Raw genomic sequence first — 143,794 nt, 5'->3', positions numbered from 1 at the left:
ATTTAAATATAGATATTTTTATTATTCGTACATATGCATGTTAGAACTTTGAGTTAACATCAATTCCAAGTTTGAATATATGCTTAATATAGATTCTATAATTCTATTATTGTTTGTATGAGTTTTTATTTTACATGCTTATAAATTTAAATTATATAAACTCTAGACTTTTCTTAAATATATTTTATGTTCTGAATGTTCTTATTATGATAAACTAAATATTCTAACTCACTAGTCTAACTGCAAATGCTATCATTAAAATTAATATTATCACCATCATTATCTCTATTATAAACATCATAATTTATTATAGCATAGTATCATCAATAAATAATAACATCAATTAATACCCTAATTTTTATTAATTACACATTAATTTAATTTTCTCAAAATTTTTAGCAAAACTTATAATTGACTAAAATTAAATGGGACCAAGCTAATAATCCATCATTTCTTCAATTAAAAATTATTCAACCTAAATTAATACTTTTTAATTCTTATCAATTCCACACAAAATCAATTCCCCCCAAATTTCCAACTTAACCATAAAATTGACAAAAAATAATTGGTACTTATTAAATTACACATCATTTCTTTAATTATAACAAACTTAAGTTATAAAATTACACTTAATTTCATCAATTAACAAATTAAATTTATTTCTTATAAATCCTAAATAAACCCTAAAATATAAATCATATATTAATACCATAAAATTATCATTATAAAACAAGTAAAACACTTAAATGGATCTGTTTGCTTACTTGATAGGGTAAAGCTTGAAAAGAAATGGAATCAAACAAGTAAAATTTCCGCTACTGGATAGAGGTTTGTCGAAGTTGGCGAGTTGTGTGACTGATGTGCAAGGAGGGGGTTGAAAGAATTGATGAAATGGGAGAAAGAGGGCTATTGTGATTTTAATTGAATGAAGATGAAGAAATGGGGAGAGGAGAGGGACTGTCGGGTTAACAATTAACATGTTAACTAGATGGAAAAGCTAATTAAAATTAACATGTTAAGACACCAAAGAAATAATTAGATGGAAAGGCTAATTAAGATTGGATTTATTTATGAACATTTTAGCATTAACAAAAACTTTATAAGGTGTGGAAAAAACATTGTATACTATGAAAAAAAAAACTATCATTAACCTGTTGAAATGACTTTTTTTCCCTTTAAAAGAAAAAAGAGGTGTTTTGCTGTTAAGGATAATTCGGTCTTTTTTCATGCCCAATGGTCATTAAAAAATTGTTCAGGGGTATATTTGTTTTTCAATTTTTTAAATAGTAAAATGACTAAATTAACCTTCATGTAAAAAAATAAAGTTTTTTACCTAGGGTATTTTTTTTCTTTTTAGAATACAATAAAAAGATATGTTTACTCTTGGAATCAAGAAAAAATAAGTCATGCACCTAGAGGTTTTTTTATCCTTTCACATTGATTTTTTTTGTTAATTCCAAAACCAAGGAGGGAAATTTGAAGTTTTTCATTTGATAAATTAATAGTAAATTCTAAAAAGTTGCTAACGCGTGCACTCTTTAAGCGATGTATACAATGTCTCTCATTGACCAAGCTTACGCTTTTGCATTTCATTAGAAGTGTCGATGTGTTCTCTTCCTCCTTACGTGATGCGTGACAGCGAAGATGGGGTGTTTTGATGTCGGGGGGCCTTTATTTTTTTAATTTTCTCTCTCCTCCCTAAAAACTTACTAGTTGGCCCTCTTTGTTTTTTAGTATTTCAATTTCAATCTTTATTCTTATGATTTCTATTTTTTGTCTCTTGTCATTTTGTAAAACTTTTATTGGTATTTAATTTCATCATTCATTCTAGATTTTTGGTGTATTATTTTTTTTATTTGGTCCTCGTTTTGTTGATTTTTTTATTTTGTTATTTTTTTCTTTTCAATTTAACCCTCCAATTGAAAATTTTTGGTTTCCTTTTAATTTATTTTTTTATTTTAATTTTCACCCTTATTTTTTTAATTTCCATTTTTTTTATTAATGATCCTTTTGTGTAATTTTTTTTCCCGATTTTATCCTTTAACATTGATTTGCTAAGGATTGAGCTTCGCAATTTTCCATGTATGATACTTCTAGTCTAATGACTCAGATCACGGGTTTGAAAAATTAATGTGGGTCAATATTTATTTTTTGTTTATTTTCTTATTTGATTTCATGATTCCACATTAGTTTTTTTTTTAAAAAAGATTGCCCATGTGGTTTTCTTCAATTTTCTTTTATATCAGATTATTTCATTTTCATGATATAGACCATGAGTTTTATGAGTTAAACCGATTTGGCTCACTCATATTACCCAAGTTAGATTTCTATCACGCTACCTCAGATTTACTCGGGCCAAATTGTTTTGTTTCTTTCTTTTTATTTGATTTTGTATTTTCAAAGGTTTTTTTCAAGTTATCTTGATCTTTTTTAAAAAAATATATCCATTTACTATTGTTGCCTAGTTTTTATCATTTAATTAAAATAAAAATAACTTATTAAACCTAATCGGGGCTATAACCCAAATTGTTTGTTTTTCTTGTTTCTTCGAAACGTTCTTGCAACACCTTGACTATCATTGCCTTTTCTTTCTTTCTTTTTATTCTAGTTTTTGTTTTTGTTTTAATTGATACCTTCTTTTAATATGTCATTTTAAAAAATATATTTTATATTTCAATAAATACCTCTCATCTATGATTTTTTTTTGTATTTTTTAGACTTTTTTTTATTGGAGGTTTTTTAAAAAAATTATTTTTTTGTAGTGAATTTTTAAAGATATTATTATGTTTCATCTATGATTTTTTTTAATGGTTTATATGAGTGAAATTTATTTTTAAAAATGAAAAATAACTATTTCTAGATAATATATATGACATGTGTGGCCTTGCATAATATTTGTTTTTCTTTTTATTTTTTTCAAACAATTTTATGTGTGTTTATTTTTATTTTCATTTAATTGAATAAAAATTTGATTTTAATAAATAAATTCAATAAATATAACCAGATTAATTTTCTATATTACAAGATCAAAGTTTTTTATCAAAATGTATCTTTTGATTTTTTTTTCAGATTTATTTTTAGTTACCATCGATGATTTTTTATTTATTTATTTAGGCAAATAGTTTTTAATTTATTTAATTATATATTTGCATAAATTTTTTTATTTACATATATTTCGGAATTTGGACTTTTTTTATTTGATGTTTATATAAGACAACGGACATTGTGGGTCCACGGCATAAAAGAGGGTAGGAGATGGAAAAGAAGAGAGAAATATTAGCGGACATTGAAGCCATCTTTGTCCTTTATTCTTTTGACTAATTGGAGATGGCTTTTCAAGCCATGGTTATTTGTTTATTTAAAAAAACTATAAATTTATGTTTTTTAATTTAATTTCTTACTATAACCTAATACGGACTTTCTAATTTCATTTTATAACCAAATAATTTTTTTAAGTTAAGAGTAAGAATAAAAACATTTCCCATCACAAAAACAATATTATGATGTGTATAAACTTTTTTTCCACAAATTTCTTTATTTAGTTAGGGTTTGGACTTGGAGATAAATTCTTTGAAAAAGATTAATTGCCTTCGGACACCGTGAAATGCATGGATTTATTTTATCAAACATCACGATTAAGCTCTTGTTTGAGGCTTTGGTGTGACATGTTTTTCATGAAAAAAAATTAAACTAATTTTTTTATTGTTTTTGTATTATTTTGATATAGTGATATTGAAAATACATTTTTAAAAAATATATTATTTTAATATATTTTTAAATAAAAAATATTTTTAAAAATAATTATTATCACACACTTAAACATCCCATGAAAAAGACAATTAAAGTGAGTCAATATTATGCAATGATAGTGTGATTGCAAACTTTTAACTATTCTCATTGTATGCCAAAATATACCATCATTAGCTTCCACTTGTGAAGTGCAATCCTATATTTAATCTTAAATCCTAGTAGAGGCACAATTTCACATCATCCTGTAAAGTGTTTCTAGCTTCTTCAAAGCGATAGAATAATATATATATATATATATATATATATATATATATATATATATATATATATATATATAAAAGCACCACGGTCCAGTGTGGTTAGGAAACCTCACATCAGAGGACCCAGGCCAGCTAGATGATGAGTAAAACAGCTAGCTTAGTACTTTTGTAAGTATAGATTGATAGAAGCTTAGACCGATTTGTTAGAAAGAGACGGATATAATCCTGAACTATATTATTAGCAATCATTAGCTTTTTATTATTATTATTATTATTATTATTATTATTATAAGTATACGATTAGTTGAAGTAATTTTATTAACTCTAAAATTAATAATTATATAAACATTCAGTAACTCTAATATTTATTTATAAAAATTAAACTAATAACCTCCGTAAATCATCATTAACTTTTTGTTGGTATATCACAGTGTGATGTAACTGTAGTTAGAGGATGGAACGCTCCGTCAGCACCATTGATCTCGATCGACGATCACTTTCTTGAAATGCTTCTTCCTGCTGTTTTCTCTCGTAATTAACTAATTAATTGCTATTTTTAAGGGATAAACCTTAGGGATATGGAGGTTCAATTTCCGATTCATATATATAGTACAATATATTTCTTACGGACAATACATGTTATTAGAGATGTGTACGGTGGATTATGAGTAAGTATAATAATGGATGGTTTTTAATATGTTTTTTACTTAAAAACTATTTTAAAATAATATTTTTTATTTTTAATATATTAAAATATTAAAACAATTAATTTAAAACAAAAAAAATATTTTTATATGGCAAAAATAAACAGTATATATAGCCTATAGATGGTTAGCTGTATAGGAGAGTTGTATTATCATAAAAGACTGAATTAACTCTTTCTTATAATAATAATAATAATAATAATAAGACATTAAATTTTATCATAGAAAGTGAGGATTTAGTCTGTGACCTCTTATAAATGTAAGGAATTCACTATTGCTATCACTAGACTAGAGAGTTGTGGATAAATTAATACAACAATTTAATTTTAGTTAATTTTACACAAATAAACAGGTGAAATAAATAAATAACTCAAAATTAATTAGATAATATTACAATTCTATTCATTTTGTCTTATGCTTGTAAAATTCGTTAACAGTTATCGTTTTACACAGCATGCATCTACTTTTAGGTTGAACCAAAAACATCTCGTTCAAGAGTGCCACTAGTTAATAAAATAAGGTGTGAACACACACATGTATAAAATAATATAATATAATATATAAATAAAAAATAAAAAAGCAATCGCAGCTGGTGCCTTTATTCTAGGGTTTTTTTTTTTATATATATATAAGTTGATTGACCAGTATATATATATATATACTACTTCTTGGGTTACTCGATAGACAAAGGCATCTAACATCGGATCCATTACCCTATCGTCACCACGAATAGCACTTTGGATTAAAATCTGTTTAGTTATAATTTTACTCTATAATATTTGACAGTTTCATGAATGGAATTTTTTCATCAACATAAAATTACCATTTTATTAATAAAAATTTCGCTGACCGGTAAAATATGTTTGTCAGAATAACATGCGTTCGTAATTCCATCATTTATTGTTAATTCCATCAATAAAAAAAAAACCAATAGTTTTACAAATAGAAAATACACACACAAAAAATTATCATATGCAATTTTGTCGATATCTCCCTTGAAAAATTACCATATGACTAAAAAACATATCATATGTAATTTCGATGATAATTATTTAAAAGTATTTTTTAAAAAAAATTATTTAACAAAACTAGAAAATAATTAAATTAATATAAATATACACTCTATAATACTCAGAATTTAACTGCTTGGAAAACAAATTCTGGAATGCTCGATCAAATTATTATTTGCTAGAATACAACATGCAATGATTCTTTAACTACTAGATTCGAGCTTTTGCATGTTCACAATACTATAGTGCGAGTAGAGTGTAGAAGGTCTATATATTAAACATGAGAGGCAACCAGATTATCATCTAGTTTTGAGTAATGATAAGATTAAAGATGCAGCAGTCCCATCTCATTATTCTGTGATCAATGAAATCAATTAATTATAATCCTGTTAATGTTCAGATTAAAGAAAAAACTACAGATGGTGAGTAGAGTCCAAATTAGGTTGAAGATATTAGCTCTTCAATTTTTGACTTCCCTTAGCTTTTGAGGGAGTTGATTAGAGTCAAAGACAAAAAAGGAAAAGTGGAGAAGAGGACGCCCTATACAAGAACAAGGTTGACATAAGTAGTGCTGAATCCTAGATAGGGACAACCATAATCGATATGGTGTTTTTCGCTCCATACTCTTTTCAGACCAAACCTGACCAACCTCCATGTTTAGATGGTGTTGTTCAAGGTGAAGAAGAGGGAAGATCAGTGCTTATGTATACCGATGAGGTGGTTGTGACTCCAGAAACATGAGAAGGTGGAGTTATTGTAACTTTTGCCGAGCCGGCTTCAACCATGCATCATCATATATAACCTTTATATGTGAAAGTTAATTTCAATGGGATCCCGGCCAGTTCTAACATTTATAGTCTGCAATGAAGTAGATATGAATATTTTACCCTACTCCATGATTAATACGGTAGGGAAGAAGGAATCAAACATATTGTCTTCTTCTGTCACTATATCATATTTTACTGGGGTGGTTTCTGAGACTATTGAAGTCCTCCTTGTTAACTTTTCAACGGGATTTAAAACTTCTTAATTAATTGTCAAAGCAAACTATATTGCTTTATTGGAAAAGGATTTGATCCACTTCAACATATGCATACCTTCTTCACTTGATCAGATTCTTGTGGTGTTTTGGTTGTTAGATGAAACTATTAAAGTTGTTACTTATTTGAAATGTGATAAAAATTGTTTTTTTAAATAAAATATATTAAACTAATATATTTTTTATTTTTTTAAATTTATTTTTGATATCAGTACATAAAAATAATTTAAAAAATTAAAAATTAAAAATTAAACTAAAGATTTTAAAATTTTTCAAGAACATAATCCAATTACAATTCTAAACACCCTGTAAAATCTATAGAGTTGGAAATTTTTGGATTTATTTATTTATTGTTCAGGGGCTTGTTTTTGATATAAAATTCAGGAGAGAAAAGAATTCGCTTCGGTTAACCCAGCTCAGAAAATCCTAGACATGGGCCCAGATGGCAATGTTGAAAATCATTCTAGGACCACGTGAAGCCTGCTTAGAGAACGTGGGCTGGGTGGTCCATTAAAGAAACTGTGGACCGGACCATCAAATTGTGTCATTTGTTAAAGCTGTGCAACATGGGAAGGAATTTGTATATCTTGGGCCCTTTCTTTAGTTAATCATGGAAATCAAAAATTAATTAACACAAAAACAAAACGTTGGCATCATTGACGTGTTTTTTAGTATAATAAAAAAATTTAATTGGGAGTTGAAAAGCTGACATGTGTTGAATAAAAAAATGTTTATTTTTTTTCTAAAAAAATTATTTTTTTATCAGAAGCATTTTTTTCAAAAAAAAAACTTAATATGATATGAAAAGAAAGCTTTAATAAAAAGAAAACATATTGAAAATCATATATTGCTATTTCATATGCAATAAAGGGAAAAAAAGTGATCATCCTAAAAAATTTATTTAAAATATTTATAATGAAAATATAACAAAATATAAAATTTCTTTTCATTTAGTATTAATGTCCACAAACCTTTTTTTAAAAAAAAAAACTCTGCATAACAGTTAGTATACAATAATCAATAAAATAACTATTAATATTACAAAAAAAAAAAGTACCAGATTGATAGGTATCTAATGGAATAAAATTCTAAATATGATATTAATAATTTGATCATAATGAATCTTGACTAAACTTTTAAAAAAATCATGATGGGTGTAAAAAAAAATTGCTTGTTAATATTAAAAAAAATATTATTATAGCTTTATTTGAAGAAAAAAAGCCAAACCTGAGTAGCATTTATTGGAATAAAATCCTAAATATAATTTAAATTATTTTATTATAATTAATTTTAATCTAAATTTAAAAAAAAATAGTTTAAAAAAGTTATATCGCTAAGCTTTGGTGGGCTAACACAATTGAGCAGGAAAAAAAAAAAGATAGACCATATGGGCTTGCAATTCAGACCACACGCCCAACCTTCTTTTCTTCCCTTGTTTGATAAGGTTACCCTATCTTTTTAAAAAAAATAAATAAAATAAGTAACATATCGTCTATTTATGCAGATTTTTCTACTATGTAAGGTGGCTAGAAAATCAAACTTAAACTAAATTGATTCAAAAATCTCAGTTTCAACCTCTTTTTCACTTGAAAGTATATAAAATAAATACCCCACAAACCTTAATAAAATCATTTATAGTCTTAAATTAACCTATAATTAGTCAAAGAACTAAAAACATACTAGAATATAAAAAAATTATTGATGCCTAATTTACTTTTTTAGTAAGATGAGGGGTCATAACTCATAAATAGAACTCTTTTCACCAAATGAAATTCATGGACACTAAACTCAACTATTTTTTGTTTTCGAAATAATAACAATCAACGACTTTTTCTTTACTCTGTTGTTTTCTAACAACTCTTCTTTTTCTCATATAAGAGAACAATAATGTAAATAAAATGAAATTTTGAATAAAAATATAAAAATATTAAACTAAAAAAACTAAAAATACAAAAAAAAAAAAAGTCCTCAAGACTAAAACTTGTAAAAAAGCATCTTTGTGTTAAACAAATCTTGTCTTCCTTTTTTAAAGTCAAAATTTGGTCACTTTAGTTTTAGATTTTTCTAAACAATAAAACTTTTATTTTTTTTTTATAAAATCAAGTATCAATAATATTTTTTTTCACCATATTAATTTTATTAAAGATAAATCAAATCAAAATATCAAGCTTAAACCCTAATAAACAAATGTGTAAGGATGGAAAAAAAACAAACACTATTGAAATTTACAATGATATCGCTCACCATGCATCGTAAATATGAAATCACCACAGGAAATAGGGTTTGTTTTTGTTCTTTCTTAATCGGTACTTGTGCATACGGCGGACATCACCCATAGCCGGTGATGGAATTAACATTTTGAGACCATGCCTACGAGTCTGCTTGGTAGTACTGTGGTAACTTTTGTGGTTGTGGGTTAAAAAAAGTTGTTTTATAAAAAGTATTTTTGATTGAGGTTGATTTGGTATTTATGTATGTTTGGTTAAAATTGTGGTTGAAATTGAGGTTGAACAAAAAGTAGTTTAATGTATTTGGTTAAGAATGCTTTTAAAATTGAGGCTATAAAATAATTTTAAAAATATATATATTAATATTGATAGTTTATAATTTAAATATTGTAGATTTAATTATTGCTATTACATCATGAAATAAACAATACTTTATATAAAATATTTTTATTGTTCCATTAAATTATCTACAATTCCATCACGTATGTAATACATCCGACAAGGACTACAGTTTTTTTTTGTTTTTTAAGAGCGCAACAACATCAGGTAAAATATAATCAGGAACAAAATTGGGACTGCGATCAAATTCTGCAAATGTTACGTCATCAAGTGATCTTCGTCTAATTCATGTAGTGCTATTGAATAATGTTTAACACTAGTTTTTCAAATAAAACACAATTAAAAATAAAAAATAATTTTTTTATTTTATTGGGTTGGACCCGGTTCAATATATTTTTAGCTTTGGACCAAACTCGGTCCGGCCAGAACAGTGAAGCATGGCTACACTGTTCGCATGAATAGTGAAGCCGTGCTCCACTATTCATTGATTCCTCCGCGCAAGAAGCATCAAAATTTTACTTCTAAAAAACCTGCGGCACAACCATAATTTATGGTGGGTCCTACCAAAATGAACTTTTGTTTTTTGCTTAACAAAACAATAATATTTGTGATTGCGGGTGAACCTCACCTGCAGCCACACTACCAAATGGCCACTACATCCTTTAATCGTGAACTAGCAATATTTTTTATCAATAAAAAAATAAACATGTAAACTTTTTTCGATGTTTTTTTTTCACATAACTAAAAACTTCTAAATATAAATCAAAAGGTATATACATGTCTTTAATTAAAACAATTAAGAATTATTTGTGTAAATAAATAAATAAAAAGTTATTAATAATAACTAAAAACAAAACTGAAAAAATTAAAAAAACAAATATAAATCAAGATGTTTTGGCTTTGCAAGAAATAGAATAATGAATGCATGTGGTGTAGAAGATAGAGAGGCTCTTAGAGTTCATTTGGTATTGTAGTAGATGTTGTTTTTCAAAATGTTTTTTTGCTTGAAAATATATCGAAATAATTTTTAAAAAAAAACATTATTTTTGACATCGACGTATTAAATCGATTTAAAAACGTCAAAAACATTTGAAGTAAAGAAAAAAATAAAATAAAAATTAGTTTTTTTCAAAACACAAAAATGCTTTTGAAACAACATTAATATTTTTTTTTGTATTTTGGTTTTAAAAAGGGTTTGAAAAAATACTTAAAAATTGATACTTTCATCTCATTAACATACCATATGCCCTATATTAATTTATTAACATCAGGATCTCTTTAATAAAGGATATAAGCCACACAAAATTAGTAGTTGTATCTGTTAATACACAAGTGATATTTGGATAACGAATGTTCAAGACATATGATGGGTGACAAATTCAAATTCACCTCCTTCAAAAAGAGGAATGTCAAACATGTGACATTTGGAGATGATACCAGGGGAAATGTAAAACATATTGGAAATTCGCTTATTATCGAGCATGTTTTACTTATTTATAATTTAAAATACAACTTGCTTAATAGTAGCCAATTTTGTGATAGGAGCAACAGGGTTATTTTTAAATTTTTACTTTGCTTGATAATTCACATTATTGACAACAAAATAATCCTCATAGGAAAAAGACTTGGAAACACTTATGTGATTAATTGATTATAATGTTAAATGTTTTAATGCTTGATGGGACTCGCCTTGTATTTGGCATAGAAGACTTTGACATGCTAACATGAAATTGATTCAAAAGCTATCCATGAAAGACCTTACGAGGGGACTTCCACATCTTGAGCACAAAAAAAAAGTGATTTTTGATGCTTGCCAATATCAAAAGCAAGTCAAAAGCTCATTCAAAGCCGATAATCAAGTCTCTATAAATTAAGCATTGCAACTTCTTCCTATGAACATATTTTGTCCTATATATGTTTCAAGTCTTGGTTGTAAGATATATGCATTTGTCATAGTAGATTATTACACTAGGTTTACATTGATTTTATTTATTGCATACAAAGATGAAGCACTTGAAGCTTTTTCAAAATTTTATAAAAGAATTCAAAATGAAAAAAAAAGTTGTTTGATTTCTAAAATTAAAAGTAATCATGGTGAAGAATCTGAAAATTTTGCATTTGAAATCTTTATGAAAAAAATGGTTTTAAGTATGAATTTTAAACTCTAGAGTTTCAAAACAAAATAGAGTTATTGAAAGGAAAAATCAGTTACTTTAAAAAATAGAAAGAATTATGCTAAATGAGTATAATTTGCTCTAATATTTTTTAGCAAAAGCCATAAGCACTTCATGTTATGTTTCAAACCGAGCTTTTCTTAGATCAATTTTATATAAAACTTGATATGAGCTTTGGTTTGAGCATAAACTTGATATTCATATTTTTATGTATCTAGATCAAAATATTTTATTTTAAATATAAAAGATAATTTAAGAAAATCTAATTCCAAATTTGATGAAGATATTTTTTTTGGTTATTCTTCTACTAGAAAAGCATATGGAGTATATAATCATAAGAATCTGGTAGTTAAAGAATCATTGCATGTTGTATTTTATAAGCCTAACCCTTTTGATCCTGAAAAGGTTTTTCATGGTCTTAAGCAAGCTCCTAGAGCTTGGAATGAGAGACTAAGCAATTTTATTTATTTATTTTAAAAGGCTTTAATATGGAAAAAATTAATTCAATATTATTAGTGAAATACAAAGAACATGATATAATCAATGTACAAATTAATGTTGATGGTATTTTAGTTGGTGCTACTAATAAATCTTTGTGCAAGGAATTTGAAAATTATGTGCATAAAGCATTTAAGATAAACATGATTTGTTTAGACGGTAAAGATAAAAATAATTCAAGAAAATTATATGCATAAAGAATTTTAAGAAGTTTTTGAAATACAAAAACAAAAAAATTTTAATTCATGGTGGTTTTATTGTTGTTTTAGTGCGTTTGAAAATAAAAAAAAGTTTGATTGGTGGTAAAGGTAAGCTAGAATCACTGTTATGTACAAGAGAGAAAAATAGATTGTTGTACATTTATTATATTGATCTATTTTATTGTCGAAGATGAAGGGAATGATGGATGCCTTGAAACTAGGGTTTTAATTTCTTTAAATAGTTAAGGAACAACTTTTTTATTTTTTATTTTTCATCTTATTTGTTATCTAGGTTTTTTTTTCTAATGTCTTCCTAGTGTTTTTTCCTTGTCTTTTTTTTTTTTAACCTGAGCCCTTATTTATAGTGTTGAATCCATAGAAAACAAAACTCAACAATTAATTTGAAGATTTTTTTTCTTGTTTTATGAAAATCTTGATTTTTGGAAAATTTATGATTATAAATTATTTTTTCCAATCTTTTTCTTTTTATTTTGACCATAATTGATGTTTTTTTTTAATATTCTTATTAAAACTTTCCAAGTCAATTATCATCTTTCATGGTTTAGTTGAATTTTTATTTTATAAAAGATGATCCCTCTTTGTTTTTTTTTATCTGATCTTTCATTATTTAATCCTTCTTTATCTTAGTCTTATCTTTTTCTTTACTTATCATTTTACTCTTTAATTTTTTTTTGTTTTTCCTTTTCATTAGTTTTTAAAATTTTTATCTTTATTATCTTAACTTCGTCGCACACAGAATAAATTAAATGAAAGTGCCAAAAATAATAAAAGAGCTATAAATTGACTAAAGCATATTCAAAAAATATTTTTTAAAAATAAAATTCTATTTTAAAATACATTTAAAAATAAAAGGTTAAAAATGAGTTATGATAGTTTTTATAAAATATTCATTTATAGAGTTTGAATTTCATTATTTTTAATTTGCAATTGATAGTATATGTACATCTTCATATATGTATGATTGTAGCTATTATAAAAAAAGCCTTTACATTATAACTATGATATAAGAGTGTTGGGAGCAAAAGAGTATGAGATAATTTATCTGCTTTTTTCTCATTTACATAAAAAAAGAACAATTTCTCTTTACAATAAAGGACCAACTTCTTAAAGTTGAAAGTACTAAACTAAAAGTATGAAATATGTAAGAATAACCCCCCCCCCCTTATTTTCTAGTAAATTTTATTGGTATCACTTTTTACTTTTTTTTATTATTATTATTAGATTGATATGTATTTTAAAATTTGATATAAACTAGATGATTCAATATACTTATACTAACTTACATTTGCCATAACCTAATTTTTTACTTCTAAAAAAATAAAAAGATAAAAAATGAATGAACAAAAAAATATTTGAGAATTGGGTTAAAACAACACAATTTGAAAGTTTGGGGACTAATAAGAATTGAATTATAAATTTAAGAGTTAATTTGGTCAAAAATTGAAAGAATTGATAAATTTGGGGACTTAATTGAATTTGAAATTAATTTAATGAAATCAAGGACACAATTGTTAAATGTAAGAAGTTCAAGGGATAATAGCCATTTCCAGGGATACAAACGGCACCGTTTTGAACCACTGTTCATTGCCTTCTTCATTTCCAGACTAGGGACCGATTCAACAGGAAACCAAAACTGTTTTGGACCACGACTCCAATGAACATCTCCTCAGCTGCCCATTATCTTCCAAAGGCCACGTTGAACAGCCCAACAATAGCAGGACTGTTATTTCCCTGTTTCTTCTTAAAGAAACAGAGGCGTTCATGCCACACAATCTTGAGGCACGAACACATCAACAGAGGCCATCCTTTGGCTTTATAAAAGCCAAAGAAAGCCACATAAAAGAGAGAGAGGATGAATGAGAAACCGAATTGGGAAAGGCAAACAAGCCTAACATAGAGACGAAAACGAGAAAACACAGAAGAGGGAGCTTTCATTCAACCAGCAACACCTCATGCATTTATCACCATCATCTTCGTCCTGAGTTGGGGGGAGACAAATAAGATTGATAGAAAGAAAAACACAGAGAACAAGGGAGAGACAGGGGAGAAGAACTGGAAAAAAAAACAGAAGAGGGAAACAAAGGGTGAGACCGTTATACTTCGTCTTCAGTAATAGCTTCAGAGCTCCATCTTTAGCAACCACTGGACCAGGAACAGGGCAATGCAAAAGAGAAATACAAGGACGAACTGGGGAAGAGAACGAACAAACACAAGAAGAACTGGATAGGGAGAACACGGACATAAATAAAAACACAGAAAACGCAAAAGAAACACAGAAAGCAAAAAAAAAAACAGAGAGAAGGAAGAATAGAGAAAGAACTGAAAATGAGAGTAGCATCGACCCGTCAGCTTCTGTAAGGACTATGGACACCACCTATCTCCACATTGGTGTGATATTGTCCACTTTGGGCCTAAGCCCTCATGGATTTGCTCTTGGGTTATACCTAAAAGGCCTCACACCAATGGAGATATTTATCCATCCTTATATACCCATGATCCTCCCCACTTCTAGCCAATGTGAGACTTTGATCGTATACCTAACAATCCTCCCCTCGAACAAAGGACCACCGAGCTTCCCCTCAAACCGATCATTCATCCGTCCACTCTCTACCAACCAGGATTCTTCATTCTCTACTTCACCGTGTTGGGGTCAGGACACGTCCATGAAGCATTCGGAGAGCATTACCTGACTTGAGAGTTTGCTCTTTCTAGGTCAACTCCTCTTCACCGTGTTGGGATCAGGACACGTTCATGAAGGGAGCACACTGCCTATCCAATAGAGCTGATCCATGGATTACATCGTGATTGGGGGCCCACCACCTTTTGTTCGGAATTCCGAGGATTCATCCATCATGGCTAACTCTGGAGCCTGGCTCTAATACCACTTGTAAGGACTATGGACACCACCTATCTCCACATTGGTGTGATACTGTCCACTTTGGGCCTAAGCCCTCATGGATTTGCTCTTGGGTTATACCTAAAAGACCTCACACCAATGGAGATATTTATCCATCCTTATATACCCATGATCCTCCCCACTTCTAGCCAATGTGAGACTTTGATCGTATACCTAACAGCTTCACCATCGTTTTCATCCCCAAGTGCCAGCTTCGCCTCCAGCTGCACCAGGTAAGCTTTTTTTGTTCTTCCCCGCTCGTAAAATAATTACCCTGTCACTATGCAAAGCATGCGTGAGTAATTCATGCATGCACGCATAGTGACCGGGTTGGTCACTGGCTGAGGCCAGTGACTAGGCCAGGCTTGCTGGGCCTAGCTCATGGGCTGAGCTAGACCCAACCTAAAATATATTAAAAAAAACTGAAAAATAAAAAGATATGTATGCATAGATTTAAATTCATCTTATTGGTTTATTCACTGACACCAGAGTCAGGAATATCATTCTCTTTTATTTTATTTGTAGTTATATAATATTTACCAATGCCAGAGTTGGAAGTATCCGTAGTTGAATATTCACTAACACCAGAGTCATAAATATTACACGCAAACCATCACATCATAAATCAACAAACTTTTAGCAATTTAAAACAAAATCAGCAATGCAGCTTACTTCAGGTAGGGTGCGCTAGAGGTGTTAATACATTCCCTAGCCACAACCAGTCTCGTACTATAGAATTTTTATTGATCAGTTAGGGTTTCTAGTGACTATAATATTAGATGGTAACTCTTTAAATAAGACATTTCCCCAAAAAACAAGATGTCATAAATCTATTCTTTTCATTTTGAATTTTTAAGACCACCGTGATATTAGGTGTAACAATATTTATACAGAAAAGTAATAACTTACATTATATGGACAAGTAAGACCACTCAAAAAGGTTTTTAGTTCCATTAATTACCTCTTTACAAGGGTGATGATTTAATTACATTCATCAAAAATCCAAATTATTTAATCTATGGAGGTTGAATTTTACTTAATTTATCTAGGGTTAAATATATTGTAGGTAAAACTAGATCTTGTCTTATTATGTTTAGATGTGGGGCGTTAACTATAACCAAACAAATATTTTAATTTTAATTTTAATTTTTTTTAATTTATATATAATTTATTAGGTAGATTTACATGTTGAAATGTATTTTATCATCAATTTTTATCTTTTAATTTTTTAAGATATGATTTTATATAATTTATAATTATGAATTATTTTTATAAAAAAATCTCAAATTGAATCTAATTGTCTCGATAGTTATTCAATGAGTGGACAAAATCCTTCACCAAATCATTCAAGAATTATGGACTCATTATAAAAATAACTGAAGAATTTTATATTTTTATATAAAAAAAAACAATTACAATCCCGTTTTTAATTTTTTTATATATAAAAAATCAGCTCAAAAAGCGTTCTACAATCCCCGTCGTACAGTTCCCGCCCACTCATCAGAAACCTTGCCGTAATCAACTAAAACAACTAGGGCCATTAAGTTCAACCAGACCCCACACATCACCGTCAAGCCAGACCTTAAATCCATCGCCACGTACACCCACACCCCCCCTTAAAAACCCGCCATTTGCCCTGCTCTTTTTCAAAATCTTTCAAAAAAACTCAAAACCCCATCTCTCTCTCTCTCTCTCTCTGCAACCAAAACCCTAGAAAATTCCGCGACACTCGCCCCCACCATGCACCCGCAGTCGTACACCGTCGATTCCCTTTCCAAATCCCAAGACCTTGCCTCATCCATCTGCCACTCCTCCACTCCTCCTCAGATCTCCTCCGTCTGCGCCTCCATCGACTCTTTCTTGCACTCTCACTCCCCCGATCAATCCCGCTGCTTCTTCTCCCTCGCCTTCCCTACTCTAATCCGCAAGCTTTACGGCTTCGATGACTCAACGTCGCCGCCCAGCAAACAATCTAGCGCAGGTGGATGGCTCGACATTATCCACCTAGCAAACGACCCCGCTTTAACTTCTAGGGTTTTCAACTTCCTCTCTCCGAACAGCCTACTTTTCCAATCAATCTTCGCCGTTGATCGTCAATATTTAGTCAATTACGCGTTCCCAATCGAACGGTTGCCGGAGTGGGCTCGGTTTATTCTATCAGGCGAAAAAGGTTGTCAGGTTTTAAACAATCTTTGCCCTCTTTTTAAAGATAAAGTAAAAGAAGATTCGATTAAAGGAGGAGGATCTTTATATTATCAAGTACAATTAAATTTATTTGAATATTTCATGTTCTGGTTCGCTTATTACCCTGTTTGTAAAGGAAATAGCGATAATTTGAAAAGTTTAGCAACTGAAAGACCAAAAAAGTTCAAATTAGAGAATTGGACATCTTCCATTCCGTGTTTTTCACATCCAAAACATGGAAGCGAGCGAAATGTGGAGGGCAATGATGATCTTTATATGCGGCTATTGTATGCATATTTGCGTGCGTTTGTGCCTGTTTGTGATTTGAATTCACACCAGCCTTATCGTGGTTCGCTTTTACATTATGGGTATGGAAATGATGGGTCAGTTTTGTATAGAGCGGAGTTTTTTGTTGACGTGTTGGTGAATTATTGGTTGGTTGATAGTGATTTCTCGCCGTTGAATGTTAATGTTTGCAAGTCATGGGGTTTGTCCTTTAAGTTGAGGTTGGTTCCAGGGGAGACCCCGCCGACACCAAATTTAGGTGAGGTGGTGAAGTTGTTGGTTAAGTATTTGAATTTGAGTGCGAGTGCAGTGAAAGAAGGGATTGAACATTTTGAGAATCCATCTCGGAGTAGGGTTTCTTCTGAGAAATCAAAGGATTTGGCTGCATCCATCAATAGTCCAATGCATGTGGTTGGCTCATGGAATGCTTGGATTCAGAGGCCGGCATATAGGTTTATTTTGAGGTCATTTCTATTTTGTCCTATGGGGACTACAATTAAGAATGCTTCACAGGTGTTTTCTGTGTGGGTTACTTATTTGGAACCGTGGAAGATTGGTTTGGATAATTTTGCAGAGCTTGATGCCATTATAGATGGGTCAGGGAACGATGTGAAGAAGGAAGGTGAGAAGAATGTAGAATGTGGCTATTCTTCTTCATGGCAGGGCTATGTACTGTCCAATTATCTATACTACAGTTCGTTGGTTATGCATTTTATTGGGTTTGCACACAAGTTTCTTCACACTGATCCTGAAATGATAGTCCAGATGGTATTGAAGGTTTGTCACTAAAAAATAAGCCTTCCCTGGGGTTAATGCTTTTCAGAATTTGTCTTTCCTTTCCATCTTTATTCTGGTTAATTTTCTTTCAGCATGTTTCCTGCTTTCTATGGTAAATCAATTCAGAGATGATTAGGACTGCTTGCTTTTGGACTTGACCATGATTTTCATTTGTGTTCGTGTTCATCTCGCTCAGGGTTCTCACATGGTTTATATGATCTTTTATTTTTCTTTCTCTGAGCTACTTCATATTCCTGCCTGTTAATTGTCAGCCTTTCCTTTTCTGGGATTTTTTTTTGGTTGGGGGGCTATGACCAGAGCTAGGATAGCTTCCGTAACTTTATGTGCTCTTTCTCTGTTTTATATTATATATAATTTTGGGTTGTTATTCAGGATTTGAAATATCTCAGATTAATTTGCATCATTTCAAATCAGCATTCAAGTCTAGCTTGCAAAATATTCGTATTAGATTTCATGTACACTTTGTTGGACATGCACAGACGATGTTACATGTCACTTCTTTCATGTTTAGCCATCATTTCTTGACTTTACAAACCCCAATGCATTAATTGAGCAGTATTTCATCTTGGGTTTTAGTATCCATGGAGTGACGGACCAGTTTTATCCCATAATTCTCTTCTGCTCTGCACTTTAGACAAGAGATTTCATGTTTATAGGTTTTAGTCAGATGCTGATGGAGTCTTGTGACTCTGTCAGTGAAAAGAAACAAATAAGCTTCAGGATAAGGCACATGTACTGAGTTCTCTGGAGTTCTGCTGTGGATTAAAATTAGAAGGTTCAGGGCTTTACCTGGTGCTGGAAGTTACCTCCAGTGATCAGAAATGTAGTATTTGAGCATAAGCAGTGACTTGATGGCATGATGAATTTGTCTTCACATGTGATCCAGTCTAGTGAAGGTTGGTTAGTCTTCATTGCAGCACTGGCCTATACTTGTAGAATTTTCCTCGATAAGCTGAACTTAGAACTTATTGTAAGATGATCTGTTTATCATGAATAGAAAGTCATTTTGAGCGTAATTAATCATCATCTTTTTGTTTAGAATGGGAAACAAAAGTTGCTGTTCTATTTTTAGTAGATATATTTTGTGGTCGAATAAGTGTGTAAATTATATACAAAAAAATAATAATTTGTTCAAGCATACAAGAATTCAAGCTTTTGCATGTTTACAATACTATCATGCGAGCATTAGCTGCATAATCACTTATCTCCATTGGAGATTTAGTGCAGATTGTTTTGCTTTAACTTTTACCATTTTATTTAATTCATACCTTGTGATTTCAGGTGATAAAAATACTGACATCATCTAAAGAGTTGACTGATCTTATAAAGAATGTTGATACTGCTTTTCATTCGCGACAAGCTGGGTCTGGCAAATCAATGCTTAGTAGTTTATATGGATATATTCCTTTAATTCGTGAACAGTTGCTGGTAGATTCATCCCTCTCCCTTTCTCTCTGCTCTGGTTTCATTTTTCTAATGTTGTGTTGAGACTAAACAATCGAGGCACTGACCTTGCAATAAGTTTTTAATATTGAACCATACGATCCTGTCTTTTTTAGTTCTTTATTGTTAATATCTTGAAAGTGTTTCTTGTAATATCAGTTATTTTACTTTATGAAATTCATGGTCTTGAGTTTTTTCCAACTACCTTTATCTGGTGCTAGGATTGGGAAGATGGTTTATGTGAGAGTGATGCTGATGGTTCTTTCCTGCATGAGAATTGGAACAAAGATTTAAGGCTTTTTGGTGATGGAGAAGATGGTGGACAACAGCTACTCCAGGTTTCTATAGTTGTTATTTATGAATTTGTATTTGTGTTGGGTACATTGATCTACCTTCTGACTATGGATCAGGATCTCAGTTGTTGTTTATGATGTTATTATTGCAGTTGTTCATATTGCGTGCTGAAGCTGAGTTGCAAGCCAACTCCGGTGATAATCTTGCATGCAACCTTCAGTGTATAGATTCATTAAAGTTGCAGGTAAGCTGTTTTTTTGGTGGCCATACTGTGAAACAGATCTCATTTACGCCAGAAGTAAAACATGTGCAATCACGGGATGAAATATTTAAGCCCAGAAGAGTTTTCAACCATTCATCGCACAATGTCAAATACAAGGGTGACTGGATGAAGCGCCCCATTTCTGATGATGAGGTAGCATGGCTGGCAAAATTTCTTGTATGGCTATCAAGTTGGTTAAACGAGAATCTTGGGCTATATCAAGCAGAGAGAAGCAATGTTGATCCTAAATTGTCATATGTGGAGCCTCCAAGTGATGCAGGAAATGTGTGCGGATCCACAGAAATCATGAAAATGACATTATGTGCTGTTTGTTCTTGGTTTTTGATGTCGGGAGCTATGGTAGTGAGGCTAATGAGAAAGCACGGTGCAAGGGTGAACCTCAGGATGTTAGCATCAAAGAAGATTGTGATGGTTTTGCTCGCATGTTCTGTATTCCGTATATTGAAGAGAGTTTTTGGAACAAGTCCAGTGTAGATAAAGAGTGAAGGAACAAGGATACATGGATTGACAGAAGTATAAACTATAATGACAACATACTAATATAGAGAAAAGAAAAAAAGATGCAAAGGTGTTTTTCCTGTTCTTGCAATGCTTGTTGCTTTGAGCTTTTCGTTCGTCCTTGGCCCTCTTGTAATTAAGCATGATTTTTGGGCAGTGTGAAAAATGTTTCAGGCCTTGCTTCCCTCCTGAATTTTCTTTCTGGCTTATCTGCTCATGTATGCAGCACCGCAGAATCAACGATCTTTGTTCCACGCTCTGTTCATCTTATAGTTCTTTCTAATGACTGAATCCCATGGTGCTTGGCTTTTAGCTTTTAGGCATGGTTCTTATAACATCAGGTAAAATTCACCGAGTCTTCAAATATAGTAACTGGATACATCTCCTGTTAAAGTTTTTTTGATGGTTGCAAGGTTGTTTCTGCTCAACTCATGAGATTAAGGGTAGTGTGGCGAGTTCTTGAAATCTTGGTTTTTTAAAAAAAGTTTATAATTTGTTGTTTTTTTTATTTTATTTTAAGTTCCTAAAATGTTAAAAAGAATTTGCCAGTGATTAGGAGCCTTTTTGTTGCGGGTGATGAAGGCATAACGACAGGAGGACCCTTAGCATGTGATTTGCCTCAGTTCAAATAAAAAATAAAAAATGTTTGGAAACGTGGTATAAATTATATTTTTAAAAAATTTAATTTTTTTAATTAAAATTTAATATATTTAATATATTTTAAATCGTATTGATATGCTGATATTAAAAATAATTTTTAAAAAATAAATAAAATTATTGACATGTATTTCAGCGCAAAAAATTATTTAAAAAACAACTGTAACCACACTGTCAAACACACTTAAAATCATTAACAGCTACATTTTAAACCAAAACTCAACTTTTATCATAATTATTTTCCCCTGAAGTACCAGGCCAATTTACTTTTAAGACAAGTTGCTAGTTTTAAAGTATGTGTTATGCTGAAAATAGAATTTCAATTTAATTTTTAACATAGTAGAATAGCTTATTAATATTATAGATTTGTTTTATTATATCATGTTTTTTAATTGAAAAATACAAAGATTTTATTTATATTTAATAAAATTAATTTAAAATAATTGAATCTTTTAACTATGAAAGAGTTGTTAGTGCTATTTAGATGAATATATAAATATTTAACATCCATTTTTCTTTCGAATTGATGCATTTTTATTTTTTATTTATATTAAAGGTTATTTTTTCCAAATATATCATACACATACAATTTATTCATATCAAATAGTTAATCTATCTTTGAAACTTTATAAAAAATAAAAATAAAAACTAATTAAAAAACAAAACAAAATTAGAGACAAAGGGTATTAATTTAAATTGAAATAAAAAAACTAAACTAAACTAAAAAAATACTTTTAAAAGAGAGAGTGTATTAATTTAAAATCTTATAAAAATAAATAATGTTTTCACATATGGTCGGACAAATTGCATAGTATTACTCGTTTGTTAGGAGAGTTGATAAACAAATACAAAAATTTGATTTTACTTTTCATATTGAGATATACCATAAGACCTATAAATTGATTCAAGATCAGACTATCAATATCTTGATATAAAAAAACAATAATTCTCAATAAAAATAGTTAATTAAGGTCAAATCCTATTCATTAGAAATCATACATGTACTTTTTGATGCATATAATTCATCAAAAATCATGAAAAAAAATCAATATGTAAATCTCATTTAATGAATAATAAATGGTTTTTTTTCTATTTTTCAAGAAAGATAATTTTTTTTATCTGCTTACCTATAAATATAAAAAATCATTAAATCTATCAAACTTCTCATTGATTTATTCTTTCATCATCTGGGTCTATTTGATGGATTGGAAAAAAAACTTGCTAATACTTATGATATAAAACAAAAGTAAAAAATTAATGGTATTCAATAAAATAACATCTAAAATATATTTTTATTTATTAAAAAAATTAATTATGTGTTTTAAAATGTAAATTTAAATTAATAAAAAAAACAAAATTAGGTTAGATGCATGGGCCTAGCTTTAATTAAAAGCCTAGACTTGCATGAGCTTTTTATATTTTATATTTTTTATCACAGGAGTAGCTGACACATTGTTTGCTTTTTTTATTATTATTATTAACATACAACTCTTAGAAGCAGATGATGCATTGTCTACTTCTTTTTTATTTTTTATTAAGTAAGCGATTCTCACAAGTAGATGACACTTTGTTTGCTCTTTTTTTATTTTATTATGCAGTCAACAACTCACCTATTTTTTCCTAGAATCCGGCTACCACTATGAAGGCTGAAAAATATAGCATATTAGTTTCTTATATATATATCATTTTCATCTATTTTCACCCAAAAACACCTAAAAACCAATATAAACCACCCAACAATTCCAAAACAACACAAATGACTAAACAAAAAATGAAAATAAACTAAATCCTAAAAATCAAAATCAAACTTGATTTGTCTATCCTACCATGTTTAGAGGAAGAAAACCACGACAATCAAACTCTTCTTGTTAAATGAAATCTTTTGACACCAAACTTGAAAATTTTGGTTATAAGAATTGTGATAATATGTCATTTTTTCCCTCTTTTATGCTATTTTCTAGTGAGTTTTTATCTACTTTCTCAAAATCAAAGACTGAAAAATAAACAAAATAAAATTTTGGATTGAAATGAATTGTATCATGAATTTAGGGTTAGCCATATATTTTCTCTGTGTCTTATATTCCAGTTTTTTTTCTTTTGATTTGATGTTTTAACCATAATTTCTAACTTAATTTTATATAATTAAGCTATAGATATTACCCCATAGGTTTTTAATCACCTATGGCTTAGTTGTTTTGATGATAACAACAATTGATGAATTTAATATGTTTGTCAAATATTTTAATGTTGTAGGAATTTTTACACATCATTTGAAGTCATTTGGACTCCTTGGATGCAAACAAGACTTGTAGATGCTTAAACTCAATTTAATGTAATTAATTCTTTATGAAATATAATCTGACATCATAAAATAAATTTAATCCAAAAATATTTTTATTGCTAAATTCATCATCCAAAGTATTTTAATTGCCAAAGCATATATGGTGATAAATATATTATGAAAAATCATGTTTATCATATATTTTGGTTTAATCACTCAATTCGTTTTAAAATTAAGAGTAAAGCTTTTTATCCATTTTGAGCTCAAAAGAACTCATCACAAGTGATCTTATACTTTTATTTATTCTTAGATAAGGCGTCAAATTTGTGATTTTAGAAGCAATGTGTTCAATACTCAAGTTGTTTTCACAACAACTCTTCTTCTCTCAATATTTGGGACATAATTATTTCTAATATTTAGAAGAACACTTGGCAGAAAAAGATCTCTCTTTTTTTAGTAACGATAAAAATGAGTTTTTTCCCTCTAAATACCCTTTTAATCTCATGAGAACAAAAAACTCTCTCAATTTTTTTTTTATATAATTTTGAGCCTTGAAAAAGATTGTTATAGGTTAATATTGAACATTAAGAAAAAAAATATAACATCTTTAATCTTGATTCTTGAATACGATCATACATGATTTTTTAATTTTGATCTTGAAAAAAAAATTAGTGTAATCAGTAATGTCTTTTCTGCTAAAAAAACCTTTGATTGATAATGATTACTTGAATAGAGGTTCAAATAATGGAGTAGGCGTTGTCCAGATTATTATAAGAATTGGCGTGTCTCTCTCTTTCTCACTACCCATCTCATTGTATTTGTGCATTGATTAATTGTGTGTTATTGTTGTTGAAAACTATGGTTATTTTATTAAAGTTATAAAGTTTAATTTAACCCTAATTCACCCTTTTTTTTTAGGTATTTTGGTGTTTCAATAGAATGATTCAATTGAAAAAAAAATATTGAAAAAAAAAGAGTCTAATTGTTTTACAGTTCATATGAACAACAAAGAAATTACGTGTACACCCTAGTTCTTTTAGTATATGTTATAATATTTTTGCTTATTATCTTTACAATTTTATTTTATCCATTTTAATATTATTTTTGGGATTTAGATTTTAAGAATTATTTTAAAAAATAAAAAAATATTATTTTGATGCATTTTCAAGTGAAAAACAACCGCAATTACATTTCCAAACACACTCCAACACAAGATTTGACTACAAAAATTTGATTCCTTCTCCTCTTTTTGGTTTTTTTTACTTATATCAGTCTTAAAATCCTGCAATATAAAGATTTTTTTTGTCAATTTTCTAAAATCCAAAACGACAAGAAACATAAGTTTCCTTTATTTTATTTTCTCTCTTTCTTAGTTTCACTCATTGTCTAGGCAACCAAACAATAGATCTTGACATGCTACTGCTCTTTTTTCTACACAAAAACATCAAAATCGAAACAATCAACAATAACCCCATTGTAGATCTAATCACAATACCTGCAATAATTTCTAGTGTCTAGTAGAAAAAAAATTATAGTCCAGAATAATATATGTAAAGTCAAGGAACACACTTACAATTCCTCTATACAAGAACAATTCCATAAAAATTCATAACCTTAAAACAGATAAAGAAAGCAAAGTTGCAACTGTTGTATTAGGGTTATTGTAAGATAAGAATAACATAATTGTCCTTGCTAATTCAAGTATGTTGGGATAACTCTACATGATTGAATTTTATCATTTAATATTGGGTTGATTGTAAATTGATTTTTGTATTTTTTTAATCATATAATAAAATAATAAAATTCAACTTAATAAAACCTATAACACAGGTCGCGAGTTTGACCAGAATTAATCTAATTTATTTTTTTCCTTTGATTTTTTTTTTATTTCAACCTACTAAGTCGATAATGTCATGTTAAGACAACTTTCATATGATTTAATTTAAAATATGAACTAAACAAAAAGCTCCAGAGGAGGTTTTAAATTTAACCTGTTAGATAATAATACTAAAAAAATTTCTACTGTTTAAAAATGATTTTTTTACATTAAAAAGAATGTTTCAATCCAAACTTAAGCATAGTGCCTGAAATAACCTGTAAATGCTACTTGATATGCAAACAATGCCATTGCATAAAAAATCTAAGAATGGAGAGAGTTCAATATATATATATATATATATATATGTGTGTGTGTGTGTGTTTTGAAGGGTAGTGATCCAGCTGCTTAATGATTGGACCGGGATCAATGCCTTTTGGGTTTTATAGGCCTTTTATGATGGGGAACTGAACGGGTCTGTAACTGGGTTAAATGCCTTGTTAAACGGGCAAGGCCCATTTTGCCATTAGGAACACGATGCCGTTGCGTCCTTCTTTTTATCTTGTTTTTTTTTCCTTTGAAAGGAGACGGCAGTGTCGCAGACGCCCGCCCTCTCTACGAGCAAGCGAAAGGCTCTTCCCAACACGTCGAAATTTAATACTACAGCCAATACAACAATGACACGTCATCTTTATTCCGCGTGTAATCCATCCGGCATCAAACACCCATCACTTGAACCCGTTTGGTATTGCGTAATTGCTGTTTTTTTATCTAGAAAAATATAAAATTAATGTTTTTTAAAATTTATATATAAAAATAATTTTAAAATTTTAAAATATTATTTTTTAAAATATATTTTTAAAACACAAAAACAGATGGAATTTCCCAGCAGGCCACCGAATTGCCTAACTCTCGAATGCAAATCAACAGAAATCGAAGTACTTTCTCGTAATTCAATATTTCCCTATTTAGCTCACCAACACCCAAAACTTAAACTTAAACCCCCTTTTTATTAATATTATTATTTTTTTCTAAGATTTTTTAGGAAAGAAAAAGAATCGTTCAATTTCGCCGTGACTCTGTTTCTGTTAATTTCTTAGATTAGATTAGATTAGTTTTTGTGTATGTGAAAGTGAATGGAATCATTTTGTGTGATCTCCATAAGATAATTAAACGACTTAGTTTTCTTTCATTCTCGATCTCTCTCAGTCTGCTTCTGTAATCCTAGCGTCTCCATGGCTGCACCTTTCTTCTCTACTCCGTTTCAACCTTACGTTTATCAGGTACACAATTTCTCTCTGTTTTCACAATTACGTGTATATAATTGGTTGCTTAGGTCAACGAATAAAAACTAAATTGATGGATGTTGAATTTAGGGTTTTAGTGTGGTTTGGTGTTTGATCCGTTTCCTCATTGAGTAGTGTAAGTGATTTTGTTACTCAATTTGATATAAATGTGATCTATGTTTCCTAATGGAACAAGATTTTGTGTATATTGGGATTTTTTTATAGCTATAGAATTAAGGAATGTTGTGGAATTGGCATCGCTTAATTTTAAATGGGTTTGTCTTACATTTTAAGGTTCTGACCTCATCAGCAAACATTGATCAGAAATCTAGTTATGTAAACTCTTCTTCCTGTGGTTCTTGCTAGCTCAGTCTTCGATGTTCTTAGGAATTAAGTTTGGTTCTTCATTGGCTAGTGCCTACATCAATATGAATATGAATATGAATATGAATATGAAGATTGTGTAATCAGAATGGATGAGGAGGGAGCTATTGGATGAAGATATAAGAAGAATGTGCTGAAGAATACAATAAAATAGGAATGATTAATATGGCTAATAAAAGGAAAATAAAATGTGATTTGAACAGAGTTTGTTCGAGTTTGTTCCACGTGGAAAATGTTATGAACCTTTTATTTTAGGAAGTCCTACCGTGGTGTAATGTTTTAAACTGATTTTAATGGATAATTTATGAATGAAATTTCACCATACAATTTATATCATTGATTATTAGTATAGATTGAAACCAATGTGCGTTGGTGTTGGTCCACCATATGCTATGTTTGGGATATTTGCTTTAGTTGTTTCCACTTGTTTTCTTTAGGAGAGCAACAAAATTGATTTGTGTTGATACGTGGTTTATTTGCTAGTCCTGTGGATATCAGTTGCTCTGGTTTGGTATCATCAGTTCTGTCCTCTTTTGAAGTCTAGTTTGATCTGAAGATCACCAATTTATATTGCCTCCTTTGTTGTTGAGTGTCTATATTTGATTTGCTAATATTACATACACTGCATAATCTCACGATGGGGGATAATGTGATGTAGAATCATCAAGATGCTGTGATACCGTTCCAGATTTTTGGGGGTGAAGCTCAAGTAGTTCAGGTGTGTGTGATAATTATCTCTTGCTATATGCCCACTCTTTTTTGCTTCCCTGCTTTAAATTTTTTCTTTGGTATTGATTTGTGAATCCATCAGATTATGTTGAAGCCACAAGAAAAAGTTATTGCAAAACCAGGTAAGGTGATCAAAACGCTGTTTTCTTTATGGCTTGTACAATCGTGTGTTAGCTTTGCAGCTGACTGATATTTTATTTGTGTTTATCTTCTGCATTTAAATGATTAAACACCCCTTTCATTCACTATTACTACGCTGCGTGGAACTAACATCCAGGTAAACTGCAGGCTCCATGTGCTTTATGTCTGGGTCAATTGAAATGGAGAATGTTTTTATCCATGAAAATGAAGTAGGTGTCTGGCAGTGGTTTTTTGGCAAGGCTGTTACCAGTGTAGTCTTCCACAATCCTGGTCCAAGTGATGGATTTGTTGGAATTGCTGCACCTTCTCTTGGAAGAATCCTCCCGGTTTGTCCTTCCAACTGTCAAGTTCTGAGATGCCTTTTTTTTTTATCTTGTGTTGTAAAGCTCGTGATCCCAAATTTTGATTTAATACGAGTAGCCATTGGTTTGTAATTTGTCTGGTCTGGTGTTTGTTTGTTCTGCAGATTGACTTGGCAAAGTTTGGAGGAGAGATTTTATGCCAGGTAAAGCTAATTCACACTTTTGTTTGTGTCCCTGGTTTTGCTGATAATAATCTTGTCTTTGTATTGGACATTTTGCAAATGAAAAAACTTGTATACTCAAGTCTTCTCCTATTATATGATTTTCAAAGTGAAAGTATGTCCTTTTCTCCTTACTTTTTTACCTGCTGCAAATTTATTAGTTGTGAAATTGTTGCGTAGCCAGATGCATTCCTTTGTTCCGTCAGTGATGTGAAGGTCAGCAATACAGTAGATCAGAGGGCACGTAATGTCATGCCTAGTATAGAGGTGAGATTTTGTTGGTTGTCAGAGCACTCTCCACACTGAAGGTTCAGTTTTGTCCGTTTGCCTTTGTTGACTGACTGTCATGGTCCTTCAAGCGGATTTTTTTCTTTTTTTCAACCTGTCTATATGTGTACTTTCCTCAAGTCTTCCGATTTATTTATTTGACGGGGATATTGATGCTTCTCTAGGGATTTTTAAGGCAGAAACTAACTGGACAGGGACTTGCATTTATTCTTGCTGGAGGATCTGGTATGTATTTTCTGACATCTTAGGAACTATTAAGGACATATAAAAGTATGGGTCTTCCCTCAATACTACTGTATGCATTTGGATCAGGAACAGCTAGCCTCTTAGGCATATCTCTGTGGGTTGGAATATCTTGGCAGGCTTCAGTGTCAGGCCATGCTTGTTTCCAACACCCACTCACTTGTTTCCTTTCTGGTCTTCTCTTTATAATGTCATTTTCCTCTTTCACTGCTTTAACCCTTTTTGTGCTTGATCTTTGATTATATATACTTTTTTCATGAATGTGTTTACTGTTTTTTCCTTTTTGTCACACGAGTTTCTGGATCCATCCCGTTTTGCATTGACCCTGGCAGCTTTATGGCTTTCATTTTTGCTAGTTGCACAGAAAGTTCTTGAGGTGGGTGAGGTATTAGCTGTTGATGTGTCTTGCATTGCCGCCCTTAATACCACTGTCAATGTTCAAATCAAGTACAATGGGCCCGTGAGACGGGCAGTCTTTGGGGTTAGTCACTCTTTTTATGGATTTCACTCTCTATCTCTATCGTCATTTTTTTGTTTACTTTAGTCTTTGCTTCTCGAAGCCCCTTATTTTTAATGACGCAGCAGACTTCCTTCTTTATACTGTGCTTGTCATTCAATCATAGTAATCAGTTAGTACTCAAGGCTTCTTGCCTAATGTGATATTGTTAGTTGGCTGAGTCAGCCCCTTTGCAGTGTCGGCATAAGTGAGGTTAATCCTGAACAGAAAACAGATAAAATTTGACTTTGACCATGCCATAAGGTCCTTTTCATGTCTTGGTAGCAGCAAAATATAACAATGCAGGACCTTTGTCATTTTTCATATAGGAAATAGACTCGCTAATTTGCTTTAATTTTTATCCGACGTCAAGCGCACCAGGTTACCCTTCTCTGTTTCTGCACAATGAAACCCAAGTGCTCATTTTCAGGGACCCAAAAACCACAATATAAAATAATGAATTAATGTAGAGATTGCTTCTTTGTTTGTGAAAAACACCCTGCATTGCTTGAATTAGATAATTAACATTTTGCAAGAATTGGCTGTTCTTAACCGTGTCTTTGAAATTGCAGGGTGACAATTTAGTAACAGCCACTCTAACAGGACCAGGCATCGTCTTTATCCAAAGTTTGCCCTTCCGACGGTTTTCCCAGCGCATTGCTAGGTAACAATCATTTTGCAGCATGGCTACAGAATTCTGATTTGCTTTCTTATTCAGTTTTCATCTTTTGTTTTTTGTCCGTTCTCTCCATTTGAGGTTTATAAAAGTTAATTGTTCTCCATTGCAATTGACAGGGCAGTGACATCCCCAAACATGAGAGATACTCCAAAGTTCTTTGTGCAGATTGCGATTTTCTTCTTTCTGGCGTATGTTGTGATTGTATCTTCGTTAATCTTGACCGATGTATGAACTCTTCCTTTACTTTCTTTTCATTTTTTTTTATTAAACCCCACATTATAGCCCTTGATCAAGCGTGTTGCTGCAGTTTATTTAATTTGAATATAATCAGATCAATACAAACAAGGGGTTTGAATGGGTCTTCTTGGATTTGTGTATTCTGTTCGTTATGTTTCTTGATCCGAGGGAAAAACATACACTTGGGCTTCATGTTACTGTTGAAGTAAGAAACTCTGGGAGTTGTTACAAAGTGGAGCGGATACAGGGACTGGCATGGTGATCGCCCTTGTATCTCAAGAGATTGTTATGGCAGTCATTGACTTTGACTTTGAAAGATATTAACGAGTTGCATGTCATTTCATAGTTCTAATAAAATAAAATAAATTAGGTTATTTATGTATTTTGTTGCTTTGAAAATAAAATTTAAGTAGACGATTTTGTCGATCCAAATTGAAATCATCACGTGATTAGTACCGGGTAAAATTACTTTTACCCTCTTAACATTTGAACGTGGTTTCACTTTTTCTCAGTAGTTTTAAATTTTAAATTTTATATATTGGGTTAATACAAGATTTAAATTTTAATGAAAAAATATAAATATCCTCTTATATAATCTAACCCCAAAGAAGGGAACGACATATCAATCCAATGTACATGAATTTCAATTTTTGATTTTCGATTCTCCCTCTCCACAATCCTCTCTTCCTCTTCATAAACTACAAACCAAACACAAATTAGAACAACCTCTTCTCTTTGTAATTGATTTGTTTTTCTATTCTCTAATGGAATTCTTTTCTCATCTAAAAGTTACCAAAACTCAGGTCTGAGATTCAACCTGAAAAATAGTTTTACAAATTGAGATGTCAAGATTCACACCAATTTTTTTTTGGTTAAATATTGGTAATGTTGAATTATGTACAAAACCTATCTTTTCATTTCATAAAAAATACCTAATTTTTGTACAGAAATCTCGTCAATCCTGAACTAGCAAAACCCTACCATATGAATTTTTTTGTTCAATCACAATATTTAGGATCTTCAACATTTTTTGCAATTTATAAATGAATTATTGTTTTTTTTTCAGAGACCCTGAAAAAACCTTCAAATCTGCTTTATGCAAGATGTTGTTCATATGAAACCTATTTTTTTTTAATCTATGATTAACTTTGTTTAATCTTTATCTAATATTTAATTAATTGTTTGCATGAGACAAATGTCATATTTCATTGTGCACCATGGCAGTGAGACCTTTATAAAAAAACAGTGGCCCTAACTATTTATTTTACATAGACATGTGGCTCATCTACAAACACTTTTTTTTTTGTTGAATGGGTTTCAAATTCAAGATGATAAAGGAAACATTTTTTTTTTTTATGATACTTCAACATTAAAGATGTTGTCTTTGCATGAAGATAAAGAAGAAATCCACATACCCATTGATTGATGCAGATCTAAAAGGTAATCCTTTAACTTTTTAAATGCCTAAATGCTACTGAAGTAAACCTAATAATGTTATGCCACGTGGTATAAGTATTTTCCTACTTGTAATAATGATAATAATAATAATGATGATGATAAAGTAATTAATTAATGAAAATGATATAGGTGAAGGTGATCAGGATGTTGACAGTGTTGATGTAAGGTGTTATTATTAATGAAAATGAGTATGATAGTGATAATATGGATGATTATATTTCATCAGATGATGAGAGGTTTGGATTCTCCAATGAAGATGAGGATAAATGAATTGACAACATTAATAATGATTTTAGTATGGAAAATATATACGATGATGTTTCTAATTTTAAGAAGGAATGGAAATTAAGTAGTGAAGATAATGATGATGTTCCTTTAAATGACAAATCTAGGAGAAGTAGTGAGGATGAGATTAGTATGAGTAAGAAAGACAATTTAGATCTAACCTTTAAATTTAAATACAAAAGAATTAGAGTTTTGGTTAATGGGTCAATAAATTTTAAAGAGTGTTTAATATTTAATATTATTCATAATTTCAAGTATGTCGAGAGAATATGAAGTGAACTATGGCTATCATCTTAAAATAACTATCCATTAAAAGGAGAAATTGAGTGCAAATTGTTTAAGTAATGGGTGCACATGAAAGATTTATGCCTCATTTGTATCTAGTAGCAACTAATTCAACATGAATAACAAAACATTACTGCATGTTATTATTATTGACCCAAACATATTAGGATCTTTACACCATTTAAAAAGCTAAGTTTGGGATAAAAATCCACCCCATCCAATTGTGGAATTTATAGGAAGGAGATTTAAGGAGTCTTAATTAAATACATGTATTTATACTATAATATTTATAGTTAATAAATAGACCATATAGTTAGGTATAATTTGAGATCCTGGTTGTTCTATATATGTTAGGAGTATATAACTTTTTGAACAATGAGATTTAGAGTATAGATTGTATGCAACACCCTATATTATTTATCATGTTTGTATCTTTTTTAATATTATTTATTACACTATTGTATTCATAATTATATCTTATGAATAAAAGTTAATGTCATAATATAAAAAATATGATCTTTCTTTTTTCTCGATTCCCTCAATTTCTATTTAACTCACTTTTCTAGTGGTGTCCTAATAGATCAAATCATCAATAATCTTTGGCAACATCTTAAGATAGTCAATATTAAATCTAAGTATTGAGAAATAGACAAGAATTATTACGATACAAGTAAAGTTTACTAATAATCTTTAGGGTCAAACAATATCAAATTAAAATCTTAATTTATATTGCCCTTGTCAGTTATATTTCACACATGTGGTATAAATCACATGCTACAATGTCATCTCCTTTTCCATGAAGCATATATCTTCATTATTAATAATACCATATAAATGATAGGTTGGGCATACCCAATATCTAACTTTGAGTTCATTTATCTACTCATTCACTTTTGACTTGTCATTACTTATATTTTATGATAAGACATATAAAATGATACTTCAAATAGTTATTAATAATGAAAAAAATATAACATGTATATTGTGATGACTTTTTAATTTATTTACAATCAAAGTCATATCTTATATTTTAAACTTAGCTCTTTATTATAATATGCTTAAAGTTTTCTCATCTCCATTATCACGAGATAAGAGATGATTATTTGTATGAGAAGGCTAATAATCTCTTATCTTTTAGACATACTTTTTATAGCTTTCAATAAATATGTTAAACACAAATATTTATTTATATATGTTTTATAACTTATGTAATCAAGCATAAATAGTATTTATAAAATATTCATAAACATCATTAAAAAAAATAAAATCAAGTATATGTACATCAGTTAAGGGTGACAAAAAACCCAAAAATTAATTAAACCGAGAAAATAAAAAAAACCGAACCGAAAAAACCGAACCGAGAAAAAAAAACTTAACCGATTAGAAAACCCAAAAGAATTTCTGGTTCGGTTCGGTTTTGGTTTTAAATACCTAAAACCAATTGAACCAAATCGGTTCAACCACATAAATGACTATAAAAAAATAGTATAAATAGTTACCAACCTAAACCCTAAAGCAACACACACTCGTAGCCGCCCCCCTTCTCTTTGCCTTCGTGCATCTTATTTCTCCATCACATTCTCTTCTCTCTCCAGCAACAAATTCATGAACTTCAGTCGCCCCTCACCCCTCATTTTTTCTATTTGCCTCCCTACATCTTATTTCTCCATCACATTCTCTTCTCTCCCTGGCAACAAATTCATGAACTTCAGCAGCCCCTCACCCCTCATTTTTTCTTTTTGCCTCCTTGCATCTTATTTCTCCATCACATTCTCTTCTCTCCCTCATAACAAATTCATGAACTTTAGCCGCCCCTCGCCCCTCATTTTTTCTCTTTACCTCCCTGCATCTTATTTCTCCATCACATTCTCTTCTCTCCCTAGCAGATTTTTCTTCTTCTTAAAACATGAATTTGAGCCCTCATTTGGATCCAACTCGCTCACTATAGACATATTTGTTTTCCTTGCCATCTTGATTAATCTCTAGTTTCTATTTTCCTTAATATTTTGTGGGTTTTTGCTTTTTTTATTATTTTGTAATTTGTGACTTTGGTTGTAAACTGGAACAAGTTCTTGAAGAACAAAAATGAGATTTGATTCTCGATTTTATCGGTTTTTGAACAACAAAAACCGAATCGAACCGAAACCAGTCAGTTTGAACCGGTTTTGGTTTTAAATTTTAAAAAATAATAATTTTGGTTTAGTTAATTTTTTCAAGTGAAAACCGAACCGAACCGAAAATGATCACCCCTAACATCAACATCTACACAAACTCAATAAATTAATATGTTTATTGAAAACATCCTCTTCTAGAATCTTTGTAAATAGATTTGCAACCATTTTTTATGTAGATATGTAATTTATGTTTACTTCTTTATATGAAACCATGTCTTTGACAAACTTATACTTGATATCTACGTGTTTAGCTTTTTTTTTTTGTGATACTTGGAGTCTTTTGTATATGCTATTGCATTTTAACTATAATAACTCACTAGCACTAGGTTAATAGAACTATCATACACTTATAAATAAACTAGAAAATATTTCAACCAAATAGCCTTTTGCATTACAGCTGAAAATGCTACAAATTCAGCTTCTGTTATGGAAAAAGGCACAAGCTAGAAAATGTTCTTACTATTCCATGACATAACACTATTATTTAATGAGAAAACATATGTAGATGTAGACTTTATTTTATATAAATCTCCTCCCCATTTAACATCAATATAACATTTCAAATGCAAAACTTTTTGTGCCTTTTAAATACCACAATATTCTCTTTATTTCTTTCCAATATGCTTGCACTGGGATATTTGCTTACCAAAATAACAACATAATATACATCAGGTTTTATACATATCAGAACGTATATCAAACTTTTAATTGCATTAACATTAATAACTTTGCTTATTTACTCATTTTCTTATGGAGACTCAGGACATATATATTTACTCAAGGCTTCACTCTATGAAATATGAGTATTTGTGTGTTTGTAACTTTTGATTTCATGAGTGTTTTAAGAAATTCAGTCTTTTAAGATTCTTGAAATAAACAACCACATTTCTCATTTATATAGGTGATTTCTTATTAAGAGTTTTGTTATGCTCTATTTTGTAAGTAAACATATAAGAATAATTAAGATCATAACTCATCCTTATCACATTATAACCAACACCATTTTTCATCATATAAATAGATGGGAAATTATTATTTTTAAGTACTATTAAGAGTGTTATATAACTTAGTTTTCTCTTTAAACTTAGATATTAGGATCTCAGTAAACTAGGTAGGTTTCTATCATGATACTCTTTCATCTCTAAAGGATTTAAGATCATTTTCCTTGAAGAACGATATATAAACTCTATCGTTAAATATTTAGTTAGTAAACACATAATATATTGTTTTTTTTACATATTAAATGATATAATTTTATTTGAGAGTGAGTGTTTAAAAATATTATATCTACAATGTATATGCTAGACTTACCATTATACATGATATTTTATATCCTGTCAATTGTTGATTGATTGTCATAATGGACACAAATTATTATCATTGGTTTTAGCCAACATGGAAAATCCTCTAAAAAATCTTAGTGTTACTTAGTTTCCTTTCCACCTTTATTAAAATCAATAAACTCTAATTTCATCATAGATCTAACACACAACTACTTCTGTAAGCATGAAGATATTTAATGGATTTTATATCCATAGTGTTGGATATCCCATTCACATCACTACAACCTTTTAATACCGTCAGATATCCAATATACTGTAACCTATAATTCAAGGTATATATTATAAATTGTGTTTTAATTATTCATACCCAGATTATTAGTAAATCTATTAAGTTTGCTAACAAATATGCAACATCTGGTCATATATATTTTATAACATAAATCAAATTTTTATTCAAAAATATTCTAATTGGTGTATTCTCTCATATTTATTTTGGACAAATATACACTTATGTATATTGTGTTTTAACAGTGTTATTATTACCTTTAGACAATTTATCAAGAATTTTTTTAAAATAATTAGATTAAGACAATACTAATTCATTAGATATTATTAAAATTTTTATTTGTAGTATAACATTTGTAATACCCAAGTCTTTCAGTCAAACTTATTAGTTAACATATTCTTGGTAAACTTGATCATGTATTTAATATTGTCGCCTAAAATGAATATATCATCCATATAGTGATATTTAATGAAATAATCATTATCTGTGTTTATATATATATATATATATATATATTAACCTCATTAATTTTAAACTCATTTGATGACATAACATTGTCAAACTTCTTATTTTATGTTTAGGATCTTGTTTCAAGTCATATAAAGACTTGACAAGCTTATAAACTTTTTTTTCTTTCAATTTAACAATAAACCTCTCGGGCTATTCCATTTAGACCTCTTCATCAAGGTTACCATTTAATAAAGTTATTCTTACATTTATTTGATATGTTTCAAACTTGTTAATAGTTGTGATGAATATTAATATTCATATGAAAGTTATCCTTGACATAGGTAAGTAAGTATCAAAATAGTCCTTACCTGCTCATATTTTACTTTTAGATGGAAAATCTACTACTTTTCATGCATGACTTTACATTATTTACTCAATTTTACTATCAATTATCTCCTTTTAATAAAAATAAGTTTCAGGGTAGAACAATGCCTTAGAGTAATTTTATGTTTTACTTTTTAAAAAATAAGTTAGAAAGTCATAATCAAACATTTTTTTTTAATGTTTTTATCCTCTTAATCCTTTTCATCTCAATTTCATCATCTTTTATTTGATGATGACCTCTTGAGATTGCTTTATTTATCCTTTTAAGTGAACGAATTTATTGTGTTTTGTAAAAATGAAACACCTATTTAAAGAATATAAATTGCTTGATTCATTATTATATTGGGATGGGTACTCAATATTAACTTGTATATAAGCAATTGATATATACTACTATTATAAGCATATCCTATGAATACATAATCTATAGTATTAGATCATATCTTTACCTTTTTATGATTAGGTATCACCACTTTAACAAGCTACCCCTATATTTTGAGGTATTTATAGGAAGATCTTTTTCCTTTTCATAACTTATATGGCGTCTTTTTCAATTTGTTATGAGATACATTGTTAAGAATATAATTGACAGCTAAATTGCCTCCCTTCGTAAATTTTAAGGTGTTTTTAAATTTATCACCATAATATTCATCATTTTTTTTTTAGATTTTAATTTTTATGTTCAATAATGTCATTTTGTTGAGGTGAATAATGTATCATTGTTTGGTGGATATTATCATTTTGAGAACAAAATCCATAAAAATACCTCATATTCTCCATTTATATCACTTCTTGTCATCTTTATCTTTTTGTTAAGTTAATTTTCAACTTTATTCTTGTAGTGTTTAAGTATTTTAAAAGCCTTATCTTTGCTTCTTCGCAAATAAATTTAACAATATCTTGTGCAGTAATCTATAAAAGTAATATGATATATTTTCTCATCTCTAGTATAAATTTTAAATCACTAATAAATTAAACCTAAAGGTTATATTTATAATTTTTTTTTTAAACCTAAAGGTTCACTATTTTTTTTAATTGTTTGAAAAGAAATCTTTATAAATTTTGATTTTACGCAAATTGCCTACTTATAATTTTTCTAGAAAAATCATAATTAGTAATAAATAAAGATTAATAATCTTTGTATAAAATTATAATTCACATGTCCCAACTTATCATGTTATATATCACAAAACTTCACTAAGTAAGAAGAAGAGATATTTTTTTTTTATTATTCTCATTATTTGTTATAATGGTTATTATATTCATTTTAAAGAGGTCATCATATAGATACTCTTTTTTCAATCAACATATCAATTTTTAAGAGTACAAATAAATTTATCACTCTCAAATACTATTTTGAACTTATTTTTATATAACAATGAGAGACACTAAGTTCTTTCTAATGTTGGCAACATGCAACACATTGTTGAAGATGAGAAACTTCTCAGAAGTCACGTTTAATATGAACTTTCCAATACCTTATACTTTTGAGATTTAAGAGTTTCTCATATATTTTTTCATCACCCACCTTTTAGAAAGTCGAGAGCATCCTCCTCATGTAAAAATAAAAAACATGTCTTATAGCTCTAGTGTCTATCCATCACTGTTCAGGATTACTCATAAGATATATCTCTAAGACATGTTTATTATGACACGCCTCTAAAAAGGTCTTCCATTTCAACAATATTAGCATGTGCAACTTTTTTTTCTTAGGACTTTCTTACTTGGTTATAGATAAAGCATTTGCCATTAATTATTTTTAGCAATACCTTTGCTTTTTATAACAAGCATTTTGATTGTTTTTCTTATAGGGCTTTGTCACTTGTTTAACCGATGTTTTTCATGGCGGCCATCGAGAAGGAGTTTACTTTTTTTTTTTCAACAACTTGTTATCATCTTCTATCATCAACCTTAAAATGAGATCTTCAACTCCCATCTTATTTCTTTTATCTTTAGGGTAGTTCTTAAAGTTTTTCTAAGATGGTGATACCTTCTCAATAATATTAGCTGCTTAGAAAGATTCATTCAGAATTATCCACACATTATGAATATCTTGTAGGATGAATTAAAAATATTGAACTTGACTCGTCACTATTATTGAATCAACCATTTCAAAATTAAGAAATTTGTTAACTATGATTTTTTTTAAATCATCATCCTCATCCTTATATATCCAATCCAATGATTTCCATATCGTCCTAGAACTACCAATAGATTTATACAAATCATATGATATGTTTTCAAAACTATTCAAGATATAGTTCTTACACATGAAATCACTATACTTTCATGTGTTAATAGCTATTACTATAGTGACATCGGATGTTTTTATGATAAATTTGTTATATCTTTTATTAAGAATTTTTTCAAGTTTAAGGTGGTGAGATGAAAGAGCATTTTTTATTTTCACATTTTAAAATTCACACCATTTAACTTCTTATGTTTCTCGCCATGCATCATATAAGGTGATTGTAAAATTCTTACTATCAAAATAATGTTCGAAGATGTCTGATACACTATAAATATGATAGTGGAATCCTTCGTATCAAACAATGCTTGTCAAAGCAATTTTTAATATTACGAAGTAATATTTATAAACAAGAAACCAAGTAGGTTGATTGATTGGTCTTGCATTAACTAATCAAAATATTTTTTTTCCTTTCATTCCTTTTTATGTATGTGAGAAAATAACATGCCACAAACTTTTAGTTATTTAGTTAAAACAAAATAATAAAACTCATCTTGTTTAGTTTTATGATTACATGTAACCAATAAATGATTTAACTAAATTAAAATCATATAGGGACATATGCAACAAGTGCTTTTTTGTCCAATCAAATAATTTTAAATTTTATAATTAATAAATAATAAAAGTAGTGTATGGGTGTGTGTGTAATTAACAAAATCCACTTGAATTAAATTTTTCATAAATTACTAATTAAATTATATTTTCAAAATAATTAAACTTTAAAACTTATCTTAAGATCATTTAATTTAAATTAAATTCAAAAAAAGTTAAATTTATTTTCTTAAAGATAAATAGAACTAAGTTTATTTAAATAATAGTTGATCGATATATTAGATCAAATAAAAAATCATGAACTACAAAGAATAAAATAGACATGCATACAAAGAAACATAAAAAAAAACTAGCATACCAATAAAATGATATTAAAGAATTAATATATGAACACATTAAAATCACACTTATTTTTTGAAGCATGAATTAAATGATACCATAAAAGGAGATGGTTGTAGCCAGAAACTCTGTGTCCTTAAGATAAATTTTGCTTGTCAATTGATGTAAATGGTAGATATAAATTGTCTTTTAAGACTTAGAGTGCGTTTGGTATTGTGGTAGCTGATGTGGTTGTGGTTTGAAAAAGTAGTTTCATAAAAAGTGCTTTTAGTTGAGGTTGGTCTGAAAAAATATATGTTTGGTTAAAACTGTGATTAAAATTGAGGTTGAAAAAAAAATTGTTTAATGTGTTTGGTTACAAATTGTGGTTCAATTTTATTTTATTGTATAATTACCTAAAAGGACTTAATTCATAATATTAATGAAGTAACATTACAACCAATAAATTTTTGCAAATAGACCTAAACATATTAGAGCAATAATTTATAATTGTGTCATTAAACTTGCAGCAATCCCATCACGTACGTACTCCATTCGCGAAGGCCTTTGGTGTCCTTCACTTTGTGAATGTGAAGCCACATCAGGTAGAAAATCATCGGGCATAAAATCAGGATGGCGATCGAACTCCATAAATGCCACATCTTGCATTGAAGTTCTTCTAATGTAATTATGAATTGCCATGGATGCGACAACAATTCTAATTTGTGCTTTGTAATTATAGGCGGGCATATTCTATAGGATTCGCCATCTTTTTTTCCAAACTCCAAATGTTCGTTCTATCACACAACGTAATGAAGAGTGCATACGGTTGAAAATTTCTTCACGAGTTTGTGGTTGTCCTCGCCTCCTAAATTCTTGCAAATGATATCTCTGACTTCTATATGGACCTAAAAATCCATATTCATTAGGATATCCCGAATCAACCAAGTAGTATTTCCCTGAAAAAACATATAATTGTTTTAAACTGAAAATTACAAAAAAAAAACAAAATAACATTAATTATCATATATACACATACACATATTATTACCTTCCAGTGGCTTAGGAAATTGTATATATAGATTGTCAATTGCCTCGAGAAAAATTCGTGTATCATGTGCACTACCTTCCCAACCCGCTCAAACAAATGTGAATTGCATGTTAAAGCTACATGCAGCCATAACATTCTGGGTCGGCACACCTTTTCGGCCGATAAATGGGATTTGCTTTTCAAAAGAAACACATGCACGGACATGTGTACCGTCAATAGCTCCTACACAATTCTAATATACGATAAACCAGCAAAATAACATCAATTTGAGCTGACAAAAAAATTAAATTTCACAAATTCATGAAATATGAATCACCATTAACAAATACAATGTACGACAATACCTTGAAATGTGGCATATACCTCGGATTGTTCATAATTTCCCTCGGTGTGTTTACGAACCCGGAATCTGCAGGTTGAATTAAATCTGTAGCGAGTGAACAAACTGATCTAAGAACCTCATTAAAGTACCTACTAATTGTTTCTCCTGAATGTTGGAATCTCTCCCGAACTTCCCTGTTGGAAGCACACAAAGCTATTGTATAAAGAAATATTCCAACTTTTTCAAAAACACACATTCTTCTAGATGCCTTTAACCCATATTGGTTTTCAAGTATAAAGCACAGACTCTGAAATGTTGTCGCATCCATCCTAAACATGTTTACACAGCGTGTCCAATGTCCATGTAATATTTCTATCAACCATTGCATTCAAGTGTTGTACGAATCCATACAAGGCTCTTTATATATATAAGTATTATAATATAAAGCTACGGCACCTGCCGTGCATAAAATCAATTTCTGATCATCGAACTCCCTTTCCCAAAACAACTCATCTTCTTCATCTGAATCATCATTGTCATCGTCGCCGTCGCCGTCGTCATTATCAGAACTGTAATTACCACTACAATCTCCATCGTTTACAGAAGAATTACCATAATTAACATAATCAGCAACGTTATTCAGTACGTCATCATAATCCCCTTCAAAAAGTGTTGAAAACCAATGTGAATCCATATCTATCATGCCATACAAATTTTTTTGTGAATAATTGAAGATTGTACGACTTGTTAAAAAAAAAACAAATGGATAATGCATTCTTGCAAATAAGTGTTATTGTTCACTTTCTCCACGTTTAATGAAATTTTGCTCGGCTTGTAAATTTTATAAGGCTATATTTATTTACAATTCAGTCCTTTACGTCCTTTGAAAGTGAAATTGAATTTCTTTTTCCAAAATGCTTATTATCTCTAATTAAAATTTATAATTTCCCTTGTTATACACAACATAAAATATCGAATTTCAACATATCAAAATTGAAATTCCAGAAACAATGAACAATTCACACACAAATTGTTTTTCCTTTCATTTCCTGCTTCCACTATTTCATTTCTTGTGCTAACTATAATAATATGTCAACTGTACCATACATCACTAAAAATTGCATTTCCAAAACTGAGCCATACGATTAACTATAATATTTTCATTTCCCTATTGCCTGATTCAATAAATAATAACCATGTTTGCCACCTTCCCCCAAGATTCAAACTGGTTCTACTTATGGAATGCTGCTTCGGCATATTGAACAAGACAGTTATGACATTATGTAGAATAATATACAATGACAGAGGTCTCTAACAAAGCTAACGATTTTCTACCCTTCACTATCCAAATGCACACCATAAACAAACATTTAAAAACCTAAGAAACTACACTGACTTTACATGAATGCCATAACATTAACCAATCGGCTGCAATCTAATGAATTAAATGGAACTTACCTATTACAGAGGTCTCTAACAAAGCTAACGATTTTCTACCCTTCACTATCCAAATGCACACCATAAACAAACATTTAAAAACCTAAGAAACTACACTGACTTTACATGAATGCCATAACATTAACCAATCAGCTGCAATCTAATGAATTAAATGGAACTTACCTATTACAGATGTATAAATAGCAGCAATCAGCAACACCAACAATTAGAAACAACCACTCTTCATTGCAGGTACTAACACATTCGATTTCTACCCAAAGAAATTGACAGTATGCAAGTGAATAACTTCCCATACTTACTGGTATTTATATACAAATATATAGGAATGGAAGTAATATTCCAAAAACTGTTACCTAACTTTCAAAAGCTACCATTCAAGAGCAAGATACCAAACATTCAAATGTTGCATACACCAACTGAAAATTTCAAAATTAGCAACCTAGGCCTACCATTAAAGAGCAACTAGCCAAACATTCAAAGTATAATACAAACAAGCAGTAGTCTCGGTTGCATAACTTATTATCACCAACCATTCAACTTCAAAGTAACAGAACTGCAAAGGAGTACTTTAACAAGCTAAACATAACATTCAAAGCTAAGCATCCACATATTTAAGGTAACATTGAAAGATAAGCATCCACATAATTAAGGTCTACAATTCAGAAATTAACATCCATGAAATTCCAACCCAACATCACTATTCAGTCATACATATATAACAAAACATACATGGTAGTGGGTTCCAAAAACTTAGCTACGGAAATACACCAAAACATGGGCAACTCCTTCTAATTCCAGTAACATTTACAGCACAGGAAGTCTGCAAAACCAGTGGAAAATATTTCAGACAACTAAATAAATTACTTGTCTACAGGATTCAACATAAATACAAAGACATGAATAGGGTAAAAAGCTAAAAACTAACCTTGTCCATCTAAGCTTGTCTGTGTTGGTCAAACATTATTTTCAGCTATGACATTTTTCTGTCAATACAACCCATTGCAGCCCACATCTCCCTCTTGCTCTTCGCACGGAAGAATTTAGTTGCAAAGGTATGCAGTGCACTACCAAAGACAACTCCATCAATAGAGTGCAGTTCTTCAATTACCTCTTCAATGCTACAACCTTTTTTTATCTCTACAAGGAGCTGTGATCCCTCTAGGCATGGAGACAGTCTCAACAATTTTATCCAGACGTGCAACTAGCACTGCTCCCATTCCAGTTCCCCTTTTCTTTTTTTTGCAATTGAGGAGTAGTCTGATGTGCACTCTTTCTCTTTGAACTGCTAGGGTTGCTGCTACTGTTTGCAACATTGCTTCCACCAACCATGTTGCTAACATCCCGACTGAAATCAGGGATTGCATCATCTTCAGAGTCGCCACTTCCTTCTTCCATGTTAGTATCCTCATTGGTTGTACTTCTCATTCCAGCCACCACATTATCTTCATCTGATTAAAGTCCTTGTGAGGGAGTCCAAGCATATTCTCCCGTGGCCACTATGTTAGTAAACATGATATCGTACTTGGCACACAACAAGGGCTCTATGCCGACATGCCTAAACTTCTTTGCTCCTCTCATTTCATGTGCAATGACAGCTGGATGTAATTAGGAATGCTAATAGATGAATAAATAATACAACATGATAAAAAAAATTATGAGGCTATTGCAAATTAGCAACTTAACCTGAATTTTTGATTGCCACCATTCATCAGTTGCTGAGATGGTCCCAAGTTCAGAAGACCAACCAACTCCAGTTTCAGTTATTAATTTTTTCCATACCCTCCAGTCCTTTTTAATCCCATCCCATTTGTTTTTAAGCTAAGATTTTGATAATGAAAGGCCTGTCTGATCTTTGAACGACTGTACGACAAATTTCCAACCAGCTTTATCAAAATATGTGTTTGGTCTCATGCCTCTCTCAATAGCTGTAATGCAAATGTCACAAAACGTGTGCAACATTGCCTTGCTCCAAGAAGCTTTATCATGTGTGTCAGACCCATCCATTGCTGGTTGACAATGCAATGAAAAATTAAACAAACAATTAACCAATGAACAAGAGATTGAATGCTGATAAGGCCATAATACAATAGTAACAGAACAGTAAATTACATGTGCATAAAAAGGTAAACCAAAGAATAACAAAAGGTTGAATGTTGACAAGGAATGAAAACATAAATAAAGAAATTATCTATAGTAGCTTGGTTGACAATGCAAGAAAGAATTCAAAGCACAATTCACTATAGCTGACAACAGCTTTAATGCTGATAAGGGATGAAAAAAAGAAACTAAAGAACTAATTCAAAAAAAGATTGAATGATGTGAAGTGTGAACTAAGAAACTTGACAGGGGAAAGAACATAAAAACCTACCCACGGTGGAAAAAACCTATAACTGTTTTCATCAATTAGCAGGGGATGTTTTAATTAGCAACTGAAATTATTTGTTTAATTTACTAGTATTTAGAAATCAACAGCACACAATAACAGTTTAACATAGCAAGCAGGGGATGTTCTGTATATATATATATATATATATATATATATATATATATATATATTAGCATAAAAAACAGGGGATGTTCTACTTTAGCAATTGAAATTAATTGTGTCATTAATTTACGTTTATTTGGTAACAATCAGCAACACACAACAACAACAAATAACCAACACAGAAATAACTGCAGATACATGGAGGGAATAAAGATAATGAAAAATTAGCAGTAATCGTTGACGAGAGTAAAATACAAGTTAATTAAAAAAGGCATAAACAGGTCAATTTCATTGCAATGAACAAAAATCAAATTAAAATTGCTAAGGGGATCAGTGAAGTAAGCACAGTACCCGTTGGAAATTGCAGCTGAGGTGTTTGAATGAAGCTTGATATCTGTGGTGGGGTTGTTGCTTGCAGGAACACAGGTTGCTCGTCGTCTTCCTTTTCTTTTAATAAGGAGAAACGAAGGAAAAATTAGCATATAAACAAGTGATTAAACAAAAGAGGATAAACAGATCTTCGCTGTAATAAACAACAAGTAACTTAAAATTTCTATAAGAACAGACCAGTGAACTAACCCTTTGGAAATTTGAGCTCTGGTGCTTGAATCACGCTCGATCTATATACATGTTTCGGGGTTGTTGCAAAGGGTTGTTGTTGTTCTTCATTTCCTTTAGTTAAAGAGAAATGAATGACAATTGAACGTGCAGAAATAAAAAGAGCCATCAGTTAATGTTTTGGGTTCTGCAGCAGTAATGGTTAATGGAGTTGTTGTGCGCAATTAGGGCTGATGGGAAGGGAAATCAATGCAATTAGGGCTGATAGGAAGGGAAATCAATGCAAATGGAAGAACAAGATTGAGGATGAAAAGAGCAATGAGAACCGAACAAGAATGTTTTGGGTTCTGCAGGTGGATTTGTTGTGCGCAATTAGGGCTGATGGGAAGGGAAATCAATGCAAATGGAAGAACAAGATGAGAAGAGAAATGAGAACCGAACAAGCACAGTGTGTGTTTTTGATAATTCCACATTTCTCATCTCTAGAATGTTCAACCACAGGTTGAAACTTGAAAAAAAAACAGTATTTTATTGCTTCCAAAAAATTGTGGTCCTGCCGCATTTAAATGGTGGGACCCATGTTTTTTATTTATCACACAATCTGTAACCAAACGCCTCTTCAATGTGTTTTTGAAAAAACACAACCTCTAATGCGTTGCCAAACGGGTTCTTAAGATTTAACAATCGTATTATTTAGTGTTGATAAACTGAACCTAAACCTAATTAAATTTAAAAAAAACTAAATCTTTTTTTTTCTATAAGAAAACTAGAGTAACCATATCTTTTTATTGATTTAATATTAAATAAACAAATAAAAACCTCTATACAGGCTTTTAAAGAGAATAAGAATTTATATTTTTTTGAATCGGGATAAATGTTATATATAGGCATGGAATGAGGAAGAAACAGTTTTTTTATTAATGTGGGACAGTTTTAAGATTGAATTTTAGTTTTTTAAAACTTTATCAAGAATTTTTTTATATTAATTTTTTATTTAACTATAATTAATTTTAAACATTTTAATCTTTTATTTTAAAATATTTTTCAACAAAATTTTAACAAATAAATAATTAAATATTATTTTTAAACCATGTTTGTTTATGTGGTGCAAAAGAAAAAGGCTCTTAATTAACTAAACTTAAATGCTTTCAATAATCACGTATAAAAGTTAAATTTTCAATTTTATTTTTATCCATATTAATATTATTATTATTATTAGTACTCTCTTTTTTTTCAAAAAAAAAAGAGAGAGAAAAACAATAAAACAAGAGAATAGAATGGTGCTAGATGGTCCCACCGGGGACGTTATCCAGAAGGCTGAGACCAGCAGACAACGCGTCAATCGACAGTACGAATAAGCAGCGAACCCTAAACAAACTAATAAAGGAATAATAAACCAACCCGTGCAGCGCAAGCAAAGCCACAACACGTTATCTCTATCACCTCCCTCTTTATATACTCGCCCGCAGCCTAATATTTCTCTCTCAACTGAAAATCCCTAAACAATCCTCATAATCGAGTTTGTCTATCTCTGTTCGACAAACCCTAACCCTAACGCTTTATCCTTTCTCGCTCCATCACAACATGAGCTTTCTCGAAGAATTCCTCTAAATCTCTCGATTTCAGGGTTTTCGCATTGAAGCTTTAATCAATCACCTTCTATGATAATCATCGCTGGACCCGAGATTGTTTTCAAGTTCGTACTTGTTCTCGGTGATTGAGGATTTGACGACTTTTGGCTAATCGGATCGGTTTATGAAGATTTGAATCGGTTGATTTATCAGATTCAATCATTTCCCAATCAAGATCGAAGAATTTTGGGGGTTATTTTGCTTTTTCTGCGATCTTTCAATTACCATTAACAAGTTCCGAACTTGTTCGATTGAGTTAGACTACCACATGAGGTTTCTTGTTTCAAGGCTTTGATTGGTGTGATTGCACTCAAAGATAGGAACTTTCTGCAATTGGTTCGATTTTGAAGGGTTTCTTCGAAAAGAGGCGCGCCAAGCAATAGACAACGAACAGAAGCTCTTCATTAGTTGGTTTGGTTGATTCTACTTGAGGAAGATAGAAAAAAAGAGAGAGTTCAATTTTTATTTTTATTTTTATTTTTGTATTGTTATCTTTTTTGAGTTGAATAGCAGGCCCTTGTTTTTTGAGAGGCCTTTGATTCCCCCCCCCCCCTCTTCCTAGTGCTGTTGTTCTGATATCTGATAATATTTTTTTTATTAAATTACTGGAAAGAAAAAGAAAAAGGCAATGGCTGTGTATTACAAATTTAAGAGTGCTAGAGATTATGATTCAATCTCAATGGACGGTCCATTTATTTCCGTTGGTACCTTGAAAGAAAAAGTTTTTGAATCAAAGCATTTGGGAAGGGGTACTGACTTCGACCTTGTTGTCACTAATGCCCAAACCAATGAAGGTTGGTTTTATTTCTTTTTTAGTTGAACTTTATAATTTGGGGCTGATAACTTAGGTTGTCTTTCAATTAAATCCAACTTAATAGTAATACAACTCTTAATTCTGGGCTTTTTGCTTCTGGATTCCTCAATTCACTGATGCACATTATGGAAGGAGGGTAGTTTGTTTTGACACCTGGTTTGCATACTGATGCACATCATGGAGAAGGCTAGTTTGTGCCCAATGTTTTCAATTTCTTGTGAATGAGGGTAGTGGAAAAAATCAAACAAATTTCAGACTGAATTGTTCATATTAGGGGTTTTGTTGTTAGACTAACCTATTATCACTAGGAAGGATTGGTTCCACCAACTGGGATTGCATTTCAATGAACTATAAGTTTGGTTTCATAATTAATCATTCTTGCAGGGTTTTATAGCCTTGTTGATCTCTTGTTTGCAATTTCAGAGTATCTTGATGAAGCAATGTTAATTCCCAAAAATACCTCTGTATTAATACGCCGGGTTCCAGGAAGGCCTCGCATGCCCATTGTTACAGAGCAAGAGTACTATCTCAAACCTTCAAATTCTTAATCGCTTGATTGAGTTGATTTAATTTATGCGAAGTGTTTTGAAAGATGGAGCGTGAAATGTTGTTTTCTGGAGCTGTCATAATTTATATCAGCCCAAACATTTGCAGAGTTCTCATGCTTCAATAATCATTGGGTCATGTTTGAAGTTTGCAGTATCCTCCAGTAGCTTACTGTCATTGACTTAGTGATGTGGATAGATCCTACATTGAAATGTCCACAAATAGGTTTTCATTTTTTAGCTTCTTGTTAAACAAGTTTTCAGGGCTGGGTTGAGTTTGTCCGTGTTATATTTGCAGGCCAAAGTTGGAAACTAAAGTGGAGGACACCCTTCCAGAGAAGGGTAGTTTTACAGGTGCTGATTCATCTGCCATGAATTTCGTAAGCATGGATACTGCCATCATTTCCTTTGATTGATCTGGTAATTTAGCAATATAATTTGTGTGAATTTGTAGTGTTTGTTAATATGTTTACTATTTGATATTGTAGACTGAAGACAGCGAATGGGATGAGTTTGGAAATGATTTATATTCCATTCCTGATGTACTGCCTGTTCAGTCTAATAATCCACCTCCTGATGTGGTCCCTACAAACAAGGCTGACGAGGATGACAGAATTAAGGCCCTAATTGATACTCCAGCTTTGGACTGGCAGCGGTGAGATGATCTTCAATTGTGTTACATTGAAATGTGTCAGTTGTGATTGCGTTCTATTTGTTTAATTTCCATTTGGATTTGCAGTCAAGGTGCTGATGGCTTTGGTGCTGGTAGAGGTTTTGGAAGGGGATTTGCTGGAAGAATGGGTGGGCGTGGTTTTGGTGATTTTCTTATTCCTTCTCTTGCGATTATTGTGTTGCTTTTTTTTTTTCTGGTGTGTTTGCTTATCTATAAATTTCTCCTTCCCTTTGTGATTGTGCGAGCTCATTCTTGTTGGTTTCGTGCTAATTTTAGCATTCCTAATGATATCTTTTTTGCTAGTTTATGCCCTTGCATGTTAACTTTTAACATTTTCCCATCACCCTGAAGTAAATGATTTTCTTGTTGAGATTGATTAGGCTTGCAGCGGAAAACACCTCCACAAGGCTATGTATGCCACAGATGCAAGCTTCCTGGTATGTAAATGTTCATTTTTGAATGAAAACAAAGAAAATGCCTTTTGCTTACACTTGTCTGGCTGGAGAGCATTATGCAAACCTGTGCTTAATGTGTGTGCTTCCTTTGTTCAGGGCATTTTATTCAGCACTGCTCTACAAATGGTGACCCTAATTACGATATTAAAAGAGTAAGGCCTCCAACTGGTATTCCAAAGTCAATGCTGATGGCGACCCCAGACGGCTCATATGCTTTACCTAGTGGCGCAGTTGCTGTTTTGAAGCCAAATGAGTAAGCTGATATCCGTTTTATGTCCCAGCACTTCTTCTCCATATGGTCAAAGATTAGAGTTGTCATCTTTCAAATTCGTTATGAATGTTTAAATTTAAACAGGGCTGCTTTTGAGAAAGCAATTGAAGGCTTACCTTCCACACGGCCTGTTGGTGATCTTCCACCTGAACTTCACTGCCCACTTTGTAAGGAAGTTATGAAGGATGCTGTCTTAACAAGCAAATGCTGTTTCACAAGCTTCTGCGACAAGTGTAAGCATTGATTTTTTTCTTGTACCACCTTGTATTGGAATTTCATTTGGCACTTTCCACGTGAATTGTTCTACTGCAAAATTAAATTTTCTGACTCAGTGATTTGGCATACTTTTCCACCATCTTCTACCTTCTTAGTTTTAGGCATGTCAACTTTGCCTGTTAGTTCATTTCAACATCATGGGATATCCTTATCCTCAGTATTTAGGGTATTCTTACATGAACTTGCCTCTTCTGTTTAATACAGGTATAAGAGATTACATCATTGAACAGTCAAAGTGTGTATGTGGGGTATTAAATGTCCTTGCGGATGATCTTCTTCCTAACAAGACTCTTAGGGATACGATCAATCATATCTTGGAGTCCGGTAACAGTAGTGCTGAAAATGCAGGAAGTACCTTTCCAGTTCTAGGTTTGTGTGTTTTTTTGTTTTGTTTTAGTTACATTAATTTTCTGCTCTCGATTATATGTATGATTAATGTTATTCTTGCCTTCTAAGTTTAGATATGGAGTCTGCACGCTGTCCACCGCCAAAGGTTCCATCACCCACACGGTCTGTTGCATCCAAGGGAGAACAACATAAGCTGTCTCCTGGTAATGCAGAATCTCCAAATTTAAACAAGGAAATAACAGAAGAGGAGAAGCCTGTTATTGCTTCTCAGCAAGTCCCTGAGAAAGTGAGGACTGCCAAAGCTGCAGATGTATCTGAGGCTACCCATGAGTCGATGAGTGTGAAGGAGCCAGCATCACAAGGAAGTGCTCCACTGCCTGAGGAAGAAGTGCAGCAGAAGCTGGTTCCTATTGAGGCTGGTAATGATCAATCTTTATATATATATTGTTGGGGCGTGATGGAATCTTCTGCGTTCTCTTAATTTCACCCAGAAAAGGTACACAAGTAGTTTAACTGACTGTGACTTTTTCCTTGTCAGGGAAGAAAAAGAAAAGGAAGAAAGTTTGCATGCCTCCAAATGGTATATTTGTTGCTTTTCTTTAGTTTTTGGGAGGTTCTGTAAATCTGGTTTCATACATGACATGACTGATTATTTTTATTTTTTTTAAATGGAATAGGGACATTTTCATTGTTTTAGAGTTCGTCATAAATTTTTCATTGTTTTAGAGTTCGTCATAAATTTTTCATTGTTTTAGAGTTCGTAAATTTGTGTTTGTTTCAATTCGTAATTAGTTATTGGTGTTAATACTTATGATTCCCTATTTGAATGCTTCATAGATTCGTGGAGAGCTTCTCAGGATCTTGCAGCTGAGAGCTATGTGATGCCCATGGGTCCCTCTGCTTTTAATCCGTATTGGAGTGGCATGCAACCTGGAATGGAAGGATACATGCCTCCTTATCCAGGTCCAATGCCATATATGGGTTACGGATTAGGTCCCATGGACATTCCATTTGGGGGTGTTATGCCTCCAGATCCTTTTGGAGCCCAGGGTTATATGATGCCTATTGTTCCACCTCAGAGGTACGCAGTCCTGTGTTTTGGTATTTTCTCCTTATCTCTGTGAGCTGATGTAATTTATTTGGAACGTTTTTCTCCGACTGCTGTAGGGATCTTGCTGGATTTGGAATGAATATGAATCTCGGACCTCCTCTAATGAGCAGGGAGGAATTTGAGGCCCGCAAAGCTGATGTCAGGAGACGTCATGAAAATGAGAGACGAGCTGAGAGGTACCCCCACAACCAAGACCTTGTATAGCTGCAATTCTAATTAAAATTGACATGTTTTGAGTTTGATGATTATGTGACTCAACCTGTTCCTTTTTCCTCTGGTTCATTAAATCTGCTGGCTTCTTGATGCCTTGTAGTTTCTGATTGAATAATATCTCTTCCGTAGGGCGTTTTCCAGAGATCGGGCATTGGGTAGGGAAGTGAGCAGCAGTGGTGATGTTTCTTCAATGAAATCTGTATGTCTTTTTTATTGCTTGGATTTCTCTTCTGTTATCAATTTCTGCACTGCAGCAGGTACCCTCCATGGTGTTGATGAGCTCGAGTTGGCAAGAAAACTCTTGTCTTTTCAATGAGAGAAGGGATAATTGGTGGTTATTATTTTTTTTATTTTACCGGGCTTCCTGAATCCTTAACTTATTTTTCGTACTTAAAAAAAAATCCCCATTTTATTCTCCATTTTCCAATGAACAACGTATAGGATGAGAATAAAATTCCCAACATCAAATCCAACCTAGTTTCTGGATTTTCAGTAGTTTTTTTTTTCTTCTTCTCTGAGCAGCATGCTCATGGTTCCTCGTGGACTTTTATCAGATCAGTTTCCATTCCCTCTTCTACCTCATTCCTACTTGTTAATTTTCTCTGTTATTCATTCTGGATTTGCTGGCACCACGTCCTAGAGAAGAACAATTCACTCGTTCCAATAAGGGTGATTCTGCTTCTAGTTTTTCGTTTTTGGTGTTTTTGATCTAATGCTTGTGGGTTTTTTTTGGTGGAACGATTTAATTCTTTTCCCCCGAATATGGTGCTTGGAGTAGTTGAGTAAATATTTTCCATGGCATCAAGCAGACACTCGTTCGTGGTTCTTTTAGTAGTTAAAAAGATGAGCACTAGAAACCTCGAATGTGGCGTTGGAAGAAATAAGAGTAACATTGAATTCATGGCCTTTTTCAGGAGTTTCTATGCCATACACTTGATTTTTATTTGCTGGGGATGGAATAATGATTAATAAAACCAAGGATCTTGAGAATCTGAAAAAAAAAAGGGTTTTAAATTTAAAAAAAAGCAATGGCCCCAAATATGTTATAAATAATGAAAATGAAGAATAATGTACTTCTTTTGATCATTACAAGAACAATATACCACGTAGTAAAGTTTAGCGGGTTTTGATTTTCTGATATCTTTAGAAAAGTAGAGGAAAGAAAAAAAAATTCAAGATTATAATAGCTGTTCCATGTTTGTTGGTGCAGAAGTCAATACCACAATCCAGCGGCGATCCCCACCATCATCACCGTCGCCGGTCTGAGAGATCATCACCAGAACGGTCAGCACGAGAGCTTGACCTTTTACCACCGCGCCCGTCTAAAAGAAAGTCCGACCACCACCATGAACACAGCGACAGAGATGCTGATGATATTGAATACCACAAGCGTGACCGCAGTGACCGTGATCACCGCCACCACCCCCGCAATCGCTCAGAATCCTCTTCCAAAGCTGTCTCTGAGACAACCACTAAGCCAGCTTCAACAACAGCAACAGACCGCAATCATAAAGTAAGTGTGTTCTCTCGCATTAGCTTTCCAGCAGAAGAAGAACCCGCCAGTAAGAAGCGCAAGGTTTCTTCCTCTAGTGAAGCAGCACCAGCGGGTGGTGGCGGCGGCCCTGCATCTTCTGTACATCACAAGTCATCATCTCCAGTTAATAATGGCTACTATGATGACTATAAGTCATCTTCTGTGAAGGCTAGAACGAGCAGTAGCAGTGCTGCTGCAGCTGCCATGGACTACGAGTCCAGTGATGATGACAGGCACTTTAAGAGGAAGCCCTCTAGGTGTGAGCCATCACCACCACCTCCGGTAGAGTGGGAGGAGGGTATTAAGCATTCAAGAAGGGAAAAGGACCGGAGGCATAGATAGAGAAAGGAAGATTGTCTTCTTGGTTTATACGAAAGCTGGTCTTTTTGTTGAAGGAAAATGAAAGCCAGTGGAGCAGCTGTCGTCCTGTTATTGGAGCAAGGTGGAGTTGTATTACTTGCTTGTGGCCAAGTGGATTCTCTCTTGAGAAAGGTGGAAATTATGTGGAAGATTGTACATGGAATAAAATGCTTCAAAAAACAAAATGGGAGGGACAACTGTGCAATTGGAGAGAAGGCGATGATTCTATCTATGGCATGCGAGATTGTAACAAATGACCCGATATTTTGAGTTTTGTACTCCCATTTTAAGCTTATATAATAAATTCAAAACTAATTTCCTCCCTAATTCATCCTTTTTATTTTATTTTTGCCGTCCTTTTTTTTTTATGGCTTTAGTTCTTATCGATCTTTTCAGCTCTTTTCACTATTTTTCGGTTTTTATCTTTTGTTCTTAGAAAGTACACTACTCTCTTGAAATAAAAGAAAAAAATTAAGAAAATATAATTGAAATAGAAAAAAAAAACGCTACCTTTTAGTTGGTTTCTATTTTCTCGTCTTGTACTTCACAAACAAAGCAGTCACGTGAGATTTATTGATTGGTATAAAATTATTAAACAACTTGTATCTAAAAAAACCCTTTTAAATAAAAGAGCATTTTATGGTAGGAACAAAACTAGAATAGCACGATGCATCAGGAGTCAAGCTGCTTAAATTTCAAAGTTGCACTTGTCATGAAGAAGGATATGGAAAATAAGGCGCAAACCACAGAGACTTTGAGAGACATATATGATACTTACTCATTGCTTATAATAAGTAGGGAATGACGGTGGATGACACTCACATATGACAATTGGTATAATTGATTAGCAGGTGTTTAAAATTAGGCACAACTAAGGATCTTCAAGCTTCTTCAAAACTGAACATAGTGGTTCAATTTTGGTCAATCTTGTTTCCAAAATAAACAGCTCCAAGTCACCTTACCATATATAAGTCCTGGTTTAGACATAGGGTTGATCCCATTACCCTTCAGCATAAACCACGAGACATAATCTATGAACCCCCTTGCCCAGATCTTTATGAGCCACACTTTCTATAAGAGTATACAATGTCTAGACAAGATTTGAGCACAACTGTGGCCTAATATCTAATGGTATTTAAGGCTGACTCAACCTTTTCACAATTGGAGCATCACTTTAATATTTTGGATGCACATGCTCGAGCCTAATATCATCACCACCTCAAATAGTTTGGATCAGGGAGCTCCTGCCTTAACCCAACTACCTGAGTTTATTTTTACCTGCCACTCTTTTGTATTGATGACATTTAGCATTTAATGCTAACATGATTTTTATAATATAACTAGGCTCACCAAATAGTGTTAAGGCATGTCCATCACTAAAACTTGACCCATCTAACCATCTAATTTTATAATTAACAGTATAATCACCCATAATCAGACATTATTGTCTTATATAATTGCTCCTAAAAAAAGCTACATAGTCTATTTTCATATTTTTCCTTTACTCCATACAAGTTGGCATAATTCATGGATATATAAAACACACATGAATCACCTATGTAAAAGACTAGATTCATTCATTCATTCATATATATATATATAAACATTTTTTTCTCACATCTCTTATATTTATCATCTTTATTTGCTATCGCTATAATATACAACAAACTTGAAGGCTATCCTTCTATATTTTTACTAACTTGAGCATATGAGGATCCCTAAACTACACTTGAGACTTGTTTTGCATGACTTCTTAGACTACTAACCAAGCTTTTTTTTCCATAATCTTCAAAGCCCAACAATCACTCGTGGAAAAGTCTAAAGTTTATTGTTTGATTTAGACTTTATTAGCAACACTGTTTGTGAAGAATTGAACAAAAGCTAGTTCATTCCCTTCTCTTTCTACATATTTCCAAGTTCTTTCAATGGTTGACAACCTAAAAACATTAAAACATATAAGAGTCACGGACCTTCATGCTACAGGTGCTCTATCAATTTTTTAAAATCTACAACAACTTTCCTAACAAATAAGAGTACTCACTAAGGATCTTCTAGCCACACTAAATTGACTCGAGGCTCTGTCTCTTTCATAATTGATGGTGTAATCATTGGCTTCACCACCAAGTGTATATAAGCAACGTCAATTCTTAAAAAAAAATGTTAAAATGATACGTAAAAGAGTAAATATGAGCACAATTGCTCCTAAAATCCACCCAAAAGTCATTCTTGCCATTATAAAAAGGTGTTTTGAAAATGAATACTCCAATCATGATCTCTAAAAGTTCAAAGTCAAACCAATAATTAGTCGTATCCACTAAAAGAACCATCATCATCACTCATCTCAGAGCTTTCTTCGGGTAGTCTTAAACTAGGAATATCTTAAAAGAGATGTGAGGTATGTGGTTATATGAATCTCGAAGGTATAGAGGTACGTCCCTTATTACATGAAGGGTTCTTCATTGTCTAAAAAGATGTTGGACACTCATCTTTCTATAGACTTCATCCTTGCAAAGTTGAATTTGGACAACAATAATAGGCTCACAAAACCCGAAAAAGCATATGTAAAATATATCCAACAACCTAGAGCTTTTAATATAAGATAATAATTTTATGTTCAAGATCTTTTTGGCCATGTTTTTACCCGAACTTAAGTTATCACTTGATCTATATACATCATAACAATAAAAGAAAAGGACTTCTTTCATAACAATAAAAAAATATTTTATTACAAAGTCAAGCCTTTTGGGATTAAAAATGCTAGGACCATACATTACAGGATTGTGAACAACATCTTTAAAGGCTAATTGAACAAGAATATAGAAGCCTATATAGATGAAACACTACGTACCCAATCATAATGACATATAAGGATGTGAAATGACATGACACTTAATCATATAGCCTATATAGGAGGAGCCTATACATGATACTAAGTCTTTTACTCACTCCAACCATAGATTTAGGTAGATTAACAAGCTTGAGCCCAACTACCAGATATGGGTATATGTTAATGCCTAGGGGATATCATGTCCTCGTGAACAAACCACGAGGTAGAACCTATGAACCCACTTCTCCAAGGTTTAATGGGCCATAAATCTTATCTGGATCTGTCATGCCCGAACATGATTTTCTTATTGGGTCCGAGCACAACTTTGACCCAATGCTTAATGAGACTCAATGCTAATTTATCTTTGGAGTGGTCTATTTATGCTAATTTTCCTTGTATTGTAAGTTATAGCAAATTATGTTATATAAGGTTGCTAGCATGAATTAATCATTCCTATTTTAGTTCAAAAAGAGAGAGAATAATATGGCACACAAAATCTACGTGGTTTGGCCTTTAGATAGACCTATTCCACTAGTGTTATAGGGATTGAGCTCCACTACTTGGAAAAAAAAATACAAAACACCTCTACTATGAATTATGGGTGATCATTTTCGGTTCGGTTCGGTTTTTATAAAAAAAAAAGTAACCAAACTGAATTTAAAAAAAATCAAAACCGGTTCAAACTGACCGGTTTCGGTTCGGTTTTTTAGGACAAAAACCAGTTCAAACCGATTGGCTTGGTTTTTTCTGATTTTGGCTCGGTTTGGGCTTGGTTCGGTTTTTTTGGTTTTTTGCTTATAAAACCAAAACCAAACCGAACCGGCTGGTTTTTTCAAAATTTTAATCGGTTTTTTTTTACGGTTTGATTTTTTCAGTTATTTTTTTTCTTGTTTTCTCGGTTTAATCGATTTTTCGGTTTTTTTGCTCACCCCTACCATGAATCCCTTATGACATCTAAGTATCTAATATCCATCTGAATCCTTAGATGCTTGTGACAGATTCCACAATGCTTTTGATCAAAGGCTTTAGAAAGTCATTCTCAATCCATCTAAGAACATCAATTATTACTACCTGTCCAAATATCTAGTGTACTGTGATTAATATGATATGTTAAAACTCCAACCATTGCCACTACTTTTTATGAACTAAAAAACCAAAAAGACATTTGTGACTTACCAAAATTGAGGAGCAATAAAATTTTAATAATTCCCTCTTTTCTTTCTAATAATAAGATAGGAAAAAAAACCTTTCTATTTCCCGAGTCAATTTATCTTCGTTCTCATAACAAGTACATTAGAAAGACTAGTGGAAGTTGTAAAACTCCTGAACTTGTTTGTAAAACCACTGCCACACTTCTTAGATCTACATTTCTTATATTGAGATAAGGACCTAAGCTTAGTTCCACTGCCACATTTCTTTTGTTATTATGTTCTTATTCTTTATTTCTTTTTGCTTATAGACACGCTCTAAAACTTTCATGTCTATGCCTTTACTTTGTTATTTCTGCTTGATTTGAACTGCATTGAGGTTTCTTGGAGATCCTTAAACTCTTTGTACGCCTTGTTAGTTGAAATGAAAATCATCATCAAATGTCAAATCAAGCGCACAAGGAAGTTATATACACAATCAATGAATTCTTCATATTTATGTTATCCCATAATGCACTGCAAAGAACAATTTAATCATGTCAAGATCATATACGGGGTTTTTTTTAATTACTTTGGGAATAAGTCAAAGGTTCCATATATATAATATATCTACCCCCAGAAATAAGGCAACATATGATTTTTAAAAAAGACATTTAATGATAAGGGAGAAAAATGAAAAACATTTTTTTTGTTTTTTTTTAATCCATGTTTTTTTTTTAATTTTATCTCATGACCCATGCTAATAGTTTGACAGGCTAATTTAATTGACTTAAATTTATTTTGTTTATTTTTTAGTTGATTTTTTTTTAGTTTTGTCATTTAACATTTAATTGATTATGAATTAGGCTTTGTCAATTGTTTTGATTTATTTTCCATGAAGTTATTCTAATCTCATGACCTGAGTTACAAGTTTCGCAAGTTAACCCGGATAAACTTAAGTCATTTTATTGTGTTTGTTTTTATATTGAGTTTTTTTTTCTAATTTTATATTCAATAATGAGTTTATTGAAAGTTGAATTTCATAATTTTTATCTTGATTTGCTTTATGTGAGGTTATCATGGTTTCATGACCAGGGTTGTAGATTCAAAAGATTAATCCAAGTCAACCTAATATGTTGTCGTCTCGATATTTTAAAAAAGATGTTGTTTTAATTTTTTTTTATCAAACTATGTTTTTACCAGTCGTTCAGGTTGTCTTTGAATCTGTTGAGTCTATCAGGTCACATCGAGTTAACTTTTACTTAGTTTTTTTTTCTACGGGAAAATGTTAGTTATGCATAAATGTTTCTTTTATGCTAAACAAGTTGATCCTACCTGCAACATAGTGCGAACCAATGATTTAGTAGTTATTACATGGAAAGGTTTGAATTTTAAAATTATATTTAAATATTTGAAATTTGAATTGTATAATTTTAAATTAATTTATCTTTGAATTTAAATTGAAATTATATATATATATATATATATATATATATATATAATACTTAAACGGTATGTCAAAATATTCCAAAACCAAAATATATCTTTCTAATTTAAAAAATAAAACATTAACCGGAACAGAATTATACCTTGGTTAGGGAATGGTAGTGAAAAAAAAAAATATTGCAACTTTTGGAGGTCCGCCATCATCCTTCTTGGGCTTGGCCCATATTCTCATTGCCCAAGCACCTAACGAAAATTAAAACGAACGACACCGGTCCATAAAAGCAACACTCCTATAAGATGCCACAACTATCAAGGAAATGAACGGCCAAGATTACGGTTCTCCAGTTTTTTATACTAGGGTTTTATTTTCTCCACTTACCCAAGCCCTCTCTATATTTATCGTCTTTGTAATCTAAAAACCCTAGTCACCAGCCAGGCACCGCTGCTGCTCTGATCCAATGGGTATTTTTATCTCTCTCTAAACTAACATCCCTTCTCTTTACTCATTCATATTTCAAACCTCTCTTTTGTTTCTTATACTTTGTTATGTTAACTTTACTTTTATAGGTATTACCATAAAACAGATTTTAGAAATTTCTTTCTTGTTTGTCACTTTATAATGTTTTTCTCTATGTAGTTGTGTTACCATTATTGCATTTTTCTACTTGGTTTCAACAAGGATTTTACATACATTTCTTGCAAATTCATTTTCACAGAAAATAAAGAGCTTAAGTTTTTGTTCTATTGAAAAAGTTTCAATCTAGTGATTTTTAAAGCTTGCTGTCAATAGTTTTGAGGATTTTTATTTTGTGGGTTTGATAAAAATAGGGGCATACAAGTACGTGTCTGAGCTATGGAGGAAGAAGCAATCAGATGTGATGAGGTTCTTGCAAAGGGTTAGGTGCTGGGAGTACCGCCAGCATCCTTCTATTGTTCGTGTCACGCACCCCACTCGCCCTGACAAGGCTCGCCGCTTGGGCTATAAGGCCAAGCAGGTAACACTTTGATTACCATGCTTAGTATGGGTCATGTGTTTCTAAGATCTCAGTTAGATCTTTGATTGCTATTTCAATTTTTTGGCTTTTTTTATGGGTTTTGAGCTTCAGTTACATTTGAACTCTACGTGTGTTCTTTTTGGTTAGATTTTGTTAACTGATTGAGTTTAAAGCCCTTTAATTTTTTTGTTTGTGGAGTACTTTTTGAATCCTTTAATCTGAATTGTGTAGTGTAATAAAGTATTTTTATGTTTGGTAGTTTTGTTTTGTGTTTGAAGTTTCTGGCTTTTGTGTTTTATGATGGATATGGAACTAAGTTTAGAGGTATGTTTCTTTTGGATGATGACGTGTGTAGTTGTGTGCCACTATGTTTAGATACGTAATCAGCTGGTGCTCATGTTATTGTTGTCATTGCTTAACAATGCGGTTTCTCATTTGCATTGTGCGATTATTGCTGGTTAGGTTGCGTCTTGATGTGCATTCATTTTTTCAAATGAGGGTGCTTACTTACAATGAAGGAATGCTTCCTGATGCAGTTCTTTTCTTTTCTGGATTTGTTGTTTTTCATGTCTTGAATTTGATTTCCTAGGTAGATGGGAAGAAATTCTTTAGAACTTAAATTAGCAAGCTGTATTTTTTCAGAACGTGTTTTGTTCAAATTTTCAGCTTTTCTTAAAGAACACTAAATATTTGTGATTTGATAGTTAGGTGATGTTTATAACATTGATGTTTATAAAAATGGAGACCAGTAATGGTGTTGTTAAATCAACTGGTTAATGTTGCCATTCTTACTCTTGTTTCCTTCACCTCATCTTAACTTCTTGTTTTTGAAGTGTGCTTGGCTGCACAAACAATTGTCAATTGTTTTGTATGTCTGCCTGGTTACTGAAAATAGTTTTTTTCAGGGCTACGTGGTTTATCGTATCCGTGTCAGGCGGGGTGGTAGGAAGAGGCCCGTTCCCAAGGGTATTGTATATGGTAAGCCAACAAACCAGGGTGTTACTCAACTGAAGTTTCAACGAAGCAAGAGGTCTGTGGCAGAGGAGCGTGCTGGCCGGAAATTGGGGGGCCTCAGGGTTCTTAATTCATACTGGATTAACGAGGTTAGGAAGCCAAGTTTGAATGTGCATCTGTCTCATTTCACTTATCACTATTGCTGCATGTCGTAGCCTGGTTACCCAAGAATCCTACTTTAGCACTCTTATTACTTGCATTAGTAATGCATTTTCTTCAACACAGGATTCTACTTACAAGTACTTTGAGGTAATCTTGGTTGATGTTGCCCACAATGCCATCCGCAATGACCCAAGAATCAACTGGCTCTGCAATCCTGTACACAAGCACAGGGAGCTTCGTGGCCTTACCTCCGCTGGGAAGAAATACAGGGGTCTACGTGGCAGGGGACACCTGCACCACAAAGCTCGACCTTCACGCAGGGCAAACTGGAAGAGAAACAACACACTCTCCCTTCGTCGTTACCGTTGAGTTCAGTGATGTGCGTGGTTTTATCTTGTCTTGTTGGATATTTTTGGAGGACATTTTTGTCATTGAGTTCAAAATTTTGGAAAACTTTGGAACGTGTTTTTCTATTTGGAGCGTTGCATCACAAGTTGCAAATGTCTAACTGGCTTGGAAACTTTTGTTTTGTACTTCGTATGCTTCTGCTCGACCCTTTTTTTTTTTTTTTTTTAACCTTAAGCGTAGCTATATCATCTTATTTTGCGTTATCTTCTACCCAAGATGCTCCACATTTTCTAGACGGTCAATAGTGTTGAAGATTTCCTTTTGTTTCGGTTTTGTTCCATCACAAGAATTTTTAAAGGTTTGTTAACCTTTTTGAACGTATCTTAAAATCCTTACATCTATAAATCTTGGATATGTTGCTTAACAATCAATTTTAATTATGTATACAGCCAAATTTCCCTTCTTCCCTGCCTGTTGGCAAAATTACGATGAAAATTATTGGTACATGGAAACTTGGGATCTATATGTTAACATGATGGGATATTGCACTCAAGAAGGTGATTTCGGAACTTTAATTTTTAGTCTCGAAACTTTTGCTATAACAAGAACTCAGTTAGGACATCCTGGAACTGGAGGGTTGTTGCATGTTGCGACAAGCTTTAAAGTGTTCCATTTATGTACTGCTCTTTGAGATTCTGTAATGCTTGCCGGATAGAATCCTCATCTTGGTTGGAGTGCTTTAAGCATATCAATCGCTGAGCTACACGATACACCATCTGCAGTTGATGGTACTGCCTGCAGTTTACTTCCATTTGCTTAGTTTGCTGGACATGAAAAATTTGAACTACCGTCAGAATGAATAAGATTACTGCACATATTGGTGGATATTCTTTATTCAGGAAGGGGCATGTAGGCAGGGCAGCACGTTTAGATGGCTAACAAATAGAACAGCGATGTCAGAATGACAAGTCTGTCATGATGAATGTGATTGACAACAGTCAATTTATGCAACTTTTTCTTAGGAATAGTTATGTTGAACTGATGCAAAATTCTGAATGAACAATGTTTCTTGCCGCCTTCAATCACAAGTTTTATATACTAATAAACCGGTTATTTTCTAGTTCTAATACTAGAAATTTCCCATGCTTGTCCGCCTGATTTATTAGTCTTTCAATTCCTTTTAAGGTACTTAAAACCGGAGAGTTGTGAACTAGTTCAACACTGTAGATAAACATATTACTTGAAATGAAAGTTGAAGCCTTGATTAGTTGATTTATCGAAATCACCTTTTCTGTAATCTTTGATGTGATGCTTCTAGCCATTTCAATGACTGAGCTTGGCAGTCCAGCCACTTCTGCTAATAGAAGGCCATAGTGCGGTACATGTCTTGGTCCGTCCTCGAGTTGAAACTACTTGTAAAATCGAAGTTTCAGTTAATGAATGCACATGGCTGAAGTAAAATTCAGGGCAAAATGAAAAATAGAGATACCACCTTAAAATCCAAACGGTTGCTTTTTATGTCAACATGAAAGTGAACAATCCTGACATTTGGATAGATGGTTGCTAGTTCTGATAGGTTCTCCATGTGAGTAGCGAATATGGAATACCTGAAGAATAAGCAAGCAGTAAGAAAATTCCTTCTGTTGTTATAATTGTTATAATTATGCACAGCCTTTTGAAAGAGAAATCTATGCGAAGACAAACAGGACACAAACAGCAAGAGGCATACAGTAGGAATCAAGCACAGAGCAATAGCTGAAAATATAGTAGAAGAAAATTGTTCTATCTGTAAGCTTCCATCTAACTAAACTCCACGCAATGGTAGTAGTTAATGTATTTGCCTTCTACAAAGTCTTTAATCTAAACAAATCTACACTGAAATAAAATAATGTCATGCCATATCCATGCAAACACAGGAGCTCTTGTATCATTTACTAAACCATCATGCAGCAGGACACAAATTTACTACTTACCAGGGATCAAGTAAAATTCTACTCTGATTTTTTGGGCAGTCTCCATGTACCACCATGGGAATATTGGTTATAAAATGCGTGGAACACATTATAAACATCTTGAATGAATTCCAATAACTAAATTGAGCTAATATCATATAACAACTTTGACTTTTAGTGAAATGAAAACCACCAAAGCAGCTATACAGTAGGCCTAAGTAACAAATTTAAATTAATCAATTATGATTATTTTGGCAAGAGCACAAGTTAGAATTATATATGATTATATGAAATGCATGTGTTTTTCGGTGTTTGAGCAGTTGATAGTATCAATTACATTACTAAGTTGAAGCGGCCATTCATCAAACCTTTTCGTTTGTTTATTTAAAAGACTGTTCAGTAAAGCATCAACTTAACAGTGTTAAAATAATATGCCAACTTCCTCTGAAAGGAAAAAATTTTAGGCAATTAAAAGCTTCGCAAACTCTCCAAAGGCTTGGTATCAGGTGAGAGGTGAGGTGAGTGTGAGCAGTGATTACGCTTTGAGTGATAACAGATGTTCGCAGCAGCTCCAGGCAATCGCAAATCCATCAGATGAAGAAGTAGCTCTCCCAAGTTCATCCATAAAGATCAAACTCCTGCAATGAAGAAAGTAACATTTCAAGAAACAAATAATTTATGTGACATCCCTTTGGCATAAAGCACACATAGTGTGTAACCTTTGGGAGACATTCTGCATGATAAAAGCAGTCTCCTTCATCTCTGTCATGAACTGTAGCATCCAAAACAAAATATCTGCGTCACCATGTAGTAAACAATATATGATTCCTTGCTATCAAAATCATTTTTCAAGTATAGTGTGCCCTTTAATCATTTTTCAAGTATAGCGTGCCCTTCTTCCAAATAGCTTTAAGTGTTCTTCAAGACTTTTCATTAGAATTTCGATTTCAAGTATAGTGCGCTCCTCGGTATCTTAATTTCACCTTTAACTTGAGGATATGTCAGTAGAAGGCATAGTATAAGAATGATTTTTCCTTTCCTATGAGTTCAAGTGAAACAGTAAATCATCAATTCAATAGTTTGATAAGATGTAGATGCATACATGATGACTCAATGGTGTTCTAGATCAAACAGATTGCATAGTTAACAATTTTTTGAAATATCCACTTTAAAAGTTAATATACTAGGAGCTGATGTTTAACAAAATGACATGCTCAGGTACTACATCTCCTTTCTTGTTTATAACAGCAGAAAACAACACTTGTTATAGAAAAAGACTAGATCATTGATTTGATCAATTTGATCCATGTTGTACTACAAGTCAGATCAATTTTTTTAACGTAAAAAATTGTTCATGCATTGATAACATCTTTTTTAATAAAAGAAATTTAATCATAATGATGTATATTGGATGTCATCTTTTTAAAATATTAATACGACGACATATTAAATGATATTTGTTTTCAAATTTTGAAATGGCGACATGTTGGATTAGCCCGGGTTAACTTGTTAAATCTACAATCCGTATTATGAGACTGTGATAACACTAAAAAACAAATCAAAATAAATATAAAGGTCAATTCTTAATCAACCCAATGTTAAAAAAAATATATTGTATTAAAAAATGACAAAAACTGCTCTAGTCAACTCAGGTTAACCTTCCAAATCCACAACTCGGGTTATGAGATCTAGATAAACCCATAGGAAGCCAAAAAAAATAAAAATTATGAAGTCCAATTTCCAACTAACTCAATGTTGAAGAATAAAAAAAAATTAAAAATGACAAACAAATAAACCAAGTCAATCCAAGTTCACTTGTTAAACCCGCGATCTAAAGCATGGAACAAAGATAACTTCACAAAAGCAAATAAAAAAAACTATGAAGCTCCATTGTCAACAGATCCATGTTGAAAGTTGAATTTGAGAGGAAAAATATAAATTAATGACTGAGATAACAACAGAAAAAGCAAATTGAAAAAAATTAATAAGCTCAATTTTCAAGCAACCTAATATTGAAAGATGAAATTGAAACAAAATATAGTTTCTATTAAAAATAACCCCAAAAATAAACAATCAACCCGACTCAACCTGTCAAACCCACAATCTGGATCAAGAAATCAGGATAATTCAATAAAAACCAAATAAAAAAAATTACAAAGCCTAATTAAAAAAACAATCAATTAAAAAAGGAAAAAAATATAAACAAAGTCAACTCAAGTCAACCTGTCAAACTCGTGACCTGGTTCATAAGATCAAGATAATCTCATAGAAAGCAAATTGAAAAAAAAATTATAAAACCCAATTTCTAATTAATCAAATATTAAAGGATGAAATAAAAAAAATCAATTTGAAAAGGCAGCAAAAAAAAAAATAACCTGAGTCAATCTATTAAACCCATGACTTGAGTCATGAAATCAGAATAAATTCTTAGAATGCAAATTAAAATATTATGAAGCTCTATCTCCAACATATCTAATATCAAAGGTTGTAGATTTTTTAAGAAAAGTAAATTCACGAGACTAGTATATAATTCAACATAAAAAAAATTTATAAAACACAATTTTTAAAACAATCTAAAATATTAAAGAGTAAAATTAAAAAAATATCACTCAACAAATATCATGTAGTATCTTTCTAAAGAGCTATTCTGCATCCAACAGCTAGTTTCACTTGCACCACTCTTCCAAAAACATCCAACAACTGGCCCTCCTATTTTCCTAAAAGATCCTGAGCATGTGGATTGCATGCATGCAACTATTTAATGAGTGCCAGTAATTTTCCACCACCAAATGATCTTAATCTAAATTTGTACTGAAAAGAAGTTCCTAGATAAGGAGTTGTTATTATAAGCACATCCGGATGATAGCACGTGAATATTTGTTCTTGAGAACAGCTAACAAATTGAAAGGAAAACAAAGATGGTTCTAGGAATTAAACTAAAGAACGAGGGTGGCAGCATTGCCATATCAATTTATATTCAAGTTAATATCACAAGAAACATCTAGTCTAAGCTTTTTTTTTTTTACTTTTAATATTAAATCGAAGGATTGAAGGAATTGAAAGAAAATCAAGGCTTCTCTGTCCTCATATATGAAGTTGAGAAAAGAGTGCTGTGCGTGATGAGAAGTTCGCTTTGTATAGTTTGACTTACATCATACAAGTGATGAAAGGGATAGAGTTTGGAAATTGTACCGTACTGGAGTTTGATTCAAGATTATCTACCGAACCCATCCTTGTAAATATGCGATCAACTACCCTTATAGTTGAGAAGCGAGCAGGAACATAACAACCAATCTGAGCAAGAATAACTATGAGACACACTTGTTGAAGATAAGTGCTCTTCCCACTCCTGAAGGGAGTAATAGATTGTTAAACTTGAGTATATAGACCCTTAAGTGTCAAGTTTAAAATTTTGATTGGCTGTTGGGTTAAAAAACCATTTCAATCCAAAAGTTTAAATTGTTAGGTAGTATCCCAAGCATAGTTTTATATTCTCCAATAGGTTAATACAAATAAACAATGAAAGAACTTTATACTTCACAACTGAAGAACAAATGCGGCTTACATTCAGCCAATCCTATGTGGCCTACACCGAAACTGAACGCTTTAGGTAAAAGCCAACATTCAGTTGTATAAACACAATTCACCTGTCGTTTTATATGCACAGTTATCCATATATTATGATAGGTTCATTGAAGGCCATTATTCTATACTATCCTTTCAGATGGTTTATTTGAAATTACAATCAAGACTAGATATAACAGAGCTAAACCGAATATTTTTCTGTTTTGCTATAGACATTTAACAACATTGAGGCAAATCAAAATTGTAATCTTAAGGCCTTATCCAAAGCTTCCAGGACATTTGAAGGGTCTATTCAAATTTCATGTTCCAGAGTAAATAGAAGAGATTACTATAGAACCAAACACAAAATGTTTAAGCATGATGTATTGGAACCTCAACCTGCATCGACAATTTTGAAAACACTATCAAGAATTAAGTTTAGAAGGAAATGATGCAATGAATAAAAGCCTCCAACTCCAAGCTGGGAGCAACTTTAAATGAGAGCATATCTTACATGTTTGGGCCCATGACAATTACCATGTTTGATGCTTCTGATAGAAAAATATTGTTGGGCTGCAAAAAGAGCTATGAATCAGATTTGAAGGGCAGGAAGACGAGAAAATTAAGGCAATAAAAAGTTGCCTAAGTTTTTCTTTGTCAGAAAGACTACACATAAGATCAAACAATCAACAAAAAATAAACCAGTTACATACAACAAAATCGTTGTGTATGCTTTCCAGGATAGGGTGTCTTCCAGCATCAATTGCCAATGGGCCATTACCTGTCAGCAAATGACATAATCAGCCACACCCCAATTTCAACTCTGATGGTCAAAGATATACTCTACAAAATATCAAATCGCTTACTTGTAAATTCTGGTCTAGTGTATCGATCAACAGGCTTCGTTGAGATTGTGTAAGCAAATGAATTAATGATCATATCTAGAAGGCATAAGACCTCTGCAAGCAGAGTTAGTGCAGAGGCATCCTCCCTTATGGAATTTAATAAGGCTGCAGACAAAGTACAATTATATAAGTAATAAAAAGAACATTGTGAAGATCATAACTAACGTAGAGAGCATGGTATATGTGAGTAGAAGTTCTATGAAGAGAAAGACGAAGACAGCAGAAAAATGTTCTTTCAATTGTAATTCAACTTGAATGGTTCTAGATTCCCTCTGCGATAAGCAAACTATACATGAGATGATCATAGTATTTCCCTGGAAAGTACCTTATAATTGAAATTAACAAATTAAGCACCAAATAAGAACATTAACACCAAAATATATTACAAAATCAGATGCAGCATAAAACAAATAAATTCATCTTATATATTTTCTGGAATGTGGAAGTAATGTTTGAAAGTTTTATGACTTTCTAATAATTTGTAAGAGCCTTAAAGTTATGCCCAAATGATAAAATGACACATTGGACATTCATCTAATTATTGTTAAATCGAATTAAGAAGCAAAACTTCTGCCATGTAAAACTGGTAGCCCACTAACAATCATAAACCTCTTCATCCACAACCCTTCCACAAGATACCAAGTGACCTTTCCCATCTAACAGAAGAAAATAAAATAATCAAAAGAAACCTTTAGTAGAGAACTGTAATAGCAGATCATATTTTCACATGATAACAGATATTGTAAGGTAGATCTTTCTACCAATTCTATCTCTTAAAATGAATTAGTTGTCACTTCAAATTCACAAATAACATTTCACGAGGTCAATACCTTTTTAGAAACCAAGACTTCATTAAGAACCCAAAACAGAATGGTACACTCCATCCAGAGATAGAGCATAAGAAAACATTTGTAGCTTGTAAGACCAAGATATAGTTTATTTATCAAAAGTTGAATACTTCAAAAATATTTATTACAACCTTCAAGGCAAACTTCTGTTCTTATATAGCACTCCGCAGCAGAAGACTTATTTCTCACGTTCAACTGCACATTTTACAGAATAAAGCAAACTCAATGAGAAATTTCCAGGTCCCAGGCAGGAAGATTGAACATACAGTAGTACGTACATAACAGTAATTGATACACCTACATAAACACAAGAATCTGTAATGAGAAGATTACAATCATGTAGAAAAACAACAGTCATTGCTTTAAAGTTCTATTCATGTTCAATACTCTGGTCTTAGTAAAGGAAAATTCAGGTATAAATTGTTTGAGATGAAACTTAGCCATACAAAATTATAAATGTTGTAAGAAAATAGAGATGACAAGTGACTAGCTGCAGTCTACTAGAGGAAAACCTAACATTTGCACTTGAGTTGGCCTCATATAAATGATTCCATTGGTACAATTGGCATCCTTTGTATCACACATCTCCTCAATATCATTATGGTTGCATCTATAACAATTTTCATCAAAATTTGCAGAAAAATATTTTCACAACTTCAAAAAATGGGCAATCACCTGAATTGAGGTTCTTAGACTCAGTAATATGTATTGTAATCTGGATATTTATTGCATAACAATTCTAAGCTAGTTCCAGCTGAGCACAAAGTTGCATGGGCAACTATAAGTAAGCCACACAAACACCAGATTGTGATCTAAGTTCATTCCATCAAGAAAAGGTCACATATGCACACATGTAAACCTTACTATAATGGGCCGGGTATTGGAGTGATATCATGCTTCGTGAACAGTAATATAATTTCTCCCTGCATCATATTGTCACATAGAATTGCTGAATTTCATACTTGCTCACAAAATCAAGTACATGACTATGAAGTTGTTTATATGAGGATTATACTCACTGAAGCAAGTTCTAAAGTTGAGCAATGTATATTGTTCCCATGTTTCAGGACCTGATTCATGTGTAAAAAAAATACATGTCAAAATTAATTAGTAAGGAGATTTTTTCTATGATGAGTAGAAGAAGGATCACATTGCCGACCTGAATGAACTTGCTGGGAAGCTTTCCCTGGATGTCTTTCTGTGGAATACTAAAGTAAAAGCCTTGTCTATTGTTAAATGGAAGTTTCAGATTTGGCAGCTTAAATTCTTCTCGATACTTGTTTGCAAGATTATGTATTGCTGCCCATGGAAACAGCAACAACAATAAAAACAAGAGATGAAGGAAAAGGGCAAAAAGAAAATTAAGGGGACAGGAACCTAGATAGTAAACCTTCACTGGTATCGCAAAACATTCTCCGTGCAATATCCAGAAGTCCATCAATTCCAGCCTTGACAGCAAAACACTGCTGTGTTCGGGCAACAAAGGGAACCCGTGCATGAAGCACGTCTTCGTCGATCACCTCTCCCACTCTTCAAAAAACAAACTAGCTTTTCAGAAAATGAATTGAGTAGTCTGTACTTACACAAGATTTAGCAAAGACTGACCATGGGATTAAACTACAAAAAAATTTGTTAATGTATATTTTTATGGAACATTACAAAATAAAAACAAGATCTCCTGCAAATTAAACGCCATAATGGTGATTACTTTAACATCACATTTTAACTCTGAGTTTAGTTTATCACCAACTGAATATAATAGTGAAAATTTTAGGGCATTCAATAGCATTTATCAACACTATCCCATTACCATCACTATTATCATTTCCTTCAACCTAGGTCCATATTCCTCACTAGTTTTCACTTGCATTGCAAAGCATCATATGCTAGTCACATGGGTATAAACAAACAAATCAGTGGCCTTCCTAAGAGATCAAACAAAATATCTGACCTGGAAATAAACCTCCTCACCCATTGAGGTTAAATAATTAAATATGAGAAAGACAGCAAATAGAAGAATTGGTATCATACTTAAGCTTGTATAAAGGAGGGAAATTTGTAAACCAGAATCAAAATCTAAGAAACACAGAAAAAGATAGTGGACCTCAATAATTCTACATAGGAAAAAATAAGAGATGTTTGCAAAAAACATCAAAGCTGAATTGCATTATTCTGAACCTTCAAACATTTAAAATTTGCAAAACTAGTAGATGCATTTCCCTCAGTTGAGAGATGTCATATGGGCACAAATATTTCACAAAAATTGAAATGCATTATTCTGAACCTTCAAACAATTAAAATGTGCAAAAGTAAGTAGATTACGTTGCTCTCACATTAGAGATGGGGATATGGGCACAATTATCTGTCCCTCATATTCTGGCCCACAACACTTATCCAACTAGGATCTAGGGAACCAAAAACTAGATACAATACTTGTGCATTGTCTCAAGCACTAGTTATGTCCTGTGGAGAAAAAAATACAGAGTTTATCAACAGTAGCATGCTAGCAACATACCTCTTTCTAATGGAAACATATTTCTCATTTTCACATATAGTCTTGTAAACATTTGCAAGAAGAAAACTTTTTGCATTCTTAAGCGCCTGAAATGTTTAAAAAGTGCCAAGATATCAAAACATGTTCGGGTTCGTCATATAAATATGAAAGCACACGATTTACCTTTGAGAGTAAAGGCAAGGCATCTAAAGCAGTTTTAAGTAGAATAATGCTTGATATCAACACTTGGCTCCTTCGAGCATTATCAGCACCCAAGACCTCATTAGTGACTCTTTTAGGTTTAAAGCAGAAGTGACAAAGTATCCTATCTGAATGAAGAGCATGAACAAGATCACTCCAAGATTGACAACAAAAAATGGAATAACTTTCCAGAAGACTACCAAAGGAGGGGACTGGTAGACCACATATCCCTTTCACTTTTTATTATTATTTTCACTTACCAGTCTCTTTTGGAAACTTACGCAAAGCCTGAGAGAGTCCAAAAAACAGCTGTTCATTGCTCATTAGTTCGTCCTGAAATCAAATGCAAAGAGATGCATCAAGTGAGAGATTTAGAAGAGAGGTGTAGCAAGCTGTGCTGCATGAAATTCAAAGCAATGAAGCATGAACAGTTTACCATATGAAATTAAGATTTATGTATTTCCAAACACAGACTTGCTAGGTAATGTTTTGGAATGGAAACTTAGACAATCAATTAACAGGATTTAATTGAGATCATTGGCAAAACAACACCAATGATTTTTGGAGCTGGACATGAGTTTGAAACTTTGATGATGATTTGAGTGATGCTATTATCCAGAAGCTGTCCAAAATATACCCTCAAGTTAAAGCTGTGTTTTAAATTAACTGGTCTTATGGACATGCTGAAAATACAGCAAGAAGCATAACTGCGTACCTTATGGGCAGACTAACTTGTTATATCATTTGCATTTTCACATAATTTATCTTTTCTTTTCATTCTAGTGTAGTCTGCCAACCTAAGATTCCAATCCATAACTATCTTAACAAATAATTGTGTAACCTATACTTGTTGGACAATTAACAATTATAGTGCATTTTGGTGGTTTGCACTCTAACAAGTACTATGTAGATGTGAATAACAGAGAATGCCTACAAATGCATGTGAAAATAACTTCAGATGATTGAAAAATAGGCTCACCTTCTTCTTACACACACAACACATGCACACATGCATAAACATTCACCAGTTATGGTTTGTACAAAACAGCACTGTTTTAGTTGCAAACCCAGGGCTGCATAAGGCTAACATAGCTCCACTAGAGAAATCATCCGAGTTAACCAAATACACTAACCAGGCAATCAAGCCGAGTGTTGATAGTCTTAATATCTTTTAAAGGCTGCAACAGATTGGCCCGTAGAAGTCTAGTCCTGGAGATATATTCCAATTTGTATCAATTTCTAAACTGTTATGGTAATGGAAAGACAAGCCAGCTACAACCAAACCTCTTGTTTGATGCAGAATATAAACTTGTAAATATTGAAGAGTTCTCAACTTTTTTTCCATGCTTAAGTCCCCACTCATGTGATCACATGCTGAATCTACCAAGTAATATGCATATTCACATACCCTCCTGTGGTTTTCGTTGTCTTGAGCATGTGGAATAGACTTCTTTTCTTGCTGGTTGTTCCCAAGAGGGTGGAATGAAATGGCTCAATGATTTCTAAATTTTGGACGCTGCAATAAGATTTAACCGCTTATCTTCTAGCATAAAAAAATTGAAAGCAACACCAAATTTTATTTAGATTTCATCTAGAAATCCTTCCAAAAACTGTCACTTCAATGGAAATACAAAAACACCATTAATGCAAACTTTATTCTATTTTATACATATACTGGAAACTTACCCAGACATCCAGAAAGCAAAGGAAACTCACCTGGTGGCATCAATACTCATGTGATCAAATGATCCATTAAAAGTAACCTAGGATAGTGAGAATTCCATCAGTAAGGTTCAGAAGCATTCTTAAACGAAAAGAGAGTAAAATGTAAACACACAAACAGATGAAGTTCTATATCAAAGAAAAGAAAATGATGTGATGCATTTGAGCCATTCGATTTTTAGTACAATTTTATTCAGCCACTGTTATATACTCATAATGACAAACTTTGAGAAGATTGAAATTTCATAGATACCAAGGAGCTCATATTAACAAAAAAAAATCTCATTAACTTTGTTTCGTGATTTGAAATGCATCTCAAAAAAACAATCCTAAGATTTATCACTTCTATTGGATTATTTTCACCCTAAACCAAGCATAAAACAGCTAAGTTTGACTCTGATTCATTTGACATAGATGATAATAGAAGATACCGCCATAGCAAAGAGGGTACAAAATAAGTCCAACACCACCATGACAGAAAAATGGGGCTAAATAAATCCAATACCTATATTAACTGCACAAAGGGGATTGATGGATCAAAGAAGGCATGCTCCACAACATAAAAAGAAATGCCCAAAAATTTATCAAAGATACAAGAGTAATAGGATCAAAGATCTAAGAAATAGAGTAAAAGGTGGCAACAGCTTGCATCCTGCCTAGAAACACTACACAAATTCTTACATTTGATCATCTTTGCATTTTGAAAGAGAAAGAAAGGTCTGGAGAGAGAGAGAGAGAGCATATACCAACAATGAGTGGTTGGTGACGATAACCCCTTTCTCTGCTTCTATCCTGTGTATAATGCAGTTGAAACTTTCTTTTAGAAGCAGAATAATGAATGAAGAAAATGAAAAATAGTATAACTGTAAGGTGTAAACAAATGCACGTTAGTATCAGAAACTTTAGGCAACCTTGAAATGACTAATTCGATTTTATAAAGTGAAAAGGATTCAAAGACACATGGAGTACAAAATTTTGGGCTAAAACCATCATGTTCAAGTGGAACTAGTAGACAATAAAGCATGCTATAATCTTAGAAATATGGATGCCACTCACACCAGTCCAACATGGGCATTTTGCCTTCAGTTACTGAGTATGAAGTATTCATGCTCTGACAAGTAAAGTACTCTCAAAAGCAGATACTCACAAGTCGGTAACAACATTGCCACTCAGATCTGCAAACGTGGAGTTTTTTTTCCAACGTGCACACGGAATCAAGTATAATAAGTCATTTGCTTGCACATGCTTTCATGTGGATTCAAGAGTAATTCACTTCTATGAGGAAAAGTACAAAAGGTTCAGCATCAGTCCAGTGCCAAAAACTAGTCATATTTGGTCCCTATATCCAACAACACTATGGCTAAGGATACCTGATGGCACATCTATAACTGATATGCAAATAAGTTTCAAATATTAAGTCAGGAAGAGATGCAGTGGACCGTGGAATATGTCAGTGCCGCCACTTACCATACGATCAATGAAAATACAGCATTTATTAGGTTGCTTATTCAATAACAATAAGCCTTGTAGACCAAGTTAAACTGTTAACAGGCACTACCTACAAAGTGATGGACTGGCATCTTAAAGTGACAGTACACAGTTGTATGAATAAACACATAGTTACCACTTACCATATTAAGTACATAAAAAAAGACAGATTCCCTAGCTTTCTATTAAGAACTTGGTTCTCAGATATAAGAATCCCGAAATAACAACTCTCACTTTTTTAACCAAGCTATTGAGAAGACTTTTACTTGATTTGAGTAGTTAATAACTAATTACTTAACATATAACCTCAAGTATGGCATTGTGGCATACAAAATAAATCTAAGATTAAAATCTTTTCTTCCAGTTAAATTCAGGGCAAGCCCAACTTTTGTGAGTACCACTTGATTGTAGCTGCAGCAGCAGCCAAGCAGAGATAGTATTGCTTGTAGTAAGTATCCAAACCAAGAGCTGAAGGCTCTGTGGCTGCTAGATTTTTAATTAGTACAGCACCCTGGAACAAGTTGTGACAGGGGCATTGGATCAGATATCAAAGCACCAGTACCCAGAAGTAAAACACCAGTTAAAGAATGAGATGTTTCCGGGTTACAACCTTGGTGTCATCAAAGCAACCACGGGCCATTACTACCTACAAAATTCAGCACATAATATCATGAGATGGGTGCATGAGGAGAGAAAAAGGAAGCAGGCATGGAGAAATTCTATTCTGTTAACGAGATTGACCTTTTTGACTGAAGCATAAAACCGATCGACCAGATCCGAGACGCCGAGCATGCCATCAGGTGCAAATTTGTTTGGAGGAACAATGACCACCACAGGATCATAAAATTGGAGCAGAGTTTTTGTATTCTGATAGGAGCTGCTAGTTTCGATATACTGAGACAGATGCAGTGAGGCTGACCTTAAATCAAAAGCAGCCATTCCAACCTGCCAATCACACAATATCAACTTACTAAGCGCGCAAAAGAAATTGAGATATTTCAGAACTTTTCAATTTCAATTTTCACTTTATCAAATTGCTAGCAACTCTAGAGTCATCTTTACATGGACAAATATTTGAAAGAAAAATTAATTTCTTACCATTAAAATATTTCAGTTCGAGCATCTAAAATTAAATTTATGTATATCATGAATCCTCTTTGCCTTGTTAATTTGAACAATCAAATATCGCATCAAAAAACGATTTCCGATTCTAGAAGCTCAAAGAATCATCAAAGTGTTAAGAATTACAGACATATAATAAGCTATATTTAAAAAATAAAGAGTCATCCGACCGATAAAAACATCAGGAACGGAATTCACATTCAAGATTTAACAAGCCATTAATGAATTGAAATTTCAAACTATCAGTTCTGGAGCGAATTAAATCGAAGAGGAGATGAAATGAAAGGGAACTTTTAAATTATTATACGACTATCTGTCTTGGTTCAGATTCTCAAGTAAATAAATGCACGGAAGCGAAATAGTGATTTTACTGTTATAACTTATAACTACTAAAAGTTTCACTGATTTTCCTCAGGTTTTCGCACATTTTCTCGGCAAACAAACGGAGAGCGTACAGTACCTCTTTGGCTCTGTTCTCTATGAGGCCGATCACAATGCTTGATTTCTCTCCTGTATCGTCTTCCATTTCGCTTCAATGTGAGTGAGAGTGTTCACAAATGCGCGCTAACGCGTGCGCTATTTATACAAGTGCTATTTGAAGCGGGGGATGCTCACTCTGCTTAAAATGTGCGCCAGCAGAACCTCTGCCCTCTTTTAGTTTTAGGCGCAACCCTTTGTTTTCTTTTTTTCAGTTAATTAAAAAAAAAAACTCCCTGTACTCATTTTTTCACTTGCATCATTTCTTTCACAATGTAATGTAATTCTATAGTTTATAAATTCATGACACTTCACTTCATCACAATACACCCCAAAAAAATCAATAAAAGATATCAAATTATTTATTAAATTATTATTATATTTCATTTAATAATTAAAAAATCTTTATATTTTATATTGCAATTTTATCATCAAATTAACAAAAAAAACACTAGCCACAAGCCTTATCATTTTCTCCTCCATTCTCTCTTGAATTGGTAAAGATTTTATATGATATCTTATTAAAATTTCCATTCACAAAAAAACTCATAACGTAGAAATTTATAATAAACACCTATAATTAATAAAATATTAAAAAAGATGGTGTTTTTATTATACATCACTTCATAAAAAATTATTACTTTTTTTAATATATATTTTTTTTAATTTTAATTTCATCCATCAAAATTGGTTTTACTAGAGATTAAACTTCATGATTTGTTTCATTTAGTTTTTTATGGGGTTATTCCAATTTTATGTTCCGAGTTACCTATAATTAATAAAATATTAAAAAAAATGTTGTTTTTATTATGCATCACTTCACAAAATATTATTACTTTGTTTTTTAAAAAAATTTATTTTTTTAATTTTAATTTCATCAATCAACATTTGTTTTGCCAAAGATTAAATTTCATGATTTGTTTTATTTTGTTTTTTATGAGGTTATCTTAATCTTATATTCTGAGTCGCAGGTTTAGTAGGTTAACTCGGTTGACTCGGGTTTTTTTTCTCCTTTTTGATTGATTTTTTTATCCTTAAACATTTTATTGATTGGAAAGTAGGCTTCATAATTTATCTTGATTTGTTTTCTATGAGGTTATCTCGATCTCATGACTTGAGTAACAGATTTGATAGGCTAAGTCGAGTTGATTCGGGTAATTTTTTATTTCTTTTTTAAATTGATTTTTTTTTCAATTTCATCATTTAACTTTAGATTGATTGGGAACTGTACTTTATAATTTGATTCAATTTTTTTCTATGAGTTTATCTCAGTCTCATGACCTGGGTCGTAAATTTGATAAGTTAACCTGAATTGATTTGTATTATTTTTTATTTATTTTTTATGAGGTTATCACAATCTCATAACCCAAGTCATAGGTTTGGTGAGTTAACCTGGCTAACTCATGTCATTTTTTGTGTCTTTTTTTAATTGATTTTTTTTTCAATTCCATCATTCAACATTAGGTTTATTGAGAATTGAGTTTCATAATTTATTTTGATTTTCTTTGAGTTTGGCAGGTTAATCCAGTTGACTCGGGTCATTTTTTTTAATTTTATTCTTCAACATTTGTTTGATTCATAATTAAGTTTCATAATTTATTTCTATTTGTTTTCTGTTAGGGTTATCATGATCTCATAATCATGGTTGTGAATTTGACAAATTAGTTATGGTCAATCCAATATATTTTCATCTCAATATTAAAAAAATAAGAAATCATTTTAAATGTTGTTTCAATTAAACTATATTTTTACTAGTTATTTGAATTATCTTTAGAATCGTCAAGTCAACCGGGTTATATAGAATGAATACCCACATGATTTTTTTTATTTGCAACAAAAAATATTAACAATGCACAAACGCTTTGTTTTACATTAAACAAAAACTTATCTTATAAGTATCACAGTGCAAGCCAATCATCTAATATTATTCTAAAATTCAACCAATATTACACCCATCATGAACAAAATTCATCATTGGCTCTCCTCGTAGAACAAGTGCGAGTGCAGGTAACCTTTTTTTTCCCGCTCGTGCTTTGAATCTGGGCTCTCAAGCAAAGAAAATATGGAATTCTCTTTCCTTGACAAATGCTACCATAAACAAGAGGAACCCAATAGCAAATAAAACCTAGAAAAGGGTTCGGAGGTTTGGATCAAGAGTTTGTCATGTAGAGCCGAGCCTTTAAGCTTTGTTGCTATTTCAAAGCCATGACCAAACACGGCGACCTCATTTGTGTAAAACATCATTCTCCTCAAGTTAGAGCTATCACAGAATGAAACATACATGACAGAAAGAACCCAGATGATCCCATTTAACTAAGCACAAAAAAGGACTCATTTCCCCTCCCCTTTCTTTACCTCTATATAGAACAATGGCTCAACACGACAAGGTAACGCTTTCAAGCCATAACTCTCGCTGGACAATGCAAGAGAAGAGTATCATGAACCCTGAAAGATGCTTTTTTTAGGAATGTGATAGAGGTTTGGTTTAAAATATTTTTTATTTTAAAATATATTAAAATAATATTTTTTATTTTTTAAAAATTATGTTTAATATCAATACATTAAAACAATATAAAAATATAAAATAATTAATTTTAAATTAAAAATTTAAATTTTAAAAATTATAATTTGAATTACATTTCGCTAGTCCTCAAACCTACTATTTTGCCAATCGGAGTAGCCACTACCATTTTTTGATGGATCAATTGGAGGACGAGAATAAAATTTTATACCTGGATTTATCACAATCCAAGAAGTCCATCTAGGCATTGGAAAACCACAATTACTCCTTTTGTGCATCTTTAGTTGTAGATCTACGAATAATTTCTTTTAAACAAAGATTTAAAAACCAGAACTCTATGGACAGTAATCTATAAGCTTTAATTTTGGGTTTTTTTTTAAAAAAAAAACTAACTAATTGCTTTTCCACTCGGATAAAGTGTTGGGGGTAAAAATTAAATTTAAACAAAATCGATTAAGCATACAGAGATTGTGATTTCGATTTTCGTGCTATAATAAAGCAATAGTAAACTAAAAAAGAAATTGTTACCTATATCCTAAAAATTTTGGGATATAATCCTAGTTAATAGTGAAGTAGCTATTTTTATTTTCAAATCTAATCCTTTTTATAGATTAATTAGATGAGATTAGTTTTGAAATTATTGTACAACTGCCAAATTAAAAGAAATAGGACTAAAATGTAAAATACTTAAAAAATATATATCTAATTCTAAATTCTTAACAATTTTTATTTTTTTTCATGGTCTTTGTCCTTGAAAGATGAGAGACAAAATCATCTAAAAAGGACAGTAAAATAGAAAAATATTTGTATGGCTTCTTTTTTTGCAATGAAACTAATTATTTTTTGAGTTAACAAGTTTCATTCACAAAAAAATTTAATAATTATGGGTTTTTTCTATTAACATGTTTGGATCAAGATTCGTTTTGATTTTTTGTTTTGATATAATTTTTTTTTGATAATTTTAGTATGTTTTTAGGTTGATGAATGATTTATAGAGATTTTCATTGTATTTATTACCTGCTTTTAGGTGAAAAGGGTTTCAACCTCCCCCCTTTATTTTTCAGCATAATAGTGGTGGATGAATTTTAGGTGAGGCAGCAGGACAATTCATTGTATATTTTTTTCTTTAAAAAAATAATAATAAGGGTTACATACCTTTATTAAAAGAAAAATAAATAAATATGGCCTAGACATATAGGCCTACCACAAACCACATGTTTGGTTTTTTTTTTTTTTTTATCATTGGTACACTAGGCCATTTAGACTAGCGTGTATGATCTAGTTTTTTTTTTTAATTTCACCATTTGATATTTTTTATTTTGTATTGGTCTTTAATTTTTTTATCATATAATTAACTAAAAAAAGTTATTGAACCCATTGAAGTTCATTGTTCAGGTTGCGGGTTTGATGAATTAACCTAGATTAATCGAGGTCGATCCCATACGTCGTCGTCTTAATGTTTTTTTTTAAGATGTCATATTGAATTTTTTTAAAAAGCTAAATCAATTTTTACTGGTCATCCATATTGCATGTAGACCTTAACATCTGGTCTCTTTTTATCCTTTTTTTTTAAAAATTTGTCAAGTTGACTAGATTATATCGAAGCAATTCTCACCTAATTTAATTTGAAATTTGAATTAAATAAAAGGCAAAGTCAAAAGCTTTTAGATTTGACTTGATAGACCAAATTTAATGATAATGGCAAAAAATTTCCTCCCATTTAAATAATTTATTTCTACGTTTAGAATATTTTTAGTTCAGGCGTAGCATAGTCACAAGAAATAACCTATTCATAACTATAAACAAACTATGATGCTAATTTGACCCTAATGTATTCGAATTAAGGGTGCTAAAAAAAACTAATTAACCTAGAAAACTGAAAAAACTGATGAAAAATTAACCAAGAAAACCAAAACGAGATGGAAAACCGATTAAACTGATTTTTAAAACCATAAAATCTTGCTTGTTTGGTTCGGTTTTGATTTTAAAATTGGAACCAGTGAACCGAACCGAACCAATCATAAAATAAAAGAGCTATAAATACTACAATCTATAGTTAACCTAACCTTAATAACATAACACGAAAAGCCATCGCCTGGACCAGAGACTATTTTTCACCTTCTTCTTTTCCCTTTTTATTTTCATCCACTCTACCCCCTTGCATCTGTCTCTTTTCTCCTAGGCTTCTCTCTTCACTTTTCTGTGGCTTCTCTCTTCACTTATAAACAAAAATCCAGACAAAACGGAACTCACAACAGCCAAAAGCTGCTTTTGTACAAGCTGGTTGATTTCCTTCCATTACTAATGTTTTGAATGAGTCACAAGGGAGAACGAAGAACGAAGAGTTTATTGCTAAGGTCACAAACTAGAGCACCGGGGAACAACACCCTTCTCTGAGGAGCCCACATCATGCTCCTTTGAAGACCTTTTTTGGGTGAGGCAAGCATGGAAACCAAATCCAAGCCACTAAATGCTAAGGAAATCCCATTTGAAAAGGATGGCCCCGCGGCTAAAAATAACGGTGTTTTGCTTACAAAAATCCAAAAAATCCCATTAATTTGATAATTAGTTTTTCCGATTTTAAAGTAAAAAAACTGAATTTAACCGAACCAGTTCGGTTTGAATTTTAAAAAATTTGAATTACTCATTTCAGTTGGTTTTTGTGGTTCAAACTGGTTTTTATGATTCAAACTGAACCGAACCGAACCATAAACAAGACTAAAAATTCTTATGGATAATTTGTATTAAGGTTTGGTTTAAGTCAAGTATAGAAACAACTTCCGTGTACCAAAACCTGATCCAAAAACTTAATAATATTTTTAAAGTTTGAAAAATTATGTTCATACCATTACAGAAAGTTTAGAATTTCTCTCCCGCTTCTCTTCGAAGCAAAAATAAACAAGTCTAGTAATAAAAACTTGAAATTAAAAGGTTTGTTTTTTTTTATAATTTCATATTCGAGTTCTGTGGTTGTTTATATGATAGCCACTAGAGAGTTATATGATCGTTAACTTCAGGGTCCGTAAATTTAATCGAGGTACGTGTAAACTGTCTCAGACACCCACATTAAACTAAAAATTAAACTTAAAAAAAAAACCAAACGGGCTGAGGTTCTCTACCGGCTCACAATCCCTCCATGAATAACTTACTCCACAGACAAAGAGACAGCCCTTTGTTTAACAGCAGAGATTGTCTCTCTCAATTGTAAAAGAGTAATAAAGCTCCTTCCTTTATCGTTTGCCTTCGATTGTAGTGAGGGGATTTCCTAGTTGGGTCGATTTTTTACAAGTTATAACTTTGAATTTCACGTGAAGCTCAAAGTCACTGTGTAGTGGGAAAACTTTCAAGGTACATTCAATTACTTATTAATTTTAATTATAACTGGAATTGAGAGTCGATGTTTTCTGGCATCTCAAAGTTAGATGGAAGGAAGAAGAAGAGGAAGAGATGCCATGAATTTTGACCGACGGCAATGTAAAATAGGGTTTTGTTGAAATGAAAAGTGTGAACAACAGAGAAGCTCATGAATTCTCATTCCAGCACCGAGCAGCGCAAAGAAACAAACTACCACAAAACCAAGATCAATTGGTCTTCTTATCCATGTTTTTGACGAGCTGCTTCATTTGAAACCTCCAAATTAAAAAACATGCCAAACCTAACCCTATTAACACATACACCCACATTTTCTCATCTTCATTCTCCTTCTCAGACCTCACCTCCTCTATACCAAACCACTCCCTCCCTCCATTCCCCGTTATACCCTCCAACACACTCCCATATAACACATACGCCCTATCCTCTCTTCCCACTACAACTGATGTAGCAAACTTCTCCACATCAAGGTCAGTTTTGTCATAAACCACTCCCTCTCCCCAACTGTCGTCACTCTTCAAAAACCACAGCTTCTCATGCGACACAACCAAAACGACACCGTCTCCCCTTATCGCAATCCCATCGGCCAACGGCAATTCCTCGTTCAACAAAACATTCTGTGCCGTCCCGTCGAGAGCATCGACTTTGAACAACTTGCCCGTGTTTGATTGCACCACCAGCAAATACCCCTTGCTGACGAAAGCGATCCCATTCAGCCCGCAGTAACTATACGGTGCGTCGCGGTCCACCGGGAACTGCGTGAAAAGCGGAAATCTCGAGAAAATCGAGGCTTCTCCTTCAGGGTTGACTTTCCATATGAAGTTCCCCTCCGGGTATCCTAGCGAGTTGGTGACGTAAGCGTTGCCTTTGAAATCGACGGTAACGGCGTTGGCGACGGGGCGGCGGTTGTTATCGGAGGGGTTAGAGGGGAGGAGGGAGAGGAAGAGCCGCTGACGTGAGCGGAGGTCGTAAGCGGCGAGAGCGTTGAATGGAGGGAGGGGAGGGTAGGAGTGGATGACAGCTAGGAGGCGGTTGTTGAGTTTATCAACAGCGAGGCCGAGGATGGTGGTGTTAGGAGGGAGGGAGGGGTCGGAGATGATGGTTTCGATAACGCCGGCGTCGGAGACGGAGTGAAGAGTGCGGTGGTGGAGAGAGCCGACGATGAAGTGTTGGGCGGATGGGTCGTAGGCAAGGCCTTCAGGGTAGAGGTTGGGAGATCGGAAATGGATGACGTGTGGCTTTTTTGCTAATGAAGAGATGGGAACCACAATGAAAAAGAGTAGGAGCTGGAGAGTTATGATAGACGACGAGGATGACATGGATTTTGATTTTTTTTTGAAGAGCTTTGGACTTAGCTTGCACGTTCTAACCTGCAAGTGTGTGATTTTTATAGGGTTCTGTGACTTGGGTAGGGGGAATTCTTTTTCAGAATTTGTTTAATAATCTGTGTTTGATTTTCTTGTCAAAGGGGTTTTGGTTTGGATTTTTGTGTGTGGTCGTACTTGTCACAACTTTGACATATTTATGTAGATTTTTTTAAAGTGATTTTTATTTAAAAATAATAAAAATTTTAATTTAAAGAAAAAAAAATGTTGAGATTATGAAGTGATATGCTGATCAGAGAAGGATTTCGAGTGCACTATTTATTTGTATGACCTGTGTTTACTTGTGTTTTAATTCAAATAATATATTCCCTAATAGATTGTTTGCTTCCGTTTTACTGCATCATTATTAAGATAACATCTCAGTGGCAACATGCATGAAGTTCACACGCAAAAAGGATCTGTGGCCTTGTAGCTATTAGTTTGGCCAGCACAAGCAATTCACAGATTCATGGTTGATTATATACTGGCATCCATGAAATGACTACTTGCGGCTTTGTGAAGTATGTGATTATGCAGGAAACAATAGTAGAGAAATGAAGGTTTACGGATAAGAAGGATAAACTGGTTTTATACAGGATTGACAGGTTTTTGTTGTCTCCTCCTCCTCCTCCTCCTCCTCCTCCTGTACTTCGATGAAGAAGATACATAGAAGAACAATAAAGGAGAGTAAAACAAGAAGCAGCGGTGTTGCCAAAATCAAGATTTGCATAATAGCTTAACTAATGTTCATCCATGACTTCCTGACTTGTAACAAATTGACCCTTCTCAATAGAAAGCTGGGCTGCAACTCAATAGCCACTGAAATCAACCCTTCTTGCCAATTCACTGCAGGAGCTTCTTCTCCTTTTGCTCGAATTGCAGGCAAGAAGTTAAGGTGTTCCAAATAGCTAGATCAAATTGATCAATGATGCATCTGGAAAACAAGTTCATGCAGAATCATATTTAAAAGGAAGCCTAACTGTATTCGCAAATATATACCATCCAACTCCAATATATACCATCCAACTCCAATATACTTGAAGACAACTCACTTAACTTGACCATCCTCAGCTTTCAATATCTGAGTGAAAGAACATGCATACATACCCAAGAATGGAGCAACATACTGGGAAAATCAGTAAATGAAACTATTGGATGTTCAATCATCTGAACAATACAAAGCAGAAAAAGAGGGGACTGTCTATATATGAGGGAGATGACAAATGCAATCAAAGATGAAGCAGCCTCAGCATTTACTTACATGGGGGACTACCTTTCCTACACCATAAACAGACATTTCTTGCTTGTTTTTACTGTCTTCAGCAAACATGCGAAGGTCAAGCATCCCTAACATATGCATATGTCAATTATATCTTATACCTGAACTAGAAAGCAAGATTGTCAATGAAACACAGGGTTATTTACAGCTCATGAAAAAAAAGATCAAGCACTGCAGAGCTCAAACCACCAATAATCACCAAACTTTAAAAGCAAAAGGCTGTGACTGAACTCCAGCTTTTAGTCAAAACATAGACAGAGCACTCAGTTCAATTAGATATAACTAGTTTACTGGCATCCGAGAATTGAAAATGAGAGACCATTGCTAGCAATAATTTTAAACATCGACAGGTACTTGAAAACAATGATGGCATGTTGATGAGTAATCGTGCCCTGGATGATTTCGAAAGTCGAAACACCGAAGAGAGCAGCCCACACAATTGCCTGGGTCACATCTTACTGTTTCAAGACACATACAAGCAATTGTGTTGGTGTTTGGATTTGTGCGTGCTGTGTTTCTGAAGGTCGTTCCAAAAACGTTCAACACCCCCTCTTCAATTTGTCGAGCTGTGATCGTAGATTCAAAGAGCGCTGGGTTTCGACTGCTAGTTTGCTTGAGCTCGCAAGATTGCCGATTTAGGCTGCGGGTCTCTCCTTAATTTGTATCAATATTTCAACAGTTTTGCCTTCCCCTGTCGTGATTTCAGATAAACTATTTTAGACCTCATATTGTTGGAGGACCATTACTGCTATTTATGCCCGCTCTTGCCTCCTGGTTTTTAGGCCCCGATCATTGATTAATCCATCTCTTTTGCCCCCAGAAGGCAGCCTAGTCATGCATGCTTGGTATATTCTTCTTCATCATTTTCTTTAGGCACTTTTGAATTGTTTTTGCCCTTGGCCAAGTCAACTAATCTGCTTGTCAGAAATCAGCACTTGTTCATTTTTGGAAGGTCATTGGCCTTCATGTCTCAGCAAATCCTTCTTTGCTCATCAATTTGTTTAATCAGGCTTTAACAGTATTAATTGAAGATCATGCAAAAGACCAAGGAAAATGCCCTATTTAAGGATAAGATCACATTCTTAGAGGTTGGGTGATTTCTTGATCGGTCAATAAAGATGACGATTCTTAATGAGGGGAATCAAATAAATAGAGAAACAAAATGAAACAAATGCTTTGAAACACATTTGGCGGCCTGAAATTCAACTGTTTTTATTCCTTCGTAGAAGTAGTCATGATTACTTGGGTGTCAGGACTCGAGTGCGAAGTACACCTCTTTAGACTCGGATATACTATGTAACCTAACCTTTAAACTCGAGTATATCAGGTAACCTATTGCTCCACTGGACTCGAGAAAAGAACGATTCAACTCCCAAGAAGCCTTGGAAACCCCACAAGCCCACAACATTCTAGCCTCTAAATTGAACTCCGATTCTCAGACTCACTTAAAACTGTGCTTACTAATTGTTTTTTAACATAATATATCAAAACAATTCAAAAACATTAAAAAAAAAATTAAAACTCACTCTCAAATCTCAAACACCCCCTAAACTCTAAAAATAAATATATCCTTATCTTCATGCAAGTTGACATGGTTCATAGCTACATAAGAATTCATGAACCATCAGGTAAAAGATTCCAAGTTTTCTTTGTTCATATTCTTCACCTTCAACTTCTGATCAACTCTTCCATTACATCACCCTTTAAACTCTGAAATCAAGCACACTAAACAACTTTAAGGCTTCTCTACTCCTACATTTGAGCTAACATAAGCATCGGATGATCGCTTAAATCCAACAAAGGACTTACTTTGCAAGTATTCATGATTCTCAAGTCCAGCGATCCATTCTCAACCTTTTAGCCCAATCATCAACTTTGAAAATAACATCATCCTCGGGGGTTTTTCACTAAACCTCATCACCAATCCTTGTGTATCCTGCATTTTTTGCACTACCAAACACTTCAATTCCAAATGGCAGCTCGTAAAAAGTTTCCATAGTAGCTGCCAGCAAAATGGCAAGACATTTCAAGCACTTGCATTTTCCACTCTCTAGTCTTTTCTACATTCCCAGATCCATAGGCTTCCACATGAAAACATCAACTTTAATCATTCTAACAAATCATTTCCAATTCTTCGGTATCACAGCTCAAATTCATACAGAGTGAACGTACCGCCAGAACATTGTACACCATATGCTAATCCAGTAAATCCAACCATCATGTAGCACATCAGTAATTAGCATAACCCAAGCCGCGAAGCACATCCATGACGCTAGTCCAAAAAAATAAAAAAAAAGACCACCAATTTCAAACAACAAGCATTCTGCAGTGTCAGCGACATCACTTGACATTCTAGATTCTACAAAGCAAATGTGAAATTCACCACAAAAACACATAACCCGTAGCGTATTCTCATACGCAGGTTCCCTAGATGATAATGGCTAAAAACAGAACAAGAAGACAAATTCAATCAAGTGTCTGTCCTTCTTACACATACTCATCCAACTAACAAAGATGAGTTTGAAATGGCATTAGCATATTTACTAGATCAAAAACATAGAATCAAACCACATTCAGTTCCATTTTATAAAACTCAGAGTTCCCCAGCAATAACAAATATAACAGAATTAGATTTTCTGTCAATGCACCTCATCTTTTTCTTCTTGCAACTCCTTCAAACTTAACCCAGACAGCGCAATTTCTATTGTATAAAAATCCTCTCTTTAAATCTCTATCAAAACTTTGCCCTGAGAATATTAAAAAAAGAAATAAGAAAATCAGATTTAACCAGAATTAACAAATTAATAACACCAACAAAACCTAAGATTACTAAGGAAAATAGGAAGAAAATAGGCAAAGGCACACCTACGTCTGTTTGGAGTAAGTGGAAGAAGATGAAGGACCCCTCTTGTTACGAAACATCATGTAACCGACGGGTAACACCACTCCGATCATCATTATTGCTGCACCGATTATGTACCTTAACGGACTCGGCGGCTCTACCTCCATGATTCTCCTGTACTGCATCCGCACCGAATCACAATTTGAGATTTTCTAATTTCGAAATGAATTTGTAAGTGATAATAGATCCAGATCCACAATAGGGAGGGAGAGAGACTTACAGGCATTTTCTAATTTATACGATCTGGGTAATTACGATAATCGTCCTTTAACGACGGGAGACTTCCTTGATCGATTGCAGTTTCTTTGAGGATATAGTGAAGAGGAGATGCGAAATTTCAAAGTTTTGCTTACGAGTCAGGAGTTGGGACTACAACCAGGATCTGAGTTCTGTGCCGTGACTGTGAGTGAGATTGGCGCTGAGAATTGTGTGGGGTTGACAACTTGGATATCACAATGACCATTGAGCCGGGTATTACGTGTCAAGATCGTGCAGAATCTCGTCTATAAAAACGTCATCCACAACTGCAACAAAACGACACCGTCATGATAGACAAAAAGAAAAATTCTGAAAATGTGAAAGCAATGTGAGCTTCAACCAGCACCACCACACCCCAAAGGGTAAGGGTAAAAGGTAAGCCTTGGGCAGTGCTGCTTTAGCAAAAAATCTTGAATACTTTCCTAAGAGTAGAAGAGATATGAATCTGACACAAAGAAGAGTCCCTCAAGTATTTGGACTTGGAAGAAGCAGCAGCATCAGGTCCTTCAAGTCCATCGATTCCTCCTCTATTACCCACGGCATCCACGTTTTCCAATGCCCTGTAAGATAGTCAGTCAGTCACTCCCCTTTACATTTCTTTATTAGTGAAACAAATAAATATGAATGGCTCTTCGTATTGAATTGATAGATAGATAGATACGTATATCTGTCTTTGTCAATGGTTAGGACGCTGTTGGTATTGTTGCGAAGCTATCAGATTGTATCGCTTCCAGAGGTGGAAACATTCTCAGTGCTGATGTTTTCGTCCCTGAAAACAAGAATGTCTTCTATTCTAGAAGGTATTGCATCAAATTTATTACTCCATTTCCTATCTTTTTGTTTGTTATTTTGCTGAATCACAGTCTTTGTGGTTGGATTTGGTTCGTAGACTTTCAAAATCTTATTTTTCTTTTTTAATGCTTTTGCAAGTGGAGGTGTATTTTGATTTCTGTGCAATGTGGCAGTGAGTTTGTTTTTGACCCTGTTAAATGGCCACGGTTGCAAATGGATGAGGACTTTCTCAGGATTTCAAAAATGTTTGATGCAACAAGGTCCGTTGTCCGGGTGCCTAAGCTAGACCCCAAATTCAAGATTGCTGTTCTTGCTTCAAAGCAGGTGCATTTGGTTATATTTTTTCCAGTTGTTTTTTTTATGCCATCGATATTAATTTAAACCTGTGTTTGTCTTGCTGCAGGAACACTGCCTGATTGATTTGTTACACTCATGGCAAGATGGAAGACTTCCGGTTGATATAACTCGTGTAATCAGGTCAACTTTTTGGAATGTCACCCTTTTTATTTTATATCTGTCAGGTTTCAAGGATACTAATTATGATTCTTCATGCATTCGTAACAGTAATCATGATAGATTCCCAAACACGCATGTGGTTCGATTTCTTGAAAGGAATAGTATTCCTTATCATTATTTGGGCACCAGCAAAGAGAATAACAGAGAAGACGAGATCTTGGATTTGGTTCAGAATACTGATTTTTTAGTTCTTGCCAGGTATATGCAGGTAAATATGATGATATGGTCCATAGTGCCTCTTCTGCTTACTTCTTGCATGCCAAACTAAAAGAATATACCTGCATAAAGGAAGTCCTGTGATATTTACCTTGCGTCTGTCTTTTTGGCACCCTCAACCATAATATATTACCTGCATAGTTATGATGCATACGCAGTTGTTGATATAATTGAATCAACTATTGTGACATTTCAATTCACAAAAGTTAATTCTTGCTGCAGTTATTATCTGGTAAGTTTTTGCAGAGATATAGGAAAGATATAATTAACATTCACCATGGCCTTTTGCCATCATTTAAGGGTGGGCATCCATCAAAGCAGGTTAGTTTTCTAACCTTATTCTTATGATAAAGAAGTTATCACATTTTCAACCATTTCAACTTTCCTCAGACTCCCATACATGTTTAATTTGCTAGATATTGTTCGCAGGCATTTGATGCGGGTGTGAAATTAATTGGTGCAACAAGTCACTTTGTTACTGAAGAGCTTGATGCAGGGCCTATCATTGAGCAGATGGTAATCATTGTTCTCATCTAAATTCTGGTAATTTTAGCTGTTTGTACTCAGTGATGAATATTTTATTGTCTCATCGATTTGGGTTTTGTTTCCTTTTTTTTCAAGTTGCTCCATCACTTCCTCTGCCACCACATTATCATTGTTCTTGCCATGTTGCTAAAATGTTCAGATGTAAACTGTATTTCACTTGGTAAAATTTTCCACACACAAATTTATACAATGCTGGAACTTCTTGAATTAATCAACAATTGTCAATCAAATATCGATCACCCATTCTACTGAATATAGGTTTGCTGGATGCTTGCTTATTTCTAGAATAGAAGGCTATCAAACGAAATCCTAGTTGACAGGTTTCAATATCATGGTGCTCAGGAGAAATAAAGAGTCTACTGTGAATGGAAATGGCCATTTTTTTCCAGGAATCAAACACAAACACATCAAGTAGGAACCATGTGTGACTGAAATCTATGAGATGGCTGGATCAAGTTGAATTAGCTGAAGGAGAATATAATAGTCTTTAAAAAGTGCTCAACTACAATTGTTTTTTGCTTTTTTTGAGAGATTTCAAAATGACTGTTAAAGAATCTGATTGTCATGATTTTGATCTAATTTCTCGTATGGCTGATGATGTTCATTCAAGGATTTGTGTGATTCCACACTCTTTCCTTGTTTGAAAATCAAGTTCAAGTTTGATTTGTTAGAGTTGTTTACTGGATTTTTGAAGCTATGCTGGTGAAGATAACAGGAAGGATTTGTTCATCAGAATGAATTGTCTCAAACCCTGTTTTAATCTATCACCATTGCTGTTTGAAGTTCTAATGTTATATGGGGTGTTTCATCACATCTTTTGTAGCATGCTATTGTGATGTTTGGTCCTTGATCTTTATCCACCAGGCGTTGCAGGATATCTGTAACTGGTTTTGCCTTCAACTTTCTTACGTTTTTGATATCTTTCTTTACATGTTGCAGGTTGAGAGGGTTTCCCATAGAGATAATATACAAAGTTTTGTGCAGAAATCAGAGAACCTTGAGAAACAATGCCTTGCGAAAGCTATAAAATCATACTGCGAATTGCGTGTTTTGCCTAATGAGGAAAACAGAACTGTTGTATTCTGAGGTGAAGACAATGGAGAGAAAGCTGTTGACAGTGATTACAATCTGTATGTATGTCAAGTTATTCATTTAAATTTTCTAATTAAAATATTGACAACACGTAGAAATGATGATTACGTACACTTCAAACTCAAAAGTCACCTAGTGAAATTCAAGCCTTCTCTTTCGATTTGACTTGCTGAGATCATCAGACAAGACTGGATTATTTTTTTTGCCCACCTAAAGTAGGTTTATCTTTAGTTTCTCACCAGGTATCTATGTGAATAGAACTACTAAACCACTATTTTATTTTTGTGTTTTGCTGCTTCTGAGGATGTCTCAGTCTCCTCTTGTACATTCTTCCTCCTTCGATAGTAAAGTCTCTCTTTCCTGATAAAAAAAAAACTCTTATTTGTTCCTTTACAGTGTATGCAAGCTAGCTCCTCAGAATTCAGCCTCTTGGTTAACACGGACGGGATGATTAATAGGCACATGTTTATTCATGGGTGTTTCAATTGAAACTGAAATGCGTTATACAACTACGTTTCAATTGAAACTGAATTGCATTAGATAACTACAGGGGCTGTTATATCTTGATTGTTACTTTTGTAGTATGCTAAATTTTGATACCTGGGACTTGTCTGAAATTAAAAGGAAAAAAGGAAAGAAACTTCTTTGTTTTTTGTCACACAGGTACATGGTTAACTTCCACTTAATTCACTGTAAGAATGAAGATTGTAGAAGATTTCTCAACTCTGTCAGCTCTACCTTCTTGACAATCCTAGACGCAACCTGACAGAAACTACGCTGCCCAACTTTCACATACTTGCCTAAGTTCGTGCACACAGACATGGAAAATTGGTTATGATGTTACAGGACCCTTGAAAGGACAGCTGTCTCTTCTGATTTCATAAATTGGGGACTGCACAGGGGAATCGTGTATGCATTTCTTATATTGCATAGGTAAATTGTACATAAGAGGGATTTTCATTTGTAATATCACTAGTATACCATTGTCATACTCTAAGATCATTAAACCAAACTTTCATCTGTCCTGTATTCTTGGAGCAATATACAAACATGGATCATACTATGCGCCATCGTTTATGCTTAAGCATTTCAGTGAGCGGTCAGTTACTTCCACATAACTTACTTGTTGCAGAAGATTTTTTATATCATCAACCCACCTCTGCTTGTCAACTTTGCTTTTACACTTGAACTCATGCAGACCTTGTGCTGTTTTGATGCCGAAATACATTTCTTCAGTACTTTCTCTTTCTTTCATATAACGCCATGCTGTTGTCTCATCACAAACTCCATAAACAACACCTAATAGCAGCAGAAGATATTCAGATCTAAAACTGCAGAAATTGTTGCTCAAGTATTTCGAGATTTGAGAAAAAAAATGCTGCGCAAAGTAGATTAAAGAAATGGTAAAGATAAAATGGAACTGGAGAAGGATGGAAAAAATGCCAAAGCGACACTGAGGTAAATTCTTACCTTTGTGCTTCTTGGACAAGGCTCCTCCAACGTGTTTGCTTTTGATCTTAATTAGGACCTGGAAAGATTTATACTGGTGAACAAGGAAGTTTATGACTAATAAACCATTGCTCCAACTTTTCTCGAAGTTAGTATGTACCTGAGATTTCTTGTTGATGTACACGGTGACATGTTTCCATCGCAACGCCCCTGACAATTCCGGTAACAACTATCTAGCGTTAGCATCTAAAATCACTCCACAGCAGTTACATTTCTTGGTATTTCTTTATCAAGATTTCTAGTAAATTCCAAGCAACAGAGAGAGCATGGACCTTTCTTTGTGTGTTGCAACAGTTCACCAAAACAGGGAGGACCCCGTTCTTCTAATGGACCATTTAAAGAAGTCCAGTAAGGAGTGTTTGCCACCCCCCTATCATAAGGACTTATAGCAGCATTCCTTCTTGCTTCTTTTGGTAATCTTGCTTTTAAAGCTGCTTCTCCTCTCAAAGCTGATATAAAAGGATAGATCACATTACTTTGTAAGCAATATTAAGCGGTACGAAAAACGTGAATAGCAGGAAAAGATTGAGCAATTACCTGTCGCTGCTGCTGCAGTAAGGGTCATTAGATCACCTGGACTTTTAATATCTACTGCTGATCTCACAACAGAAGCCATACGATCATGATCAGCTCCAGCTGATTCTGCTAATTCTATGCAATGTGATGCGAGGAGTTCTGTAGCTGAGGCCAAAGCCATGTTCATTTTGGAGCTGGAGCCACTAGAATTTCCTGCAGCGGTCACCGCAGCCAAGGCTGCAGCTAGTCCGGTTATAGATACAGCAGAATGCATATGAGCATTTTCGGTGCGTGCTTTGTCTTTCTTCTTCACTGCACGACTACTGAATTCCTTGTGGTGGAACCATTTTCCTAATGATCCAGTCCTTGGACTTTTAGAGTTTACCACCTTCGCTGACTGCAAAGAAGCAAAATAATTAGATGATAAGAATTGAGTGGATTATGTACCAAGAAAAGCATTGAATGACTTAATACAGAATTGAGAGTGTTCTGATTCGTAATAGAAAATAATGAGCAGATGATAGAGAAACTATAAATAACTAAGAGTGGCGGAGAAGATGACTCACTGCTTGTGGTGCCACAATTATCTCTGCAAATGTATCGGGATTCTTTTCAGTGAAAAATTGTTTCTGCTTTTGAGCTAGAGCTTTTGAAATTTCTGAAGCAGAGAGACTCCAGGATCTAGACAAGAACTCCATAGGCTCTCTTGGTGTCTTTGGTTGAGGGATTGTTGGCAGTGAAGATGCTGGTTTCATCTCCTGGTCCGCCTCTAAATAATCTAGCAAAGAACTACTTTTAAAAGAAGAATAAAGCCCACTTTCCATTTCTTCTATCTATATCTCAATATTCCAATCAAATTGCAAAGCTTCTCTTTCTTGAGCTCCTTGCACAGGTCAGTGATCTATCTCATTAAAATTACAATAACTGAAGTTCCCTGCAATATCAGTGAAAGATACCTCTAAGAAGAAGAAGAAGTTCCAAATTAGACAATAACGTGCAAGGTTTCAAAGAAAGAGCATTCCTTGCTAAGACCTGAAAGAAGTTGCAAAAGAAATAAAGGAGGCCAAAATATGAAGGTAGAGATCTGCTCTACTAACCTGGCAAGCTCAGAGGCTTTATATACTAGCAAAACAATATTACTCTACAACTCTTCCTTTGGAACTAACTTCTTATATATAGCTTGTAGCTGCAAAAAGGTCAAGAAACTGCAAAATAGGAGGCAAAATATAGTACCAAAGCACTTTCCAAAACCTAGTGCTTTGAAACCTCAGGAAAATAAGGTCAGGTCTCATGAAAGGGATCAAAAAGACAGAAGTCACGGAACTCGATAGCTAATATAATCCTAGTTTAAAGGACACAAGGAGAACATTTTCCTTAATAAACGGGGACTGTTTCTTGAGCACTCATGCAAGAAAGCGCAGGATTCTACAAGGAAACAACGGATTATATGTATTAAACTCTTTACTTTTTGGGCAGTATGAGTATTAAATGTCGAGTATATTTGCCCAATGAGTGCTAATAAGAGCGCATGGATGGTCTCTCTTATAGGTATTTTGAAACTTGGAATTCTGTGCAAATACCAGCCAACTCATGAGCATTAGCTAGACGGTGGGGACAGTTTAGGATTCTCTCTCTTTCATTTAAATAGCCTTGCTCAAAAGCGGACGGTTAGGGTTGGTATCGTTATCTATCACATTTAAATTAATTCCTTCAAGTAACTACGTACTTAGATTGGTGTTCTAAGCTTTTATTTTTATTTTTTTTGGATATTTTTTTTCTAACATAAAAATACTCTGATGCTAGTATTTTTTTTAAAAAAAATAAGATTTGAGTTATTGATTTAACTTGGTTTACAAGTTTGGTTAATTTAATAATATAATTAAAAAAATAATAACAATAAATAAATCAAATTAATTTTTTTTAGGCAATGATTAATTACAAAAAATAAACGCTTGAAAATATCATGAAAATATGCCCTTTCAATTTCTTAAAAGGTCTCCACAAACTTATTTTATAATGATACAAAAATTAAATGAGAATGAGATAATCCTATAAAAAGCAAAATGTAAAAAAATAAAGCTCAATTCCTAAAAAATCAAACGTTGAAGGAAGAAATTGAAAAAAAAATCAATTTAAAAAACAAAAAAACTCGACTCAACACAAGAAAAACATGGTTAAGGGACTAGAATAACCCTATAGAAAAAAAATTAAATAAAACTAAGAAACTCAATTTTCAAACCAACACAATGTTGAACAACAAAACTTAGAAAAACATAAATTAAAAAATATATATACTCAAGTCAACCCGCTGAGCCTGTAACCCAGGATATGAGATTGAGACAATTCCATAGAAAAAATTAAAAAAAAATCAGAAAACTCAATCCCCAACAAACCCAATAGTGAATGATGAAATTGAAAAAAAAATAATTGCAAGAAAGAACCTGAAAAAAAAGAAGATAAAAGTCAACTCGGGTTAACCTTTCAAACTCATGACCCGGATCATAGGGTAAAAATTATCCTATAAAAGACAAACCTAAAAAATCACGAAGCTTAAGTATGTTAAGGGATGAGATTGGGAAAAAAATTCAATAAAAATAGATCCAAACCAAAACAAACATAAATTAAAAAAATGATAACTGAATTTGATATAAAAATAAAATGAAACCAAATGCTTAAGTATGAAATTGAGAAAAAAATCAATTAAAAAAAGGATTCAAAACAAAACAAATAGCAATCACAAGAATAACGACCAAACTTAATATGAAAATCAAATGAAACCAAATATTGAGGAATACAATTGAAAGAAAAAAATAAAGTAAAAAAATTCAAAGCGAGACAAATAGCAATGGAAAAATCAAAGATTAAATTTGATATATAAATAAAATGACATGATAGCTTTTAATTTTGGTAGGGCTGGTTTGAATCCTGAAAAGATAAAAGAGAAAAGGAGAAAAAAAGAGGGGTGGCTAGCGCCAAACCACCACTTGCTGGCTAAATAGAAAGAGCTCGACACGTCGCTTTCAACATCACCACAAAAGTGAGCGTTTAGTAGTTGCGAGATGCCTCACGCATTGCCTAAGAAACAGTTTGAGAACGCGGTGATAAAAAAATTCAATTTTTTTTGTTAAAATTTAATATGATTTGTATGTTTTGGATTATTTTGATGTGCTGATATTAAAAATAATTTTTTTAAAATAAAAAAATTATTGACATATATTTTAACATGAAAAATTATTTAAAAAGCAACTGCTACCACACTGCAAAACATATTTTAAATAAGTCGGACACCTCTAAGCCTTCTGGCATGTGCATTGCACTAGCACTTGCCCGTTTAACAGGGTCTCATATTTATTTTTGTTTTAATTTTACTTTTTTAAAACTTAATTATTCTAATTTAGGCTAATTTACTAGGGTCGGCTCGGTTGATGCTCGACTTAACATGCTAGCTAGCCAGTCACTCTCGCCATACCTAATTACACAGACTACATACACAGTCTCATAATTGGCCTCTGCTAATCTGTGGTGGCGTTGACACACCGACACAAACGCCAATTTCCATGCTCGTATCAGGTTTCAACATGGAGGGATTATCCCGTACGAAACTCCAGGCTTGCCTTGTACTCAACGTGTTATTTCCTTGTCACACACACATACATGCACGACCTCACTAGCCGACTTGATCACCGAAGGCCCACTATCATTCCGACTTCACTCAGATTTCAAATTTTGGGATGGGATGGCGCATCTCATGAAAAGTGTTCACCCTTTTCCTTATCTTCAAGAGCTGAAAGAGCTGCAAAGAGGGCCCCTAGTCTGCATTATACACATGCACAGGATGGCCCATCGTGATAAATGATTTGACCAAGCCAGGCTGCTACGCCTATAATTTTCACACTCACCACTGGGAGAGTATGGGGACTAGACTAGTATCAGCTCATAATTACATGGGAGTTCTTTTTGTCCCCTTTTGTTGGTATAGTAGATGGCCATTACTAACACAGTGCAGAAGGAGCGTTTGAGCATGTCCTTGTCGATATTGGATTTTTAGTTATCTTTTCTCTATTCTTCTTCTTAGTAACTCCCAAAAATTATCTAACTTTAGCTTTGTTGGAAACACAGACACTGTTCTATACGCGGATTTGAAATTCCTCACTATCTTTTGGACAGCTAGCAGCTTTAATCATATGATTATTATTCTGGTGGATGGTGCTCAAGGTGGCATTTTAAAGTGTTTTATATTTTAAAATATATTAAAATATTTTTTTATTTTTGATATCAAAATCATTAAAAAACACTAAAATTTATTTTCGTGAGTTGAGGAACGTCTTAACAATACCTCTCGGGTTCAATGTGTATGTTTTAAAAATAAGGATCGTGATTTGTTGCCGAACCCATATCTCAGTTCATTATCTTAGGTTTTAGCAGTTACCATGTCACTTTAGGTCAACAATTAGTATCTAAGAATTATATTTGATCACAAAATACAAATTCGAAACAACTTTTTTATGTTTATATTTAATTCGTGGAGATGTTCCTGCAATTGTAGCTTTTACAGTGAAGAGACACTAACAGATTCTATATACAAGAGGTGTGCTTGTTTTCTTTCCCTTTGTCCTCCACTTCGAATAAGAAATCCACAAATGACTACTTTTCTTGGCCCCATGGTACCGAGCAAGCTGAGCTGCTCCACCTGCACATTGCATAGCAGAAATTGACAAGTATTCGATATGGAATCAAGTTTTCAAATCAAAGGAAAGAAGTCGCCGAGAAAGTAGAAAGATTGAAAGCTAGGTTATCCTTATCTCCACATGCGGGTAGAACCTTGGATCAAATAAAGCTAGGCCGTAATCAAAGAACATTGCCGGACGGTCACACTTCAGGCCATTAAACAAAATTCTACAGAGTCCCATTTTTTATAGTGGAACGTCAAGCGTGTCAAAAATAGAGAGAGAATTCACGTCTGTTTTTCTTTCTTTGGTAGACAGAGGCGCATAAGGCTCAAGAACAAAAACTACAAAGAATTCTTACAGGAGGACAATCCTTATCAGCCAATCAATCCACAAAACAATTACCCTCTTGATTGATGAGACGAAACCGAACCTTCCAATCATGATGGAGTACAGTATTAGTCACATGATCTTCAATTTATCTATTTTATTTTTTAATCTAGCGCGTACATTGTTAATTAGCTTTCAATAGACATAAATCTTGTCATTGGAAACTTGTTTAAGTTACTGTTCGAGATTGTCTGAGTATTTGTTTTTTTAAAGTGTTTTTTTTTAAATATACATATAAAATAATTGTTTATTATTTTTTTAAATTTATTTTTGATAATTATAATTCAAAGTGTGGATTGAATTTGTAATTTATCTTGATGTCTTTACATCATGACCGAGTCTCTTTTTTCTTTTCTTTTTTCCTGGGTTTGAAGCCCAAGGTTCCAGCAAGCTTCTACTCTTTCGGTTTTGATCTCCCCAAATAGTTTTTCCAAGCATTTTCTCATTTCTTATTTCAATTTTTAGGCTTTCAGTTTCAAGCTCGTATTCAACCACGGCTTCTTAGGCTTTTGAACCTAGAATTTCCAGTCTTAAAATTAAATTGTATTAAGGGCTTTTGGTCCACTCGGCAGATGACTTGGTTTTGTAAGACCCTCAATTTCTTTCTTTTTTTTAATATATACTAGAGGTTTTGTTTTTTTTTTTAAAGATCGAATTTCCTTTTCATTCTCAGAATAGGAGTCGGTATTATACTCTCTTTTTTTTATTTTTTTTGTCAAAGAAAATTTTATTTTCTTTCCAAATAATCCCATTGTCTTTCCAAAAATAATACTTTTTTTTTTGTTCAGAAATGGCTCCCGCATTTTCGGAAAAGTCTATTGAAGCTTGAACAAGCTTTCCATTAGCTTAAACAGATATGTTTTTATTTTTTAAAAATTTTACTTTGCAGGTACATAACCAAAAATCATAAATGAATTTAGAGTACAAAATGTTATCCTATTTTATTTGAGAGTATGGTAGTAATTACTTTTAAAAATACATTTTGTTTAGAAATATATTAAAATAATTTTTTAATTTTTTTTAATATTAATGTATCAAAAAAATCTAAAAATATTAAATTAAATTAAATAAAAAATTAAATTTTAACAAATTTATTTTTATTTGTATCGCACTCCTAAACTATTTTTTATTATCATTGTTGCTGTTGTTCTCCATGGACCACCTTGAGGTATTAACGTTGCCGTTGTGAATTTCAACTTTATGGACCCTTTAGCTTCCTGTGTCGAATTAGCCTTGAACAATGTCAGGACCTGTGCTGAAATAAAGAAAAGGAAAGGAAACCCCCCCCCCCCCCCCCCTCCCTCAACAGCTTGTGTGACGACGACTCTATATTTGCAAATTTCCTACTGCCTATCCATTGTTCCAATCACTCCCATACAAAATATAAGTTGAATTTTACGTAGTGATATACGTGGCCACTGTTTTCGGCTCTTTCCACCGAGGAATTCGACCCCCAAAACAATTTTCCTGGGCCAAATTGGCATATTTTTTAAAATTAGAATAGTTTTTTAAAAATTTAGTTAAAAAACACCTTTTAAAAAAGATTAGATAAAATAACACACTTTTATTTTATAACACTTTAAAAACATAATATTTACTAAATATCGCTATTTCTAAATATTATAAGATAATTGTTGCGTTTCAAAATAGTGACATTTTCACATTGTTGCACTTCAGAAGCACGACAAAGTAAAACTCAAATTATTTGGCCCAACCGATCTACTGATTAATCTAGTTGTATGAACCAATCAATTGATTCACACAAAAACCATAATTTTATAAACTTTTTCTTCCAAATATATTTTATGATATCAAGTTATTGTCCACAGTAATTGTCCTCTATTTTTCAATGCTAGAAAAGTAGTCGGACTTGTGATAATAGATGATTCTGAGCAGTCAGGTGTGTGTTTGCTATAATTAAATGAGGATCTGCCTCAAACAAATTATATGAATGACCTAGCAGATATATTTATGAACTAGTAGAACATGTATAGGCTCAAGAAGAGGTCTCATTCCGTCAAGCTAGAATAACAACTCAGATCTGATTTTTGAATTGTGCTTAATTTTTTACATGAGTTTCTATGAGTTTATAGAGGCTGTTTCTTCTTAAATTTCAAAAATCTTACTCCCAGGTCTTGATTTTGACAATTTTATAATTTACCTAATGAACTAATCAATCAGTTAATGATAAATTTAAATAGATGTCGTAATTGCCAGCAATCGCAAGTGGGGACAATAATTTCTAAAAATATACTATTTAATCGAAACTTTTTACTTATATGTCATTTCTTACTTATTTGGGTTTTACATGCTAATTGTCTAATTTATCCGCCAAATCGCAACAAAGTCGATATAACAGGTCTACAAGTCAAGGCTGATCTAAATAATCTAATAGGAGCAATTCTAAAATTGAAGCAGGTTTCTGCACTCAATCCTCCGAGAGCAGGATCTAAGATACCGTATCTTGTACTCTGACATTAAATAAAGACTTGGGCAAAGGCTTCTCATAACTTAGAAGGTAACTCTAGGTCAGGCTCATACGCATCAGGCAGGGCAAAGTATGCATCTACCATGTCTTCGGGTACTTTTTCCAAACAAGGCGGATACCACTGCATGTGTATTATTTAAAAAGAAAATTAGTCCATGACCAATCAAAGGTTTAGCTCATCATAAATTCTCAGTCGAAGGATAAAGAAGATACCTTTGGTGGAAAGCATTTATCAACTAATCTTGCTCGAACTCCCTAATCAAGCATGCATGGTTCAGATGAAATATATTCATTTATTATGAAACTCCAGGATAAGTGGGCTAGTTGAAAGAAGAATCTCGATTTTACCTCGCAGAAGTCATTGGAGATCTGTTTAGAAATTGCTCGAAGAGTCATCCGATACTCGCGATCAAGACATTGTTCAAGTGTCTGAAATCTACCTTCTCGTATCTATCAAAGTAGATAAACCAAGCTATTAGAGCATGAGGAAGACAAGTAGAGTAGATTAAGTGATTAACCAGAGCCGTTTTAAGCGAAGTGCTGCTTGAGCAATGACTCAGAACTTACAGATCTCAGGGAAACCTTCAAGCTCAGAGGCGGAGCTTCTCTTAGTTTTCGAACTGTTGAAATGCACCAGTCATCTTTTGTTCTGGCTGCTTCACTTTCCTGAGAAATGTTGTTGAAATGCACTCATTATTCTAATACACTGAAGTAGAGAACAAGTAAGTTCCCGACCTATAGGACTTGGAAAGGGGAGTTTAAACACAAGGACACCGAAGCACACTTAATTTCCAATTTCAGTTTCAACACATAATTAAAATGTGAAACTGAAAACTCGTGACCATTACCAAACCTTTTTTCAAGTTAAGATAGTCAAAGCTGGCTCTTCAATTGGCTGTCCAAGTATGCTCTTACCCCTCAATAAAATAAAAACACCATGAGCATCTAGCAACTTAGCTGTTGGTGTAATTTGTTTAGTTTATGAACAAGAATCATTTCTCGGTAAAGATAGCAAAAATGAATTAGAGCACGAGAACTGTTATGCCTCTTCTTGAACTGTCACTCTTTTCCCACATTGAACTGTCACCCTGGCTTTGCATTAATATAAAACCTATTGTAGATTCTTTCTGGGAAAAGAAATCTTACCAGAGAGTCAACAATTTCCTCGACTGTGGCATGACCAAAACATTTATTTAGCGTATTCATCCTGAACATGGCAGATACAAAGTAAATTGCACCGTATAAATACCATACCAAAAATCCAAAAACAAAAGGTGTAACTTCAAGCAAGTAGCGTTTTGAAGGCCGAATACAAACATAGTCTATTCTACACAAAAAAGGCATGCATCCCTTGGGAAGGATGAACATTCATAATCAAAACTTGCGGCAGCAGCTCTTTAATTACATACAGGCTAGAATTCTGGATCCCATCTCTGTTTTTTGTTTTTTGTGTGGGTGTGCGTTGCGAGGGCGATGTCAGACAAAAACTACCTGGGAAGCCAAGCCGGACTTCTGCACTGCACTACTTGAGAAAACTTATCGGCATATTAACTATATAATTTAAGTTAGTTGTCGATTCCAAGTATATGAGGTATCATCTTGAGTCTATGCATATGCTTTCAATTCTCCCTCGTATCAAAAGATGCTGTAAGAATCTGTTTTGTTGCATTTAGAAGATGTTCAAGTTTTCTACATAGCATTGGTCACTTTATCTCAAGAAAAAACAACTATTTTTTATTATATTTTGACTGAATTTTTTCTGGGCTGACTGAGCCGAGAGTCAATTCAAGTTTTTTTACCGAGTCACACTTAATCAATTCTTCTTTTATTTTTGTTGAAAACTGATCTAGTCTAAACCTCAGGTAACCCGGGTTATGAAGTGACCTATTAGGTAAGGATGAGTCTGTGCAAACAATGATAAATAACTTTATGATAGAGGTGGGTCAAAAAAATGTGATAGTTCTAAACATTCAATTGTGAATTCATACTCATTTATAAACTAATAGGACGAAGGAAGCCCAAGAAGAGACATGTCAATGCCAAACCAACATTTCTATACTTTTTTCTTTTTACCGCATTACATCATGTGTATTTCTTTTAATATTGAGATAGATTAATGAAGACCAATCATGGTTAACATGTAAAATTTATAAAAAAAAATAAGAAAGGTTAATTATAATAAATCAAATATCAAAACTGAAAATAAAAATAAATAATCTTTTAAAAAGAACTCGAAAACAACCACCAATAACTTTTTTTTTAATTATTATTGATAATATTTAAAAGACCAAATTATCCTTAAAACCAAATGATTATAACAAAAAAAGACTAATATGATATTACGAATAAACTCCTAAAGTCAAGCTTGAATTTTTTTGATTTTAAGAGCAATATAGTAATTTTGAAAACTAAATTAAAAAAAAACACCCCTAAATCTAAATTAAGTGTTGTTTTGTTTTTAAAAGCATTCTAGTAATTTAACTATACAACAAAAAATTATAACAAGACTATCATAACCTCGTTCAATTACTATGATCCATAGTAATTAAAAGAGGGCAAGTGTTAAATTTTTGAAAGGACAAAAAAGTAAATTTATTGTTATAATCATTATATTATGTTTAAAAGGTGAAATATCAAAAAAAAAACCCTACAATAAAAGCAATCAAGTAATTTAACTATATATATATATAAAAAAGAACTAATTAGATGCTCTTAATCAATCCAAGAATAACCAATAGATATCGTAAAAAGATCCATTTACCCCTCAAAGCTAGTTTAATGATTTTTATTGATAAGGGAAAAGGTATAATTTCATCATTCCAATCCTGTCTATAATGGTTTTCTCACAAGGTTTAAGTTGTCATAATAAAAATGCCATAATTTTCGATACAATTGATGGATGATTTATGAATTGATTATACATGCTCAATTTTGTAGGAGGCTTGCTTGCTATAACTGGCCGTGCTTAAGAAAATCCATAAATTAGATCATGAAGATGTGTTTGGTTCAATTTCGTTCGTTAAAATACAGATTAGGGTTCTTATGTATAAAATCTTTTTGCATCAATTCTGTCATTCTTTCTTTCTATCTTTTGTTTTTCTGTCTGCGTCACTTTATCAGTTAAGTTGAATAACTCCCACTATTTTATATCTGACATGGATGTGCATTTTTCTGTGACATTCCAATGCATATCTGGGTAAGCCATTTCTTGTCTGCTCCTCAGTTTTCTAATGATCTGCAATCTATAGTTGTTCTTCACTTCTTCTGGAAGCCTATGAAATGTATAAATTGGAATAATCCCCAATGGAATAGAAAACCAGGGGGGCAACGATGCATATACATGCAGTATCCTCAAAGTCTATATTTGCGTGCGTACTCTACGATATTCGCTTACCTGTGAAGAACACTTCTTTCGCTCGGATTTGCAGTCTGGCCAAATCTAGTTAAAGAAGTTTCCATGACAGAAAAATCTTTTGCAGCTAATTTACCAAGCTGCTCTGCAATGAGAGGGACACTCTGTTAAGAAGAGGAAGATTTGATATCATTTGACTAAAATAGATAGAAGAAACCTATAATAAGAAAAACATAGAAGAAGAACAAACTGCATTGGGTGAATAATGGGTAGCTAGCCCGCAAGCAAGCATTTCTTCTCCACTAAGCATATCTCCAGTTAGACCTAGATATTCCCCTGTAGAAATCCCCCAAATAAAGGGGTAAACAACATAATTTTTTAGGCATTAGCAAACAGCAGGGAGAAATTTATCATGAAAACATGGCAACCATCTCTTTTGGACAATGAATGCTAGGGAAAGGAAATACGCATCAAAGCACAAATCTAACTAAAAAGCCTCCAAGAAGATGCTGCATGTGATGATTCGAGCTGTACGAGTTAATTGGTAAGCATGAAAAAAGTAAATATCACATCAGTTTAGTAAAAGCAGCTAGAGAACTTGCCTAAGCATCCAGGTAGGCGTGAAAGATAATAGGAAGCGCCAGCATCAGGATGGAGGCCAATAAGAACTTCAGGAGTGGCAAAAACCTGCAGTTTTTGCTGAGAATGTGATATCAACTTGGGGGGAATTTTACTCAGATTGAAGAACTAAAATCTTATGAAATGAACTGAAGTTCTGAAGAATATAAACTATGACACCCTGAAGTTTCTGGCTTTCAAATGAAACTCAAATTATGCGCATGCCATTCTTTACATTACAGTGGAAAAAAGAAAAAAAGTAATTTGATTAGATCACACCATATGCGTAACAAGAAATTGTCAAGTTCAAAACTATAGAAACTATACATATCCTCAGACAAACCAAGAAAGGAATAAACAGGATAAAAGGAAAGTGAAAGACGATAAATATTATAGAAGATTTACTGAGACGTTACAGTTCTATCAGTAGCAATACGAAATGATCCATGGACTGAAATCCCAGCTCCTCCACCCATTGTAATGCCATCCAATATAGCAACCTACATACATAGACACCCATTTTGAGCAGAGGAAAGACTCAGTTGTCAAACCCAAAACGACCAAAACCGAAGACATGTCATGCTGAATTGCTGCGACATGACTTCTGGAACTAGAACCCCTCCAGCCTTCTCTCATCTCTGCCTCTCCATTTCCTACTATCTCCACAATGGCATTCTCTTATTAACAAGCCACACCTTCCACTTGATAAATAGCAGAAAAGAAAGAAATTAATGGTTGTTTTTCAAGCCAAATCCATCCATTATCAATGGAGAGCGAGTTAATAGTTATGGACCTATCTTTCTCCTCCAAGATTTTCTAGACGATCCAAGTTTGTGCCATTTATTACTTCATGGTTCCACTTTCCTCGATGCAAGAAAATATTAATTAGTAAAACTTACTCCCCCTAGCTTCCCACCCATATTAATCAGATACCCTTTTAGAATGAGACATTTTCAAACTCAAACTCTATAAAGGGAGAGCTTGAACCGAGGACCTTCTTGCAAACAAATGTAAAAAGCTCATCATCATTAGACCAAAGCGCTACTAGTATTAAGTGACTTTGTTGATTAGGCTAATTAGCACTCACTACCTGTTGAAATTACTATACTGGGGATAACACTACTGCATTGGCTGGTTTTGTAGTTACTAAAGAAGAACAAGAGTATGAGCGACGGGGACAAAAACTACCTACTGTATAGATTTTTAACGTCTTTTTTCTTTATTTCGTTTTAGGAGGCTAAACTTTCTCAGCGTGCTATATCGGAATGGGTAGCCCATGTGAGTGATAGGGCCGAGCTTGTTTGGAGTGGTGAACCGGCGTCCTATTTTAATTTTTTATAAAGTAATATTTTTAAACTTTTTAAAATTACGATAAACTAACATGGTATTGTTTAAGATTAATGGATAATGTGATTCCCAACATATCCATTCTTATTCTTGTTCTTGTTCCATTATTAATGAATCATTTTTAACGAGGTATGAATTTCTGGGTTCCGGTTTGGGGACAAGTTCTCCCCAGGTATTGGCCGGAAAGGGCGAAACATATTTTAAAGGGTAGGGTATTGCGTTGGCTTAAGAGCCCGGAAGTCGAACCTGTTGCCATGCTTTGAAAAAAACAGTGTAATGATCATAGAAGATTTCTAGGAGAAGACTCACATGCGGTTTCAAATATGTGCTTAAAAGGTACACGAAGCTGTAAAATGTCCTGAAACAGTCTTTACATTCTTCAATTTTCCCTGTAGATAGCAGCGAAACAAATAATGGAAAGATGGCCATCAGTTAGCAGCAGGTGCCAATTATGACTCTGAAACATGGAGAGGTATGAAAGTCTTGGAAGAGGCAACTACTTTTGTCTTTGGATTACTTATTCAAGAGAACAATCCAGGGTCATAACTTAGTTGATGAGCTCGCTATACGTTCATAATCAGTATTGATCAGGAAAAGAAAATAGGTGGATGGTGGTAGCTAGTAAAAAAAATTAATTTTATTTTTATTTAAAAAAAATTAATTTTTTTTGTATTTTTTTATGTTAAAAATAATTTTTTTAAAATAAAAAAATATATTATTTTAATATATTTTCAAGTAAAAATTACTTTAAAAAACAATCGTTATTATATTTTTAAATATTTATAACCTTAAAAATAGTCTTGATTTTATATCCAAATTAATTTTTTAAATCAATTGTACTATCATATTTTTTAAAAGTTCTCAATTGAAAACTTCCATCCATTTTTAAAACTTTTCATTTACATTTTCATCTAAAATATACTCTTTCTTTTTATTTATTATTAAAACAGCATCATTTTACAGGAGATTTAACATTCTTTGTTTAGAGTTCTAACACAGAGATTTTTAATCGAGAAATCAAAATAGTTTGATGATAAAATTAATATAAAAATAGCTTGGATGCAAAATTGATAATACTCTAATAATCTGGTAATGTATTTGAAGTTTGCTAAAACAAAATCGCCAAACCGTTATTCACCTTCATTGATTAACCGATATAGTCTAACAACATCTCCACCAGCACAAAATGCTCTGCCATTTCCCTACAGGAAGCTCAAAACGCTGTGGTTGAGGGGCTAAGGGGTTGCGGTGAAGCAGAATACACAGTTCCGTAAAACCAAAACTGAAAAACAAATGCTTACCTTCAGCACAATAAAATCAACGAGGGGATCGTTTGCCCAGGACTCGTACAGTTTAGTAAGCCGATGTCCCTGATAATTTATAGCATCAAAAACCCAAATGTAGCCATTTTCTCTAGCGAGCATCAGCTAGTTGCAAGAATACACTTGCCCAAAACGTATAGAATTGGGGGGGAACTACATGTTTATGAACCCAATAAAGACGATAGAATTTATAGGATCATGAATAAACAAGAATTGCAGGGGTGTTGAATGAAAATGACTGCATAATCATACCATTGGAGTGGTAAGAGCATTCAGGACATGGGGTCTATTAAGGATTACAACTCTTGAGTTTGTTCCTTTCTCAACCAGCACCTGAAAGAACAAGGAGAAGTCAGCTGATTAAAACGCATACGTCTATACATCAATACGGGTGCGATTCTTGATAAGTCACCGAATTTTCAAGATCTTCACAGCTATTTGTAGCATTATTGAGTGATGAGGAAAGGGTCCTTCTAAGAAAGGAAAACGGAGTAGTCTTGTTGAAAGCACTCTTCAGGACTTTGAAACTCTGCTGCATCTTTTGTTCTCTGTTATGAACTCTTTGGGGGCTTCCTGTGGCTGCGTCCTATTGTTACAATTTTACCAACACATTCTTATATAGCATTGAAGGTATTCTGATGGCAGACTAGAGGGAAGCCAGCATTGCATTACACTTACGTAATAGTGGTGTTGCGTCGATGCATGCGTGACATCACAATTTATTGTTTCTCTTTCCAATCTGGTTTTTTTCCAAAATATAATATTGAGTTCTTCACTATCATCAAGATTTTAACAAATTCTTAGTTAGAGTCGATTAGAGGATTATAGTGTGTTTGGTATAGTAATAGTTATAGTTAGAGTTTGAAAAAAAATATTTTATAAAAAGTATTTTTAGTCAAGTTTGATTTGGAAAAATATATGTTTGGTTAAAACTGTGGTTGAAATTGAGGTTGAACAAAAAGTAATTTAATATGTTTATTTAAAAGAATACTCTTCAAATTAAGATTATAAAATAATTAAATATATATATATATATATTGATGATTTTTAATTTAAATATTGTAGATTTAATTACTGCAATTACATTATGAAATAAATAATATTGATATCAAATATTTTTTATTTTTGATCAAATTCTGAAAATGCCATGTCATCAAGCGGTCTTCTTTCTAACTTTTTGAATAAAACATAATTAAAAATAAAAATAAAAATTGAATTGTTTTTAACTAGATCAGACCTTACAAGAACAAAATTGGGATTGCGATTAAATTCTGCAAATATTACGTCATCAAGCGATCTTCTTCTAATTTTTTGAATAAAATACAATTAAAAATAAAAATAAAAATTGAATTTTTTTTAGCTGGGGCGAACACTACAAGAATAAAATTAGAATTGCGATTAAATTCTGTAAATGTTACGTCATCAAGCAATCTGGTTCTAATTTTTTGAATAAAACATAATTAAAAAAATTAAATTTTTTTAACTGGATCGGATCCGATTCAATACATTTAGTTTTAAACTGAACCCGATATGGCCGGAACAGCACCTGAAACCAGAGAAAAGCCAAGCGTTTCCTCTTATGTTAACACCCCTCCCCTCCCCTCCACCGAGATATTATATGCCTCTCTTTATCTCTTCTCTTCCGTTAATTATACCTCACGTAGATTCAAGTTTTATTTCCTGTGATTTTTATGGACATGCACGAGTAATATTGATTTTCAACACGTCGATCATATATTTTTTTCCCTGTACGTTGATGGTGATGACACCAAGCATTCAATATTCACAAGTGGCTGTTTTTTTTAATTACCAGTACAGAACAAAAATACAGCAAGAAACATTAAAAAATTGTTTCATCAGATCCCGTAGTTAAACCTTCTTTTTAGTGGGTCCACAAGCCAAACTACAGCTGCTATTTACACACTAGTTTTATTGACTTTAAAGAAAAACGCAGCAGCTACTGCTGATCTAAGCGCCGTCTTAGGCAGCCCTACCTATGCTTGGTAAGAAAAGAAACACGTCCTCAGGCACAGCTATAGTCAACGGGCCCCTAAGGCAACACGTCATCAAAATCACATTGCTGCTCCTTGCCACAGAAATGAAGGGGAAAAATTTTTACTGAATAAATTGGCAATTGACTTCCTTTCCTAATACTGCTATTTACTGAATAAATTTCTCAATTTTTAACCACTACGCCGTGATCCTGATCCCATCACCATGTGACATCCTTCAAGTGGGCCCAGCCCATTAATATTCGATATTGTTTGCAAAACTCATTGCCATTGATTGCATTATGGAAAGGGTTCCCTGTTGAAAGACGATTTTTCCAGTGATAGCAGGTGCCTTTTTGGTAGTGTACTTTAAAAGTGTCTTTACTTTAAAATAATACTGAACTGATTTTTTTTTATTTAATTTTTATACTTTTAATGGGTTGATATCAAAGATAAAAAAAAATTATTTTAATATATTTTTAAGTGGAAAAACACTTTTAAAAAGTATTTTTACTACAAAACCAAACTAGCACTAAAGTCTCGTTTGTTTCATGAAAAATAGTTTCTTGAAAATCATTTTTTTAACTTTCATGTGTTTATTTATCATGAAGAAAGTTAGTCAACGGAAAACACTTTCGTATCAATGAAAAATTTGTTTATTTTTCAAAAAAGTATTTTCCTTTTATTTTAAATGAAAAACACATTTCAGAAGTTGTGAAGAATTCAGAAACATCTTGTTACTTGTTGATTATATCAATTTTGATTTTCAATCTTTCGATTGCCATATGTTTTGTTTTTAATATTTTTTTTTTTCAATTTCATCCTCTAGAATTTGATTGAACTTAATTTTTATATCAATTTTGGACCCCATTCTTTTAATTGTTATTTGCTTTTCTTTTATCTTTTTCTTAATTGAAATTTTATATCCATCAGATTTGGTTCTCATTCTTTTAATTTTTATTTATTTTATTTTAAATAATTTATGAAATTATAATTTTTTTATTTTATCATCTTTCAACTTTTCATCTGTTAGATTTCATCTTAATTATTATAATTGTAATTTTTTCAATTTCATCCTTCTTCAACTTTTTTATTTGCAAGATTTGATTCCCATTTTTTAAATAAACTTGAAAAAAAATTAAAATATCAATAAGTTATTTTTCAACTCATTTTCCATAACATAGCTAAACACTAAAAAATATTTTTCAATTCATTTTTCATAACATTAATAAATATAAAAAAATTATTTATTTTTTATAAAAATTATTAAAAAAAAACTTTATAGCAAACAAACAGCATAAGTTTCACTAAAGATATTTTCATCTTATTAACAAACAGGTAAGAGAATTTTTAACTGGCCATTGACAAGCAAGCCCAAACCCACTTAAAAAAAAAAAAGCAAGAAAGCAAAGTACAATTCACAAGTTAACACAAAGCAAGCCTATGCAACTCTTTAGGCATAGTCTTCGGAAACTGGGGCAGCGGTATAAGACCCAATGAAAATATCGCCATAAACAAGCCCAGCCAATCCACCTCCAATGAGCGGACCTAACCAGTAGATCCAGTTCTGTGAGAAGTCTCCGCTAACAACAGCTGGGCCAAATGAGCGAGCTGGGTTCATTGAACCGCCACTGAACGGGCCAGCAGCAAGAATGTTAGCACCAACAATGAACCCAATGGCAATGGGTGCTATAATTCCAATGGAGCCCTTTTTGGGATCTGCGGCAGTGGCATAAACAGTGTAGACAAGCGCAAAGGTTATGACAATCTCCATCACCACTCCTTCAACAGCACTCATCCCTGAAGCGACTCCATGAGTTGGGATGCTCTGTGAAATCCATTAAAACAACTCTGAGATTGATACATTCAGTGATAATTAACTGGAGATTTATTGGAATTGTACGACTAACACATGATCAGCAGTTCAAAATCCTGATAAACATCTAGGAATTTCCATGCCCGTCTTCAAATGGCATATATATGGCTTTAATTTTGGTGTTTTACCTCAGCACTTGTAGCGAATTTGAGGAGGAGGCAGGCGGCAATGGAGCCGAGGCATTGAGCAATCCAATATAAAAGGCCAGTAAAGATGGTGATGTTGCCTCCAATGGCCAGTCCAAAGGTGACAGCTGGATTTAAATGGCCACCTGAAATGTTGGCTGCTATGGAGACTCCCACAAACAGTGCAAATGCATGAGCCACAGCAACCGCAACTAGGCCAGGTGGGTCTAAGGCTGCATCTGTTGTGAGCTTACCTGTACCATATAGAAGCAAAAATAGCATATATATTATTCTTACTTAATTTCGAACTATGTAATTAATGTCTCGTTGACAAAATGCAAAATAATTTTGCTCTGGTGATTAAAAGTTAAACCATTAATGAAAGAGATTATGCTTCAACCACCTGTTAATTACGTGCATGGCAAGAGTATCATTTTGCTAGTAAATAGTAAACTTTGTATAAATTTCCATCATGGTCCCTCTTTTTTTAGTTTTTAAAGACATGATTATGCAAAAATCCCAGAGATAGGATTACTACTTACTGTAAGCGATGGCCGATCCAACACCAGCAAACACAAAAAGAAGAGTGGCAATGAACTCAGATAAATAAGCCTTGAGAGAGCCAACACTGAAAGAGTCACCAAGACTCCCAAAAGCTATCTTCACCATTCTTGCTTGATCAGTAGTCCTGGGCCAATTAAGCTTAATTACTGCTAGCTAGCTCAAGTTCTTGTATGTGTTTCTATGGGCTGCATTGATTTCATGGGCGTGGTTTATATTATAGCACCACTGGTGCTCTGCGATGCTAATTTTGCAATAAGCATCATAGCCGGCACCGGCCATGGGACCCATGTGAATGGAGGAGCACTATATGATTGGAAGCCGACCAACCGCCTTTTATTTGATTAGTAATAATTATACATTAATTATGAGCATAAGACAACTAAAATAAACCCTGCTCTGTGTTAGTTATGGAAACAAAGACACAAAGCCAACATCTTATAACTTGTGAGGATAAGCATGTTTTGATAGAATAATTCATTTGACCAAAGCAAGCTACAACTTGGAAATGATTAATGCCCTCCTGATGTCATTTTCCTCGCATCAAACGATAAATTTTTTTAAAAAAAATTAAGGCATTTCTCATGAATCAAGCTAGTTTGATATTTTAATATTTTTATTTCTAACCGAAAAGTTTATATATATATATTGAAAATTATATATGTTAATAAATAATAATAAATTTATTAATTATAATCAAAGATTGAGTTGAGATAAATATGTTATTTTTTAGAAAAAAAAATTGAATATTTATTTCAGTTTAAAATTGAATCTCAAATTAATTTGAATCAATAAAATTAAATTTCATTTTATCATATAAAGCATGAATGCAACATTAAAAGTTATTTTTAATATTGTGAGAGTCCTATATTAAAGTCAATTAAAACAAAATATCAAATTCAATCAGATATGAACTTAATATGAAATAAATAAATTATAAATAAAATAATCAAGTGACAAAAATATTAAAGAAAAAAAACATTATGGGTAATTATTGTAACCCTTAGTGGATTGTGTTTTATATATATATATATATATATATATATATATATTGCTTTTTCATTGTTTTTTCTTTTAATATTTCTTTCACCTCACATTGTTTTACATATTTGTAATTTCAAATATTATTTTATGATTTATAGAGCATTAATGTTATGATATGTCACTCTAATTGTTAAATGAAAAGCAAAATGATACAATAAAAAAGTAATGAAAAAGGGACCCGAATAATAAAAAGGAGTTGAAAAAAATAAAATAAAGTTGAGGTGGTTTATTTTTATATAAATCGTGGTTTCCACTTGAAATATATCGATAATAATTAGCTTTGTTTAGAGAATTAGAAGGTGTTTAATTATATATATATATATATATATATATATATATATATATATATATATATAGTCGATAATCCCGTCATGATGGTGACGGGGACGTCCATTTCAAGAGCTGGCAATAGCATCCAAGTCAATGAGTTACAATCTTCCTTTAGAGTATCGATAAGGTTCTTGTGAAATTAATTCTCAGTCTTGAGAAGCTAATTAATTTGATCAAACCTTATTTCTTTCTGCTTCAATTTCTGATTCAATTACTATAATTGAAAATGGAAACACGAAAGTGATATATTACAAATAATTTACATTTGCACTTGAGAATTAAACACTAGGTATTTACGTCCTCCAAGTCTCTAACAATTAATTCTAATTTTAAAAGAAAATTATATATATATATATATATATATATATATATATATATATATATATATATATATAGCAGACGTCTAACAGATAAAATTTACGAAAAACATTCAAATTAATGATGATAATGGACTGTTTTTCAAGGCACGAATCCTTCAATGATGAGAACAATATCAAGAAGAGAGATGTTGAGTGAGTCGGCAATTATTTATTGATCATGATGTGGATCTGTTTCATTAAACGTATATTAATCTACATAAGGTTTCAGGACACCATTAAAATAAATTGTGGTCGGTATTTAAAGTTCCAAAAAAAAAAAAGGGAAAAGAAAGTTAAAGAAATGTATACCTATTTCAACTTTGAGAACAGTGAATTCGTTTATTCTTGTATTTTAAAAATATTTTTGAAAAAAATAATTTTTTTTTGTTAGAAATTAAATTTTTTAATATTTTCAAATCATTTTAATATGTTAATATAAAAATAACTTTTAAAAAATAAAAAAGTATATTATTTTTACTATATTGGTTTCTGCAACATGGAGGTGTTTAATGGAAGTTTTGTTCATGGATCTTTAAAATAATTTCCACTTCTTATTCAAATTTTATGAGAAGGAAACTTGTCATTGAACTTTGCAGACCTAACCTGTTTTCTCTTCTAAGAAGCAGCCTGTTCCGTTGCCTTCCAGGCCCAGATCATCAACTTGTTGTCATGTGCCCGTTCGAATAATTTGATGGATTTTCTTTCTAATTCTTGGCACTATATATATATATATATATATATATATACATACATACCCTTAACAAAAAGATAAATAGTTACACAATCGATTAGATATGGTATTTTAATCCGGTGCAACGGCTTTTCCATCTAAATGTCCAAGAAAATCGATTATTTTCCATGATAAAAAATGGCTTTTTCAATTTTTTCCTTGATCCAACCCTCATAAATAAGACACATATGGATAAATTATATATAGTTTTCATGCAAACTTAAATGCATGGCAATTACCATTTTCATAGATGTGGAAACATGGATTTCCAAGAATCTTGGAAATAACAAGATAAATCTTTATATTATGAAAATATCCTTGGAATTAAAGAAGTATGTATCTCATGAAAGGAGACGCATGCACGGCAAAAATAGAAAAATGAAAGAAAGGGGTTGCATCATTTTCAAGACACGAGCCCCCATTAATCTCATCTTTACATGGGAATTTAGTGTCGTGATTTGTTTTTATACATACATAGCGTTATCTTAATTAAACTAATTTTTATTTTCATTTTAATTTTAATTTGTGGCATAGATAATATAATTACCCACGGGGAATACATCACAATTAATACCCCTAATACTAAACTATTAATGAAGTAAATTTATAAAGTACCCAATTACGAAAGTGACATGTAGTTATGATCATACCACTCGTAAATTAGGTATAATTACGTCAAAAAAATATGTACAATATTCACAATCCACATGGTTTCGTCTTAAGACCTTGAAGATAATAGTAGAAGAGGCATAATCAACTAGTAAGAAGACATGCACTTGTATGTCTAGCCAAACATACCGGATTTAAAGTTAAATGTACTTGAGTTAAAGCAGTACTAGGCTGAGCGATTTCTTAAGAATTACTGTATATCCCGACACACACATAAGTGTGATCACTAGTAAAACCTTGAATTGACAAGCGATTTGACTCTTGAAAATGACTATTTAATCATGATTACATGCAAGTTTATAAATTAAATTAAAATAATAAAACTTTAAATTAAATTAAAGTAATCATTCCTAGCATTGATTCTAAGCATGGAATAAAATATTCAAAGTTGTAAATGAATAAAAAAATAATCCTAGCAAGTATACTAATAGATATAAAACAAAGTATTATACTTAAAACATAAGGTATCTCACTAAAATCAGTGTAGATATTATGTAATTAATTGTAGAAGATACTTGGTCGACGAAGAAATGAGAATGTTGTTATCAAGAATTAGACCCCTTGTCCTTAGAACTAATTAAAATGATAATAACTTTGAGAACATGATTCTCTAGCAAATAGTTCTTTCAGACCCTAATAACCCAACTTTTACAGGATACACTTTCTTTAAAAATATAGGAACTAAAAAAATAATTGAATTCAATATGTCTCTAAAAAGTATAAAAACCAAAGCTTTATAATAGAAGGAAAAAAAAAACAACAAAGCAAAACCATAAGCAAAGAAGCTAGAAAAACACAGGGAAAAAAGGAATTATAAATTGTGTAGAAACACCCTCTCCAGCTCCTATCTATACTGGAAATTAGAGCCAAACCTAATAGTTTTGCTTTAAAAACCAAATGTTTTTTGAGAAAATAATTATTTTAGGAAGAGAGAGGTTATTATCGAGACTGTTTATTCATGGACTGGTAAAAAAAATGTGCTGGCAAAAAAAACAAAAGAATTCTTTGTGGGATTAAATTTTTGTTTGCAATAGAACCAAACCCATGTAAATAAATGAGAAAAAAAAGTCATTAATAATAGGTAAAAAGACTAGAAAAATCAAGAGATGAATGTAAAACAAAATATCTAATCTTGCAATATATATAAGACAATTGCTATATTGTGTTTGCTGAATTGATTTATTAAAATTAATATTTTATTTAACTAAAAAATAAGAGAAATAGATATCCACATGAAATTTATTGAATAATATATATAAAAAATATTGTGCAAAGTTAAAATATTTTCAAAAGAAAAGTTCATCTATATAAAAGATAAAAAAAAAATTATAGATAAATTAGAATAATATATTAAAAAATTAAATACATATTAAAAAATTTTAAAAATCTCAATTACAAAAAAGGCTAAATAAGCCCCTCGAAAAATTCACACAAGAGGGATGCTAATCAAAACAAAAATAAAAAAAATATTTATAAAAACATTAAAAAAGTACCAATTAAAAAAAAAGGCAAAATTAGAGAAAACAAATAGCATGAGCATTGTGATTTAACCTGTCAAACCTGTGATCCAGATTATAGACTTAATTGGGGTGAATAATTTTCTCTTAAATTTATATTCAACCTAAATATAAAATTAAAAACAAAAAAGGCTTAAAAAAGCCTAACACAGTCGGGGCATTACAATGAAGAGACTAAGTATATGGGTAGGCCTTCAAGCCTAGACCAACGTGTTTAGGCTTAGTTTTATTTTATTTTTTATTTTTTCAAAGAGGTGGACGTCATATTTTTTGAAAGAAAATAAGCAGATGATGTGTCATCTGCGAGCCCAGATTTCGACTATATGGTAGCTGAAAATCAAGGTAGTGTTTTTTAGGCCTTAAAGAACCAATTTCCATGCCATTTAAACCCAAAACTTCTTACCAACTCCCTTATAACCCTTATAAATCAATCCATCTACCCAAAACCCCAAAAAAGGATCAAAAACCCCGAACTCAAACCATGTTATATTTTTTTTTCTCAACTTAGATATGTTTTTTCAAGCAATATTAAGGCTTCAAACAACTACCACCAAACCCCTCTCATCGCATTGAACACATGGACACAAAGAACAATTATTTTAGGTGCAAAATGGTGTTAACGATGATTTTATTTCTTATCACCGAAATCTAATGATCTCTCTTTTCTCTCTAACCAGGGACTGAAAAATGATAAAAATAAAATTTTGTACTAAAATAGGATTTTTAGAGTTTAAAGGGACCTAAATTATATAAATTGTATTATTTTTAAAGATTGAAGACCTAAGCGTATTTTTTTCAAAAACACTGGACACACCATTCATTATTGACATCTTTTTTTTTTTATTTTAGTCTCTCTTCTTATAATTTCATCATTTCTTAAGAAATAAAAAATAATTAGCCTTTAATTAGGATTAAATCGTCTAAAATTAAAGTTTGAGGACCAAAATAAAAATTAGAAAAAAATAGTAATATGTGAGTGTGTGAATAATATTTTTTAACAATGAAAAGGACCCGTTATGACGCGGGCGGGTCAATTTTTTTCTAGCATAAAAAAATTATATTCAAACAGTGATAACCTAAGTGAATCTAAGTTAACTTAACTAACTTGCTATCCAGGACAACCCCAGAGGAAGGAAAGAGAAAAACAATTGAAAGCTCAAGGTCTAATAGTCTAATGTTAAATGTTTAAATTTTAAAAAAAAATCAAAGTTAAATCAGACTAATCTTTAAAACCAGCAACTCTGGTTATGAGAACGAGTTGATCATATAGAAGATCAAAAAAATTCTTAAAAAAATTATTAACCATCAAAAAATTAAAAAGAAACAAATGGTAATCAAAACAATGAGAACTAAATATGGTATAAAAACTAATGAGAGAATAATATGGGTCTTAATTAAAAAATAAAATAAAAAGAAAAAGGATAATGATAATGATAAGAAAGAGCAATTAAAACAATAAGAACCAAAACGGGATAAAAAAACAAATGAAATAAAATGTTGAGGGAACAAATAAAAGAAAAAACAAATTAAGCAGAGGATAAAAAAAAGCAATAAAAAAATAAGGACTTAATCTAGAAAAAAAGATACATGAAATAAAATGTTAAAGGATAAAATTGATATATATATATATATATATATATATATATAATCAAAAAAATTCAAAACAAAGAAAAAACAGTCAAAAGAAAGAGGGTTATAATTGAATTTTTGCTCCATTATTTTTTTTATCAAAATAATATCATTTTTAGTTTTTAACCAAATAAAATATCAAGCGATTAGCTACTGGAAAATCATGTCAAAATCCATCAATTATTTTTTGCCATTAGTTTTTTTATCCAAATAATATAACTTTTACTTCCTACATAATAAAAAGTCTGATTGACCCTAGTAAACCTAGTCATTCAACCCAACCAGTGTCTCAGGACATGACGGGGATCAATTCTTGAACCGGGTTTTAAAAGCATGATAAAAAAGCTTCCAATATGATATGAAAATTCAATTGGATAAAATAATGAGGGATGAAATAGACAAAAAAAAATCATGGAGATAAGTCAAAATAAAAAGATTTGCAATAAAAAAGAATGAGGATCAAATTCAACAAAAAAAAATTAAAATCAAATGATTAGGGATTAAATTGAAAAACAAAATCCAATCAGAAAAAAGATTAATAGCAAAATAAATAGAAATAAAAAGAATGAAGATCAAATTTGATTAAAAAAACATAAAAAATCAAATGACAAGTGATGAAATTAAAAAACAAATAAGTCAAATTCAACACAATTAAAATATTGTGGACCACTATGTAATTTTACAAAGCTAGCATACTTTTTAAGATGGAGGAGAGGAAAAGAAGAGGGAGGAAAAAAATTATCACTAGAATTCCATCATGTCATGAAGGTTGACATGCGCCAGCCCACCGTGTAAAGGGTTGGGTGATGTTTCGGACACCACCCTGAAAGGTGACAAAAAACCATCAGGAGACGCCACACAAACCAACCACTTTTTTTTTATTTATCGAAAATACCTCTTAATCTTAAGCCAAAAAAGTTGATCTCAAAGGCTATACAGTAATTATATTATACAAAAAAATATGAAAATCACAAAAAAAAAACCATCAATTATAAGCTGTGTTGGTTTTTTTTTCAAGAGCATGGGCGTAATTACTCTATGTGCATTTAAGTGTGAAGATATTATTTTAGCCCTGGGTTTGTATTCAATCCTTTGTTTCTTGAATGACAAAATCATCATTTAAATATGAATTGCACTGGTCATAATCCATAATCAAACACTTAGGGGTTTTAGCTTTATGTATAATATATAATGTATAATAATTCCTCGAACTAATTAATAGAGGGTATTTAGTGAAAAGGCCACACAGTTCGTTCATGCATGATGCCAAGTAATCGGTTTCCTCGTAAACAAGCATGCCTGCGTGTTTCTCTCACATGCCACCCAACAAGGTGGCTTGGCTTCATTTGGAGAACCATGATAAAAAGCCTAACCAATAATTGAAAAAAAGGGATAAATTAAGACGTGGCTTGGAAAAAAGAAAAATCGAGAAATATCCTGTCGATTTTTCCTTGCACAAACTGAATGCACATGGGTGAGCAATGATATTCCATGCACACCCACTAAAGAGCTTGCATAAACAAGATTATATTCCAAGATCCAACATTAGAAAGGCCTTAATAGCCAACCCTTGATGCTTTTCAAGAGCGATCATGCAATGATAGACGTCCTTGTGAACCACATGATAATGGCAGTCCAAAGCAATGCACTTATCAGCATCATCTTCATGGCCCCTCTCGAGACTTTAAATTTGGACTATTATAGAGAACAAATGTAGATACTCTGACAGTTGGGAGGCCTGGCTCAACATCAAAATCAAAATATTGAAAAAAGTTGTGTTTGGCATGTGGGATTAATGCTATTCTAATGATTGCCTTCATTATATATCATCTGCAGTTTTTTTCTCTAAGAGAAACCCAGTTTCGTAAAGATAGCTTTTAATTAAGATTTCTAGCAGAAATCACGAGTCATACATTGCATCGTAGAGGGGCTTGGATCGTACTTCAATATTGTTTAAAATATTTGAAATTATGGTAACGGTTGATGATTCATCATATCAACCGTTAGTTAATATGATGGTTCAAAATTAAAAAGAAAGAAAGAAAGAAGAACTTGATTGTTTATATCAGCAGTGAGGAAGCTGCATATTAATTCTCAAGTTTTTGAAGAGATGAAGTAATCATAGTGGCCATCTAGACTGTTTTGTTTATTTGTTCTCACATGTATATCTTGATCCGAGGAGAGGCACCTGAGCTCCCTCCATCCGCATGCAGTTATCATGACTGGCCACTGAAATGTGAACCTGAACTTTAAATGATGAACCTTTTTAATTTGGTTGAGACTCCCATTAGTGATTCTATATGTTACTGCTAGATTCTGTGTAGTGTCCATGATTAGCTTCTCCTCATTCATGCATGATTTGATACAGCACATGTAAGAACTTTGGATTGTATGCGAAATCCATAAATGGACATTTGTGAAAATTAATTGTCAACACCAATAAATTACTCTGATTGAAGATTAATAATTAACATGGTATCCAAGAGAACATGCTTATATGGCCTCCAAATATGTAATCATGTTGACCATTTATATTTATTTTTTTATCATTTTAACTTGCTATATTATCTATGATCTATCCCAATCATTTGAATTCAGTATCTTATTTTTCGACAAGGCCATTTGATGATAGAAAGTCAAAAACCTGGTTTTACTAGATTGGGAGACAACGTTATATCGCAGGATAGCTAGATCAAACTTTTCCTAACATGAAAATAAAAAACTTAAGCAATGTTAGAGTTTTTTAAAATTGAAGAAAGACTCGAGTTGTAGGTCATTGACTTAGCTGGGTTTATAAATTTTGGTTAATTTAATAATAATTTTTTTTAAATAACAACATTAAATAAATCAAACTAAAAATAAATGACAATGATTAACTATAAAAAGTAAACACTTGTCAATATCATAGAAAGATATTCTTTCAATATTCTTACAAGATCTTCAATATTTTATTTGATAACAAAGAGAAAATTAAATGAGAATAAAATAACCTATATAAATAAAAGGAAAACAAAAAAAAATCAGAAGTTTAATTCTCATCAAATCAAATATCGAAGGAAGAAAATGAAAAAAAAATCAATTCAAAAAAGGATTCACAACTAAACAAATAGAAATCAAATGATTAAGTACCAAAATTTAATACAGAAACAAAATTATAGGATACCTTTAAATTTTGATAGGCCAAGCTCGAATACCAAAGAGAGAAAAGAGAAAATAAATATTAGAAGAAATACATGTTGTTGGCGTCAAATCACCTCTCTGCCGCCATCACGTATTATCCTAGATGGAAGATCTTGATATGCTGCTTCCAACGCCACTATAGGAGTTGGCTTTTGGCCACTGAGAGATGCCGCCTAAACATAGCAAACGTCTTCTACTCATAAGCGTGTGCGTTACATTTGTTTACCTTAGTCTTCATATTTATTTTATTATTAAATTTAGTCTTTTGATGTTTAATTGTTATAAATAAGCTGAATTTTATTTTATTTTATAAAATTAAAAATCAACCGAGCCCCTTAACTTTTTTCTCAATATTACAAGATTATTGTATAATGGCTAAGAAACTAAACCAATGACTTTTCGAGAACTATCAAGAAAGACCATTGGCAATTAAAATTTGAAGCCCCATTAGGCTATGTTTTAGTTTTAGAATATACATGAGTGTTCTTATTTAGATTTCTTCGTATAATTATTGGTTACTGCAAGTTAATGGTAGAAAATAACATTACATTTAAGTTTGTATATATGGACATCATAAATTAAACCAATATACAATATTGATTTAGTTGGAATTTATTCCTGAAGACTTGAATTTTAAGGGATGTATGAAAATATAATAAAAATTATTTTTAAAATATTTTATTTTAGAAATACATTAAAATAATATATATTTTTTAAAATTTATTTTTGATATTAAAATATTAAATAAAAATACTAAAAATAATAATTTAAAGTTAAAAATCAGTTCAAAAACAACTACGATTATATATGAGTTTCACACACACACACAAGCAGGCCCATTTGTGCCCATTTGTTAGATGAAGACATGTTAGGAAAAACTGAAGATACCGAGGGCAAATTCTGTAAAGGGGAATGGGCATGCTCTCTTATATAAACAACTGACTTGAACAACGAGAGGCAAGAAGACAACATCGACCAACACCAGTAGTTCCTTAACTTCTTCTATCATCTTAGAAAAAAAAAAAAAAACCTTGGCAGCATGAATCCATCTTCATCAAACAGAAAAAAGAAGCAACCTCAACAAGTACAGCAGGAGCCAGGTACTGGATTAAGGTTTCTAGGTGTTAGGAGAAGGCCATGGGGAAGATATGCAGCAGAGATACGAGACCCTTCAACAAAAGAAAGGCATTGGCTAGGCACCTTTGACACTGCTGAGGAAGCTGCCTTGGCCTATGACAGAGCCGCTCGCTCCATGCGCGGTTCTCGTGCTCGCACAAACTTTGTTTACTCTGACATGCCTGCTGGTTCTTTTGTCACATCCATTATTTCCCCTGATGAACAACAATCTCTACAGCAGCAGCAACACCAGCAACATAGTGATAATAATAACAACCTGTCTTCATTATTCATCAATGTCCCTCCCTCTCATGATCATCAGCCGGACTCGACTCCCATTTTCAAACAGGATTTTAGCTCCCAATGCCATTTGGAAGAGGGGTTTTCTTCAATGACATCTGGTGGAGGTTTTTGGAGCTGCTCCAGTAATAATACCTATAATCAACAACTAAAACATGTTATTCAAAACAATGAGCTTCCTCATGATTTTCCTTCCAATATACCTCACAGTTCGGATTATAATATGAGTCAATGTAGTTGGACTGATTCGTCAACTTCGGGGTTGATGGGTTTTGAGGACCAGACAACAATGACTAGTGGGTTTGAGTCAGTGGGGAGTAGTACTGGTTCGTATATCGGGTTTGATTCTGGAGAGTATGTGCACAGCCCACTTTTTAGCAGGATGCCCCCAGTCTCAGATATGGTACCAGATGGTTTTGATTTGGGCTCCTCTGCTTATTTTTTCTAGCTAGCACTGAAACTGATTTGGCTTGATCTTGGCTCTTGATCTTGCCAATTGGATACTGATAAGAAAGACTCAAAGCAGTTGAATCTTTCACTCTCAACGAATTTCAGTTTCTGGGTTTTGCAGGTGCATTGGCTTCTTTGTTTTCACGGTTTAACGTGACATTCAACGCTTTCTTGATCAATCAATGCCAGAGCCTTGGCATTGAAGAAAGATAGTGACAGAACGAAGATTGTTTCTCCATTAATCCTGAAACAAAGAGACAATCAATTATCGATGGTGTGTATATGTAACGATTAAGGAAATCATCTGGCACAGCAGATTAAAAATTTAAGGAACTGTTTGTGGTCAAGAAATCAGTGATGAAGGAGGACTTGTATCTAATGTGTTTCTCACTTTTCAATAGAATTTTGGAGTGAAGTTTATCTATCCCAGGAGCCCATTTGTTTGCTTTGGCATCACTGTATCTAATGTGTATATGTAAGTTTTCTTTATTTTTTCAATATTGTATAATTTACTCCCTCTCTCCCTCCTTCTCTCTCTGCCCCTCTCCCTCAATTAAGTTGAAACATTTGAGCAATTGCGGTATTAGTCTAGTGTCTGGTAGGGGTTTTTTTCTTTCTCTGTATTTAGGTTTGAATTTTATTTTACATGTCCGTCATCCATGCAGTGTCTTATACTTATATATTTAATCTTATATGTTTACTAAGTTTACAGTATGTTTAGTATGTTTAGTGACTGTGAAATTAATCTTGATATATACTAACTAGTCAGATATCCACCTAAATAAAAAAAATTAAAATTTAATAAAAAAAAAAGTTGAAACATTTGACTGGCGAATAACTTTTTTAACGATACAAATAAATTTTCAAGTTGTTTTTATTTTGCTTCAAAAAAGTTGTCGTTGCTAAACTTCATGTCTCCGAATTTCAGAAACAAATTCCAAACCCAAAAAATTGCCGATTACAGCTAATTTTTTATATATATAAAATTGTATTGGGTTGGATTTAACCCATAAACAAAAGTCCTGATCTGAAAGCAACACCTAACAGAGGTTGCCTCGCCACCATATCATAACCTCCTGCGTCTTCTAGCATCAAGAATTAGAACCTGAGCCAAAACCACATCTTTTCTAGCTCCTAAATCAAACCTTTAACTTCCGCAGGCCATGCACTCCTCACGATTTGCAATGGAGCTAGCAAACCATTCGAGCCATTTTGGTATCATCATCATCAGAACTATATATCTGCTTCCAGCTTCTTATCATGAATTGCCTGTGAATTAGAGAATTTCTTTCAATAAAATACACAAAAAAATGGTAGAAAAGTAGTGATTATCACAAGTCATTAAGAACATTATATTTAAAGGCATTTTAATCATATTTGAACACAAATATTTTTATATCCAACGAGTAAATATATACTATAATACCACTAATTTTTTTTAAAATAAAAATCACATTTTAGGGAGTAAATCTCATTTAATCATAGTGATTTCTAATTAATTCATATTTACATTTTAAATGGTTCAACATAAAGTTTGATTAATTATAGGTATATTGTTGTTTATAAAATATTAAAAGTTATAACACTAGTTTTAGAAAAATATGGATTAATAGTTTTAGAAATATATGGATTGATATGATCTCTGCTCACATTGTTAATTAGCCTTTTCTCTCTCTCATTTCGGCCCTGAACGTGTTTGTAAAATAAGTCCTTTTACAATCAAGTTGGGCCTCTATATTTTGCCCTAGTCTTGGTCCTCGGCAACCGGCTGTTCGTATTCAGGCCTCGTGCCTTCTGACCTATAAATTTATTCAATTATTATACATGTTTTATAAAAATATAAAATTTAAGTAATTGGTATTAGATTTTATGTTGTTGCTACAAAAGGGAAAACAGGAAAATATTTTTTTATATTTTTAATTATCCAAAAGATCAGATTAGTCATTAAAATAATAAAAAGATTGTGGTTAGATGTTTGGAAAAATAATTAAAATCTCGTTTAACATTGTAATCATAAATTTTTATTTTTTAAAATTTATTTTTGATATTATCAAGATAATTTAAAACACAAAATAAATTACTTTAAAACAAGAAAAAAATTTAATATTTTATAAAACTTCGAAACCGAACAATAAGATTAATAGAGATGTAACCCCACCTACCAAAATTGTGATCCCAATTGAAGTGCATAGAAACAGAAGGGAAGACTAGACCCGAAAATTTATTGCCACAGGATTATTTTCTACATTATCGAAATTAAAGATAATTGAGTTGGAATGATGTTTGCAGACCCCACACAAACCATTTATTCATAAGTAAAATCATTCTTTAGAGCTAGGCAGAGTCGCAGACCTAACATTTAGACGCGCTTCTATCTAAGTTTTTTTGTTTTTTGTTTTTTTAAAAAAAACATGCTCCTATCACGATTGGAGCAAAAAAGCAGACATAATAAAATAGAAGTAAGAAAAAAAATAAAAAAACTGATTAAAAGAAAACTAGGAAAAAATAATTGTAAAAACCAAATTGTAAAAAAAAATCGATTAAACTGATTAAAATTTTAAAAAAACCGACCGGTTTGGTTTAGTTTTGGTTTTATACGTCTGAAACTGAAAAAACCGAACCAAACCAAACCCAAACCGGAAAAAATCAAGCAAAACCGGAAAAACGAGCCAAACCAAAAACTGAGTCAAACCGGTTTGAACCGGTTTTTATCCTAAAAAACCGAACCTAACCGAAACCGGTCGGTTTGAACCGATTTCTATTTTAGTTTTTTTTAAAATTTAATTTGATTATTTTTTTATAAAAACTAAATCAAACCAAAAATAATCACCTCTCTAATAAAGGTTTGCAAGGTTCAGCCTTGAGAAAAAAAAACGGCATACGTGATTTGTTCATAAAATTTTTGTTAGCCCAGCGAATAGCAACATATGTGATAAGTAAAAAGATTTATTTAGATTGAAATCTCATATTTGAGCTCATGGAAACATTGATGTGGCAAATTTATATTTGATTTATCTTGTATTTTGATTTTTTTATTGCTATAAATACAATTAAAATATAAAAAGGTATAATATTTTTTCACTGATATGTGATCATCCTATCTATGCACTTCTCTTTTTCAAAAAAAAAAAAAAAAACATATTCATGCAATTCAAAATAGATTCTCGTCATAAGTGTATCTTTCCTTTTCTTTATTATTATTTTTTTTTTGCATTTTCTTTGGACAGTACTTGCATGTCCAATGTATTTATTGTGTACATCATCTCAGACAAGGGACTCCTTAACTTCTCATCTACTATACAGCATGGTCGGTGGTTGGGCTGTCCCAGAGCCAGTAAACTTCCAAACTTTTCCAATCCATTAATGAAGAAGCGTAAGAAGTTCAGGTAAGCCTGGGCAACTTCCTGCTTTCGTCGCTTAAACGCCATTCAAGCCCGGAAGCTCAGGCAAAGATTATAGAAGCGGCTAGGCTTCTTGGACATAACCTCTGTCGTTGAAGATGGTCCCCGGATTACCTTTTTCAATAAAACATGTAAGAAGGTAAGGCTGCTTTTATGCACTCAATCTAGTAATTCCTTGGATAGCCATCTTGCAGATTGGCCCCTAATAAAACAAGTACATGAACTTAATATGTGTGGACTCGACTTGTGATTGTCTCTCGTTTTGAGTACAGTACAGGACTAGGTTATTGATTGGTATTGTGAAGCCACGCCGATATTTACAAGCATGGAGGAAAGCTTAATATATAATCTGAGAAGTGTTTATGAAGGTGTTCAGGGGAAATACAACTTTTTTCATACAGGAACTATGGGTTGACCTTGGCAATGTACTTCTATCAAAAACAGAGGAAAACTAGATTTCTAGCCTGCTATTAGCAGCGGGTAAAATGGTTTTCAATGTAAGAAAATCTTAAAATCCCAGTTATTAATTCAATTTATAATTTAAATAATATGATTAAAACAATAACACAACAATAAAAAAAACAACAAATAAAATGTTAAAAGAACTTGATGAACTCAAATTATTAAATAGCTAAATGATTAAGGGGGGAAAAAAAAGACAACAAGAAAAAACTTGGTTAAACCGGGTTAACTCGCAACCTTTCTAACCATGGATATAAGATTGAGATGATCTCATAGAAAAAAGTGCAGAAAAAAAATTAAATACCAATTCCTAATAAATCAAATGAGAATATGATAACTTCATATAAAAAAAAAGAGGAAAAAGGTAAAGCTCAATATCTAGCAAATAAAATGTTTAAAGATAAAAATTAAGAAAAAAAAATAATTTAACAAGGTAAAAAAAACTAATCTGAGCCCATTTGGGTCAAAATATAAAATCTCAAACCTAGTCGTGATACCAGGGTAAACAAGTTCGAAAGCAAATTAAATAATATTATAAAGCTTAATTATCGAATAACATAATGTTAGATGATAAATATAAAGAGAGAGAGAGAGAGAGAGAGAGAGAGAGAGAGAGAGAGAGAGAGAGAGATTTAATTTGAAAAAGCAAAGGAAAAATATGAGTCAATTCAGGTTAATCCACAAACCCTATGACCATAGAAATCATGAAATCCTTGAACTAGGTCTAATTAAAAAGCTTAATTTCCAATTAATTTAATTTTAAAGGATGAAATCATGAAAAAAAATTATCAATTTAGAAAACTTACCAAAGAAAAAAAGATAGCAATAAAAAGAAAGAGAATCAAATTTGATAGGAAAAAAAAATCTAAAAAATGTTCTCAAATAAAATAAATAGCAATTAAAAGAATGAGGACCAAGTTTGAGAGATAAGAAAATGAAACGGGGTGAAATTAAAAAACAATTATAATTTTATAGCTTATTAAAAATTAAAAAATTGTAATAAAAAGAACAGGGACCAAATCTTAAAGATTAAAATTTAAAAGGAAGTGAAATTGAAACATATTTGTAATTTTATGACTTTTAAAAAAAATAATAAAAAGCACAGATCTTATCTTTTGGATAATTAAATTACAGGGGCGAGTCTGGTTATTTGAAAAAGTTGATATGGAATTCAAGGATGGGGAGAGAGAAATAGAAAAAAAAAAAAAAGAAGATACGATCGCAGAGACCTACAAAAATAAACTTTGAAAAGGGTCTCTCATCACCTAATAAAATAAACTTTAAAAGGTTGTTTTGAGACTTACAAGGTATAAATAGCATAGACCGGGAAAAAGCTATTAATCATGACCATGTAGATTTTCAATAAAAATATGAGGTTTTATAAGTGTTAGTCTGAAACATAACTGATTATGAAATCATTAATTTATCAATGATAACTAAGAGAAAAATGTGTGTAAGAAGGTGTTATATAATAAGACCATGAGTGTAAAACAATATTCAATTCAATGAATAATGAATGAGATTATATTTAAGCTAGCAAGCATCAAATATGTCGAAAGCACATCTAGTATATTATCCTAAAAATTAAAAAAATAAAGCTTAGCCTTAAATTCTAGGTGGAGTAGCATTTTGTCACGGGAGACATCTTGATAAACTGATTATATAAAAAAGGGTAAAATAAAAAAATATACTACCGTCTAATTTTTTTGTTACTAAAAATCCTAACTGATCTCTAAAATATTTTGAAGTAAAAGAATAGTTATATTCACTATGAAATATCTTATCTAAGGTAAGCTGCAACTTAATCCCTCAATTCTAACTTGTATACATAATGTTTTTCGATTCAGTCTTTCTACTTTTGATTTCTCATTTATTTCCTTGGCTTTTTTTTTGTCAAAGTATTTACAGTTTTTAATTTTATCCTTTAAATCAAGTTTATGATTTTTTTCAATAATAATAATATTAATTTCATTTTGGTCATTTTTCTTTTGATTTCTTATTTGTTTTATTTGCTCTTTTATCAAAGTTTTCATAGTTTTTAATTTTATCCTTCAAATCAAGTTTATAATTTTTATTATTTTAATAATAATAATAGTTATGGTAGTGGTGGTAGTAGTAGTAATGATACTAATCATGATAATTATAGTAGCTGGAATAATAATAATAGTAATAGTAAAAATGGCAATGATACTAACAATATTACTAATAATACTACTAATAGTGATAATAATGTTAACAATAGTGGTAATAATAATAGTTTATTATCATGGTAATAATGATAATGATGATGATAATTGTGATAATAATAGTGACAACAACAATGATAATAGTGGTAACAATAAAAATAAAATAATAAAAATAGTAGTAGTAGTAATAATAATAATAATAATGAAACCAATAATAATACTACTAATAGTGATAATAAATGTGGTAGTAATAAAAGTTTTTTTATGATAATAATAGTTGCAATGATAGTAATAATTGCGATAATAATAGTAATAGTAATATCAATAGTAATGATAATAAAAATAGTAACAAATAATAATATTAGTAGTTAGGATGATGATGATGATGATGATAATAATAATAATAATAATAATAATAATAATAGTTTATTATGATGGTGACAATGCTAATTATGATATCAATAATTGTGGTGATGGCAACAATAACAACAACAATAATAATAGTGATAATGATAATGATTATAACAATAACAATAACAAGAACAGTAATAATAATAGTATTGATGCTATTAATAGTAATAGTAATAGTAATAGTGGTGGCGGTGGTGATAATAACAACGATGGATAGTATTGATATTGTTAATAGTAATAATAATAGTAATAGTGATATTAATAGTTGTGGCCATAGTTATTAAACCCGGCCCGGTTAGGCGGGACGACCCGGCTGGTTGCCCGGGACCCGGGCGAATTCGGATGAGACCCAGTTTTTTTTTTTTCAAACATGGGATTTAAAACCCATTGGTATATATACTCTATGTTCCCAAGAAAAAAGTCATGTTTTTTCAATGTGGGATAAAAAAACCTCTTGGTTTAAATACTTCAACTTAAAAGGATAACATAATATCTTTTCAATGTGGGATTTGAAGCCCTTTCATATATATACTCCATGTTCCCATGAAAAAATTTATATTTTTTCGATGTGGGATTTGAAACCCATTAGTATATATACTCTATGTTCCCAAGAAAGAAATCTTGTTTTTTCAATGTGGGATAAAAAATCTTTTGGTTTAAATACTTCAACTTAAAAGGATAACATAATATCTTTTCAATGTGGGATTTGAAGCCCTTTCATATATATACTCTATGTTCCCATGAAAAAAAGTTATGTTTTTTCAATTTAGGATTTGAAACCTATTAGTATATATACTCTATGTTTCCAAAGAAAAAGTTATGTTTTTTTAATGTAGGATAAAAAATGTTTTTAGTTTAAAAACTTTAACTTAAAAGCTTAACATAATATCTTTTTAATGTGGAATAAAAAACTTTTTAAAATATTCTTTTAAACTTCATAATATATATAATCTATATTTACATGGATTCTTTCATATGAAATATTAAAATTTTAATTTTTTTTAATTTTTCCGGGTTAATCTGGATTGACCCGAGTTGACCCGGGTTGACTCATGAAACCCGAGACCCGGCCCCTTGGCCGAATCAACCTCCGGGTCGTGTTTAATAACTATGGTTGTGGCGGTGGTGATAATGATGACGATGAATAGTAATAATCCTAATAATAATAATAAAACAATTTGTAGTATTAGTAATAATAATAGTAGTAATAATTAAATGATAATAATAATAATGTTGGTGATAGTGGTGGTGGTGGTGGTGGTGGTAGTAATAATGCTAATAATAGTTCTAATAATTGTATTATTATTATTATTATTGAAAATAATAAGAATAATGATAATAATAGTAGTAATAAAAATTTATTATGATAATAATAGCAGTAGTTGTAACAATAATAATAATAATGACAATAGTTATAAGAATAAAAATAATAGTAATATCAATAATAGTAGTAATAATAATAATAGTAGTAGTAGTCGTAGTATTAACAGTAATAATAATGATTATGATAATAATTGTGATAGTAATAGTAGCAGTAATAATAATAATAATAATCATAGTAATAGTGATAATTGTAATGATAATAATAAAAATGATGATAATAATAATGATAATAATATTGATAATTCATCATTCAATGTTAAATTTATTGGGGGATTGAGTTTCATTTTTTTTTCATGTATGGTATTTTCAGTCTAATACCCTTGATAAAGGGTTTCAAAAGTTGATGCAATCCAATGTTCTTTTTTATTTTTTGCATTATTATTTTTTAATTTTTTTGATTTTATCAACATTAGTTTTTCAAAATAAAAACGGTGATTCAGATTTTCTTTCAACCTATTAAATAAATCAATTCATATCGAGATATTTTTTATATAATTTTGTTGGAAACTCGTGCTAGAAAATGATCTAAGTTAAGGGATTTTAAGATTTATCTTCTTACTCGGATTTAATAACATGAAAAAAAATCTCTATACTCTTATTTTTTTTCTTTTATATTTTAAAAATATTAGTTTGGCATGTGACATACCATATGCTAATGGACTACTACCTATTATTTTGAGATATTAAGTGAGTGTTTAGGAGTTAGCTTCAATTTGTTTTTTTGTTAAAATTTAATTTATTTTTAAATGAGTTATTTTAATGTTTTTAAATAGTTTTGATATGTTAATATAAAAAATAAGTTGATAAAAAAAATTATTTTAATATTTTTAAAAATAAAAAAATATTTTAAAAACAATAAATAAGAGCACCAAGACGCAACCTCATGTTCTATTTCAATTTTCAAAAAGAAAAAATATACAACAGTACGTACTCCTTTTTCACGCCTCTCCCAACGGTCCTCTGCACTTCGTAGGCAGTGAGAGACAGGATGATCCGGTGAAATAAATATAGAGAGAGTCACATAGTAAATGCACCCAACAACTAGAAAGTGATTGAATTGAATTATGTTGCAGAAAACTATATTCATGGTCCCCAAATTGTTTGTGGTGGTAACTGTTTGATGAGCACAGTAATTCTAGTATTATTTAGTTTCCGCATTCAAAGTTTCATCTTTATACAATCATAAGTACCCATTTTAAAACATCTTTCCAAACTCCTGTTTTCCTTACAATTTTGTTACATGTTAATATCCATTTTGTGGTGCGTTTATGAGGAATAGTGAAATGGATGGTTTGAGTGTAGATGGGGATGGAGAAAGAGCTAAAAATAGAGAGAATGGAGGCTCTTGGCCACCTCCGCGCAGTCATGTACAACACAGGCGCTCTAAAAGGCAAGTTTATATATATATATATATATAGTTTACTATTTTTTCTTCTTCTTTTTATTTATTATTTGTTATGAGTCATTGTTGTCCATGACATGCTGACTCAAAGTTGGCTAGTATATTGCAAGATCTTGTCTTTAGATTCTTAGTGTTCTTTTTTTTTTCCAGTAAATTTAATTTGGGGAATTAGATGATCTTTTGAATTTTGGTGTGGGTTCGGATATGAATAAGAAGATTTTAAGTTCAACTTCATCGATGGAATGGGAATTTTGGGATCTAAGAGTTGATTAATGATGGAAAAGGAAACATATAGTCTCTTGTTGTAGGGACTAGGAATAAATGAGTTCGCTTGAGCTAATTACTATGAAGGTTTTTGTTAGTGGTAAGGGCTAATTGTATGTGCCCCACAATAAACTCTAAGAAGGTAAGTGATAGAATCAATGAGTTTTTTCAGGCACTGGAAAGGGAATGATATGATGGCAACAACAAGATAGGCTGTTTCACTTTGTCTTGACTTGATAGTTTTTTCCAGTTTCTGGTTTTCCTTTGAACTCTCAGCGGTTTTAAAATGAAAAACATAGGACTATCGTAATGATCCTATGAATGATAGGTAGCTTTACCACAAAAATGATTTCTGCAATCAATGCAGTTGTGATTCTATATGGTCAATATATTGAATAATGCAATGATCTTATTCATCTTTTTGACCTTCTGGCATTTCATTTCAGTGCATCTGAAAGGAACTCAGTCATTTCAGGGGGTCGAGTTTTGCATTCCTTAAAGAAAGACCAGAATGAAATTCATGTGAGACTGAAAGTTTTCCCACTTTTAATTTGTTTTGTTTTAGTCCCATGTTATCGTTTTTACTTGCAAGTTACGGAGAAATTAAACTTGTTAGATGATCAAAGCTTAGAACCATGCATTTTAATGAAAATACAACGAGATAGCTTACCACCAGTTTTGCCCCTGAATATAACAGATGTTGCCACTTTCAACAAGGGCTCATAGAACACAAAGTCCTCTCCATGATTACCCCATTTGTATCGACAAAAATGCTTCATCTAACCACCGAGCCTCCTTGGAAAAAGATGTAAGCACTGAATTAGATTTCTGTTTCCTTTATATATGGAAATTTGAATCTTGTTTTATCCACAAAACTGGCTTGCAGATTGAGCAGCTGCAATTACGATTGCAGCAGGAGAAATCTATTCGCATGGTGCTCGAGAAATCAATGGGCCGAGTTTCTAGCACTTTATCTCCTGGTCATAGGCATTTTTCTACTCAGGTAACTTCATCTTTGAGAGGATGAATTCCCAACTCAATTGAATTTGGAGCAACTAATATCAAAGACAAACGGTTATTTCATATTTTAATTAACATATGGATGCAAAAACAATACGAAGTTATACCAAGGTGTGAAGAAGATTTCTATCCAACCATAGCAAAACCTGTCGTGCATTTCAATTTCAGTGTTCAGGATATGTTATAGTTTAATTGTTTTGAGATGCTCCATTTTTGAACATGCTGAGGCTTTGTACTCGATAGCATATGCATTGTTCTCCAATACATTGACTATCAACTGCATGCATTCTCGAAGTTGGTTAGATCAACATGTATTTGCTTCATGTTCGTCCAATTAAATTCATGAGTTGTGAAACGGTGAGCTTGGAAATGACCTGTAAATTATTGGTTAGTGCCAGACAAAAGAGTTGATTGCAGAGATTGAGTTACTAGAAGAAGAGGTTGCAAACCGTGAGCAGCAAATGCTCTCCATCTACAGGAATGTTTTTGAAAGTTGTGTTAGCCGGGCACCATCTAAGCAAAACTCAGGCATGCCGTCTCCTGCCCATATAAAGCATGCATCCAGGAAACACCCAAGTGTTATCTCAAGTGCCTTCTGCTCCTCAAAAAAGTTCCCTTTACGACCTTTGCAAGCTCTAGTTTCACCAGCTGAGTCAGGGAAAAGAACCCCTAAAGCCAGTGATGCTCCATCATCCCATGGAAAAAGTGACATTCATTCTGAGAAGAACTGTTACAACCTGGTTAAGGTAAGATATGTATGTGCAAGTACATAAGTGTAGTTATTCAATTTTTTTTCTTCCCCTGAAATGATCTTTATAAAATAAGCGGCTCATCAATATCATGAGGAGCACAATTAGAACATTTGATTTGTACAGATTACTATCTAACCTTTCCCTTCGTTACTTACATAAAATTTTTTTTTCCCTTCTGGCTACTGGTCTTTGATCTATTCCACGTGATCTTTCATGATCAGAAAAATGAAATAAAGGGGTTCATTTGCTCTTCGTGCATATGTTGTAAAAGTTTCCTGTGCTTCAGGCAATCAGGTTACTGTGTTTTTTCATGTCATTCCATTTGTTATCTAAACTCTAAACCTTTTCATTGCAACTATTTCCAGGTTCATGAGAGAGTACCAGCCACAGAGAAAACTTCTGTGCTGCAAACTCTGAAAGATCATCTTTATCAGTGCCCCAGCAAGTTGTCTGAAGAGATGGTCAGGTGTATGGCTGCAGTATATTACTGGCTCTGTAGTGCAGAATCTGTAGCTCCTGGAAAAAATAGATCACCTTTGTTGTCAAGGTCTTCCACAAATGTTATACTTCCCGGACGTGGTATCGGAGAGGATCGAGATTGGTCTTGCAAATCCATGGTAGAAATTTCTTGGATATCAAATGATAAAAGCCAGTTCTCTCATGCATCTTATGCCATCAACAATTATAGGTGAGTTTTCAATTCCTAGTTATGAAAAAGGAGAACAAAGTAAACAATATATCCCTTTCCTCCTCCAGAAGTGAATGTGTCCATTAGAAGATGAATTGGAAGAACCTTGGATACTCTGTTTAAGCTTCAGTGTTTGCAACCCCAAATTAAATTTAGGTTATACGTGCTCAATAAAATATGAAGTGTTATATGCTGTATGTATCTCTGCCTATTTAAATTGATATTTTTTGCAACATCCCATCCTCTCCCCTGTATTTTGTGTATTTTCGCATGTATACTTGGAAACTATAAAATTTTAGGGTTAGAAGACTGACACATATAGAATGTAGTGCTGAAAATTTTTGGATATGGATTATGCACATAATGCACGCATGCATCTACTACAATGTTACAGTACCCAGAGTGGAATCTGGTTCTTGGTGCAATATATTTAGATAGGACTACGGGCACACTTGGATTTGTTTTTTATTCTATCCTTATGCCATTTAAGTAGATTCTATCTCAAGGTGATAGGGTGAAGCTATAATTTTGTTTTCATCTTTCCAATTTCAGAGTTCTAGTTGAGCAACTGGAAAGGGTGACAGTGACTCGGATGGAAAACAGTGCGAAAACTGCATTTTGGATCAATGTGTATAATTCGCTTGTTATGCATGTAATAATCGGATGACTGGTTGTTTGTTCTGGATTACCTATCTAATTATTTTTTTATATAAGAGGTTCTTTTTTCTTTGCCAGGCACATTTAGCATATGGAATTCCCCACAGCTCTCTTAGGAGGTTAGCCTTGTTTCACAAGGTAGTGCACTTTTTTGTTTTATGTCGAAGTACAATTGGCCATTGACGGAAATCAAATTGATAGACTGATAGTCATGTGGCAATGTTATCACAGCAGCATTGACAGCTTAAGCATGTGAAACTGCACTTTGTAAAGAAGTCCGTCACACAGTCTTGTTTCTGATTATGCTAGTGGTTTGCTCAAAGAAATCTTTCAAGTAAATTCCAGTGGATGATCACCATTGGCGGCAGAAGCAACAAAAAAATGTCTATGAAATTCCGTTACATATAAATCTCTTTTGTGGACAGTGTTCTTGCATCCATTGTCGAGTTGTGGGTGCATAGAAATTAAATGTCAAACCATGTCCTTTTAATCTAAACCTGTTGGAGTAACTAGTAGTGGGACCAATGTACCAAAGTTCTACTTTAGGACATGGAGAGAAACTATGAAGGGTTGTACATGGTTTCTGTGGCTTCCTCCCACTTCTTCTTCTTCTTTTTTCCGAAATTGTTGTATGCTCTTTATGGGGAATGAAAATTGATGGGCTTTTCTGTATAGTGCAGGCTGCTTACAACATTGGCGGCCATATCATTAGTGCAAATTCCATAGAGCAGTCAATATTTTGCCTCCGTACACCCCGAGTTGGAAGGGTATGCACTTTGCTTTCATCATTTAGAAGAATCTATGGATTAGGCTAACACTGTCTAGGAATTGTCAGTAATTGAATATATTTAAGCCTATGAGCTCTTTCCTGGTGTTGCTTGGTCCGCCATATCTATCGTTTAAGATTTCTTACCTGGAATCTGTTGGTTTTTTCTCCTGCATGAAGACATCATAGTCATTACCAAAAGAACCTCTTAATATGTGCACTTTTATTTTGATATTGCATTAGACTTGATTCTTTTTACAGGCATCTTGAGAATTTACACCTGAGTCTTCTCCTTCTTTAGAAGGGCTGCAAGGTGATTGCAGTTTATTGTTTGAATGCCAATGGCTTTACCATGCTGTTCTGCCACAAGCCCTGTTTACACTTTTAACCTAAGAGTCAGCGCACTTTTTTGGGTTGCACACATCTTATCAAAAAGCCATGCTTTCAGTTTTTAATCTCACATATCTGATCAAGAAAAAGTTCTTAGGTTACTGCTCTGGATCAATTAGAGTGAAGTTTATTCTTATCTCTTGTAAGCGTTAAGAATCCATCAGTTACTTCTGAGTTAATAGGTCCTTGAGGTAGTTTGACTTGATTCATTTTCCATACATCCTTATTTCTCTATCATTAACGGTAGTATTAATATTTTAATTTTCTCAAACGTGTCTTCTTTGGTGGAATGAAATTACCCTAAACATGGTTCTTTTATCTGCTTTTGTATGGATTACAGTGGTTTGAGACCATTCTTTCCACTGCCTTGCGGAAAAAATCTGGTGAAGAAAGGCAACTTATTAGTTCCAAATTTGGTCCATCAGATCCCCAAGCACTAGTCTGCTTTTCCCTCTGCACCGGTGCCTTTTCTGATCCAGCGGTAACTTCTCACATGCATTATTTTTTTCTTGTACAATTATTCATTATGTTGCAATGGATAAATTACAAGATTGAAATTGACATGCTGCTTTGAAATTGGTTGATCCAAACTGTTTCTTTCATTGTGTCCCAAATATTGCCTTTTCCTTTTCAATTTGCAGCATTTACGCAGCTTTGTTCCACCTGTTTTCTTTTGTTTTTTGGTCTGATGTTTATATACCCGTACTTGCACTGTTAAATGATGCTGCCTAACATGGCTGACTGCATGAGCTAGAAAATTTATACGCAAAAACCCTATATACGAAATTTGAACGGTTGAAGACATGTTCCCAGAATAATGGAAGAAGTAAATATTATAATGATTATAGCTATGTTGTCCACTGAAACATCTATTTATAGAAAAGCTAGGTTTTTATTTTCTACCCTAAATAAACTTTGTTATTCAATTTCTTAGCATCTAGCCAACCAATGGGGACGTTTCTGAGGTTTGAAGTCATATACATAATCTAGCAAAACACATTGCTTGCCAACTGATATATCATAGCAAGTGATAGGACTTGTTGCTTGTCACATTTTGCAGCTAAAAGTCTACACAGCATCAAATGTTAAAGAAGAACTAGAAGTCGCTAAACGAGAGTTTCTTGAAACGAATGTGGTTGTGAGGAAGTCAAACAAAGTGTTCTTACCCAAGGTGCTGGAAAGGTTTGCTAAGGAAGCTTCAATCAACTTGGATGATCTTCTCAAGTGGGTCGCTGAAAATGTTGACAATAAGCTCCATGATTCAATACAGAAATGCATCGATCATAAATCAAACAAAAAGGCATCTCAGGCTGTAGAGTGGTTACCTTACAGTTCAAGGTTCCGGTACGTGTTCTCAAAGGACTTAACAGAGAAGCCATGCTGGGTATGAATTTCTTTCTAGATGCCTAACTTAACGAGGAGTTTCAATGTCCTTATGATCATGAGCCATTGAGCCTTGCTTGGCTTGGCAAGGAGGGACATGATCAGTAACTGTGATCCACATTTTATTGTACATCAGGTTATTTTAGATATCAGTTTGTAGTCCAAAAATCCAGTGTTTTAGATTTTCTCCGATGCAGTACAATTTCACTTGTTCCCTGTAATGAGCTCAACGCCATGGTTTCATGAGATGAGCCAGTGCCAGGTTGAGCTGTTAATTGGTGATGCCTAGCTGTGATCCACGTTATGTTGCGTTAACAAAATGGAAACCGTGTTCAAATTAGTTTGTTTTCTTAGATATTCTTTACATCTTTACATATACATAGAAAAATATTTTCCTCATCATAAGAATATTGTTCAATTTTTTAATCTATTTATAATTGTTTTGAGAGAGAACAATTGAACCTAATTAAATGAAATTAAATTCAAGAATAAACACCACAACAATAGAAAAGTCTTACTATTATAGTGCTATTAATAATAAAATTTGATTTCATTCTTATATTAATAAAGATATGTAAGAAAAATAATAAATATTAGGATGGTTATTATAAATTTTGATTAAAGTGTCATAAACTAGCAGATCATAAAAGATAATACCCATCTAATAATCCCAACAAGTCCTAAGAACATATTGAACAAAAAAAATGGAGAAAATCTGATAATGACAGGTACGAGGTTAGAAAGCTCGGGCAAGAATAAAATGAGAAGACCAGAGAAATTCCAGCAACGTTTAGTAAAATACGGGGCAAGCAATTTAGTGATAGAACATTACAGCTATCTGTTTTCCTTCCAACATGAGCTCCAAAAAAGCGTATTTCTTCATGCTACCAGGATTCTACAAGCCATACATCAATCACTGTGTATGCAAGGAGAGCATTTTCCCGGCAACATTCCCGTTGATATTTCTAATAATACTTACAAAAGGTGGTGGCAATATATAGAAAGAACTGAAAATTGTTAAGCTTATGAACATGAAGATGAGTTGAGAGATAGGTGTTGGGTTGTTACCATTGCATGTGCAGCAAATGGTTGGCACCAATCATTGACTATTGGCAGCCACCATTGTTGAATGAGCTGGAGTTTGGCAGCCACCAATGTTGACAACAAAGTAAGAAGAGCTGCCATGAAATGCCTATAAATAGAGGCATTATGTGAGAGCAAAATGTGAGAGTTGGGAGAACGTGAAGAGAAGAGAAGAAGAGAGAAAGAGGGGCTGCAATGGCAGCAGCCTTGCTGCCATTGCAGCAGCTGCAAATGCAGCAAGAGAGTTGATGAGTTGAGTAGAGTGGATGTAATCCTCCTCCTCTACATGTATTTATTGTATCCTTTCTCTATCTCTAATAAAATGAACCTCTCCCGTGGATGTAGGCGATTTGCCGAACCACGTAAAATATTGTGTCAGTGTGCTTAAGCCTCCGATGAGCAAATATCAGTACATCACCGGTCGGAATTCCCAACAATTGGTATCAGAGCTGATGGTTTAAGTGGTGTTTGATTTTTGCTCAAAAATAAAAGTTGTCAAAATTGTGTTTTGACCATACCACCGTGTAGAGGAGGCCGAGACGAAGCCACTGGTGAAAACGACGTCAAAATCGGACGTCGGAAAACGGCCGCACGGGCCGGCGAAGAGACTGCCACGTCAGCGCCAGTCAACAGGCACGTCAGCGCCAGTCAACAGACACGTCAGCGAAAGTCAGCAGACACTTCAGCGACGGTCAACAGACACATCATCGACCAGTCAGCAGACACGTCAGCAACGTGGGACCCACCTGCCACGTCACCAGCCTCGAGCCGAGCCGAATTGGAGCCGAGCCGCAAGCCGAGGGACAGGATCCAGTGTAGCTGATCCTACGTGCAATCGGATCTGAGATTGAATCTGAGCCGTTGATCAGGCCAGAATTGTTTTGATCAAATCTTAGCCGTCTGAAGTGCGATTTGGACGATTTCAGACTTGTTTCCAGCTAATTTGATCGTTCCGGATGCAATGGTACGGTCCGATCATTGAGATTTGAGACCGAAAGTGGTGGTGGTGAATTATTAAAGAGAGATTGCCCGATCAGGAGGCATCTAAAGGTCATCATGGTGGTCGTTGAAGAGAAGAAGAAGAAGGTGCACATGTTTACCCAATTACATGTGCTAAAACTGCTAAGTGGGGAGAATTTTAATTGCCTTGAGGGAAGGCAAAATTGGGACACTCTGGACACCCGGTCATGTGAATAATTTGAGGTGAAGAGTGGAAATTGACGAAGACCAATCTTGACGAATCTAAGAACTGGTAGTCTCGCCAGATGTTGAGAAATCATGTATTAAACAGTATATTCCAGATCACTTGTAAAGGAAAGCCGGGACAAAGCTAACAAATGGTTGTATATACGGAAAGACAGTACGATGGATAGATATGGCTTGAGAAGTTCTGTCTAGGAGATTGGGTTTTAAGCGGGACCAGTGTGACCCCTCCAATCTTTCCTGGGAACTTGCTTAGTGGAAGGATTATCCATACGGTACTATTTTCGTATATATAGCAGTTTGTAATGAAACGGTTGAAGACTAGCAGGATGGCGGCACAAAGGAACAATTGGGTTCCGTATGATCAAGGATCTGATGGAGTGGTGATTTCTCCAAAGCAGTTAGATTCGGTGACTGTGATTTCTCGAGGGGAGAATTGATAAAGACCCTGATAATGGAAGAGGAATACAGCAAGGGGATAAAGATTGACACCCTATTTTGACTTGGACAGGTGTTGTGATAGGATGAGCTGCTGTCAAACATAAGCAAGGAATATGGAAAAATCTGGAGAACAAAAATTGCACAAGGGCACACGGAGATTGTGCAGGGGTACCCGTAGGATCCAACGAGGTACTATTTTTGAGACAACAGGTGCAAGGAGAAGAAGTGTTCCCAGATGAAGCTCAGAGCAGAGACTGTTAAAGTTTGTACAACAGGAAGTCTCTTATGCTCTTGATGAAGACAACAGGCGAAGACCTTTCAATGTATGCAAGGATGGAAAGAGAGCTATTGCAGAGGCACCTAATTGAGGGGGTGCAAACGCCTGTGATAAAAGGCGACCGCCTATGACGAAAGGCGAAGACACCAGAGAGAGTTGGTGTAGGTGGAGCTGTCAAGCAGAAAGGCATAGAAGCTCCAAACATAGAAATCGAGGTGGAGGATTGCGAGGAGTATACCGCAAGTTTCTCTTTCTATGTGATTAGTGGCAGCTATCTCTCCCATAGTGCACATGGTGGTAGAGAATTCTGGAGCCACTTTGAAGCATCTCAGCTGAAGGAGGATGCGACCACCTATGAAAGGTGAAGACACCTTAGATGGAAGGTGTGTGAGGGCCGTGATAGAAGCCCCAGTTTAGACCGCCGCATGACGACGAGCGGAGACACCTAAGGAGAAGGTGTGTGGGCCACAATGTAAGCCTAGTTCAGAACGCCCCAGAGCTAATGTGATGGCTAGATATGAGTGGACAGGTATATAGCCAATGAAGTGGCTATGATGAGTATGGAGACAAATGCAGGATTGACTTTCATGGATATTGCCCCCATGCTAAAGATCAATGAGCTAGAAGACATTTGCCTTGGACAATAAGTGTGTGACTTGTGGAGCACTAAGACGCGGCTGCTATGAAGAAGCAGAAGGGCATGCGCAGGTTCCGGGAACGAGTTGACTCTTGTCAAGGTGGTGAGCTCGGTAACGGCATTGTAATACTCAGAGTATGAAGACAGATATGGATCAACCTTTAATGGGCTGCCCCCATAGGTGAAGGTGGAGAGCTACCTGGACTCTTACGACTAAGAGCGAGAGACTCACGGAGAAGTAAGGCGTGGTTCCTAGGGTGGAACAGAGGGCAGACGCAACTCCTGGATGAGTAGACTCTTGAAAGAGTGGTGAGCTCGTGATCATATTGAGATACTCAGATAATGACTGTCGCACTTGGAAATAGAAATTTCTGTTTGAGGGGGTGTTGTAAGCCTTGATGTAAGGCTTGATGAATCATTCCAAACCGAGCATGGTTGATACGCTCGAAGGGGAATGTTGTGTTCCAGAGACAAGCGTTAACACTCTTCAGATGTGATGTGGGAGACCATCTGGTTGTAGTGATCCTTTTGTGTGAGAAAAGGTGTGCTTTGGTGACTCTGATGAATGAAAGGTTTGGCGAGTACCTGTAAACTCGGCCACAGACGCTCTCAAAATGGTAAGCTTGGAAGAGCTGCAAGATGCAAGCCTGTGCTGAAGAAGCAAGAGGACAGTTGCCCCACATGAATGGCAAAGGGGGTGATTGTTGGGTTGTTGCCATTGCATGTGCAGCAAATGGTTGGCACCAACCATTGACTATTGGCAGCCACCATTGTTGAATGAGCTGGAGTTTGGCAGCCACCATTGTTGAATGAGCTGGAGTTTGGCAGCCACCAATGTTGACAACAAAGTAAGAAGAGCTGCCATGAAATGCCTATAAATAGAGGCATTATGTGAGAGCAAAATGTGAGAGTTGGGA

General features: G+C 32.7%; 12 protein-coding genes and 2 pseudogenes across 21 annotated transcripts; 7 read left to right on the top strand and 7 right to left on the bottom strand.

Moving 5' to 3' along the window:
• Positions 1–16,759: 16,759 nt before the first annotated feature.
• LOC133679696 (uncharacterized) lies at positions 16,760–21,223 on the top strand. The gene is made up of 4 exons (XM_062102371.1): positions 16,760–18,365; positions 19,668–19,814; positions 20,051–20,167; positions 20,275–21,223. Exons 1-4 carry the CDS (start codon positions 16,860–16,862, stop codon positions 20,878–20,880), a joined length of 2,376 nt encoding a protein of 791 aa, XP_061958355.1. The 5' UTR covers positions 16,760–16,859; the 3' UTR covers positions 20,881–21,223.
• A 5,311-nt stretch (positions 21,224–26,534) lies between these two features.
• LOC133683684 (uncharacterized) lies at positions 26,535–30,789 on the top strand. Its single transcript, XM_062106790.1, has 11 exons — positions 26,535–26,941; positions 27,987–28,046; positions 28,140–28,179; positions 28,346–28,524; positions 28,665–28,703; positions 28,902–28,988; positions 29,174–29,234; positions 29,609–29,733; positions 30,321–30,412; positions 30,544–30,652; positions 30,735–30,789. The coding sequence occupies exons 1-11, from the start codon at positions 26,894–26,896 to the stop codon at positions 30,741–30,743; spliced, it is 849 nt and encodes a 282-aa protein (XP_061962774.1). The 5' UTR covers positions 26,535–26,893; the 3' UTR covers positions 30,744–30,789.
• A 13,363-nt stretch (positions 30,790–44,152) lies between these two features.
• On the bottom strand, positions 44,153–45,222 carry LOC133681663 (L10-interacting MYB domain-containing protein-like; annotated as a pseudogene).
• A 2,439-nt stretch (positions 45,223–47,661) lies between these two features.
• LOC133673485 (E3 ubiquitin ligase PQT3-like) lies at positions 47,662–54,822 on the top strand. The gene is made up of 15 exons (XM_062094336.1): positions 47,662–48,689; positions 49,133–49,229; positions 49,553–49,634; positions 49,743–49,909; positions 49,994–50,070; positions 50,308–50,364; positions 50,479–50,635; positions 50,738–50,886; positions 51,134–51,298; positions 51,391–51,696; positions 51,816–51,857; positions 52,115–52,358; positions 52,445–52,564; positions 52,731–52,800; positions 53,812–54,822. The coding sequence occupies exons 1-15, from the start codon at positions 48,524–48,526 to the stop codon at positions 54,475–54,477; spliced, it is 2,565 nt and encodes an 854-aa protein (XP_061950320.1). The 5' UTR covers positions 47,662–48,523; the 3' UTR covers positions 54,478–54,822.
• A 5,377-nt stretch (positions 54,823–60,199) lies between these two features.
• On the top strand, positions 60,200–62,539 carry LOC133673507 (large ribosomal subunit protein eL15-like). Its single transcript, XM_062094366.1, has 4 exons — positions 60,200–60,357; positions 60,724–60,890; positions 61,796–61,993; positions 62,130–62,539. Exons 1-4 carry the CDS (start codon positions 60,354–60,356, stop codon positions 62,373–62,375), a joined length of 615 nt encoding a protein of 204 aa, XP_061950350.1. The 5' UTR covers positions 60,200–60,353; the 3' UTR covers positions 62,376–62,539.
• A 194-nt stretch (positions 62,540–62,733) lies between these two features.
• LOC133673493 (DNA mismatch repair protein MSH4-like) lies at positions 62,734–77,257 on the bottom strand. Of its 2 annotated transcripts, XM_062094347.1 has the most exons (24): positions 77,111–77,257; positions 76,270–76,473; positions 76,139–76,174; positions 75,927–76,039; positions 74,787–74,832; positions 74,035–74,081; positions 73,727–73,834; positions 73,452–73,527; positions 72,579–72,651; positions 72,301–72,446; positions 72,139–72,224; positions 71,014–71,153; positions 70,783–70,922; positions 70,643–70,693; positions 69,755–69,818; positions 68,737–68,880; positions 68,584–68,651; positions 68,385–68,443; positions 67,499–67,655; positions 65,026–65,078; positions 64,846–64,944; positions 63,847–63,961; positions 63,641–63,763; positions 62,734–63,178 (listed from the first exon to the last, which is right to left on the bottom strand). In XM_062094347.1, the coding sequence occupies exons 1-24, from the start codon at positions 77,174–77,176 to the stop codon at positions 63,014–63,016; spliced, it is 2,379 nt and encodes a 792-aa protein (XP_061950331.1). In that variant the 5' UTR covers positions 77,177–77,257; the 3' UTR covers positions 62,734–63,013. The 2 variants fall into 2 exon arrangements, with proteins under 2 accessions (XP_061950331.1, XP_061950339.1); XM_062094355.1 differs by lacking the exons at positions 75,927–76,039; positions 77,111–77,257 and having other exon boundaries at positions 76,270–76,377.
• Positions 77,258–83,105: 5,848 nt separating this feature from the next.
• LOC133690876 (uncharacterized) lies at positions 83,106–84,513 on the bottom strand. The gene has a single exon (XM_062111146.1). The coding sequence runs from the start codon at positions 84,337–84,339 to the stop codon at positions 83,230–83,232; it is 1,110 nt and encodes a 369-aa protein (XP_061967130.1). The 5' UTR covers positions 84,340–84,513; the 3' UTR covers positions 83,106–83,229.
• A 3,455-nt stretch (positions 84,514–87,968) lies between these two features.
• On the bottom strand, positions 87,969–89,048 carry LOC133673476 (uncharacterized). Of its 2 annotated transcripts, XR_009834996.1 has the most exons (3): positions 88,786–89,048; positions 88,533–88,684; positions 87,969–88,410 (listed from the first exon to the last, which is right to left on the bottom strand). XR_009834996.1 is itself a non-coding variant. In XM_062094319.1 (2 exons), the coding sequence occupies exon 1, from the start codon at positions 88,688–88,690 to the stop codon at positions 88,529–88,531; it is 162 nt and encodes a 53-aa protein (XP_061950303.1). In that variant the 3' UTR covers positions 87,969–88,410. The 2 variants fall into 2 exon arrangements, 1 of the variants encoding a protein (XP_061950303.1); XM_062094319.1 differs by lacking the exon at positions 88,786–89,048 and having other exon boundaries at positions 88,529–88,690.
• A 95-nt stretch (positions 89,049–89,143) lies between these two features.
• On the top strand, positions 89,144–93,103 carry LOC133673450 (formyltetrahydrofolate deformylase 1, mitochondrial). Of its 6 annotated transcripts, none has more exons than XM_062094282.1 (9): positions 89,144–89,385; positions 89,511–89,623; positions 89,789–89,939; positions 90,019–90,092; positions 90,180–90,339; positions 90,570–90,668; positions 90,777–90,863; positions 91,833–92,023; positions 92,382–93,103. In XM_062094282.1, exons 1-8 carry the CDS (start codon positions 89,263–89,265, stop codon positions 91,977–91,979), a joined length of 954 nt encoding a protein of 317 aa, XP_061950266.1. In that variant the 5' UTR covers positions 89,144–89,262; the 3' UTR covers positions 91,980–92,023; positions 92,382–93,103. The 6 variants fall into 6 exon arrangements, with proteins under 6 accessions (XP_061950266.1, XP_061950282.1, XP_061950274.1 ...); XM_062094298.1 differs by having other exon boundaries at positions 91,833–92,027; positions 92,649–93,103; XM_062094290.1 differs by having other exon boundaries at positions 91,833–92,027.
• On the bottom strand, positions 92,879–95,563 carry LOC133673443 (VAN3-binding protein). Its single transcript, XM_062094254.1, has 7 exons — positions 95,108–95,563; positions 94,577–94,944; positions 94,032–94,407; positions 93,767–93,943; positions 93,595–93,644; positions 93,456–93,513; positions 92,879–93,284 (listed from the first exon to the last, which is right to left on the bottom strand). The coding sequence occupies exons 2-7, from the start codon at positions 94,832–94,834 to the stop codon at positions 93,046–93,048; spliced, it is 1,158 nt and encodes a 385-aa protein (XP_061950238.1). The 5' UTR covers positions 94,835–94,944; positions 95,108–95,563; the 3' UTR covers positions 92,879–93,045.
• Positions 95,564–101,544: 5,981 nt separating this feature from the next.
• On the bottom strand, positions 101,545–108,732 carry LOC133681655 (3-hydroxyisobutyryl-CoA hydrolase-like protein 1, mitochondrial; annotated as a pseudogene).
• Positions 108,733–111,487: 2,755 nt separating this feature from the next.
• On the bottom strand, positions 111,488–112,963 carry LOC133680418 (probable aquaporin TIP2-2). The gene is made up of 3 exons (XM_062103359.1): positions 112,729–112,963; positions 112,190–112,440; positions 111,488–112,013 (listed from the first exon to the last, which is right to left on the bottom strand). The coding sequence occupies exons 1-3, from the start codon at positions 112,853–112,855 to the stop codon at positions 111,639–111,641; spliced, it is 753 nt and encodes a 250-aa protein (XP_061959343.1). The 5' UTR covers positions 112,856–112,963; the 3' UTR covers positions 111,488–111,638.
• A 10,217-nt stretch (positions 112,964–123,180) lies between these two features.
• On the top strand, positions 123,181–124,729 carry LOC133685181 (ethylene-responsive transcription factor LEP-like). Its single transcript, XM_062106884.1, has one exon. It carries the CDS (start codon positions 123,245–123,247, stop codon positions 124,067–124,069), a length of 825 nt encoding a protein of 274 aa, XP_061962868.1. The 5' UTR covers positions 123,181–123,244; the 3' UTR covers positions 124,070–124,729.
• An 8,092-nt stretch (positions 124,730–132,821) lies between these two features.
• LOC133701832 (uncharacterized) lies at positions 132,822–139,589 on the top strand. 3 transcript variants are annotated; one of them, XM_062125968.1, is made up of 12 exons: positions 132,822–132,910; positions 133,217–133,304; positions 134,027–134,102; positions 134,278–134,388; positions 134,467–134,583; positions 134,993–135,346; positions 135,718–136,040; positions 136,593–136,692; positions 136,776–136,835; positions 137,378–137,464; positions 138,194–138,334; positions 138,914–139,589. In XM_062125968.1, the coding sequence occupies exons 4-12, from the start codon at positions 134,278–134,280 to the stop codon at positions 139,241–139,243; spliced, it is 1,623 nt and encodes a 540-aa protein (XP_061981952.1). In that variant the 5' UTR covers positions 132,822–132,910; positions 133,217–133,304; positions 134,027–134,102; the 3' UTR covers positions 139,244–139,589. The 3 variants fall into 3 exon arrangements, with proteins under 3 accessions (XP_061981952.1, XP_061981944.1, XP_061981935.1); XM_062125960.1 differs by lacking the exon at positions 132,822–132,910 and having other exon boundaries at positions 132,923–133,304; positions 134,999–135,346; XM_062125951.1 differs by lacking the exon at positions 132,822–132,910 and having other exon boundaries at positions 132,924–133,304.
• The last annotated feature ends 4,205 nt before the right edge of the window (positions 139,590–143,794 follow it).

The sequence above is a fragment of the Populus nigra genome, chromosome 1, assembly GCF_951802175.1.
Source record: "Populus nigra chromosome 1, ddPopNigr1.1, whole genome shotgun sequence".
NCBI lineage: Eukaryota > Viridiplantae > Streptophyta > Magnoliopsida > Malpighiales > Salicaceae > Populus > Populus nigra.
This window is presented reverse-complemented; position numbering and strand designations above follow the sequence as displayed.

Bases quoted from the DNA above. Each gene is read 5' to 3' on its own strand.
- LOC133679696 (XM_062102371.1), top strand. From the start codon at position 16,860: ATGCACCCGCAGTCGTACACCGTCGATTCCCTTTCCAAATCCCAAGAC. The intron at 19,815-20,050 runs GTAGATTCATCC...ATCTGGTGCTAG, and splicing joins TAATTCGTGAACAGTTGCTG to GATTGGGAAGATGGTTTATG. The intron at 20,168-20,274 runs GTTTCTATAGTT...TTATTATTGCAG, and splicing joins GTGGACAACAGCTACTCCAG to TTGTTCATATTGCGTGCTGA.
- LOC133683684 (XM_062106790.1), top strand. From the start codon at position 26,894: ATGGCTGCACCTTTCTTCTCTACTCCGTTTCAACCTTACGTTTATCAG. The intron at 28,047-28,139 runs GTGTGTGTGATA...TGAATCCATCAG, and splicing joins GTGAAGCTCAAGTAGTTCAG to ATTATGTTGAAGCCACAAGA. The intron at 28,989-29,173 runs GTGAGATTTTGT...ATGCTTCTCTAG, and splicing joins ATGTCATGCCTAGTATAGAG to GGATTTTTAAGGCAGAAACT.
- LOC133673485 (XM_062094336.1), top strand. From the start codon at position 48,524: ATGGCTGTGTATTACAAATTTAAGAGTGCTAGAGATTATGATTCAATC. The intron at 51,299-51,390 runs GTTTGTGTGTTT...TTCTAAGTTTAG, and splicing joins AAGTACCTTTCCAGTTCTAG to ATATGGAGTCTGCACGCTGT. The intron at 51,697-51,815 runs GTAATGATCAAT...TTTCCTTGTCAG, and splicing joins GCTGGTTCCTATTGAGGCTG to GGAAGAAAAAGAAAAGGAAG.
- LOC133673507 (XM_062094366.1), top strand. The intron at 60,891-61,795 runs GTAACACTTTGA...AGTTTTTTTCAG, and splicing joins TGGGCTATAAGGCCAAGCAG to GGCTACGTGGTTTATCGTAT. The intron at 61,994-62,129 runs GTTAGGAAGCCA...TCTTCAACACAG, and splicing joins ATTCATACTGGATTAACGAG to GATTCTACTTACAAGTACTT.
- LOC133673493 (XM_062094347.1), bottom strand. From the start codon at position 77,176: ATGGAAGACGATACAGGAGAGAAATCAAGCATTGTGATCGGCCTCATA. The intron at 74,082-74,786 runs GTATATGCTCTC...TCACTATCCTAG, and splicing joins TCACCAACCACTCATTGTTG to GTTACTTTTAATGGATCATT. The intron at 63,179-63,640 runs GTGATTTCGATA...TTTCATGTCCAG, and splicing joins CATCAAAGATTACAGAAAAG to CAAACTAAGCAAATGGAAGT.
- LOC133690876 (XM_062111146.1), bottom strand. From the start codon at position 84,339: ATGTCATCCTCGTCGTCTATCATAACTCTCCAGCTCCTACTCTTTTTC.
- LOC133673476 (XM_062094319.1), bottom strand. From the start codon at position 88,690: ATGCAGTACAGGAGAATCATGGAGGTAGAGCCGCCGAGTCCGTTAAGG.
- LOC133673450 (XM_062094282.1), top strand. From the start codon at position 89,263: ATGAATCTGACACAAAGAAGAGTCCCTCAAGTATTTGGACTTGGAAGA. The intron at 90,340-90,569 runs GTAAATATGATG...TTCTTGCTGCAG, and splicing joins TTCTTGCCAGGTATATGCAG to TTATTATCTGGTAAGTTTTT. The intron at 90,864-91,832 runs GTAATCATTGTT...TACATGTTGCAG, and splicing joins GGCCTATCATTGAGCAGATG to GTTGAGAGGGTTTCCCATAG.
- LOC133673443 (XM_062094254.1), bottom strand. From the start codon at position 94,834: ATGGAAAGTGGGCTTTATTCTTCTTTTAAAAGTAGTTCTTTGCTAGAT. The intron at 94,408-94,576 runs GTGAGTCATCTT...GCTTCTTTGCAG, and splicing joins TAATTGTGGCACCACAAGCA to TCAGCGAAGGTGGTAAACTC. The intron at 93,514-93,594 runs GTACATACTAAC...AAATCTTTCCAG, and splicing joins ACATCAACAAGAAATCTCAG to GTCCTAATTAAGATCAAAAG.
- LOC133680418 (XM_062103359.1), bottom strand. From the start codon at position 112,855: ATGGTGAAGATAGCTTTTGGGAGTCTTGGTGACTCTTTCAGTGTTGGC. The intron at 112,441-112,728 runs GTAAGTAGTAAT...TATATGGTACAG, and splicing joins TGGATCGGCCATCGCTTACA to GTAAGCTCACAACAGATGCA. The intron at 112,014-112,189 runs GTAAAACACCAA...TGGATTTCACAG, and splicing joins AATTCGCTACAAGTGCTGAG to AGCATCCCAACTCATGGAGT.
- LOC133685181 (XM_062106884.1), top strand. From the start codon at position 123,245: ATGAATCCATCTTCATCAAACAGAAAAAAGAAGCAACCTCAACAAGTA.
- LOC133701832 (XM_062125951.1), top strand. From the start codon at position 133,183: ATGAGGAATAGTGAAATGGATGGTTTGAGTGTAGATGGGGATGGAGAA. The intron at 135,347-135,717 runs GTAAGATATGTA...AACTATTTCCAG, and splicing joins ACTGTTACAACCTGGTTAAG to GTTCATGAGAGAGTACCAGC. The intron at 137,465-138,193 runs GTATGCACTTTG...TATGGATTACAG, and splicing joins GTACACCCCGAGTTGGAAGG to TGGTTTGAGACCATTCTTTC.